This window comes from Macaca nemestrina, unplaced genomic scaffold (genome assembly GCF_043159975.1).
Source record: "Macaca nemestrina isolate mMacNem1 unplaced genomic scaffold, mMacNem.hap1 Scaffold_114, whole genome shotgun sequence".
In the NCBI taxonomy this organism is placed as follows: Eukaryota; Metazoa; Chordata; class Mammalia; order Primates; family Cercopithecidae; genus Macaca; species Macaca nemestrina.
The window spans coordinates 42773-186951 of record NW_027257597.1 but is presented as its reverse complement, the minus strand read 5'-3'; the positions used below and the strand labels follow the sequence as shown (position 1 = coordinate 186951).

The following is a 144179-nucleotide window of genomic DNA, read 5'->3' as shown; positions in this document are numbered from 1 at the left end:
ATTTTCCACAAGTAGCTTCCTCCCTCCTGCCTCCCAACAGGCCACAGTCAATTCAGGATACTTTAACCATGAAAATGATTCTCCATAACATGAATTTAGAGGCCAGGCACGGTGGCTCACGTCTGTATTCCCAGCACTTCAGGTGGCCGAGGCGGGCAGATCACCTGAAGTCAGGAGTTCAAGACCAGCCTGACAAACATGGTGAAACTCTGTCTCTACTAAAAATACAAAACTGCCTGGGCGCGGTGGCTCACGCCTGTAATCCCAGCACTTTGGGAGGCCGAGGCGGGTGGATCACGAGGTCAGGAGATCGAGACCATCCTGGCTAACACGGTGAAACCCCGTCTCTACTAAAAATACAAAAAATTAACTGGGCATGGTAGTGGGCACCTGTAGTCCCAGCTACTCGGGAGGCTGAGGTAGAAGAATGGCGTGAACCCAGTGGCGGACCTTCAGTGAGTGGAGATCGCACCACTGCACTCCAGCCTGAGCAACAGAGCAAGACTCCATCTCAAAAAAAAAAAAAAAAAAAAAAAAAGACATACTAAATAGGCTGGGCATGGTGGCTCATGTCTGTAATCTCAGCACTTTGGGAGGCCGAGGCGGGCAGATCACGAGGTCAGAAGATCGAGACCATCCTGGCCAACATGGTGAAACCCAGTCTACTAAAAATGCAAAAATTAGCTGGGTGTATTGCCATGCACCTGTAATCCCAGCTACTTGAGAGGCTGAGGCAGGAGAATGCTTGAACCCAGGAGGCAGAGATTGCAGTGAGCCGGGATCATGCCAGTGCACTCTAGCCTGGTGACAGAGTGAGACTCCATCTCCAAAAAATAAAAATAAAAAAAAGTACTAAATAAAATGCGAGGGCATTTTTAGAGTATAAAGGAGAGGGCAGAACAGAAAGTACAGAACTTCTTAAAGTTGATTATAAACATTATGGAGGAAAAAAACCCTGAAGGGCCGAAAATGGGACTTTTAGAAGATGGCAGGAGCTGAAATGCAGCTTGTGGATCTCCCTAAGTATTCCATAAAAATCAGAGAAACAGCCGGGTGTGGTGGCTCACATTTGTAATCCCAGAACTTTGGGAGGCCGAGGCAGGAGGATCACTTGAGGTCAAAAGTTTGATACCAGCCTGGCCAATATGATGAAACCCTGTCTTAGTGATTGTGTTTCCCACAGTGCCCTCCTCAAGCTCCTCCTTCATAATCTCACTTCAGTGGCTGGATATACTTGACTTCTCAGATTTCCCGAACAGCTCCAACTTGTCTACCCATTCTCATTGATTTGGACTATCTGGTTAGTGGACTCCTCTAATCCTCCGATTCCCTGTTCCAGACACACAACTCACTTAGTCCCCTCAAAATTGTATACAATCTAATTTCTACAATAAATTCCTTATCATTACACAGTCTGAGTGCTAGTCTGAATGACAAATCTTTCTAAATACAGTAATACATACTGAGGCCAAGGCAGGCAATCGAGACCAGCCTGGCCAACATGGTGAAACTCCGTCTCCACTAAAATACAAAAATTAGCCGACCATGGTGGTGCACGCCTGTTGTTCCAGCTACTTGGAAGGCTGAGTCATGAGAATTGCTTCAACCCAGGGGGCAAAGTTTGCAGTGAGCTAAGCTCCACTGCACTCCAGCCAGGGCAACAGAGCAAGACTGTCTCAAAAAAAAAATATATATATATATATACACACACACACACACACTCCCACATATATATATATGTGTACACATGTATATATGTATGTATATATGTGTACACATGTATATATGTATTTTATATATGCCAAAAGAGCAAATAACATGGATGACACAATGACACTTAAATAAAAGACATGTCTAAAATTAAATGTAACATAAAACAAAAAAAGTCTAAATTTATTAAACAATGGAATAATCTCCAGAATATATCTTAAGTTAAACAAGATGGAGAAAATATACACAATATGTTCCATTCATCTAAGACAAGGGAGGAGATAGAAATATATGTTTCTTATACTAAGAAGCAAAACAAAACAGTAGAAGAATGAAATGTTAAAAAAAATTAGTGGTTGCCTTTAGGAAATAAAAAGAAAGTAGAAGTGACAAGAAGAGAATCCATATTCTATATGGAATACATATTGTTTTATAGATTTCATTTTAGAACTATGCAACTTACATAAACATAAAATTAAAATTTTAAGAAGTCTGGAAGTCAAAAGTAAATGAACGGTAATCTGTATCAAATTCTTTAATGGAAGAATCATAAAGAGAGGAAGTATTCTCAGTGATTTCAAGTTAATATTAACTGTATATTGCTAGTAGAATATACTCTAGTGACAAAACAAAGATAAATCTTGATCCTGCATGTATTGTAGAATCAAGGCAACAGGTACTTCTGTGGTATTGTAATTCTATCACTCCTAGTGTCTCTAAAAACCCAAGACTTTCAGCATGGGAGATGAAAGTAATGGTAAAGAACATGTAGTCTTGAATTTGAAATAGAAGTAACTATATAAAGTCAATATATTTTATTTTGTACTAAGAAAACATAATTTTACTTATCTCCATTGAAAATTCCTAGAAACAATGACCAATCCCATACTAATGACTAATGATCAATCCCATAGCAATGACTAGTGACTAATCCCACAGTAACCCTCACCCAATTGTAATCTGGAACTACCATTTCCCAGTAAAAGGAATCTGGACTCCTTTAGGAAATGGCTGCTTATATGTATGGAGTGAAAGGAAAAATAAAAAAGACATAATGACCCTGAAACATCTTGTCATACCAGACAGCAACACTGACTAATAAGGGTCAAGTAAAAAATGGTTAGGAATGAATTTTAAAGAGGCCCCCACTGGCCAAAAGTGTAATAATTTGAACTTGGTTAAAGATGACAATTTACTGAAAGATGTTAAACATATTTAAATCCATACTACTGTTTCCATGTTGGATAGAATAATTTACTGCAAAAAAAATAGCTCCCTCCCACCACAAATGTAATTTCTAACAAAAGATGAAATACAAAAAATCATCTGTTTGGGCCGGGTGCGGTGTGGATCACGCCTATAATCCCAGCACTTTGGGAGGCCGAGCTGGGTGGATCACAAGGTCAGGAGATTGAGACCATCCTAGCTAACATGGTGAAAACCCGTTTCTACTAAAAATACAAAAAATTAGCCGGGCATGGTGGCAGGTGCCTGTAGTCCCAGCTACTTGGGAGGCTGAGGCATGAGAATAATGTTAACCTGGGAGGCAGAACTTGCAGTGAGCCGAGATCATGCCACTGCACTCCAGCCTGGGCAATGGAGTGAGACTCCATCTTCAAAAAATAAAAAAGTAAAAATAAAATAAAATAAAAAAAGAGGAAGTAACAGAAAATTCTATCTACTTGCTATAGGGAAGTAATAAAATAAGCACACTGCAGCACTCTTTGAAACAAGGGCATAAACAAAAACTAAATATTGCTGTAGAAGATAGACTTGATTCTGAATTATCTATTCCCCAAACATAAAATGGAGAAAATAATTGATAAACAAATGCAAATTCTACAAGTACAACAGACAATAGTAAATACAATACTGCTTAGATTTTTTTTTTTCTTTAGTGAGGTTGTATTAAAAATTAGGGATGAAAAATGTTTTGGTCTGGAAAATAAACTCTTCTATAATGATCTGATATTTTCACTTGAAATATGATTTATATTTAAGAGAAATTATACACACAAACACAAAACACAGAAACACTTATCTTTTTTATTATTATTATACTTTATGTTCTAGAGTACACGTGCACAATGTGCAGGTTTGTTACATATGTATACACGTGCCATGTTGGTGTGCTGCACCCATTAACTAGTCATTTACATTAGGTATATCTCCTAATGCTATCCCTCCCTCCTCCCCCCATCCCACAACAGGCCCTGGTGTGGGATGTTCCCCTTCCTGTGTCCATGTGTTCTCATTATTCAATTCCCACCTGTGATAGGAGAAACACTTATCTTTAACATGAAGCAAAATTCTTTGTTTTTATCCCTGTAAATCTGTATCTTCGTTAGGTGATACAAATTCTATACTTCTGTGGTATGCATGGTTTCTTATGGGGTGGAGGTTTATAATAATTATAGTTATCAAATACAGCTTGTGTCAAGTGCTATTTACACATCCTTTTATTTAACCCTCACGACAACTCTGGGGCAGGAATTATTATTGCCCCCATTTTAAAGTCGAGGAACTGAGGAACAAGGATGTTAAGAACTTGCCCAAAGTTCTACAAAGAGCAGTGATAGAACGGGAGTCTAATCAGTTTTTCACTATTACACTATATTACCTAGATGAAATTTACCAAAGTTAATTCAGAAAACAAATAGAACACACAAGATGATACAGGAAAATTACAAAAGAAGCTGACCATGGAGGAGTTCCCTTTTCCCTTCTGGAGAGAGTCTCTAGGAGTATGTAGTAACTCTTCATGATCTATGGACATTTGACTGGTATTTCCACTAGACGGAATATCACATCCTACTCCATGAAAAAGGAGAAAGTGACAGGAACTTCTATCTGCCTGCTAGAAAAAAAGAAATAAATAAGCTTTACTGAAGCACTGACCACCAAGAGGAATAAAAACTTGTTTGACTTGTCTTCCTGTTTGAGACTCTCCTAGAAAACCTCTCCTCTCAGTCTCTATGCCCCACCTTGAAGGAGATTCACTAGAAACCCATTAGAACAATTAATGTTTACTTAATGTCTTTAAAATTTCTTTCAGTTTCCCATCCATTCTCTAAATCATCAGAAACAGTAGATTCTACAAATATAAATTAAGCCTAACATAAATATAAGTAAAACATGAACGTAAATCTATTGTGTGAAAACTATGATTCAATCTCGATGACAAAGATTTTTTTTTTCTATAAGATTTTATCCTGTGCCATGTTGGGATAACTAGAAATTAACTCTTGAGATTAAGTTATTCTGGACCAGTAATTAACCCTGGTATGTACACCCAGTATGTCACAAGAGTGACTGTGCTGACCAGGGCACTAGGAATTCATTAGTGGATTCCTCATACTCATATTCTGGAGATTACACCATAGGCAAGGGCATGAAAGTCTGAAGTCTAGTCTCTTTCTGTATCTTTGGAATAATGCCAAATTTTGCTACATTAACACATCAAATAGGCCAGATGTGAATAAAACCACTTCACCATTAGTCTCTTTCTAAACAGAGACAATTTATTAACCACAAGCAGTATAATAACAAAAAGGATATGAGTTTCATACATTTAAGGTTTTTCACAGCTATGCCGCTAGTACCAGATAAAAACTCATTGAATCAGGCACTCCCAAAACTAGGCCATAAGAGAATCCCTAAATTGATTAACTATAGAAACTATTTGTTAAAAAAAAATTTAAGGTTCTTCTCTATCCTCCACAACCTATGTTTCAATAGTTCAGAATCTCAAAAATTTCACTCCACCCCAACGAAGAAGTCTCCTGATATTTTCAAGAGGTGAAACCCTTATTGGAGGAATAGAAATAAATCTAGATTGAGGACCCTCAACATTTTCCCTTTTCCTTCTTGATAGATAATTCTCTGGACTAGTCTAGCCATGACATCTAGGCCTTTACAATTTCTCAGAGCTATGATTCTAGAAATGGACAAAAACTCATTAAATCAAGTACTCCTAAATCTATGCCATAACAGAATTCTTCATTATAGAAGCTACATGTTAAATCAAATTCAATGGATGAATTATGTCTTCTGTATGAACTTGAGAGTAAAGATGGAACATGCTCCTCAAGCTACTTTGGATATAGCAGTTCCCACTTTTCCTAGGCCTGCCCCACAGAGACCTATTTAACTCAACTAGAACTAGAATTCATCAACAGTGTGGTTTTAAGGCCACAGCCTCTGAATAACTTTTAAAATGTTGATTTGCCAGCCATCGTCCTCTGCACATATGTATCCTTTTGAGAACCTTGGGAGAAAGGAGAAGCTGAAATAGAAACTAATTTAGCTAGAAAACACTTTTTAATCTCTCCCCGTTACCATTCCAAATATTCTTCCATTTTTTAAAGATGTCATTTTGCTTACCTTATTTTTAAGAAGAAATTTATTCCTGCAGATCAAAATTTCCCGCAACCACTTGAGAATTTCTGTGCTACTAAGCGTTTGATGACTAGTTAATTTCTTGCAGATGTAAAAAAGCATTTGTGAGCTGCAGCAACACAAAGTTCATTGTTACTAGCATCATCAATAACCGAATGCAGATATAATCAGACATAATAATGACATTCTACCATAATGAATACAAGTTGAGAGAAGCTTAGTTTCCCTGTAGGGTTTTAGTGAAATAGTTATCAAAGTGTTGACAGCATTATAATCAAAGGAAATAAGTCTATAGGTTATAGAAAAAAAGCAAGTATTTATAAGCCCCCTATGTTTCATTAAACACCCAGTGTATCCATGTGTCTCATCCTTGCAGTTGACATAAGAAACAACAAACCACATGCACAGCAGAGACTGCCTATAAACCTAGTGCTCCACAGTGGGGTCTGCAAGCTGCCATCCACAGGCCAAATCCAGCCTATCACTTGCTATTGTAAATATAAAGTTTTAGTTAAACACAGCCACACCTGTTCATTCACATATTGTCTATGGCCACTTTCATGCTCCAAAGGCAGAACTGAATGGTTATGACAGAAACTGTATGACCCACAGAGCCTAACATATTTACTATCTGGCTTTTTAGAGAAAAGTTACCTGATCCCCACTCTAGAGCTGCATTGTCTAACATGGTAGCCACTAGCCAGCCACACACGGCTATTGAGCACTTTAAATGTGGCTTGTTCAAATCGAGATGTGCCGTAAGGCTAAAAGACACACCAAAGTTCGGAAGACTTTATGGAAAAAAAGAATGAAATACATCATTAATAACTTTTATATTGATTACATGTTAAAATTACAGATAATATACACCCGGTTAAATAAAACATTGATACAATTAATTTTACCTGCATCTCTTTACTCTTTAATGTAGTAACTGGAAAACTTTAAATAACATACGGGATTCTCATTATATTAGTAGTGGAGAGCGCTGCTCTAGAGTAAGGTTTAATTCAGCTGCCAAGTAACTGAGCACACCCATTCCTGTAAGATAATGGCAAACTTGGGGTTTACACATTTACATTTTCCTCAGCGTGGTGACTTCATGCTTATTAAAATGTAATGATTTATATAATTGAGGAAGTAGACCACAAAATTCTGTATATATTTTTGTCTTCTAAGCAGGTGTCCATGATTAATTCATTCATCAAAAGCATTGGTATTATAGAATATTTAAGAAAGATCATAGTTTTAAAAACTGAAAAAACAATATTGTTACAAAATTTTGTAATTTAAGGTGACCTTAGCACCTCAACCCACCAGGCCACATACAGCTCACACGATGGGGCCCAGGCCCAACTTACCAGGTGTATGTAAAGGTCTAGGGGAGGGGACACTGGAGTTCTGTGGGGTCTGTGCCGTTTCTGTGTGCTGGGAAGGCTGTCGTGCGGGGCTGGGCAGGAAGCTATGTGAGACGGGGCAGGGCTGGAGCTACAGCCAAGTGGGAGAAACATGGGAGCCAGGCCTAGGCAGGGCATCCACAAAACTCACTCTGCAACAAACCACAGTGGTGACCACTCCCCATCCTGTTTCCCATGCCAGCCGGGCAGGGACCTCACCCAAAACAAGGGGTGGGGAAACTGGCAAGAGAAGCACCCCGAGCACAGGCTCAGTGTGGGCCAAGAGCACACACAGCTGGCGTCCTGCTTCTGGAAGGTGATGGGATGCCAGCGAGACTGCAGGGTGGACACTTCCTTCAGCTAGAAGCCTTACGAGCATACCAGATGGGTCTGCACCAGCTGAAAACACCGGCTGTTCCATGGCTGCTCACTTTCCAAATACCAAGAAATGGAAAGAAAAGGGAAGTTCGGCCAGGCACAGTGGCTCCTGCTTGGAGTCCCAGCACTGTGGGAAGCCGAGGCAGGTGGATCAGTTGAGGTCTGGAGTTAAAGACTAGCCTGGCCTGTCTCTACTAAAAATACAAAGAAAAATTAGCTGGGCATAGTGGCACATACCTGCAGTCCCAGCTACTCGGGAGGCTAAGGCAGGAGAATTGCTTGAGCCCGGGGAGGTGGATGTTGCAGTGAGCCGCGATCACACCACTACACTCCAGCCTGGGTGACAGAACAAGACTCTGTGTCAAATTTAGAAAGAAAAGTAAAGAAAAGGAAGAGAAAAGGGAAAAGTAAGTTCTAGACTGGGCGTGATGGATCATGCCTGTAATCTCAGCACTTTGGGAGGCCAAGGTGGTAAGCTCTCTTAAGGCCAGGAGCTCGAGACCTACCTGGAAAACATGGTGAAACCCTGTCTCTACTAAAATATAAAAATTAGCCGGTCATGGTGGTGGGTGCCTGTAATCCCAGCTCCTTGGGAGGCTGAGGCAAAAGAATCACTTGGACCCAGTAGGCAGGGGTTGCAGTGAGCCAAGATCATGCCACTGCACTCCAGCCTAGGCAACAGAGTGAGACTCTGTATCAACAACAACAACAACAACAACAAAAAAAAAAGGATGGAAAAGAACAGTTCTCACTTTCCTGCTGGGTTCCACTGGCTGGGCAGTTACTATGTACCACCTCCAGGCTGGCTCTCAACACATGCCACGTCCTTCCTCTGCATAAGAGGACAAGGGAGCCCCCGCCCCGCCAGCAGGCCTGAGGACATGCGGAGACACACAGGGAGGTGTGGCAGACAGGCTCCAATCTCGTCACACAAGGTGGTCAGCCTTTCACAGTTGTAAGTGAACATGAGTTCCATGGTGTGTTTCACACAAGACTCCATCTAAGTAAGAAGGTGACAGCTGGGTGTGGTGGCTCACATCTGTAATCCTAGTACTCTGGGAGGCTGAGGAGGGTGGATCACTGAGGTCAGGAGTTCGAGACCCCTGAGAAACATGGTGAAACCCCATCTCTACTATACTTTTACTGATAAAGCAGGCAATGAACATACCGTGAAGAAATCCTGAGCTCTTAATTAAAATGAACACAGAGTTATATCTAAATCATTTGCTACAATGATCTAAAACCACTTTATTTACATTTTAGTATTAATCAGAGAGCAAAAACTCCTACGTTACCTTTATTTTCAGAACTGGAGCCAGGGTTGCTATGTGGCGCAGGCAACGTTTTCATAACCCCATGATACTATGTTTGCCCCCAAGTAAACAGGAGGGAGATCCAGGGCCCCCTTCCAAAAGCAATAGCCTAGGGGAGAGAAGGTAAATCAAAGACACTGAGATGATTCATTTTAGCAAGAAGTGTACCTGCCACCCCAAAGAGCAGAAACCACAATCTTAAAACTAAGATGTACAACATATATATATTTTTGAGACAGAGTCTTGCTCTTTCGCCCATGCTGGAGTCCAGTGGCACGAACTTGGCTCACTGTAACCTATACCTCCCAGGTTCAAGTGATTCTCTTGCCTCAGCCTCCCGAGTAGCTGGGACTACAGGCATGTGCCACCATGTCCGGCTGGTTTTTTTTTTTTAAGGGGAGACGGGTTTTTGCTGTGTTAGCCAGGATGGTCTTGATCTCCTGACCTCATGATCCACCCACCTCGGCCTCCCAAAGTGCTGGGATTGCAAGCATGAGCCACCGCACCTGGCCTAAGATGTATAATATTTTATATGAATATTATTCACAAAAGATATTCACAATATTTTAAATAAAAAATTACAAAGCTGTTTTTCTTAAAATGCTACAATAAAATTATATTTGTGTGTAAAATGTATCTATTGTATGCGTACATTTGTGTGTGTGTGTGAGGGAGAGAGGGTTATGAATTAGGAAGCATATGTACCAAAACATTAGTAGTAGTTATCTTTGGGTAATGAGATTACGAATGATTTCCACTTTCTTTTCTATACTTTATCAATCATCATCTCAAAATTTACAATCAGAATTCATTATAAGCTATTGCATTTTTATTTATTTATTTTATGAGACAAGGTCTCACTCTGTCACACAGGCTGGAGAGTGCAGTGGCACGATCTCAACTCACTGCAACCTCGGCCTCCTAGTGTGAAGCAATCCTCCCATCTGAGCCTCCTGAGTAGCTGAGACCAATCAAAGTTAAGTTTTCTTCAGTTTAAAATAACTTGTTATAATTATGTTGTTTAGCCTCATGGTAACCAGAAAACAAAATCGATAACAGACACCTTAAAAATTAAAAGCAAGGAATTAAAACACACTGCCAGAAAAAATTACCTCACTACAAATAAAGACAGGAAGGAATGGAAGGAGGAAAGAAAAGAAAGGAAGAAAGAAAGAGAGAGATCAGAGAGAAGAGAAAGAGGAAGGGAGAAAGAACAAAAGAAAAAAGAGAGAGTAGCAAAACAACCAGAAAACAAGTAAAAAATGGCAGTAGTGTGTTTTTACCTGTTAGTAATAGCCTTGAATATAAATGAATTAAATTCTCTAAGACTGAGGGGCTGAATGGATTAAAAAATAAGACCCAATTATACACTACCTACAAGAAACTCAGTTCACCCGTAAAGACATAAATAATATATAGACTGAAAGTGAAGGGATGATACAAGATATCCCATACCAATGGAAACAGAAAAAGCAGGAGTAGCTCTACTTACATAAAACAGACTTTCAGTCAAAAAAGGAAAAAAAATGAAGATAATCATATAGTCAGAAAGAAGTAAACAGCAGCATAACAATTATAAGTGCATATGCAACCAGCACTCAAGCACTAAACACAGAAGCAAGTATCAACAAACCTTACAAGACAGATGGACTGCAATACAGTAATAGAATACCTCAATGCTCCACTATAACCAACACCCCACTATCATCAATGGACAGATCATCCAGACAACAAAACATCATCAGTTAAACTGTACTCTATTCCAAATGGACCTAATATTTACACAGCTCTCCACTCCACAACTGCACAATGCACATTCCACTGAGTAGCACATGGATTATTCTCCAAGACAGACTATGTGTTAGGCCAAAAAACAAGTCACAACACATTTTTAACAACTGAAATCATATCAAGTATCTTTTCTGACCACAGTGAAATAGTACTAGAAATCAGTAACAGGAGGAACTTTAAAAACTGTACAAATATATGGAAATTAAAACACATGCTCATGAACAACCAATAAATAAATAAATAAATAAAATAATTAAAAATTTATTGAAACAAATAAGAATGGAAACAAAACATAAAAATTCCTGTGGGATGCAGCAAAGGCAGTTGTAAGAGGAAAAGTGCATAGCTATAAATGCCTACATCAGAAAAGTAGAAAGATCTCAAATAGTCAACCTGACAGTACACCTGAAGTAATGAGAAAAACAAGAAAAATGAAACGCTAAATTTAGTAGAAAAAATATCATGAAGATTAAAGAGGAAAATTTAAAAATAGAAACAAAAAATACAAACAATCAATGGAACAAAGAACTGGAATTTTTAAGAAAAAAAATCAAAACTGACAAGCTTTAACTAGACTAAGGAAAAGAAAAAGGAAACAAATAAAATCATAGCTGAAAAAGGAGACATTACAACTGATAACACAGAAATACGAAGGATGGTAAGAGATTATTAAAAACACCTATATAAAAACAAATTGAAAAATCTAGGTGAAATGAATAAATTTCTGGACACATAACAAATTCCCAAGATAGAATGATGAAGAAATAAAAAACCTGAACAGAACAATAATGAGTCATGCAATTAAATCAGTAATAAAAAGTCTTCCATCAAAGAAAAACACAATAATCATGGTTTTACTGCTGAATTCTACCAAACATGTTTAAAAGAGCTAATACCAATTTTACTCAAAATATTCCTCAAAAAAATGAAGAGGAATTGAAGGCTTCAAAACTTGTTCTATGAGGACAGCATGACCCTGGTACAAAAACCAAACCAGGACACAACACAAAAAGAAAACCATAGGCAAATATCCCTGATGAACACAGACGCAAAAAGTCCTCAACAAAATACTTGAAAATTGCATTTGACAACACATAAAAAGATGATCCGCCATGATCAAGTGGAATTCATTCCAGGAATATGAGGATGATTCAATAAATCCAAATAAATAAATGTGCAACATCACATTCAGTGAATCAATAACACACACCATATAATCACTTCAGTAAATGCTGAAAAAAAAAATCAACATTCCTTCGTGACAAAAACTGAACAACATGAGTATAGAAGGAACATATGTCAGTGCAATAAAGGCCATATATGACAAACCCACAGCTAACATCATAATCAACGGGGAAAAGTCAAAAGCGCTTCCTCTAAGATTTGGAACAAGTGTGGTTACTTTTACACCACTTTTATTCATCATAGTACTGAGTCTTAGGTAGAGCAATTAGATAGCAGAATGCAATGAAAGACACCCAAATTGGAAAAAAAGGAAATCAAACTGTCTTTGTTTGCAAGGGACATGATCATATGTAGAAAGAGAACCCTAAAGATTCCACAAAAAAACCTTCTAGAAATAATAAGTTTAGTCAAGTTGCAAGATACAATATCAACATATAAAAATGAGTAGCACACTCATGTACCAATAGTGAAATACCTAAGAAAGAAATCATGAAATCTATTTCATTGCCGATAAAATGATATCTGGGATAAACGTAACCAAAAAGACAAAAGATCCACAATGAAAACTATAAAGCATAGATGAAAGATATTAAAGCAGACACAAGTAAATGAAAAGATATTCCATGTCCATGCACTAGAAGAATATTGTTGAAATATCTGTATCACCCAATGTGATGTACACAATCAATACAATCCATGTTAAATTACAAGACATTCTTCATACAGAAAAAAAATTCCTAAAATTCACATGGAAATGCAAAATACTTCAAATAGATCAAAGAATCTGGAATAAAAAGAAAAGCTAGAGTCATAACACAACCTGATTTCAAAATATATTACAAATCTATAGTAAGGTAGGTACTATCAAAACAGCATGGTATGATCTAAAAAGGGGGCGGGGGAGAGATAGAGAAACAAAGGCATGACAGACATAGACAAAGGAAATAGAATAGGGAAATCAGAAATAAATTCACTCATTTACAGTCAACTCATTTTTAACAAAAACACCAAGAACACACATTCGGGAAGGAAAATCTCTTCAATAAACTGTGCTAGGAAAACTCAACACCCACATGTACAAGAATACATCTAGGCTGTTATCTTAGCACATACAAAAGTCTACTCAAAATAAAAATTTAAATGTAGGACCTGAAACTATGAAACTACTAGAGAAGAAAACATAGGATAAATGCTTCATAAAATCGGTTAGGACAAGGAATTTTCTAATAGACATCAAAAGCACAAGCAACAAAAGCAAAGATGTATTTACATTAAACTTGTCAAAAGCACAAGCAACGAAAGCAAAGTTGTAATTACATTAAACTTAAAAGCTTCTGCAAAGCAGAGGAAGCAATCAGTAGAAGCAACCACCCAGAGAAAAGAAGAAGGTATTTGCAAACTATGCATCAGTCAAGGGGGTTAAGACACAAAATATATAAAGAACTCAAACTACTCAAAAGCAAAAATACAAATCATCTGATTTAAAAAAAATTCTACCCCAAACCTTTGTCTCCCACCATTATTTCCCCACCTTCTTTTCCCGACTGCCTTTGGCCTCCTCCCTCTCGCCACTCTTTTTCTTCCTCCATCTACCCGAAAACTTTTTCCTTACCATTTTTTCCTCACCGTCATTTCGCACACCCTTCTCTACTCTCCCGTTCACCACCCTTTTCCCCATCCATCTACCCAAACACTCTCCTGACTGCTTTTTCCCACCGTCTTTTCCCCTTCTCCCTGGCCACCTTCGTTTTCCCTGTCCCACTCTCTTCACCCTCTTTTGCTCCTTCATCTAAGCAAATACATTTCCCCCATCTTTTCCCAAAGCCTTCTCCCCACTTCTGCTGCTTACCACCCTCTTTTCCCCTTTCATCTACCCCAAAACTGTTTTCCTCATCGTATTTCCCCCCGCTCCTCCTTGCCACCCTCTTTGCCTTCTTCAACTACCTAAAAACATTTCCCCACCGTCTTTTCGCAAAGCCTACTCCCCACTCCTGCTCACCTCCTTTTTCCCCTCCATATATCCCCCCAAATTTTCCCCACCATCTTTTCACAAAGTCTTCCCCCTTCCCACTCGTACTCCTTTGCCCTATCCTGCTTGCCACTCTTTTTTGCCCTCTATCTACCCCAAACTATTTTCCCCAACCCTCTTTCCCCGCTCCCTCTAGCCACCCTCTTTTCTGCTCCTCATCACCCTCTTTCCCCCCTCCATCTACCCAAACTCTTTTTACCCACCATCTTTTCTTTCTTCAGCGTCTGTCTTTTCTGCCCACTGTCTTTTCGTGAAATCTTGTTTTCCTCCCGCTGGCTAACCTCTTTTTCCTTCCCCCACTTGTTACCCTCTTTTCCCCCTCTATCTACCCAAAAACTTTTCTCCCCACTGTCTTTTCACAAAACCGTCTCTCCCTACTGCTCGCCCCCGTTTCCACCCACCACCACCATCTTTCTTCCTCCCTTTTGCCATCCTCTTTTCTCTCTCCATCTACCCATAAACTTTTACCCACCGTCTTTCGGCAAAACCTTCCCTCCCTCCCGCTGCCCACGCTGTTTCCCCCCAATCTATCCAAAAACTTTTTTCCCACCATCTTTTCCCCACGGTCTTTTTGCAACATTTTCTCCTGCTCGCTATCCTCTTTTCCCTTTAGCACTAACCACTCTCTTGACCCCCCTCCATCTATCGCAAAGCTATTTTCCTCCTCCTATTGCTCCAGCCGCGCTGCTGTCTCAGTTGCCACCACCACCAACAGCAGCGAATCGAGCTGCTATGCTCCAGCCTCCAGCAAACGACCGGTAATTACCCATTCCCGATCCTCTAAGCCAGGCAGGCACTAAGCAGCTCTACAGGAAAGTATGGGAACCTGGAAAGGCCTCACTTCCCTTCAGCATCAGGCATATACTGAGCTTCTATACATGAGGATTCCTGGACGGCGTGTTCTGATTGGACATGAAAAAACCTCCAGGGTTACTCGGATTGGACTTTATTATCATGTTCTTATTGGGTGAGAGCAAGTCTTAAGACAACCAATCACAGCATGAAAATAAAGTCCAATCAGAGTAGGCCTGGAGGTTTTTCTTCCATCCAATCAGACCATGTAGTCCAGGAACTGCGTGTGGTGTAACATCAGTATATAAAGCATGCTGAGGTGGAGTCAGGTCATTAGAGGCTGTTCAGTGTCGGCGTTCAGACCTTGGTTTAGGGAACTAGGAGGAGCCAACGCTTCTGCGAATTGGAGCCGGCGCTGGGGTTGGTGGTGGCGACGGAGCGGTTGGAAGGCAGTCAGCAGCGGGAGCTTTTCCTGCCGGGCGGGAAGACGAGTAGAAGGGAGAGGCACTGACCGATGCTGGAGGCTACGCCCCCGCGGCTCGCCTGGCTGCGGTTTGTGGTGACTTCGGACATTGCAGCTCGGCCAGAATGGTAGAAATGTCATGGGGTAGGTGAGTTATCCGGGGCTGCACTGTCCACTTCTGGGGGCAGGGGTTGGATGCCCTATTGGGGCTCACTGCCCGAGGCTGCATTGCCTGTGGCAGGGGATTGGTTGGGGGCACTCTGTGGGGTTGCATTGCTGGTGGTGGAGTGGGTTGGCTGGCTATCAGGGGCCACATTGCCCACGGTGTGGCGGAGGTGCTCGGGGGAGGTGAGTTGTGTACACTAAGGTGTACTGCCAGTGGCTGGGGACGGGTTGGGGCGCTGTTTTTTGCTGTACTGCCCACGACAGGGGGCGGGTCGGGTGGTTATCTGGAGATGCAATGTTGGCAGTGGGGGGTGGTTTAGGGACATTGTCAGGTGCTGCTCTGTCCTTACTTGCGGTGAGCTATCAGGAGCTGCACTGCTCATGGCGGGGCGGGGTGGGGTGGTATTGGGGCACTATCTATGCAGCAACACCCATGGCTGGGTCAGATTGTGGGCACTATCAGGTGCTACGCTGCCTATGAGGGGCTGTTTTGGGGGTATATCGGGGTTACATTGCCTGCAGCTGGCACGGGGTGTGTTGGGTGTGTTATCTGGGGGCTTCACTGCCAGCAGCAGGGAGCAGGTTAGGGATGCTATCAGAAGTTACACTGCCAGCGGTGTTGGTGGGCTGTGGAGGTGGCAGTGACAGTGTCAGCAGTGGCCTCGTTCTTCTTTTCGGTGAGCATTCTCCTTTTGCTGGACTCTGAACTCTGGAAGGTGATCTCCTCCTGTTCCTGCAATCTTGAGCAGGGTAGGGCATCCACACCTATTGTGGTTCCCTAGCCCGTGCCCCAGGCTCTGTGTTGCAGAGACCACCTGGGATTACCGGGTAGGGATTAGTAGGTATCACGGGGAACTGTGAGGACAGGGCACTGTAGGTAGAGGTGTCAGGAACGGGAACCAGAACTTGGGTGGGGAAGGCTGGTTGGGTCTGAGTTTCTCCCACTCCTGCTTCGCAAGGAGCGCAGCCTGGTGGGTCCAGCAATTTCTGTCCAGCTGCACCTGGTCAGGGGCCGGTTTCAGCAAAGGCACTCACACCCGTCCCAGGCCCCAGTTCCTGGCCAGCTTTTGCTAGAAGGATAGGCTGGACTTTGGAGGATGGGTGTGAGTGCCTTCACTGAAACTGGTACCTGCCATCCAGTTGCCAGCATGACAAGGTGAGGCACTAACACCACCACTCCCTGCGTCCCATTCTAGGCTTTTCTGGCTTTGCCTGCCCAGCTGCTCCAAGCCAGGCTGGAGGAGGAGGAGAAGTCACCTGTGCTACACTGGAGCCTTTCATATAGCGTGGCTCTGCAGCTCACCTCAAGCGTGATTGGTGGCAGGGACGGAGACTGCAACTCGACTGGAGTGGTAGGAGGATGCCTGCGGGGGCAAAGTATTAGGAACCTTGTAGGGTGGGCTGCTGCATTGAGGGTGACAGTGGTTGTATTGGCATCGGTGCTAGTGGTGGTAGCAGCAGCAAGTCTGGGAGCCGGGAAGGGGGAATAGGAGTGCTGCAGGGCCCAGCCTGACCTGGGGTGGGGAGGAACCTGGGGGTGCTGTACCGCTGGCCTTGGTGGCAGTGGTGGAGGTGCACCTAGGGAAAGGAGGAGTCCTCCTCCTCCTCCTGCAATCTCTGGAGAGTGCCCTCCTCCTGCTGGTGACTGAGCTAGGCGAGTGGCAGCATTATCTCATTCTTAACAAAATTTAGGGGGTGACTATTTGTGTATCTTTTTTGCTTCTTTGTTGTTGTGATGGTCTTGGACATTTTCATGAATTGGAGAGGGAATAAAAGGTTTTGTAATAGGCCTTCTGATTCCCACACCTGTTCTTTTTTTCTTCTAGCCTGTATTTTCTTCTTTTCATCTTGTTCCTCTTCATTTTCTTTTGCTGCTGCTTCTATTTCGTGTTTCTATTCTTGTTTCTTCTTCTCTGTTTTCTTTATGCCCAGCAATGGCCATAACAAACGACAAACCAAAACTGAGTTAAAAAGAAACTAGTTGTCACTGTGTTGTATTTTTAAAATAACTGGTCCCTTACTGTGTTTTAGAGATTAGGAAAAAAATCTGTTGTATAATTAGTTATTTGTATACCTATGCTTTCATGATTGTGTTGACCCACTTACGCCTAGTGTTCCATCATTGGAATGGTAAGCATGAGGAAGTTACTTATATCCTACTGCTCAAGGTAATCAACAAGGTCTGATTTTTCACTCATGCAAAAATTCAAAAAATTGGAACCTCTGGCATAAATGGGCTAATGTATTGTAAGTAGGTATTCAAGGTTTCAAAAAACGAAGCATCACATAAAATATTGGTAGCAAAGAGCCATTTCATCTCTCTCACATAGTTGTCTGGAGCTTTGCAAGAGTCACAGGACTAGTAAGTCCTAATTTATTAGATTATTAAGCGAACTGTTTTCACTTTATTTTATTTCTCTGCTACCATTTTCTTTTCTTTTTTTTCCTTTTCTTTTCCTTCCTTTTCTTTCCTTTTCCCTTTCCTTTCCTTTCCTTTCCTTTCCTTTCTTTCCTTTTCTTCTTCTTCTTCTTTTTTTTTGATGGAGTTTCACTCTTGTTGCCCAGGCTGGAGTGCAATGGGGCAATCTTGGCTCACTGCAAACTCCGCCTCCTGAGTTGAAGAGATTCTTCTGCCTCAGCCTTCCATGTAGCTGGGATTATAGGCATGCGCCACCATGCCTGGCTAATTTTGTATTTTTAGTAGAGAACAGGTTTCCCCATGTTGGTCAGGTGGGTCTTGAACTCCCCACCTCAGGTGATCCACCTGGCTTAGTCTCCCAAAGTGCTGGGATTACAGGTGTGAGGTGCCATGCCCAGCTCTCTGCCACCATTTTCAAGAGTATTGTCAGCTGCATGAGCAAACCTGATTCATCCCCACCTCTTTGCAAGAGAAAAAGGAATGTGGGAGAATCCTGTGTAGTGTTGGTTGTTGTTATTGTTGCTTTTGAGGCAAAGTCTCACTCTTGTCCCCCAGGCTGGAGTAGGATGGCGCAATCTCGGCTCACTGCAACCCCCACCTCCTGGGTTCAAGCGGTATCCTGCCTTGGTCCCCCGAGTAGCTGGGATTAGAGGCACCTGTTGTCATGCCTGACTAATTTTTGTATTTTTAGTAGAGACAGGGTTTCACCATGTTCACCAGGCTGGTCTAGAACACCTGACCTCAGGTGATCCACCCGCCCGGCCATGTATAATATTTTAAGGCAAATATTCACAACCAAAAACAAGACTTTTTTAACTTTTGCCTCTTAAGTAGCTGCAGTGTTGACCCTTCTTTTATTCCTAGTATTACTACCTTTGGTGTGAACTTTATATATTTATTTATTTTTTTACTGATTCCTTCAGAAGTTTATGTATTTTCTTGATTGCTTTAAAGACAATCTATATTGTATCATTTTTCAAGCTCGCAGGAATGTGTAAGGCCTATGATTTGGACACTTTTGAGTTATTTTTAAGGTTATGAGCATGTAAGATACTGTTGATATATGCAAGAATATGTATAAATACCATTAGGTAGCTTATATTGAAGAAACAATATCTAAACTTTTGTCCAAAGTTGATTGAGTGCAGTTTCGTAGGTGTGTTTCTCAGTACGTTGCATTCATATTTTAAAGCGTATAGAAATTTGAACACTGATTAACCTCATATAGTCCTTTGTTTATAGGTTTAATATTTCTAAAGACTAAACACATCACAGCCCCCTTTTAAGATTCAGTAATATTAATAAAATTTGAGATATCCCGGGTTAGAATCCAACAAATTCAGAGGAAAATTGTTAAATTATATAGCTGTAGAGCAGGAATGAGACCCAGGTTCTAGGCTCTAAGTGGGCCATGAGCTACCATACAGGTATATCAGTGACTGGGCATAGAGTCTGCAAAATTACAGGATGGTAAGAGAATGAGCTGTGGACCCTGTAATTGTATGTGAACATGAATTTTTAAACTGCATGGTGCCTCAGTTTATCCATCTTTACAGTGGGGATAGTAGTTTTTTGTTTCTGCTCAGTTGTCTGAATGATTTCCCTAGTCTGTCTTGATGCCCACATGAGAGTATCTAAGGTAATTTCTGACAGCCTGGGACTCTTTAAGGAAAAACAGAAGGTGCCACAAATCCCATTTTAGGAGAAACCTCTGTTTTTAAAAAGAACTTTAAGCAGGCAGGTCCCTCTCAAAATCTAAGGCTCTCCTCTGTTTTGCCTTGCATTATCTGACCTTTTTGGTTTGGGTGGGCATCAGAAATTAGTAGGGGAGAGAGATCTAAAGAAAGTTGTGGATGTGAAGATGTATTTATGCTAAGAAAGTTATGAAGGAAAGAAATGTTACGTGAGAGAGGATCTTGTATGGTAAATTCTTGTTCTAAAGTAGAATGACTAATTATGAAAGAGGGAAATACAGGACAAGTCAGAAAGTGTAGTCATTTCATAGATGGTCTGTGGAAGTTGTGTTAGGGTTCATAAAATGGGAAAGAAAAACTTAACGACTGCTAGATCTTCTCCTGTCGAGAAGTGTTATGTATGTGATGTATATATGAAGGAGCTCTAATGGCTTGGCTTAAAAGAAAATGAAAGCTCTTAAATATTTTGTCACAAAAACAGAAGCACTAATGCCTTTTATTTCTTGTAACTCCAGTAGTATTTGGGAAATAAAGACGGTGTCAAAATCATTGGTAAAATAAAAATATCTTCAAAATTTATCCATTTGGTCTAATTTAAGTCAGAGATTAAATTTTAGAAGTGTTGTAATGTCATAATTCATTCTTTGATATTGGAAAATTGTTTCGTTTACCTGGTTTGGGGCCGATTTCTATGTAAGGCCTCCAGACAGCTTAGCCATGTCTCCTAGTTATGCTGGAAAGAGTCAGACTTTTATCTACAGTTCTGTTTTGTATCCTAGACTCTGCACTTGGTGCGTAATTAAAACTTCCTGCTGCTGCTAATCTCTGGGTTCCATTTAAAATCCTTCTATCACATGAATACTATCCCCTGTACTAATTTTTTTTCCACAATTAAATACTTAGAATCGTTTTTGCCCACTTGACCCAACCATTGGTGATATATTTTTAAAATACTTATCATGTGTCACAATATATTTAAGCAAATGTAAGGAAGGACATTTTTATTTTTGTCAGCATTTATATAGCATTTATGTAGCAATGCTATCTCAAGTATTTTTAGTCATTTAAATGTTACATAATAGATATGCTTTTGATTCCTGTGTAAATAAATATAATTATGTGATATTCAGTAAATATTATCAATTACATGTTTCATTTATAGAATATACTTGTTAAAATTAGAATTATTCTTTTTAAACACTATATTTACTTGTTGGCTTTATGATAACTTAGAAATGATATTCTGGATTAACTGTGATTCATGAAAGGGAGTTTGTGCAACTATAATCTTTCCAAATTTTTACTAGATTTTCAAGACTTACATTAGAACTGTGAGAACAAGGTAATAAACAAGCATATCTATTAATATCACCTTTGGTCAACTCTTGGCTAGACCCAGTGATAGTGTAGGAATTAACATAATTTTTTTACTAAAGGTATTGGATTTGTTTTGAGAGATCACAGTTTAAAATCATTGACATAGAAAATTTAAAACTTGTTAGATTAAAATGTTTTAATGCTTTTGAAATTGTTTTAAAGAAAAATAGTTATTCTGGATTACATTGATTTTTTTTTTAAATATAAGAACTAGACCAAGAGAAAGGGAGAGTAGTGATAAATGTCCAGGTTTTCAAGTTGAAAAGTAGCAATCGTTGTATTACAGCAGATGGATTTGATGTCAAATTACAAATGTTAAAAACATTATGTGTAATCGACCAAACAGAGTACCTATACAAGGCAAAGAAAGGAAAGACATCCAAATAGAAAAGGAAGGGGCGAGTCTGTTTTCTGAAAGTGTAATCTTAACATAGAGAAAATGATAGACTCCACCAAAAAAAAAAAAAAAAAAAACCCATTAAAGCTGAAAACACATTCAATAAAGTTGAGAGTTACAAAATTAACTATACAAAGAGTATTCTTGTTTCTATGCACTAATGAAAAACTATTATATGAAAAATCAATTAATACAATCTACTTATAATAGTATCAAAAGAAATAGATAAGTAAATGAAAGACTAGGGAGTAATTTTAATGAAGGTTATGAAAGACGTGTATACTGAAAATTGTAGCACATTCATGAAAGAAATTGAAAGTGGCATAAATAGAAAAACATCCTATATGAATTGCAAAAATTAATATTGTCAAAATTTCAATGCTACCCAAAGCAATCTACAGATTAAATGCAACTACTATCAAATTCCAGTGCCATTCTTCACAGAAATAGAAAAATTAGTCTTAAAATATGTCTTAAAAACTAGTCTTAAAAACCACAAAAGACACTGAAAAACCGAAGCAATCTTGAGCAAAAAGAACAAACCTGAAGGCATCAGACTACTTGATCTTCGATAAAGCAAACAAAACATAAAGTGGGGAAAGGACACCTCATTCATCATATGATGCCAGGTTAATTGGCAAGTCACATGCAGAAAAATAGAACAGTTCTTCAAAGGGTTAAATGCAGCATTACCACGTGAATTAGTAAATTCACTCCTATGTATGCACCAAGAAGAAATGAAAACAAATGCCTACAGAAAAGTAGCATGTAAGTATTTATAGCAACATAAAGCAGGAAACAACAGAAATATCCATCAATTGAGGAGTAGATTAATAAAATGTGGCTTGTCCATAAAATATAATATTTGGCAATTAAAAATAAAAAGCTATTAATACATGCTCCAAAACGGATGAACATTGAAAACATGATAAGTGAAAGTAGTGAGTCACGTAACTATATATTATTATGGTTGCACTTACATGAAATGTCCAGAATAGGCAAATCCTTCCAGAATAGGCAAATCCTTAGTTAGGAAGTAGATGGTTGGTTGCCTAGGACTGGTGGGAGGGGTTTAAAGAGTGGGTAAAATAAGGAAAGATTGCCAATGAGTGCAAAGTTTCTTTTAAGGAGCATAAAAATGTTGTAAAATTGTATTGTGGTGATTGATTATCCACCCACTTAATATGCTAAAAAAAATGAACTTCATACTTTAAATGAGTGAGTTAAATAATATATAAATTATATCCCAGTGACTCTGTGAAAAAAGTTAAAAAATACGCAGTATGCATACACAAAAAATTATTCTTTATTTTATTTCCGTAGGTTTTGGGGGAACAGGTGGTATTTGATAGTATGAGTAAGTTCTTTAGAGGTGATTGGTGACATTTTGATGCACCCAATACCTGTGCAGTATACACTGTATCCAATTTGTAGTGTTTTATCCTTCACCCCCTCTCTTCTTTTCCTCTCCCAAGTCCCCAGGGTCCATTGTAGTATTCTAATGCCTTTGCATCCTCATAACTTAGTTCCCACTAATGAGCGAGAGTGTACAATGTTTGGTTTTCCATTCTTACATAACTTCACTTAGAATAATAGTCTCTGACCCCATCCAGGTTGCTGTGAATGCCATTATTTTTGTTCCTTTTTATGGCTAAATATATATTTATATATACCGCAATTACTTAATCTACTCATTGATGGACATTTGGACTGATTATATATTTTTGCAATTGTGAATTGTGCTGCTGTAACCGTGCATATCCAAGTATCTTTTTGATATAATGATTTATTTTCCTCTGGGTAGATACCCAGTAATGGAATTGCTGGATTAAATGTTAGTTCTACTCTTAGTTCTTTAAAAAAGCTCTACACTGTTTACCATAGTGGTTTTAGTAGTTTACATTCCCACCAGCAGTGTAAAAGTGTTCCCTTTTCACCACATGCCCACCAGTGTTTATTATTTTTTGATGTTTTGATTATGGACATTCTTGCAGGAATAAGGTGGCATTGCGTTGTTTTTTGTTTTTTTTTTATTTTTGTTTTTGCTTTTGAGACGGAGTCTCCTTCTGTCACCAGGCTGGAGTGCAGTGCATGATCTTGGCTCACTGCAACTTCCGCCCCCCGGGTGCAAGTGATTCTCCTGCCTCAGCCTTCCAAGTAGCTGAAACTACAGGTGCCCACCACTGCACCCAACTATTTTTTGTACTTTTAGTGGAGATGGGTTTTCACCACTTTGACCAAGATGGTCTGGATCTCTTGACCTCATGATCTACCCACCTTGGCCACCCAAAGTGGTGGGATTTCAGGCATAAGCCACCACGCCCAGCCCAGCATTGTGGTTTCAACATTTCCCTGATCATTAGTGATGTTGAGCATTTTTTCATATGTTTGTTGGCCATTTTTTATATCTTCTTTGAGAGTTGTCCTTAGACCATTATTTGAATGCCTTGGTTCCCACCCCCGCCCCCCCCCCCACCCCGCGAATTTGTCTGAGTTGTGGATTCTGGATATTAGTCCCTTGTCAGATGTATAGATTGTGAAGATTTTCTCCCATTCCATGGGTTGTCTGTTTACTCTGCTAATTGTTTCTTCTGCTGTGCAGAAACTTTTTGGTTTAATTCTCACCTTTTTATCTTCATTTTGTTGTTGTCGCACTTGCTTTTGGGTTCTTGGTCATGAAATCTTTGCCTAAGCTAATGCCTAGAAGGGTTTTTCCAATGTTATCTTCTAGAATTTTTATGGTTTTAGGTCTCAGGTTTAAGTTGATTTTTGTATAAGGTAAGAGATAAGGATCCAGTTTCATATTTTGGCAGTACCTTGCCAATTATCCCAGCATATGTTGAATAGGGTGTCCTTTCCCCACTTTGTTTTTGTGTGCTTTGTCAAAGACCAGTTGGCTGTAAGTATTTGGATTTATTTCTGGGTTCTCTATTCTGTTCTATTGGTTTACATGCCTATTTTTATACCAGTACCATGCTGTTCGCTGACTATGGCCTTGTGGTATAGAGTTGAAGTTAGGTAACGTAATGCCTCCAGATTTGTTCTTTCTGCTTAGTCTTGCTTTGACTATGCAGGCTCTTTATTGCATCCATATGAATTTTTGAATTATCCTTTCTAGTTTTGTGAAGAATGATGGTGACATTTTGATGGGAATTGCTTTGAATTTGTAAATTGCTTTTGGCATTATGGTCATTTTTACAATATTGATTTTACCCATCCGTGAGCATGAGCATGAGGTGTGTTTCCATTTGTTTGTGTCATCTGTGATTTCTTTCAGCAGTGTTTTTTAGTTTTCCTTGTACAGCTTTTTTACCTTCTGGTTAGTTATATTCCTGAGTGTTTTATTTCTTTATTTGCAGCTGTTGTAAAAAGGGTTGAATTCTTGATCTGATTCTCAGCTTGCATGTTGTTGGTGTACATGTTGTTGGTGTATAGCAGACCTACTTATTTGGGTACATTAATTTTGTATCCTGAAAATTTGCTGAAATTATCATTTTAGGAGCTTTTTGGAGGAGTGTTTAGGGTTTTCCAGGTATACGATCATATCATCAGCAAACAGCAACAGTTTGACTTCCTCTTTACCAATCTGGATGCCCTTTATTTGTCTTTATTTCTTTTACTTGTTTGATTGCTCTGGTTAAGACTGTCAGTGCTGTGTTTAATAGAAGTGGTGAGAGTGGGCATCCTTGTCTTGTTCCAGTTCTCAGAGGAAATGCTTTCAATTTTTCCCTGTTTAATATTAATGTTGGCTGTGGGTTTGCCATAGATGGCTTTTATTACCATAAGGCATGCCCCTTCTATGCATATTTTGCTGAGGGTTTTTATCATAAAGGGAGGCTGGATTTTGTCAGATGCCTTTTGTGTGTCTACCAAGATAACCATGTGATTTTGCTTTTAATTCTGTTTATGTGATGTGTTACATTTATTGACTTGCCTATGTTAAACCAGAAGAGCTCGTGTGTTCTCAGGAGCTACCAGGTGCCATGGCCCCTTTGGGACAACTTGAGGCTGCATCCTGGGGAAGAAGAACGCCTCCTGTCCCTGGTGCTGACTGCTGAGGACAACTTCGATGTGATTTCTCCACAGCCCAGCTTCTTTGGGGGCATTTTTCCTTCATGGTAAGTACAGAAGATTTCATTTTCTGGAATGTTGTGTGTATTCCTGCTAGGTTCCCACTCCTTTTCTTTTTTCTCTCTTGCCATCTTAGTATTGATTTTACAGTAGTACTCATTCCTTAAGGGCTTTTGAGGTTGGAAAGTGTAGGAGGCTTTAGGGCTGTTTCTGAGAGAGACTCCCCATGTAGATGGAGAGAGAGGAAGGCTCTGGCTGTGGGAGGAAGGGGAAGCCCGGCCCGGGTCAGGCCCCAGTTTGGCTGTCTTGCATCCAAGCCTTAGATGGAAGGAAAGGATCCAACTTAACCTGCAGAGTTTGGTGATTTTTAAATTGTTTGTGTTTTTTTGTTTTGGAGATGGGGTCTGGCCCTGTTGCCCAGGCTGGAGTGCAGTGCAGATCTCAGCTCACTGCAAACCCCATTTTCTGGGCTCAGGGGATTCTCCAGCCACAGCCTCCAGAGTAGCTGGGCATGTGCCACCATGTCCAGCTATTTTTTTAAAAATATTTTTGGTAGAGACGGAGTTTTGCCATGTTGCCCAGGCTCATCTCGAACTCCTGAGCTCAAAGCAATCCTCCTGCCTCAGCTTCCCAAAGTGCTGGGATTATGGGCGTGAGCCAGTGTGCTTGGTCTGCTGAATTTTTAAATCTCTGTCCCTGCTGTCAGGACATAGGGGTCACTTTTCTCCACTCCGAGCAAGTGCCTGCCTAATTCTCTCCCTCCACGCATGGCCACCTGACCTGGGGAAGGGAGCTTGCGTGTGTGGTTTAATGTTCTCTTTGCAGAAATGTCTGTTCAGGGTCTCTGCTCAGTTTTGGGTGGATCATTTGTTTTTTTTCTTGCTACCTAGTATTGTTAATATATGGCATATTCTCCATAACAATCCCTTAGCCAATATGTGATTCATCAAAACCTTGTCCCAACCTTTCTCTTTGGGTTCATTGTTTCCTTTCTTTTGCAAAAACTTTTCACTTTGATTTAGCCATGCTTTTTTTTTTTTTTATTGCCACGCATGATGACTCATGCCTGTAGTTCAAGCACTTTGAGAGGCCGAGATGGGCAGCTCATTTGAGCCAAAGAATTTGAGACCAGCCTAGGCAACATGGCAAAACTTTATCTCTACAAAAAACATTCAAAAAATTAGCCAGGCGTGGTGGTGTGTGCCCTGTAGTTCCAGCTATTCAGAAGGAAGAGGTGGGAGGATCACTTGTGCTGGGGAGGTCAAGACTGCAGTGAGTCATGATCATGCCACTGCACTCCAGCCTGAGTGACAGAGTCCCTGTAGTTATCACTTCTATGATTCCCTCAAAATTTTTAGCAATCTTTTTGAGACAGAGTCTCATTCTCTTACCCAGGCTGGAGCACAGTCGCATATCAGGGGTTGTGAGTCCTCCAACTTAGTTTCTATTTGTCAGGATTCCTTAGACATTCAGGGCCGTTTGTGTTTCCATGTGAACATTAGCATTGTGTATTCACATTACATTTCTGTGCATAGTAAAGTATATAATTAAGAGAGTATGCTGGGACTGTATTTTCTCTGGGACATTTTGATGCGTGTGTAGTTTTAGTAATTTAGTAATCAAATCAGGGTACTTGGCATATCTGTTACCTCATACAGGTATTATTGTTCTTTTGTGAGAACATTGAAATTGCTTCCTTCCAGGTTTTTTGAAAAATACAGTATTAGTATTTTGTTAACCAGAAACACCAAGCTGTGGTATAGAGCACAAACAAGAATGTATTTTCCCAACTAACTGCAACTTTGTTTCCATAACCATTCCTTTCATCCTCACCTTCCCTTCTGCTTGGAAACCCACTACTGTATACTTCCTACTTATTGAAGGCAAAGTTTTTTGGATTTTATATAAATGAGATGAATCTGTCTTTATCTTTCTATGCCTGGCTTATTTTATGTAACATATTTTCCAGGTTCATCCATATGGCTCCAAATGAAAATTACGTTACTTTGTTATGGATGAAGAGTATTGCGTTGTGCAGATATACTGCAGTTTCTTCATCCCTTCATCTGTGGATGGACAGGTAGGTTGATTCCATATCTTCTATATTGTGAATAGTGCTCCATGAAACATGGGAAGTCAGATAACTCCTTAAGGTACTGGTTTCCTTTGCTTTAAATGCATATACACAGTGTAAGGAACATCCCAACATTTTTTCACAGTATATTCACTAATTTACATTGGCATGAATAGTGTATAAGAGTTTCCCTTTCTGTAAGCCTACACTTGCTTTTACCTTCCAAAGTTTTTATTGCTTTTTTCTGGTAATGTTCATTCTCAGTGGAGTTTAATGGTATCTGATATCAGAGTGTGATTCTGACTTACATGTTTGGAGTGACTAGTTATGTGGAGAACCTTTAGTTTCACCTGTGAATCAGTTTCATGTCCTGTGCAGAAGAGGTTGTGCAGGTCCTTTGCATATTTTTAGCTTGTGTATTTTTTTAAACTTTTCCCCACTTAGTAGCTATAGTGCTTGAATATGTTCAATAACAACCCCTTCCAAAATTATGATTTTCCTTAATTTCACCCCAATCATCCTTTCCGCCAAGGTAAGATGCTTTCTCTTTGGGTTCGTTGTTTTCTCCCCCATGCAGAAGCTCTAAAGTGTTTGTCTCACAGGTTTATATTTGCTTTTGTCAGCAGGAATTTCTGTGTCCCATCAGAGAGAAAAAAAAAGGGATCACAAAGTCATTGTGTTGTCCATACATACTTTCCCCATGAGACCATGTGGAATCTGATTTTCTGTTCTTGCCTTAGTTTGCTTAGCATAGTTGCCTGCAGCTCCATCCTTGTTGCTGCCAAGGGCATGAATTTTTTTTTTTTTTTTTTTTTTGACTGCGTAAGATGTTGTGGCATTTATGTACAACACTTTTTTTTTTTTTTTTTTTTTTTGAGACGGAGTCTTGCTCTGCCGCCCAGGCTGGGGTGCAGTGGCCGGATCTCAGCTCACTGCAAGCTCCACCTCCCAGGTTTACGCCATTCTCCTGCCTCAGCCTCCCGAGTAGCTGGGACTACAGGCGCCCGCCACCTCACCTGGCTACTTTTTTGTATTTTTTAGTAGAGACGGGGTTTCACCGTGTTAGCCAGGATGGTCTCGATCTCCTGACCTCGTGATCCGCCCATCTCGGCCTCCCAAAGTGCTGGGATTACAGGCTTGAGCCACCGCGCCCGGCCTGTACAACACTTTTAAAACATTGAATCAACTTAAGGGGAACATAGGTCGATTTTATTTTATATTTCCATGTGAATAGCACTTCCAGGAACATACCCATGCCTGTGTCATTTTGAAAGAAGGATTTATGATTTATTTTTCTGTGTGTAGATACCCATTTATGCAATTGCTCATTTGGATGGCGGTTCTGAGTTCTTTGAGGAGTTGCCAAACAACTTCTCATAGTGTGAGAACTAGTTTTTATTCCTACCAGGAGTGTAGCAGTGTTTGCTTTCCTCCTCTGCCTTGCCAGCATGTTAATGCTTGGACTTAGGACAAATGGTCATCCTGATCGACATGAGATGGTATCTCAGTGTGTGTGTGAGTTGCATTTCTCTCATGATGAGTGATGTTGAGGTTTTTTTCTTGTTTGTCGCTTGTACATCTTCTTTTGACAACTGTGTGTTCATGTTCTCTACTCATTGTTTGAATGGTTTGTTTTTCTATCTCTTGTTTTTTTTAAGGTCATGTTAAAGTTTGGCTTATTAGATCTTGGTCAGAAGCATTATTTGGGAGAAATATTTGGGAATATTTTCTCCCATCCTGTAGACTGTGTATTTACCATGCTTGTGATTTATTTTGCTGTCTGGCAGTGTTTCAGTTTCTTATGCCCAATTGTCCATTGTGGCTTTTCTTGCTGTTGCTTTTTATCTAAATGCTTTTCAAAGCCCGTATTAAGAAAGGTATGTCTTAGGGTTTCTTGTAGGACTTTTATAGTTTGAGGTCTTCTACTGAAATCTTTCATTCACTTTTGATTAGTTTTTGCATCTGATGAGAGTTAAGCCTCCAGTGTTGTTCCATGTGCATGTGGCTAGCTACCTACCCCAGTGCCCTTCATTGCATAGTGAGCCTTTTGTCCATCTGACCTTTGGTGTTTCAAAGGTCAAATGGTTGTAGGTATGTCAGGTTACTTCAGGGTTCCCTATTCTGTGTAGGCGGAAGTGGATCTGTAGCTCTTCCATGAAATTTGAAATCGGAGAGTGCGTTCCATCCAATGTAGTTTGGATCTCCCAGCCTGGCTTTGGAGTTTATGGGCCTCTTGTGGTCCCATGGTAATTTTAGCATTGTTGCTCTACGTTGCTTTCAAAAACAAAATTAGCCTTAAGATGTACAACTAGATGGTAGAGTGGGACATTTGGGTCCATGTATACATCACATAGTGATGAAATCAGGGTATTTAGCATTGTTTTTTGCCTTGTAGAGTTTTCATGTCTTTGAGGAGAGCGAGAACCTTCCTTTCTGGTTGTCTTGAAAACTACCCTTTGGTAAAGTTTTCCCTAGTTATCCTGCTGAGGAATAGAACGGCAAGTTTCATTCCTCTTATGCAATGTGTCTTTGTGCCCGTTTCCTATGCCCACCTATGCCCAGCCTTCAGTTCCAACCCTGGCAAGCACTATGGTGCTTCGTAGATTTGTGTGAGATAGTTTCCTAGATTCCTCATGATTGAGGTGATGCAAAGTTTGTCTTTCTCTGCCTAGTGTGTTTCATTTACCATAATGTCCTCCAGGTTACATCATGTTGCCACAGATGACCTGATATCAGTACCCATGTCTGGCTGAAGAGTATCTGGTTGTGACTGGATACTGCAGTTTCTGGATCTCATCCTCTGCGGGTGGACAGGTAGGTTGATACCTTATCTTGGCTATTGTGACTGGTGCCATAGTCAGCATGGGAAGGCGGATATGTCTTTCCTGTACTGATTTCATGTTTCCAATAGCAGCACAGCTCAATGAAATGGTAGGTGTGTTTTTAGTTTTCTGAGGAACCTCCAAGTGGCCTCTGTAGCACACATACTAATTTACCTTGTCAACAGTTGTGGATAAGACAACTCTCCTCTCTAGAAATTTACAGCAGCATTTATGGTTTCCCTTCTTTTAAGATATGTGAAGGTCTTTGTAATACTCATTCCACCGAGAGGGACGCGGTATCTGAGTCTTGCTCTGATTTTCATTTTTGCCGTGATTAGTGATGTTAACCAGGTGTTAACAAGCATACTTGTTTTCAGTTTTATGTGTTCTTTGCAGAAAAGCCTCTGGTTTATAAGTTTGGGTTTGGTAATTAATTTCTCTTTTCTGGTGTTTTTTGCTAGTTAGTAACGTTAGTTACTTACACCTTTTCCAAAAAATGCCTCATCACCTGTGTTTTTCTCCAGACACTTCTTATCATCCTTTGTATGTTTCTTTCTTTTCATTCATTGTTTTCGTTCTTTCTTGCCCATAAGCCATGTAGTCAGATGCAGTTTCAGGTGTGTGTAGTGTTCTGGTTTTCCGTTAACGTTGGTGACAGATGAAGTAAAAGAAATTCACTAGCATATCAGTCTGTTGTCAGTGAGTTTGGGTTGTTGGTTGGTTGTATTTTTTTCTGTCCTCTTTATTTTTTTGTTTTCCTCTTGGCAAACCGTGAGCATAGATCCAAGTTGGCCCTGGTATCTGCACACTGTACCTTTTCTTCTTAGAGAGTGACTTTTTCAAGTTCTGGGTATGGGTGTTTCTTTCATGTTGAATGAATTATTGGGAATTTCGCACAATAAAGATCCTATGTTGTCATTTTCCTAGGGATATCCAGTTCCCCAAACGCTGTATTGGACAGACTCTCCCTTCCCAGGGTGACTTTTGTGGTTCTTTTCAAACATGTGCTTACTCTGTGTCGTGAAAGGAAAATATCTTGGTCCCCCAAAATCAGTAAGGAAAACTCAGGCTGGAAATTGCTTAGGGCCAACCCGCCTCCCAATCTATTCAAAGTGACCCCTCTGGTCACTGAAATAGATGCATATCTGATTGCCTCCTTTGGAGAAGCTAACCAGAAACTCAAAATAATGTAATTACTTGTGTATCACTTTTCCATGACCTTGAAGCTCCCTCCCTGCTTCCGATCTTCCTGCCTTTGCTTAAAGTTGTTCAGCTTTTCCAGACTGAACCTGTGTACTTCTTAATGTACATTGATTGGTGTCTCATGTCTCCCTAAAATGTTTAAACCAGGCTGTGCCCTGACCACCTTGGTGGACACATGTTGTCAGGAGTTTCTGGGGCTTTGTCATGAGTGTGTCCCCAACCTTGGCAAAATAAACTGTCTAAATTAACTGAGACCTGTTTCAGATTTTCTGAGTTCTCCTTTTGGTAACCACGGGGGGATTCTGAGTAGAGATGCCCCGACCTTTGACAAATTTCCTATCATTGCTTGGTACCAGCGTGAGCTAACTTTATGGCTCAAACCAATAGAACAATTTGCTGAGGTCTGAGAGCACCCCCTCCAGAGAATCCCTGATCTCCAAAAATTTGGCCAAGATCTAAAGTTTATTTTGCTGTACAACTCCTCGGTTTTTGGAGTTTTACTTGCGTCCAATGAGAAGACAAGTTTTCGTACCTCCGTGATGATGGAAGGCAGGTGACTCCTTTACGGAGTTTGAGCTCACTTCCAACAGGCAAATTCGTTTTTGTTTGTTTTTTCCCTGCTTCTGGGATGGTAGAGAGCAGTCTACAGCCTGAGATCCATCACAAGGTAAGAAACTGGTTTTGGATTCTGTCTTGCGAATTGCGTCTGAAGAATAAAGTTAACATTTAACAACCAGCTGGTGTTAATTTCTGCTTACATTTAGAGTCCTCAGAAATCATATAATTTGTGTGATCATTGTTAGTTTAGCAGAATTTTGTCCTAGCTGAAATATGGTAATAAGATGAAAAGAGTTTCATTTAAAGGAGAACAATTGTGTAAAAGTCAGCTTAATTTAAAGGGTAACATCCAAGATGTGTGTGTGTGTATGTGTGCGTGTTTGTGTATGAAAGGCCTTCATGGTTTTGGTTTTTTGTTTTACTCTCCTAAGACCTTGTCTTTTTATTTTCTTTCTTTCTTTTTTTTTTTTTTTTTTGTCTTCTCAGTTGACTGAATTCTGTTTTCACTTTTTTTTTTTTTTCCCTCTAAAATAGTTATGCAACAGAGGCTAATCTTGGGTTTTTAAGGAAGAGTGTAATTTAATTTTATGTTTAATTTGGCTCAAAGAAAAATATTAGTGTCTCCCTCTAGCACCATCAGACTTCTTCTTTCTGTACTTTATGATACAAATTTTGCTATTTGATTTTCAACTGAATTTTGTTTCCTTTAATGTTCAAATTTAAGGCTATTTAGCTGATAACTGTCTGGGGTTGTGAAACAGGTTATCAAGAATCAGAGTCTAAGATAAGAAAAAAAGGGGGGGGTCTTTAACTCTATAAAATGTACTGTAACAGCTCAATGGGTTCACCTTGCCTGCTGCTTAGACAGAACCAAGTTATCAAGATAGAGGAATTGCAGTGGAGAAAGTAATTCATGCATAGCTGGCTGTGTGGCAGACCAAAGTTCATTACTCAAATCAGTCTCTCCGAGCATTTGGGAATCAGAGGTTTTTTGTTTTGTTTCTGTTGGTTTGTTTTTTGAGATGGAGTCTCACTGTGTCGACCAGGCTGGAGTACAGTGGTGAAATCTCTGCTCATGGCAACCTCCGCCTCCTGGGTTCAAGCGATTCTCCTGCTTCAGCCTCCTGAGTAGCTGGGGTTACAGCTGCCAGCCACCATGCCTGGCTAATTTTTTGTATTTTTAGTAGAGACAGGATTTCATCATGTTGACCAGATGGTCTTGAGCTCCTGACCTTGTGATCTGCCTGCCTCTGCCTCCCAAAGTGCTGGGATTACAGGTGTTAGCCACCAGAGCTAGCCAGGGATCAGAGTTTTTAAAGATACTTGGTGGGTAGGGGCTTGGGAAGTGGGGAGTGCTGATTGGTCAGGTTGGAGATGGAATCATAGGAGGTTGAAGTTAGGTTTTCTTGCTGTCTTCTATTCATGGGTGTGATGGCACAACTCGTTGGCCCAGATTACCAGCCTGGGCAGGGTCTGCAACATGTATCAAGCACTTATTTTAGGCTTTACAATAGTGATGTTACCCGCAGGAGCAATTTGGGGAGGTTCATACGTTTGGAGCCGGAGACTGCATAACCCCTAAACTGTAATTTCTAATCTTGTAGCTAATATGTTAGTCCTGCAAATGCAGACTGCTCCCCAGGCAAGAAGGGGTTCTTTTCAGGAAAGGGCTGCTATCAGTTTGCTTTCAGAGTCAAATCGTGAACTAAATTCCTTCCCAAAGTTAGTTCAGCTTATGTCCGAGAATGGACAAGGACAGCTTAAGGGTTAGAAGCAAGATATAGTCGGTTACGTCTGATTTCTTTCACTGTCATAATTTCTTTAGTTATGGTTGTGCAAAGGCAGTTTCAGTACTTCCATCGGCATGTCTAATAGATTTTTATATGTATTTATGTGTTGTGTACAGAATGTTCCACTGCTAAAAATATATAAAAGAGCTCTAATTAATTGGCTTAAAGAAAAATAAAAGCGCTTATGTTAGATACTAAAAAAGACTAGTCAAATGCTTTTTCAAGTTTATGTAACTTAAGTAAAATCTTTAATAAATTAGTTTTACAATTATTGGTAATATTAGAAATGTCTTAAGAATTGACAGCATAGGTTTTTCCTTTACATCACACAATTTTATACATATTCCTGCCAAATAGTATAAGGTGTCAAAATTTGGCATTGGGGCCTCAAAACTGTAAACCCAGTCCAAAACAGAATTATCTTTAATTTAAGTCATTTTTAATAAGTAAGACATTGATATGGCTTAATGAAGGTAGCTGCATGTTGAGTTTAGTAAGATTACTAGCACTTCTAATCCTGGGGCTTTTGGCAGTCTTGTCCACAGACAATAAGGAAAGGACTGTTACTGGCTTTGTTTCAAAGCTTTTTTTTATGTGTATAACTTCACATATTAAATATACAAGGAAGATCTTGCAGGACATCTGCAAAGTGTCTGATGGTAGTGGCTGCTAGAGAAGATAGAGAAAAACAGTTATTTACATTTTGTGTATAATATTTAATATCTTTATATAAATAATGTTTAAAAAATAAATGTCAACATTTATTAACTTGGGGTAATTGATACTTTTGATTTTTTTCTCTACCCTCTTCTAAATTAAAAAGAAAAATTAGCAAAACTGTGGTGCTTTTTCTGTGACCAAAGAAAGTTGCTAAGTTTATGCATGATAAAATTATACTATTAGATCTAAATTTGAATCCTATATAAATGTTTTAAACACTTTTGGTTAAAATTGTAACAATTTTTTGATAATTACAAGAAATCCTCCCCCAGGCCCACTAAAAGCCAGAGCTATCAATGGCTACTGTCTAACTCCAGAATCTCTGTATTGTGGACACAGATACATATACTCCTATAAGAAAAATTTCCATGATTGATCATGTATAAATATGTCTTTAAGAGAAAGGAGTCCTGAAAGCAGAACCTTGCCTTGTTTTGCTCCTTATTTCCTACCAATTCTGGATGTGTTAACAAGGAAAATGGGAGGGGAACAGATTTGCAATATAAAATAAATGATGCTTAATATAAATATCATCTTGGAATTATATAAAGCACAACACGTTTGATAGCAAAAGGAAGTACTTAGAAGCAAGAAGTGAAAAAGGAGGTATAGGTGAAAAAACTAGTTATAAGTTTTATTTTTTTAACTTACAACATTTTCTAAATAAAGCTCCTCACTGATAAAGAAGAATGATAATTTGTGTTTTTATCAAAGACAGCCATGCCAGGAATTTTTTCAATTAAAACAACATAAATCATTGTTACGTAAGTACTTCTGGTTAATTTTATTTTAGAAATTTAGAGTCACAGCAGAAGAGATAGTCTTAACAGTCTATATTCCATAATACTTATCTTGGTGATTTACACTGTAACTGTTGGTAAAATTAACACTTAACTGAAACGAGAGCTTTTATTTGTGCTTGATTGTTGAACCATGATTTATGTATGGGGGACCCAATTTTAACAAGAATTTGAAGCCAAACATACATATATACGTATATATACACATATGTATGCACATATATACACATGTATACATATATACACACACATGCATTTATATATACACCCACATACATGTATGCACATATACCCACATGCACATACACACACACAAGTTTACACTTTGTGCATATGGGAAAAATAAATGTGAAATAGGGGTTAGAATCAGGGAGGCAGGGCATCCCACAGGTTTAGGTTATAAATCTGATGGTATTTTCATATTTGGATTCTGAATTTTCTTTGAGCTCGCTAGCAACAAAATATAAAAAAATACAAGGAAGATATGATTAGGTTTGTTGTTTGTGTAGCCTGGAAGAAAAACAGTGTGCATGTACTTACATGTATACATGTATGTGCCTGTAGATACATGTGTGCATTTTTTTCTTCAGGGCTACCCAACAAGCCACACAGATACACATATATCTATGCACATGCACACTCTAGCACACACGTATTCACACACATTGTTACATAGAAATGAAACATTTCATAGAACTAGTAAATTCTAAAATTTATTTTAATAAGGAATTCCATGTAGAGGAACCCCAAGTTGTTCTAACCCTTATTTTAAAATCAGATATACATGTGATTTTCTGATTTCTCTTATATACTTATGTATCATCTATACAGTCATGAGTCATTTAATAATGAAGATGCGTCCTGAGGATTGCATTGTAGGTGATTTTGTCATTGTGTGAACATTATAGGGTCTACCTAAACAAACGTAGATGGTATGGCCTACTATGCACTGAGGCTATATGATATAATTTATTGCTCCTGGGTTACAAATCTTTACGGCACGTTATTTTATTGAGTACTCTTTTTGGCAGTTGTGATGCAGTGGAAATTATTTGTATATCTAAACATACCTAAACTTAGAAAAAGTACAGTATTAAATATGGCATTATACTCTCATGGAATCGTCATGGTACATGTAGCACATTGGTGACTAAAACGATGTTGTATGATGCATGATTTTATGTGTGATTTCTGTCATATATGGTTTCTTACATTTTTAATTTTTATTCTTAAAGAAAAAGTGTTTCTAACTCATCTCGTTCCATTTGTTTCTGTTGGTCTTTTTTCAACATTTATTAATAAGCAAAATGCTAATTTTATCTTCCTTTTACAATCGGTATTTTGTGCTCTGTGCCTGCTGCCTAGCCCGGGTGGGCCTGTTGCGGCCCCTGAAATTTGCACTTCGGCTAATCTGAAACTTCTGTTGTGGCAGGAAGGAGTGCGGCCTCAGGGGCATCTCAGGAGGTACTGCTCCTAGCCAGGGTTAAAACGGGAAAAGGGCTGGCCAGCTTTGCCTTTTTGTTGATGTTCTGTTTAATACTGAGGTCCTGGGGTGACATTTATGCCCCTGGTGGCCTCTGAGTTCTGTGTGGGGCCAGGCACCGCCTCTCTCAGCTCCTGGGTTTTCTCCCAGTCTGCCCTGAGATATTGGAGAAGCAGAAGTCCTGCTTAGCACAGCCTCAGAAGGCATCCCTGGGCTTCAGCTCAGCCAGATGCCCTGCTCTCCTGCTGATTCTGCAGCCCCGGCTCACCTGACCACCAGCAGCCTGTGGCCTGCTCTTTCTGAAGATGTGAGTGGGCTCCTGGGACAGACCCTCAGGGCCCAGCCTGGGAGTGTGTGAGGCTGGGTGGCCAGCGGCCTGCAGAGGGCTCCAGTTCCTGTTCCCAGGAGGGAGAGGCCCACCTTCTGTCTTCTGAAAGGTCAGAGTCTGGGGCCCTGGTTTTGTGAGGACCATCCTTATCCCACCTCCTACACATCTGGGTCCTCACAGAGCCTCTGTCTGTGTCCTTGGACGCAGCCCCATGCTGGGGCAGAGGCAGCAGGTGAGGCCTGAGGGCCTGTCTGCAGGACACAATTGGATGAGTGGGCCTGTTTGGGGGGGTCCTGTGGGAGCTCAGCTCCTATGAGCCAGCACCGTCCCCATGGGCAGCGGCCTTTGAAATCAGCAAGATCTGGCTGCTTGCCTCTGAGGTGGCCCATGATGGGCTTCCTGCAGAGGGCTGAGTGGACACAGGTCGCAAGCATGTGAACATCTGGGAATTGCATACTCTGCATTAGTGAGGGGGTGAGGTTGGTTTTGTGTTAATGAGAAGCGCATGCCTGTTTTTGTCTCTGAAATAATGAACTCATCCACTACTATAGCCTTGGGATGCCGTAACTGTTTTGCTGTTACCTAGTCTCCTTCAGATTCTCAGTGTCTTAGGCTCCTGGCTTTAGTGCAACGAAATGTTTTTCATTTTTCTGTAACTATTATTCTCCTCTACTTTTTTCATTTTGCCAATTTTCCAAATAATTTCTTAGGGGGCATTTTAGAGAGTCTTAATTCTGGTACAATAAAGGATATGCCCAGTGTCAGCAAACAGCCTCTGCTGTGAGGACAGATGGCCCCGATGGAGCTCACTGTGCTGGAGCTTGCACAGTTGGGGCCCTGGATCCCAGCAGTGGCCCCGGGAGTTAGGTGCTGTCTCCTCAGCGTATAACCACAGCTAGTGGCAGAGCCAAGCTGAAAGCCCCGAGACTTAGTTTCACCTGCCAAGTGGCCACTGTCAGGGTTGGTGGCACAGGCAGCAGGGGTTGGAACAGCAAAGCAGATGTAGGATCAGTGCCAGCAGGGGATCTGGCCTGGATCCCTGTGGAGGGTCCACTTTCTTGAGCCTTGACGGGGGAGGAGGGGCAGCCAGGTTGTCACCCCGCAGTGGACAGAGCCTGGATGCAGCCCCTGCCTCTGGCCCAGGCACCTAGGTGGTGAGGGGGTGGTGAGGCCTTTGGTTCTCTGAACTTCTTTTGGGCAGCAGACCTGCTCAAAAGAACTGTGACCACCTCTCTTTTCTTTCAGTCTCTTGAGGTCTCCTGCACAAAACAGCAAATGACTGACTGAGGCGGCTGTCCTGGCCATCGCGAGGCCTGTCACTTGTGCCACCCAGTTCATCCTCCCAGGGGTAGCTCAGAGGTGGGTGGTGCTGGAAGGAGGAAGCCCGGAAGGTGCCTCTCCTTGTGTAAGTGGATTGACTGCGTCAGGGCAGAGCCTCCTGCAATGGACACTGGCCCAGAACCTGGAGCCACACAGGTGGGCACTGCGTGGATGGCAGGGCCAGGTGTGAGACTGGATCCCCACCTGACCTTAGTGCCTCTGAGTCCTGGTGCTGGCCGTGCATGTTCTCGTGATCTCTGAGTCTTGGCCTCCTCACCTGTAAAGTAGGCTTGTGCTGTCTGCCCCCAGGATCCAGGACCCTGTGCCAATATCCAGAGCCGAGAAGCCCGATTCTTGGCAGGGAGGTGTATTTTAAGGACATGTTGATTTCCATCCTTGTTGACAGACTGCAGCCCTAACTCCCATGTAGACTTTGGACAAGGCAGTTCCTTCTGCACCCTTACAGCCGAGGTCTGGAGATCATTCAGCTCCTTCTGCAGTGTGCCAACCCCTGGACTATTAAAAGGATGTTCACTGGGACGTGCCCAACCATCTGGGGCATTTGGGAGCCTTTCCCTGCACCAAGGTGGTCTAGGCTGTGGGTGCAGTTCCTAGCCATGGCTTGTCCTTCCTGCACTGTGTCACTGGCTCACCATGGTTGTTGTCACTTTGTCCCTGCTATGTCACAGGGAGAGGTGAGGTTTGGGATGCCAGAGGGATGGAGTTTGAGGAGACTAGGACTCCCTTACCCTCACAGGCACAGCTGGGGCCTTATGCAGGCTTTGGTTGGGCTTGGGGTCCAGACAGGACCCAGCCAGCCTGTCCATATGCCGAGCCTGAGGTGACCTTGAGATGTCTTTCTTAGCTTGGTTGGCAGAATAACAGCCCCTGAAGGCACCCATGGGAAGGGAAGCTGTGGATGGAGTTGGGGCGGTTCACCCAGCTGTGGATGGGGAGGTTGTCCTGGGTGACCTGGTGGCTGCAACATCATCACAGTGGTCCTTAGGAGGCGAGGAGGGCAGGAGGAGGGTTGAGTCAGGGCGATGTCTGTGAGAGTTTGGCCATCAGTGGCTTTGAACATGGAAGGGGCCAGGAGCCAGGGAGTGCAGGCAGCCTCTAGGAACTGGAGGAGGCAGAAACATTCTTCCTAGAGCTTCCAAAGGGAGCTGCCCTTGCCTACACCTTGATTTTAGCCCATTGAGACCCATCTGGACTTCTGACCTCCAGCCTGGAGAGCGAATCCTTCAGGGGGTGCCTATCCAAAGGCCCTGTGGGGATCCTGATGTCTCCAGCCCCTCATCCCAAGTCTTATCCTGAGAACAGACATGTTTCAGGGACTGCTGACCCTGCTAACTGAGCACTGAGTCTGTCTGTCTGTTCTACTCTGAGTTTAGTGGTCTGATCTCTGACCTTCTGCCTGAGAGTCAGCACCAGCCCATAAAGCCTTGGCAGGCAGGGGTGTTTGACGGGCCGTGTGCATGCAAAGGCCCTGCTGGGATGGTGGCAGAACTAGGTCAGGGTGGTGTAGGCCATCCTGTGGCTTCATCTGCTCCAGATGCTGCAGTGAGAGCACAGCCTGGAGCAGCCTGAGGGCCAGGTGAGGGTGTGGACATATGGGGCATGGGTGTGTCTATGGATGTGGGCCTGGACATGGAGCGTGGATGTGGCTGTGTGTGTGGATTTGGGGTCTTAACATGGATGTGGGGTCTGACGTATGGGTGTGAATTCTGGGTCTAATATCTGGGCTGCAAGAGCTCAACCAGCTCCCCTCCAGGGCAGTGTATTATAACATGTGTCTTTGAAATGAATCATGATGGTGCTGAAGGGACTGTCCTCAGCTCCCAGCTCATCTGGTCCCACAAAAGTCTTTGCATGTGACTGAAACTTGGTGTCACTGATGAGAACCTGAGGTATATGTGGCACTGTGGTCAGTGCATGTGACATTTTCCAGCCCTGTCCTGCCCTCCTCTGTGCTGAGCTCTTCTTCACGTGCTGTAGTGCTGTGCCCTGGTACCGTTTCTGGCTTTGGACTTTTACTTCTATTGGGAAGACACCCTTACTATAAACTTGCTGAAGGAAGACTGTTAACACTTTGCAATATTTGATGTAAATATTTTTAATAGCATGCATTTTAAAGTTTGTTTTGGTGTTTTGGAGCACGATTTTCATCCATCAATGTTGCTGAGTTTCCTTTCCAATTTTTGTTTCTTTATAAAGAAAGTCACTTTGCATCCTGAGAGCAAACAAGTATTCCCTCATGTTGTGCTTTTGATGGCTTTTCTGGTTTTTTTTGTTTTGTTTTGTTTGTGTTTTTTGTTTTGAGACGGAGTCTCACTCTGCTGCCCAGGCTGGAGTGCAGTGGTGCAATCTCAGCTCACTGCAACCTCCACCTCCCGAGTTCAGGCGATTCTCCTGCCTCAGCCTCCCGAGTAGTTGGGATTACATGCATGTGTCACCATGACCAGCTAATTTTTTGTACTTTTAGCAGAGAAGGGGGTTTCACCGTGTTAGCCAGGATGGTCTTGATCTCCTGACCTCATGATCCTCCCACCTCAGCCTCCCAAAGTGCTGGGGTTATAGGCATGAACCATTGTGCCTGGCCAATGGCCTGCCTTTTATACTTGACTCTTTGGACTTCATTGCCTTTATTTTAGCTTGTATTCTAAAATAAAGTGAACTTTATATTTTCAAAAACAATTTGCCAAGATCTTTTTCTGGGCTCCATGCTCTGTTCTCAGAACTCAGGACTGTGGTGGCTGTGGAAGAGAACACCCATCTAGGGCCCAAGACCCTGCTGACCTGGCAGGGTTAGTCTGATACTTTGGGCACTAGCAGTAACAGCTCACCCTGTCTAACAAGTGCTCTCTCTGGGCCAACCACCCATCTCTTTGCCTGGCTTTATTTGCACATGTAAAAGCCCCAAGGGCAAGGGCAGTACTATCCCCAATGAATGAATAAGGAGACTAATCTGTGTCTGGGCAGGCCCTTAACTTCTCGTACCTCAGTTTCCCTATTCTGGTAAATAAGGCTAAAAATAAGAATTCCCATTATTGCAGCGTTGTTGGAAAATAATGCTATTAGACTAGTTCTTGGCATGCTCCCTGTCTCAGAGTCAGTGCTCAGCCAGAGTTAGTAATGATGGAGTTTGTAATGGTGGTGATGGGGTGATAATGATGGTGTGGCGATGTTGGTGATGATGGTGCTGGTGGTGATGATAGTGGTTGAGATGATAATGCTGGCATGGTGATGTTGGTGATGGTATTGGTGGTGATGGTGATGATAATGACAATGGTGGTGTTGATGACAGTGGCTGAGATAATGATAATGATGATGTGGTGAAGTTGGTGGTGGTGATAGTGTTTGAGATGATGATGGTGTGGTGATGTTGGTGTTGGTGGTGATGGTGGTGGTGGTGATAGTGGTTGAGATGATGATAATGAAGTTGTGGTGATGGTGGTGGTGGTGGTGGTTAAGATGATAATGACTGTGTGGTGATGCTGGTGTCGGTAGTGATGGTGATGATGGTGGTGATGTTGGTGTTGGTGGTGATTGTGATGGTGGTGATGATAGTGATTGAGATGATGATGATGGTGTGGTGATATTGGTGTTGGTGGTGATGGTGGTGATGATGATAGTGGTGGTAGTGATGATGGTTGAGATGATGATGATGATGGTGTGGTGATGTTGGTGATGGTGGTGGTGGTGATGGTGATGATGATGGTCCTGGTGGTGATGATAGTGGTTGATATAATGATAATGATGGTGTGGTGATGTTGGTGCCAGTGGTGATGGTGGTGATGATGGTGCTGGTGGTGATAGTGGTTGAGATGATGATAATGATGGTGTGGTGATGTTGGTGTCCATGGTGATGGTGGTGACGATGATGGTGGTGGTGGTGGTGATAGTGGTTAGGATGATGATAATGATGGTGTGGTGGTATTTGTGTCAGTGGTGACAATGATGGTGGTGGTGGTGATGATAGTGGTTGAGATGATGGTGTGGTGATGTTGGTGTCGGTGGTGATGGTGGTGGTGGTGATGTTGGTGTGGGTGATTGTGATGGTGATGGTGGTGATGATAGTGATTGGGGTGATGATGGTGTGGTGATGTTGGTGTCAGTGGTGATGGTGATGGTGGTGGTGGTGATGATAGTGGTTGAGATGATGTTGGTGTCAATGGTGATGGTGATGGTGGTGATGATAGTGGTAGAGATGATGATAATCATGGTGTGGTGATGTTGGTGGTGATGATAGTAGTTCAGATGATAATGGTGGTGTAGCAACATTGGTGACGGTGCAACCTCTCCCTCCTCAGTTCAAACTGCCCTGTCTCACCTTACCTGGTGATGGTGATGATAATGATGATGGTGGTGCAGGTGATGATAATGGTGATGGTGTTATGTTGGTGATGGTGATGGTGGTGATGATGGTGGTTGAGGTGGTGGTGATGATGGCGTGGCAATGTTGGTGATGGTGATGGTGGTGATGGCCATGGTGGTGATGTCACTCTCACAGGCCCAGGTTATTTTTTTCTCTTTTATTGAGTTAAATTTACATAGCATAATATTAATCTTTGAAAGTTAACAATTCAGTGGTACTTAGTAAATTCACAATGCTATACAACCATTGCCTCTGTCTAGCCTCAAACTATTTTAATTTCTGAAGGAAACTCCATGCCCACCAAACAGTAACTCCTCATTCCTCTTTCCTCCCACTCTCTGGCACCACTAGTCAGCTTTTTGTCTCCATGGATATACCTATTATAAACATACTATAATTTCACGTGAGTGGAATGTGGAAGCATGTGTCATTTTTCTTTCATTTCATATAATGCCTTTGGGATTCATCCATGTTGTAGGATGTGTCAGGATTTCATTCCTTTTTAAGGCTGAATTATATTCTGTTATATATACAGACTACATTTTGTTTATTCCTTCATCTGTCAGTGGACATTTGGGCTATTTCCACTTTTTGGTTATTGTAAATAATACTGTGAGAAACATTTGTGTACAAGGATTTGAGTACCTATTCTTTCCTTTTTTCTTTTCTTTTTTTTTTTTTTTTTTGAGGCAGAGTCTCGCTCCATTGGCCAGGCTTTAGTGCAGTGGTGCAACCTCAGCTCACTGCAACCTCTGCTTCCTGGGTTCAAGTGATTCTTGTGCCACAGCCTCCTGAGTAGCTAGGATCACAGTTGTGTGCCACCACGCCCAGCTTATTTTTGGTAGAGACAGGGTTTCATCATGTTGGCCAGGCTGGTCTCAAACTCCTGATTTCAAGTGATCTGCCCACCTTGGCCTCCTAAAGTGCTTGGATTATAGCCATGAGCCACAATACCCAGCCTGAGTACCTATTCTTAATTCTTTTGGGTATGTATCTGTCAGTGGAATTGCTGGGTCACTTTGTAATTCTATGTTTAATTTTCTGAGGAAACATCAAATTTTTCTTCACAGTGCCTGCAACATTTTACATTTCTATCATTGATGTAAGAGAGTTATGATTTCTCCACATCCTCTCCAGCACTTAAAAAAAGAAAATTGGCCGGGTGCGGTGATTCACGCCTGGGAGACCGAGGTGGGTTGGTCAACTGAGGTAAGGAGTTTGAGACCAACCTGACCAACTAGGTGAAACCTGGTCTCGATTCAAAATACAAAAATTAGCCATGCATGGTGGCAGGCGCCTGTAATCCCAGCTGCTTGGGAGGCTGAGACAGGAGAACTGCTTGAACCCGGGAGGCAGAAGTTGCGGTGAGCTGAGATTGTATCTATCACTGCACTCCAGTCTGGGTGACAGAGCAAGCCTGTCGCAAAAAAAAAAAAAAAAAAAAAAAAAAGAAAGAAAAAAGAAAAAAATATTGTAGCCATCCTAGTTGGTGTGAAGTGATATCTTACTGTGGTTTTGATTTTAATTTCCTTAATGACTGAGAATGTTGAGCATCTTTTCATGTACTTCTTGGCCATTTGCATATTTCTTTGAAGAAATGTCTGTGTAAGTCCTTTACCTGTTTATTAGTTGGATTGTTTGTCTTTTTATTGAACTGTAATAGTTCTTTATATGTTATGGATGCTATAGCCTTGTCATATTTATGATTTGCAAACATTTTCTCCTCTTCTGTCACTTGCCTTCTTACTGTGTTGATAGTGTCCTTTAATGCAAAAAAGTTTTTAATTTTGATGGAATCCAAATTAGCAATTTTTTCTTTGTTGGTCATGCTTTTGGTGTCATACATATCTAGGAATCTATTGTCAAATCCAAGATCATGAAGATTTATTCCTATATTTTCTTCTAAGAGTTTTACAATTTTAGCTCATATTTAGGCTGTCAATCCATTTCTAGTTAATTTTTGTATGTGGTGTGAGGTAGGCATCCAACTTTATTCCTTTGCGTATGGATGTCCACTTGCTTTAGCACCATTTGTTGAAGAGAGAATTCTTTCTCCATTGCGTTGTCTAGGAACTCTTGTCAAAAATCAATTGACTGTTGATCTGTGGGTTTATTTTTGAGATCTTAGTTCTATTCCATTGATCTATATTTCTATCCTTATGCTGGTGCCACACTGTTTTATCATAGCTTTGTAGTAAGTTCTAAATCATGAAGTGTAAGTTTTGTTAGCTTTTCCATTTCTGTAAACAAAGTTGTTAGGATTTGGTAGGGATTGCATTGAATCTGTAGATTGTTTTTGGTAGTATTGCTGTCTTAACACTATTAAGTCTTCCAATTCATCAACAAGGGATGTATTTCCATTTGTTTATAGCCTTTAAGACCTCTTTCAGTAGTGTGCAAGTCTTGTATCTCCTAGGTTAAATTTATTCCTACATATAATTATTCTTTTATTTTTGACGTTATTTTAATGGTAACAGCTTTCTTGATTTTATTTTCAGATTACTCATTTCTAGTATATAGAAATCCAACTGGTTTTTGTATGTTGTTTTTGTACCTATAACTTCTGATTTTTTTTTTATTTTTTATTTTTTAGACAGAGTCTCGCTCTGTCAGCTCAGGCTGGAGTGCAGTGGCATGATCTTGGTTCACTGCAAGCTCTGCCTCCCAGGTTCATGCCATCCTCCTGCCTCAGCCTCCCGAGTAGCTGGGACTACAGGTGCCCACCACCATGCACAGCTAAATTTTTGTATTTTAGGGTTTCACCATGTTAGCCAGGATGGTCTCGATCCCCTGACCCCATGATCTGACCGCCTTGGGCTTGCAAAGTACTGGGATTACAGGTGTGAGCCACTGCACCTGGCCCTTCTGAATTTATTTATTAGTTGTAGAAAGTTTTTCTATGTATGAATTTCTTAAAGTTTTCTTTATATAGGATTATGTCATATGCAAATAAAGATAATTTTATATCTTCTTTTCCAATTCAGACTCCTTTTATGTCAGGATTTATTTTTATTTTATTTTATTTTTTTGCCAAATTGCTCTGGCTAGAGCTTCCAGTACTATGTTAAATACAAGTGGCAACAATAGGCATCCTATTTTGTTCCTCATGGGAAAAACTTTCAGCCTTTCACCATTGTATACGATGTTTGCTGTGAATTTTTCATCCATGGCTTTCATCATGTTGAAGAAATTCCCCTCTATTCCTAGTATATGGAGTATTTTTATCATGAAAGGATTTTGTTAAGTGCTTTTTCTGTATCAATTGAGATGGTCACTTAGGATTTTTTATAATTGTGGTAATATAGTGTAATGTGTCTTGGGAAGGACGGTGAATTGGGGAAGAATTGGGAGAGATGGGAACATAGGAATGAGGCAGAGGGCTGTGCCAGCTGAGGAGAAAGCCAGGTGAACCCTGCTGCTGCTTGTATTTTACTCACTTGATGAGATCTGTCCTCCTGGGTGAAGGAAAGAGAAGCATAACTTCTGCTGTCCCAGCCTCCAGGACAGAGCCCCTGGGACAGTGATAGAAATTCAACTGGTTTTTGTGTGTTGTTTTTGCACCTATAACTTCTGAATTTTTTTTTTTTTTTTTTTCCCGAGACAGAGTCTCGCTCTGTCAGCCCAGGCCAGAGTGCAGTGGTGTGATCTCAGCTCATTACAAGCTTCGTCTCCCAGGTTCATGCCATTCTCCTGCCTCAGCCTCCTGAGTAGCTGGGACTACAGGCACTTGCCACCACGGGCACCTTTTCTTTTCTTCTTGCAGTCAGATGTGATGCTTCAGGGATTGCAGCACTGATTTATTTTCATGTGCTGAACCGTCCTTGCATTCCTGTGATTAATTCCACTTGGTCATGGTGCATTGTCCTATTAAATGTGCTCCTGGACTTCATTTGCTGGCATTTTGTTGAGGATTTTTACATCAATATTCATTAGAGATACTGGTCTGTAGTTTTCTTTTCTTACAGTGTCTCTGTCTAGGTTTGGATTCGGGGTAAAGGTGACCTCATAGAATGAGTTAGGAAACGTTCCCCCTCTTCTGCTTTGTGGAAAAGTTTGAGAAGGATTGGTGTTACTCTTCTTTAAATGTTTGGTAGAATTCACTAGTGGTGGTTCTGGGATTTTCTTTTGGGGGGACGTTTTTTGATTACAGATTTAATCTCTTGTTATAGGTCTGTTCAAATGTTCTATTTCTTTTTGAGTCAGTTTTGGCACTTTGGGTGCTTCTGAACATTTCTCCATTTCATCCAGGTTACTTAATTTATTGACTTATGATTTTTAATGGTATTCCATTATAATCCTTTTTTATTTCCTTAAGGTCAGCAATGTCAATATGTTAATTTTTTTTTTTTTTTTTTGCTTGCTCTGAGTACAAACAGTCTGCTTCATGCACATCTGTAGCTTCCGTTCCAGGTAGCTTGCTGCCCTGACTCCCTCCTATAGCAACATTCTGGGGCTGCCTGGGGGGAATGTCCATTTTTCAATTTACTGGTCAGTTTTATTTACATACATTGCTCACTGGAGGAAGATGTTGAAGTATTTTCCAATTTGTTTGCTGCATTCTTCTTGTGGGAGTTGTCTGCTCCTGTGCCCTGCCCATTATCTACTGTGTTCTTATTTAGTCTTGGGGCCTCTTTACACGTTACAGATGGCCAATCTCATGTCACTTTTTTTTTCTTTGAGACAGAATCTCACTCTGTTGCCCAGGCTGGAGTGTAGTGGTGCAGTCTCGGCTCACTGCATTCTCTGCCTCCTAGGTTCAAACGATTGTCCCACCTCAGTCTGCCTAGTAGCTGGGATTACAGGTGTGCACCACTATTCTCCAGTCAATTTTTTTTTTGTATTTTTATTAGAGACAGGGTTTCACCATGTTGGCCAGGCTTCTCTGGAACTCCTGACCTCAAGTGATCCACCTGTCTTGGCCTATCAAAGTGCTGGGATTACAGACATGAGCCACCGTGCCTGGCCTCATGTCACTTTTAACTAAAAAAAGAAAAGTAGAAGGTATCAAAATAAAGCATTTCCATTTTGCTGCGTTTGCTTCTGGAGAAGTTTACTGATGTCTTAGGTTGTGTCTTTTGATACTCTTTGTCTTCATTCCTTAGCTTGCTTAAGGCCTGTAGCCCTGCCATCTGCATAGGAGGTGGCTCTCTCTTGTTCTAAGTCCTCAAGTGGGTTTTCAAGGCATCTGGAGGAACACCAGGAAGGGAATGAGGAAAGAGTGGTCATGGTGTCTGGAGTCCTGGGCATGTTCCAAGGACAGGCTGCTAGGTCTGTGTCTGGGCCTCTTCTTGGCCCTCATGAGGACAAGCGGGATGGGTGGTTATGGTGTGGCCTGCAGGAGGGGGCTCCAAGCTGCCTCTGGCGTTTTCTGTCCTCTCTGGCTAACCCTGGTGAAGTGATGGGGACAGCCTGGCTGTGAGACCCCCTCTTCCTTCCCTGTCCTTTGGTGAGAGGACATTGGTGATCTTCACCAATGCAGGCATGCCGGATGCCCATTCATTGGGTCCTCATGGTGGGGGATATCAGGATGCTGCATCTCGGTCCAAGCTGCAGATGCCTTTCCAGGATGACATCTCTCCAGCTCTTTCCCTCCACCTTGCTTTCCTGTTGGAACACTGTCCCTACACAGGTGTGCTCCATCTGGCCCAGGTTCCCAGATGATGAGCAGGGGTTCTCCCTAGAGCTTGGCAGATGGAAAGTGCTTGAGCGGGTGCTGAGTGCCTAGGGAATGGTCTGTTTCATTCGTTTCAGCTGTGTTGGGGTGGAGGAGGGGGAGGTGCCTGATGTGGACATACACCACTGCCCAAACTACGAGAAAACCCATGTGAAGTCCACCTGTAAGTACTGCAGCCCAAGCAGCCATCTCTTGCTGATGAGAGCAACATGCTCCCTGCCTGCACTGCATGGAGGGCAAGGTCTCCTGGGTCTGGGCCCTGGGTTGCTGGGGGCCAAACTCCCTGAGTAGTGTCTAGGCCTAGGGACCCTGCCAGCCTAGCTGACTGTCCCCTGTAGCCTCACTAGACCCACTGTAGCCCCTCCTGATCCGTTCCTGCTGGCAGAGGCAGCATTGCCAAGACCCAAAGGGCTTTCTGAGGCCTGGGGAGAGGCCAGGCCAGCCTGAGTTAGGAGGATACGGACTTGGGGACCTGGATAAATGGTGATGCAGGGGTTTTCCAGGGGCCCCCAGCCTAGCCCTGCCCAGCCAGCCACTGCCACACGGGGGGCCCAGCCTGTGTTTTCTGGGCACGTGCATTGTTGGTGGACTTGGTCCTCTTTTCCTTTTTCAGCCCTGCCTCATCCCACCCACCACCTCCTCTGCAGAGAAGCCTGGAGGTCCTGTGCCTTTCCCACCCAACCTGCTGTTTGCATATCCTAAGAGCTGAGGCTCTGTTTTCGTCTCAGCCCTCTCAGGTGTGGTGGGTCCTGGGGTGCAGGCTTGCCTCACACTATGCAGGTTCATCCAGGTGAGCTGGAGGTTATGTGAGCCTTGAGCTTCAAGCCTCATCCCTGGTTGCAGAGGGGGAACTGTGTGGCGGTCTTCAAGGGCTTAGGAAGGGTGTGGCCTGTAGACAGGACAGATGACATGGATGTGGGGGTGTGTGTTAATGTGGCCTCCGGGTTCCACTTCATTGGAGGGTCCTGGGTGCTCACAGAAGCTGCACTCGCTGAACATGGGCTCTGGATGGCTCAGCTGATCACATCCCTACTGACCTGAGTCCTGGACAAGGTAGGGCAGGGAATGCATCTGACTCCAGGTCACAGCCAGTCTGAGTCACTCCCCTTCAAAGGGAGCCCCTTGCCAGTGAGTTGCAAGCTGAAGCACCAGACCCCTGGATCCCTGTGGGACGGATTCTGTGGAACCAGTGGGGGCAAAGGGAGGATGCAGGCAATGGGTGGAAAGGGCCCCAGCACTCCTGTTCTGTGGACTAAGGCCAGGTCGAGGGAGCCTTGGAGGCCTGTCCTGGCAGCTGGTGATGCTGCAGACTGGGTCAGGTTGGGGTATCACTACTCTGTGGACCTGGCTGCTCTTTCTTGGCCTCTCCTAAGGCCTGAGTGCTTTGTACTTGCCCATTGCTGGACAACGGTGGGGGCTGCATGTGTCGAGAACAGATCTGGACCCGATCCCCAGCACAGCCTCAACACCCAGAAAACCACCACCAAATATGCAAGAGGGTGATGAGGAGAAGCTAGCAGTTCTTCCTGAACTTTCAGGCTGATGGCTTGCCTGCAGGGAGGTTCTGGGATTCCTAAATTGCCTTCTTACCCCTGGTCCCCACTAGTTGGCTGCATTTATGCTCAGAATGCATCTGCCTGTGGCAAGCTCATTAACCCGTCATCTGATTACTGCTCAAAAACAGATAAAGGGTAGGAAGGATCAGCCTGACAGGACGGGACAGTCTCATGCTGTTGCCAAGTTATTGAGCCTACCCAGAAAGCTAAGGGCCGAGCTGTCTTTATGACAGGAATGACATCAACAGGGCTGAGTTTTGAGTGGAGGCCTGGGGGGTGGGTGTCAGGGCAGAACAGGGTTGCAGCCAGGATTCCCCAGGCGGTGCTTTTCTTGGGGGGCAGGACCCGCTCAGGGCCCCCAAGTGGGGTCTTGGGAGGATGCTGGGGTGGCGCTGCTCTTGTGTGCTTCATGCAGCAGGTACACGTGTGCATCACTTGAGAAGAGATTTTCAGACTAGTAGGGAAGAAAGTGTCAAAAACCCTTGGGCCAGTGGCCTTTTCTCATAGCATATGTTTCAAAGGGTCCTTGCTTGGGGTCTCTTGCATGAGTTGGAGCTGGGGTAGAGCAGTGATGTGGTGCTGGGGCTGGGCAGGTTTTGCACATTGGTGAGCTCTCAGTTTTGATTTCTCTGATGTCCCCAGGCATCCATCCCCAGAAACAGCCCACCTGCCATGGGAGTCCTGTGTGCCTGCCTCACCCAGGCCCTGCCCATGCCTGCAGGGAGTTTAGGCAGAGGCCTGGTGTCCCAGCCTGCCCTCGATTGCAGCTAAAACCACAGTGCAGGCTCCCCTTCCCATCTCCTATGGCCAGCTGCCCGGGGAGAGACATTCTAGACCAGCGGACAGTGCTGAGGTTGCAGGCGATGGGACTCCCAGCCCCTGCCTGGCTGTACACATGTGCATGTGCATGTATGTGTGTGCTTACATATTTGTGCATGTGTTTGTGTGCCTGCTTGTGCTTGTATGTCATGCTCTGTTCAGGATCCTGTAACACAATACTACAGACTGGAGGGCTTAAGTAATAGAAAATTTATTTCCCACAGTTGTGGAGGCTGGAAGTCCAAGATCAAGGTGCTGGCTAATTCAGTGTGTGGTGAGGGCCTGCTTCTGGTTCATAGACAATGCCGTCGTGACGTGTCCTCACATGGTGGAAGGAAGGAGGCAGCTCTTTGGGGTATCTTTTATAAGGACAGTAATCACACTCATGAGGACTTCACCTTCAAGACCTCATTATGTCCCAAACGCCCCATCTCCTAAAACTGTGACCTTTGGGGTCAGATAAATTTTGATGGGACAGATATTCAGTCCCTAGCTGTGTGCGTGCGTATGTGTGTGCATGAGCGTGTGTCTGCATGCACGTGTCTATGGGCTGAATGTGCTATATAAATTCTGTGAGGCAGATTTTCAGTGATTATTGAGGGATGTGTGCTCTGTCAGGGACAGAGGTACACGGTTCGAGCAGCTTCCACCAGTGTGCATGTTCAGATTTGAAGTGAATGTGCACTGTGCCCAGAGCCTGTGATGCCCCAGTTGGTCTTTGCACTGACTCTGTCCATGCCTTGCACACAAAGGCACCTTAGGGACAAGAGGGCCGCTCCATGTCCCTGGAGAAGCTCTAAGCCAGAGCTGGGAACCTCTGGAGGACTCGAGCCTGCCTCCACTTGTCCTGCCCCTGCCACCCTGGCCTGCAGGTGGGGATGGGGACTGCTCAGGGTTCCCAGAGTTAGCGGTGCCTGAGGCCTGGTCCTCACACTTCACCCCCTCTTTTTGAAAGCCACCGTGGTAAGGATTGCAGGGTCCCTCCCTGTGCTTTTCTAACCTGTCTCTTGAGCTGATTTTGGCTGTGGCCTGTGGGCAGGGGCCACAGGCCCACAGGTTTACCCGACTGACACAGATATTTGGTACAGGGTGGCCCAGGGTACCTGGCCAGGAACTCGGGAAGGTGTCCCCATCTGATGAGAAAGCCGCATAGTAGTTATAAGCAGCCCTGAATATCAACTCCTGACTTAGACACAATTACTTATCTTATTGAACTGACTTTTCTCTTCCTGTCCTGCCCTGTGGGGTTGAGGTGACTGTTCAGCGGCCGTCTCCGTGGGTATGTTGTCACAGGGACGCCGTCATGATGCTCCCCATGTGGTTCTGGGACAGGGTTCCCTGTGCCCATGCAGCAGGAGGGGCAGTCAGCCTCCTTGCTCCTCTCTGTACCTTCGTTAGCGACCTTGGCATGGCGCCACTTCTCTGGCTTCAGTTGCTTCATCCGTGTGAGGACCCTGTCCCGTGAGAGAGGAGGTACACAGGTATAGCCGGGGGGCCCCTGGCCTCAGTGAGTGTTCACGGACAGGAGTGCGATTGATGAAATAATGACCACGCAGACAGGTGAAATAATGACCATGCAGACAGGTGACAGGGAGGACGCCCCCATGCTGCCGGCCGTGCTGGGCCCCTGCGGGCTTCCCACCATGGCCCCCTGTCTCTGTGGGCTGCCTCCTTTTCCTTGGTCTCCTCAGCCAGCCCTGAGGCCTCTCCCAGCTGCAGTGTCACTGCTGCCACGTGACCGCAGGGCTGCCTTGTGCTCCTGTCTGAATCGATGCCGTCCTGGGCCTTCATTGCAGCCCCTCCTTGGAGCCCTGTCCACACTTGGTGCTCCTCGCAGGTGATGATCTAAGGGCAGGCAGGGAGCTCTCCTTGGTGCAGAAAGCTCAGCTCTGGAAGTTTCCTCCCTGGGTCCCACTTGGCTCCCCCATGGAGTGCACGCAACTGCATCCATTTCCACGAGGCCCTCTGAGGCAGAGAAGGCACTTTGTGAACTCTGAAACCCTTTACTCCCTCGATATCCACACCTCCCTGGGTAGCAGCAGGCCCAGCAGAGGGTGATGGTATTCACAGTCGCCGAGGTTTAAGGTTGTTGGGGGGTTAGGAGGGTCTGGGTTGTCATTGGGAGTATCTTTTCTCCAACTCCTTTAATCTCTGGGCTGAACATCTCAACACACACACCTCTAGGGCCTGCCTTGGCCCCCTGCCCATCTCAGCTCTTAAGAAGCAGGGACTTCCAAACATCTGTCACTTGGGCGACACCTGCTCAGTGTCCCCAGCCTTGCACATGTGTACATGCGTGTGCCTGCATTGTTGCATGGGAACATATTCACTATCGATATGTGCACATGTACAAAGTCCAACGTGTGCGTACCTGGTGCCCCGGGAGGTGGTGTGACCTGGGCAGTGCGAGGAAATAGGTGGGTTATGAAGGTCGTTATAGATAGTTATGAAGGACGGGCCCTTGTCACCTCTCGACATTTCCATCTGACACGTGTGGGAGCCCATGTCCCCACTCCCCCAAACAGTGGGGTTCCAGAGTCAGCACTGCATCTGCCCTGGCTGCCCTATAGTCCCAGATGTGGCACGACGGCCAGGCCGCCTCCTGTGGCTGTGGGAGATAGGTGGCCAGACCTAGACTCGCCTCTCCGGCGCCGTAGGCCCTGTCCACACCTGTTCTGGTGCAGAAGGCCTCGGACCCAACGTGGCCTCTGACCTGTGTTTCTCTGCAGTGCTGGAGACGTGGTGGTCTGTGTGCCAGGCAGTCAGCTCACACTGGGCCACATGGAGAAGCATGGCTTCACGGAACCTATCCTCATCCCTAAGAAAGGTGGGCTGGGCCTGGCTGACTGGGCCCCTACATTCTATGTAAGTGACATTGAGAAATATGTGGATAAGTACCATCTGCTTCACAGTGCTCTGGAGCTTGAGCTGGGAGTGCTGGGGCACTCGTCACTGTGCATGCTGTTTCCCTGGCCCTGGCTGTGTCCCTTCTGTGCCGTGAGCAGGGGAGGCTCCAGGCTCACTGTACTCTGTTCCTGGTGCTCTTAGACCCTGTGTCCCATTGAGATGACATATGACCTGGCAGGTCCCTTGCCCTCCCCGATATTCTGGCTGCAAAGTGGGGCTGGTCTGGGAGGCCCTTTGATTCCGGCAGCTATGAATTGCATTTTTGTGGGTGCTACATCACACCACCATGCCCAGGAGGCCCTGGTGTTGCGGGCCCACGTCCCCATCCTGGCTGCCTGGCCAGGCACCTGGCCTTCCTCATCTGTAGCATGACCTGTCCCCACGGCACTAGAACCTCTTCCTCGTCTGGATTCCATCTGGGTTCTAGCCAGTGCTGTCGCCAGCAACAGTGCCCATTTCATGTCCCCTTGCAGTTCCACATCTGCTGGGTTCAGGTGGGTACTTGTGGGTGCAGGAAGCACTGGTGGTGGTGCCATTTGAAAGCCAGTGCAGGGAAAGGCCAGCACACCTAGCAGTGACTGTGATAGGCCAGTGGACACATGGCCAAGCATGGAGGCCCATGTGGTTGCCGGGCCTCAAGGTGCTCATGGGGGATGCCTGGATGGCTGGCACCAGGAGGAAAAACCCTGAACAGGCAAATGCTAAGGACAGGAGATGGGCAGACAAGCACACTGGCTTATTGGTGCTGGGGCTCCGAGATGACTAGCCCCACCACGCTGAGACTCACTCTCTTCCTCTGTGCACCACTCGTGAGGTGGGTAGGTGTGTGCTGGAGATGAAATGAGGTCACCTGTACAAGCCTCTGGGCACATACGAGCACCCACCAGGAGGCCAGCAAGTTCAATTTCAGCAGGGGCCTGGGGCCACGACTGTTCTCTCGAGCCACATGGCCACGCTGGGGCCACCGAGACTGGGCTCCTGGACTTGTGGTGAGGAGGAAGAGCGAGCACTGTGGGAGCTATGAGGCATCTCAGGAAGAGGGGCTAGAAAAGGCTTCTCCCAGTACCTGGGGCGGGGGTGTTGGGGGTCCATGCAGAGGGGCTGATTCTGTGGGATTCTTATTGAGGAGGAGGGAAGACTGGGCATGGTTTGAGCTGTGACAATAGCTCTGTGGCTGACCCTGGCCTGAGCCAGGATCCAGCCCCTGGTCTTGCCTGTGCTCAGCTTTGCCGCAGGTTTGCCTGAGTAGAGAGGGGGCTGTGGCCATCCGGTGGGCTTGCTGCACAATGCTGGTCAGGCAGCCTTGTGTACCGCAGCTGTAATGTTCACACTCACTGGGCCAGTGTTCTTTCTCACCTTCCCAGCCCCCGCATGGTGCATGCAGGATAACAGCTAATACAAGTGAGGGTGTGCCCAGTGTCAGGCATTTTTCTAAGTTCTTCCCATGTAGGAGCTCATTTCCTCCCTCCCACAGCTCTGAGAGGTGGCTCCTGCTCTGCCACCAAGGCCTGTGGTCATCTAATTACGCAGACGGGGCCTGGTTTGTCCCCTTGCCCTGTTCCTTCCACAGCTGTCCCTGAAGAAGCAGGGCAATGGTTCGTAGTTTGTATTGCTTCTATGTCTGTCTTTTTCCTCTTAATTTTTTTTTTGTGATGAAACTTTTTAAACACACACAAAATTAAAGAAACAATAAGCCCTCATGCAGCTAGCACTGGAAACAAAAACCAGCAGCCTTCAGCCGATTTTCTGCCTCCATACGTTTGTTTTCTTGTAGTATTTTAAAAGAAATTCTGGCCAGGCATGGTAGCTCATGCCTTTAATTCCAGCACTTTAGGAGGCTGAGGTGGCTGAATTTCTTGAGGCCAGGAGTTCGAGACTAGTCTGGCCAACAAGGCAAAACCCTGCCCCTTCTCAAAATAAAGAAATTAGCCGGTTGTAGTGGTGGCATCCATAGTCCCGACTCCTCGGGAGGCTGAGGCAGGAGAATTGCTTGAACCCGGGAGGTGGAGGTTGCAGTGAGCCAAGATTGCACCACTGCACTCTAGCCTGGGTGACAGAACAAGAGTCCATCTCAAAAAAAAAAATCTTTTTACATACACCATTTCACCCATAAAAATTCCAGTACATCGCTCACAGTTCCACCATTACACTCGATAATATTAACAGTAATTCCTCGGTGGCATATAAGACTCAGTTTAATTCTTCCCAGTTGCCTCAAAAATGCCTCTTTACATTTGGCAGTGGAATCCAAATGAGGCCCCCACATTGCATTTGCTTTTTATGTCCCTGGAGTCTCTTTTCTTCTGACAGTGACATTTCCTTCCATCTCATTGGTTTGTTGGAGAGGAGGCCATGGTTGGTCTTGCAGAATGTCTGACATCCAGGATTTTGTTGCCAGCGTCCCCAGTGGTGTCATTGAGCAGATCCTTTTGTCCCAGGTGTTTCCTATGAACTCGTGGTTAGAGGCTTGCTTGACTTGCCTTCAGGTTTTTGGCAGGACTCCCTCTGGGTGCGTGTGCTTCCATCCGTGGGGAGGCCTATCGTGCCTGGCCGCACTCTTGCAGTGATGCCAACAAGGCCAGTGGCCACGGCACACATCTCATCTGTCCACACTAACCCCATGGCCTTGCACTTTGTGGACAGAGCAGCCATGGAGAACTACTGTAAAGGGCTGCTGGCAATTCTGTGCTTTCTTCTGCCTCTTTCAGTCATGAGTCTTTTATAAAGAAATTTGCCTTCTCAGCTCGTCTGGCTATCCTGAACTTTTCTTTGTCAGCTACAGAGAAGGCTTTTCCCTTTATCAGTTTGCCAATTACCAGAGTCATGAATTGGTGCTGTACAAATGCGGGGGATTTGATAGCTTAATTTTTAAAAAGTAGGTATGTCTCATGAATTACTTGGAACATACACTGAAATGTATTTGTTGTTCATCTGAAATTCAGGTGGGCCAGGTGTCCTGTGTTTTCATTCGCTAATCTGGCCACCCTCACTGAGGCCTGTCACCTGGCTGCCTTGCAGTTATCACCAGGTCAGAGGGAGAGTGGTCAGGGTGCTTTGCTGAGCCAGAGGAAAAGCACGTGGATGAAGCTGGACGTTGGCACCCAGAGCCTTAGCATCCAGCCGCTGGCAACTCTGCTGTGTGTGACGGCAGCCAAGGGTATGTGTCCACTCTGCACATCCTGGCCTCAGGGAGGCTGTGCCAACTTCCCAGGGTGCTCGAGCTCCTCCCAGCACCTCCCCACGGCTGGAGCAGAGTGTGGATGTGACAGATGTCACCAAGCAGAAGGACTGCAAGATGAAGCTGAAGGAATTTGTGGAGTGTTACTACAGCACCAGCTGCAAGCGGGTCCTCAACACCACTAACCTAGAGTTCTCTGATACCCAGTGAGTGCCGCCACCCTGGGGCTGGGGTTGGGGCAGGGGTGCTGTGCCATCCTTGGCAGTCGCCTGAGAAGCACAGTTCGAAGGTCTCAGTCTGGAATACTGCACATGGCACACATGGATTTTTCCTGTTTCTCTCGCTCTTTTAAATTTTTTCCCTTTTTCCTTCCTTTTTTTTAAGGTTGGCCCACAGCTGTTTCTCTTTCAAAGTGTGAAGGTTTGAACAATTGTGAACAATTCAACATTCAACACAAGGTTTCAACACAAGGTTTGAATTCAACACAAGGTTTGAACATTGTGAACAATTCAAAAATAAGGAGCAAAAAGGCAAAGCCTCTTCTGACCTTGGCCAATCCCATCCTAGTCCTCAGAGAGAACATTGGTAATGGTGTGTAGTTTTTTCCAGAATGCACACACTTCATCACACACTCAGACACATCAATGACACACCCACTTATGGACACACAACATTCACACTCATGGACACACTCAACAGTCATGACACCAACTCATGGACATGCTCATGACACACTGATTCATGGACACTCGAACACGTTGACACATTCATGACACACGGACCCTCACATTCGCTTATGGACACACTTACTCATAGATGTCACACTCGCAGTCATGACACACTCATACCTACTCACAGACACCAACGCGTGGTGAACTCACACTCATGGACACACCAACACACTCCTGACCCATTGACAACACACCAACACTCACCCATGGACGTACTCATGCCACATTCATAGATACGACACACTATCAGACACATGGACACACTCATGACACTCAGCATTCAGCAACACAGGGTGCAAACACTCACGGACACACCAACACGCTCATGACACGTTCACAACACACCGACTCGCTCGCATGACATGGACTTGTGATACACTCACTCATGGACATTCACGGACACACCGTGGACACCTTCCTGATACACAGGCACTGACACAAACACAAAGGGACTCATGACACGCTTATGACACATTCTTGAAAGACTGAGACACTGACTCACTGCCACACTCACACTCCTAACATCCACATCCCTGGCACAGTTACCAACACCTGCACACACCCATGGAAAGGCCTGCACTCACACATGAGATTCTGTAGGGGGGGCTGTTGTGACTCACCTCCCTGCCTTCCAGGCAAAGTGGACTCCCCACAGATGTGTTTTGGTTGGCCCGATCCCCCTGAGTTTCTGGTGCTGGTTGTCATCAGCCCTGCGGTCACTGGGTGGGGCATCCTCTGTCATGGCTGATCTACACCAGCCTGGCTTCCCAGTGGCAGAGCTGCTGGCCCCGTACTTTGTGGCTCTGACCTTGTTCTCCCCCAGGGCTGCCAGCCTAGGGGTGGTCGGTGCCGGCCCTGGATCCACCCCTCACCCCCTCTCCATCAAATCTGCTGCCATCCAGCTGGCCCCTGGAAAAGATCCAGAACACTCACTCAGTGTAAGGCATGGGTGGCTAAGGATGGCTTCAGTCTGCATCATTTCCATCATCCCTACTTCCTGAAAGCACATAACACATGCAAAGGGGCAGGTAGGAATAAACAAAAGAATTATCTAAAACCACACTGAGAAAGATAATACAACACTGTGCCAAGAGCCACAAAAAGGTAATATGGCTGTGCATGGTGGCTCATGCCTATAATCCCAGCACTTTGGGAGGCTAAGGCAGGAGGATCACTTGAGGCCAGGAGTTTGCAACCAGCCTGGGCACCTGTCTTTAATTTTTTTTTTTTAAAAAAGGTAATGAGCATTCAGTATGGTTTGAGCTTCCTAACAGCAAAGGCAAAAAGGGAAATGGAGTGCGTTATGGTAACAGGGAAAGCAGTATGTATTGCTTGGTACCAAAAAACATAACTGAGTCATGTCTCCATCAACTTAATTTTCTTAAGTCATCTGAGAACTGAGGGGGTTCTCAGATGTCGGGATGATGGAGCTAGGGGGAGAGAGGGTACTTTGGCCTGTGGTTTTCCATTGGGCCTTTCAGGGCCATCCCTTTGCCTCCTGTGTCCACTGGCCCAGTCCGTGGACCATTAGAAGGTTGTTTGCAACTTTTATTGGTCACTGACCTATCAGAGCCTTCACATGAGCTTGGGTCAGGGCCATGGAGTGGGCTCTGCTTCATCATTAAGTCTGTCTCCTAGAATGTTGGCCAAGTAGGTAAGGTCAGGCCTGACCCCATGGGTTGTCTGGGGTAGCTCTTGGGGCCTGCTGCCTCACGGGGGCCCGCAATGACCAATGTACCCCTAGACCAGACAGATGCCTGCTGTGTGGCAGGTCTAAAGTGATGTGCCCACTGCTGGTCATTCAGACACATGTCACATCTGGACTCTTGCTCATGGTGACCTTGCGTGTCCATGGGGGCTTTAGGACCACCCCCCACCAACTCAGAGAAAGGTGTGGCCTGTACCTAAGCAAGCCAAGCAAGGAAAAGAAGGACATTTGAGGGTGTAGTGGGAGGCAGGGACAGCCTGGCCCCCATCGTGTGTGGTGTTTGAAAGACCCAGCTGGAGGTGGGTTGCAAGGGCCCTTGTGGCAGGGAACCCTCTCCTGTGGGCATCAAGGTGCCCAGATTGCTGAGTGTTCAGAAGTTGGCAGTGGGCAGGCATGGGGGCAATGAGGACTCCTGGAGGATGGAAAAGGGTGCTAGTTTGGAACCTGCTGGAGATGTAAAGGTGATGACTTTTTTTTTTTTTTTTGAGGTGGAGGCTCACTCTGTCACCCAGGCTGGAGGGCGATAGGGTGATCTCAGCTCACAGCAACCTCTGCCTCCTGGATTCAAGTGATTCTCCTGCCTCAGCCTCCCGAGTACCTGGGATTACAGGCACGCCACCATGCCCAGCTAGTTTTTGTATCTTTAGTAGGGACAGGGTTTCAGCATGTTGGCCAGGCTGGTTTCGAACTCCTGACGTTGTGATCTGTCCACTGCAGCCTCCCAAAGTGCTGATACTACAGGTGTGAGTCACCGTGCCTGGCCTAGTTTGATGTTTTTGATAAAATGTAGTGCATTTTATCCAGGACAGTTTACACTTCATTGAATCGAAGGCTTTGCATTTCCCTCTCTTCCCTGGATATGAGTCGGCTGGATTTGACTGTGATCTGACAAGGCTAGGGGTCGCAGGTGCCCTGTTGTCAGCTCTGAGGAGCAGTGGCTGTTATCCAGGTGACACCAGAGGTGCCTGGACTGAGTGTGAGAAATGATATCTACGCTGCAGCTCTGCTTGCCACAGTCACATGCACATGGCCAATCCGGACTCACTTTCCAGTTTGCAGGAAAGGAGGCTCCTTCTCAGGGGTGGATGGTTTTGGGGCCTTCTCATTGTCTTCTGGGAGTGGAGGCCAGCATCAGACCCAGTCTCCCGCCAGGGCCACAGCCAGTGCCTGGGCTCATTCCGCCCTCTGTAATCCTGTTTGCTCCTCTGTGAAATGACAGCTGTGACGCGTGGCCTGCAGGTGGTGAGAGTGTGGGACGCACCTCACAGAGCATGTTTCCCACTCCAGGGGACATCAGAAAGGGAGTCTCAGGTTCCCTCTCTACCTTCCTCTCCCACCCCCAGGATGCCCAGCTTCGTGGAGCCACCTAACATCATGAAGAAACTGCCCTGGGTAGAAAACTACTGGCTAGACGATATATTGCTGGCCAAGCCCAAAGTGACCCAGTACTACCTGATCTGCATGAAGGAAAGCTACACCAACTTCCACATCGACTCGGGGCACCTCTGCCTGATACCGCGTGTTCAAAGTAAGCCACGCCCCTTGGAACACCTCAGCTGTGCTGTGGCCATGACCCATCTGCAAGATTGTCTGCAGTCCCACGAGCCCTGACTGTGGCCAAGATGCCACTCCCCAGAGGGCCCTCGGACCATCCATCCCTGGGACAGGAGGCCATGGAGACATCCCTGGATGGAGGGGCGGGGGTGCATGTGGGATCAGATAAGCGCACAAATGTCTCATTTTTCTAATGGGATTCAGGCTCAATAACCATTGGATGAGGCCGCTGGGTGACTGTGCACTTAGAGGAGAAAGGGGGGTGTTGTGAGGACATCCTGAAAGAGGGGTGAGCCATAGCTAGGGCCCCGCACAGGACCTAGCGGGCAGGATGAGGGCATCTGAGCAGACGGGGATGGCTAGGAGCCTCACCATCGAGGCCGAGAGAGGGAAGCTAGAAAAGCCAGAAGAAAAATGAAAAATAGCAAAAGAAACAAAGGAAACCTTAAGCTGCGGGCTCCCCTAGCTGCTCACTGAGCTTCTCCAGACCCGCTGGGGCTGTAGCTGGGGGCGGGTGGGTATGCTTATCCCACCTCTGGGAGGCCTTGAGGAAGTCACTGGGGCACCCTCAGAACCTGCCTTGGCTCCACTGCCGTAGGACAGGGGTCTCTCTGCTCCCGGTGCAGAACCCCTCCTGGGGCCAGGCATAAGACCACCTGGAACACAGTGGCATCATTTGACCCAGCCTGGGATCCAAGTGGTTCTCAAGAGTGGAGCTACCTGGAATTCTTTTGACAGCCAGTTGCAGCTTTATTTGCAACCTAGGCATCCACGCCATTTGTAGTGCCTCAAAACAATGTAATGTGGGATTATGGGCTTTAGCCCTTGATTATGCTGGGGGCCCAGATACCCAGAATCTTCCTAACACGCACACTTCTGAATTGCGAAGCCCCTGTGTCCTCAGTGGTGCAGACGGGAGTCGTGGACCTGAACAGGGTACTTTTCACATTAGGACCTATCACTTGCACCCCCACCCTTTGTACTGTCATGGGCGGTTCTGCCAACAGGCTCTCTTGGCAGGGGGAGAGAACCTTCTGTCTCATCAGGCCAGCCTCAGCCAACATCTGTGTGAGTGCTGGCGGTCTGCCTCTAACCACAGCGAGATGTTCTTTGCCCACCAGGTCGACAAATGCAGGGCCAGACCCTCTTCATTCCCTCAGGTGAGTGCTGGCAGCTTTGGGGACTGTGTCCTAGGGCTTGCAGGCCCTCATCAAGGTTACTGGCCTCTCAGGCCGTGTCCCCACCATGGGGTCTCTTGGCATCCCTGGCATGCCTGCTCCCTTGTCCAGAACTTAATGCCATCCCAGCCCAGTCCCTGCAGAGGGGCCAGCAGTGGGGCTTGTGCTGTCTGCTCAGCATGGGCATTCATCACCACTGAGGACACCTTGGAGCTGCACAGCCAGTCAGGCCCCTTCACAGCCTGGCTGGGCTCACTGTGACTGAGCCCACGGCTGGAGACCCAGCTCAGAGAGCCTTGTGTGGGAACAGCAGCCACGACATCAGAACCAGTGAGGGAAGAGGGTGCTAGCTGCTCATTAAGTCAATATTAGGGGACATTTTGAGTCTGTGCTGAAGGAGAAAGCCCGTCGTGAGCCACTTTGTGCCCCTAGATGATGTTAGAACAAATCCCAGATATTCTGCCGTTTCAATAAATATTCCACTATTTCTGAAGGACTTCCTTTCCTTCTAAAATAACATAGCTACAATACTGTTCCCACATCTTGAAAAAATGAACAATTAACAGCAATTCCCTAGTATCATCAAATAGCCAATTGGTGTTCAGATTTTCACATTGTTTTATAGGGTTTTTTTTTTCTCATTTTAAGTAAGTATCAAACTGAGGCCCTCACACTTTAATGATTTATAAGCTTCAGAATCTTCTGTCATCTATGAGTCCCTCCTCCTTCCATCAGTTTCCTCACAGTCACAGCTATTTAGGAAAGAGCTGTGGATTTCCCAGGGTCTGGCCCAAGCTGTCTCCAAGGATAACCTGGGATCCAGTCCCAACTCTGGTGGTGATGTAGCTGCCCCGGTCTTGTCTCCTGGCCCTGAGTGTGGTTGGGAGGCCGGGGGAGCTGGACATAGGCTGGAGCTTCCTCTCTCTGTCTGAGTACTGCCCTCATGTGGCCTGAGCGAGTCCCCTCAGCTCTGGGCCTCGGTTTCCCTGTCTGTGTGGTGCAGGGCTGGACTGACTAGTCTGTGCTGCCTGAGATGCAGTCTCTCCCCAACTCCCTTCCATGGAGCCTAGGGTGGGGCTAGGACCAGAGAGCTGCTCCCAGGGAGGCCCCAGGCTGCTGGTGAAGCTGCAGCGGTGGACAGGGCACCAAGGCACAGGCGGGCAGGAGCTGGAGCCTAAGCTGGGCCTGGAAAGGCCTGTGCTGGTCTCTGCTGCTCCCTGATCTGGAGCCATGAGAAGCCCCTTCATGGGAGCCAGGTGAGGTGCCAGCCACTCCTCTCTCTCTCCCAGACAGGATCTATGTCACACTCACCCCTGTGGACTGCCTGGCCCTCACAGGACATTTTCTCCACAGCCTGAACGTGGAGATGCAGAGGAGGTAGTGCCTTGTGTGCTGTCTGCCCTCAGGCTCCGTAGGATAGGGTCCTCCCTCTAGCTGGGTCGGTGCCGGACACCTCGGGCTGAGTACTGGCTCACCCCCCCTGTGGGTGACCTGGACATGACCGTCAGCCTTGATGGGCCTCTTCGTGATGTGGAGGGAAGGAGGAGGTGGGCTCTGGGGTCGTGCAGGCCGGCTCCTCGAGTCATCTGGCTGCTGGACGGTCATAGTTGCCCTTGGTGGGGTTGGGGTTGCTTAAAAGGCTGCTCCTTTCTCTTCTCAGGCACTGACAGAGCTCTCATGGGCCCCAAGGCCTGCAGCCACCCAGGGGCAATTGTCGCCTCGTCCACCTCAGCTATGCAGGGCCCAATGGGGAAGCCTGAGCTGGCGTGCCTGGGACCTGGATCCACCCCCAGCATCACCTGCTTGATGGTCAGTGCACTGAAAGCGGCTATTTGGTGGCTTCCAGAGCATATGAAGTGTAACGGATGTTGAAACTGGGCAGTCTGACTCAGTTTCCCAACTTCAAAACTGCCTGCTGGTATATGGAAAAGCACCTGCTGGAGGCGTTCAAAGGTACTGGTCACTGCAGGGTGGGCGTCCAAGCCTGGGGCTCTTGACTGTGGGGGCGGCCAGACCTAGCTCAGGGCTGATTGTCTGGGTGTGAGTGCCGCCTTCGTGTGGCCTGAGTCGGTCTCCTTGGCACTCAACCTTCTGGGCCTCAGTTTCTCCATCTATATAATGCAGGACCAGATTGAGCAGGCTGGGCCTCTCCTGATTGGACTGTCCCTTGTTTTAGAAAACACTGGGTTGTTGGTTGAGAGTGGTGAGTGTGCATGGCCTTGGTGCAGGTATTGATCACAGCTGCTCCACCCTCCATTCTTGCCTCGATTGGGAAGGCGGGGCCCTGGCTCTGTCGCCAGCTGAGGAGAGGGTGTGAGTGGGCTCTGGGTCCACTTAGGATCCCTCAGGGCTGTGGCAGCTGGACTGTGAGGCAGGCTTGTGGCTCGCTCCCAGTCCTCTGTGGAGGCACTGTGGCATCTCTTGGCCGCCCCTTCTATTGCAGGTCCTGCCTGGCCACACCCTCAGAGATGAGAGCAGATGACTCTTGGCAGCCACTACCCTGTTCAGGTCTCCAGACTCTGCCCAGCAGCATGAGGGAACCTGCAGGAAGATTTGCATTTATGTGTGATTTCCTTTCTCAGTGTGCCCTTCACCGGAAGTTGCTCTTAGTTACTCTTTTTTGGTTCTGATAGCAGCCAAGAGCTCTTTTATCCAGAATCCTTTGCATTCTGGCCCTAGTTTGAGAAGGAAAAATGGTCATTAGTCATGGCTTGCCAGGTTTCAGTAAGATTTTCTTATTGCTCCCTAAATGTGGAGCAGTACAAATAAGGTTCAATCTTTGTTATTTAGGGAATATACTACTTTGGAGACTGACTAAACTCCTGTAGCAACAAGACACCAAAATATAATGTCTTAAGAAGCACTTTATTTCTCTCTTGAGTAACAGTGTGCAGTTGAGGGATCCAGGGCCGGTGGGAGTCTCTGTTCCATGTCTTCTCCTAGACACCCATCTTTAGTGGCTCTTACTCCCATGCATGCTCAACATAAGGTCTCTATTCCTGGTTCCATGGGAACTGCAACGGTGTTATTTTCCAGGCAACTTCAAAGGGGCGAGGAAGTGTAGGCAAATTTGATCTTTAAAATGGTGACTAAATAGTAGTGTGGCTATAGAATTTATTGTCCAAACCCGAGCAACTTTGAGGGGAGAAGGGGAGTGCTAAACATACTTACATACTTTTTGAAATATTTATTATCAGCAATTTATTTTTATTGTATCGGCAGATCTAAAAAATTGTTCTGAAGAAAATTATAAAATAGTTTTAAAAATAGCTTATTTTCGTATGCCTACTGCCATAGAAAAGGAGACTGTTGGCTGCGTTGTGTGCATCCAGAGAGAGTTAAGAATGGAGAGACTGGTTATATTACCGGACATCATTTAGATACAAGCTTCTGTCACAGTGAGAACCCTTCTTGCTGTGCCCACACAGATGTCTCATGTACTGTGAGAGGAAATCAGGGGAGAATCTGGAAGCACAGAAACCTTCAGGGCCTACCTTAATGCAACCATTAATAAGGTAGTTAAACATGAAAAATTCTGGGAAAAATCCTAAACTAGGATGACAGAAGGACTGATAGGAAACCTAGTTTTTAGTTGGATAATCGTATATCCTGATAAATATCAAAGAACAATTCTAAAAGAACAAGAAGGTGAGAGCTAAACTTGTGTCATCAGAATTCATTGTAAATATTAAAGACATATGTGAACTTTGAAACTTTAACAGTCTTGACATAAATGTAGAGGAATATAATTATGATGTAATAAATAGTGTTTTCTTTATAATGTTTTTAATATTCAGGACATTTATTTCTGTGTATTATGTGAAATAAGTGTAACTTTCTTTAAAGGTAAAAATTTCAAGCCCCAAGCCCTGTTACTTAAGTCAGGATGATGAGAATGATTCAACACAAACATTGAGTAACTATCCAAATTGAATATGAAGAATTGTGTGGCAGTTATAAGCATACCTAAATCATGAAACTGGATTTAAGAAATGTTGGTGTGTAGCAAAGGGTAATTCAAATAGTAGAGAAATCTGGGAAACTTCAAATTTTGGGAGGAGGTAAGGACGATAAGGAGGACAAGAATTATCTAGGGAGGCTGGAGAAAAACTAAGAGAATATGGTGTCTGAAGAAAAAAATATTTCAAGGAACAGTGATCATGATGTCAAAGGAGTAGATTGAAGACACTGTTGCTAAGTATAATATAGCAGGATACCTTACACTTAGAACTGTATTCTTTGTTTATATATAAATATATGGCCAATGTATAAGTAGTTACTTGTATTCATCACCTTCATAACTGTCCCAGTGTAGAAGCAGAAGAAAATACGCCTGAATGAAATAGGTTCAAGAGCGAATGGGAGTAGAGTAATTGAACACAAAGATTAGACATAAACTGCTAAAAAAGAGGGGAAATCGGGTTCCAGATGGAGGCCAACTGGGATAAAGTTGTTTTTTTTTTTTCACATTAAATGACATAATTTTATTTTCTTGTTTTTTTATGTGAAGAACTTGGTAGAGGAATTACACAATTTCAGATGCAGAAGAAGAGTATTGTTGGAATGATAGGCATGAGTAGATAACAGGTGTGATGGTTAATACTGAGTGTCACCTTGATTAGGTTGAAGGATGCAAAGTATCATTCCTGGATGTGTCTGTGAGGGTGTCACGAAGGGAGGTTAACAGTTGAGTCAGTGAATTGGGAGATGCAGACCCACCGTCAGTCTGCGCGGGCACCCTCTAATCAGCTGCCAGCACAGCTAGGATAAAAGGCAGAGGAACATGGAAGGGCTAGACTGGCTAAGTCTTCTGGCCTCCATCCTTCTCCCATGCTGGATGCTTCCTGCCCTCCAACATCAAACTCCAAGTTCTTCAGCGTTTGGACTCTTGAACCTTCCTCAGTGGTTTGCCAGGGGCTCTTGGGTCTTGGGCCACAGACTGAAGGCTGCACTGTTGGCTTCCCTACTTTTGAGGTTTTGGTACTTGGACTGGCTCTTACAGATGACCTATCTTGGAACTTCACTTTGTGATTGTGTGAGTCAATACTCTTTAAAACTCATATATATATACACACAATATATATGTATATAATATAATATATATAATATATATTTATATATTTATTTATACTATTAGTCCTGTCCTTCTAGAGAATCCTGACTAATAAAACAAGTGGGCAAGCCTTAGTCACAGTAAGAGGAGTGAACATTATTTAGAAGCAAAGACAGTTCGCCCATATGGAAATGAGATGTAACAGAATGTAGGTATGGATATATGAAGGTGAGCAGCTGTAGCGACTGGAGATTTTGAAGTTCTTGTCAAATTATTACTTTTTTACAAGTGAAATAGAAAATAAAGTCATCAACAAAGTAAAAATGAAAGCGGAAAAAATAAACATGAACTGTGACTCTGGGAAAGGATGAGAGTGAATGGAGCAGGGAATATTATTTTTTTCTGGGAAATATAAAGACATGAGCTTTGAGATCATGAATTTCAGTTGAAACAAATCAACCTGATTTATGACTTGATGGGTCATTACTTTTTAATGCTGAATACTATTTCATTATTTGGATATATTACAGTTTATCCATTTACCTAATTAAGGATACCTTGGTTACTCCCAAGTTTGGCAATTTTTAATTAAGTTGCTATAAACATTCTTGTGAAGGTTTTTGGGTGGATGTGCTGTCACCTTCTTTGGGTAAATACCAAGGAGCATGATTGCTAGATTTTATGATAAGAGTTTTGCTTTGTTTTGTGAAAAGTTAGACGAACTGTCTTCCAAAGTGGTGTAACATTTGCATTCCTACCAGCATCACCAGCATTTGGTACTGTCTGCCTTTCATATTCTTCAGGCTCCATCTTCATAATTTTTTTTGCACTTACTTTTAAAATAAAAGTCATTTCATTCCCTGCTTCATTTCTTAAACATCCTTTAATGAGTACCTTAAAGTCAGAAATCCCCAGAAATTGAAAGTGTCAACTGTATATTGAGAGCTAAAGACTGCAAAGGAGTGATACCAAATTGGTGATTATTTAAAACCTCAGTTGAAAAATTCTAATAGCTAAAGAAGAGTTATGATATTTTCATACATATTTCTTTCTCTTTTACATGTGTAAACTTAAGATAATCTGGAGTATTGTGTTCTTGGGAAAATCAGAGCTCTTCAAAAAAATTATTGTTCATAATTAGAAATTTAGACCTAACATTTTCATGGTAATTCAACTAGAGTAAACTTAGCTAAACAGAGCCATTTATTGGCCTGTTGTACATATTGTTTTAGACATATATATTAGATAATAAAATACTGAAGGAGAATAAAAGAATATGAAACTACTTTGAGAAAGTATCTAAGAAAATAAGCTATTTGTGGCCTTTCTACTACCTATACTCAATTTAGAAGAATAATAGGGTAATATACATCATTGATCGGTAAACTCAACTTGCTAAGAAGCATAAAAATATAGGTAGGAGATTTCAGTGAAGAATATTAACATTCATTAACAAGTTCATAAGATCAAATGCTTAAAACCAGAATACTTCAGTATCCCAAAATTTTAAAGGATTTTTTTTGTGTGCATTTTGTTTTGCTTTGTTTCTTGCCAGTAGCCTTCTCCTTATTAATATGAGAGTAAAAGGCCAGTGAAAATTCATATGAATAATTTTATAAACAGACATTTTATAGAGTTAAATATTGATGTTCCTAATTTATTATTGTAAATTGTTCACCAAAAATGAAAAATTTAAAAAGGGTAAATTTGAAAAGAAGGAAATATTAAGGGAAGTAGAATAAGTAAAGTTTACCTAAGTCATAACTTAGATTAAAAATATTTGCAATCAGTAGGATTTCCTGGGACATTTCCCAACAGGGACAAAATGGCTATACAGTGTGGATAGTAAGAATGGTTACTGCCTGCTTGTGTACCTTTTGGAAAGTACAATACTGGGAATGTAGTACTTCAGTTTAGAGCCTGTGAATGTCTATCTCTTTCTAAAAGTGCATAGAGAAGTGTGGGAACTGAATTTCCAAGATAATGAAGCACAAAGCAAAAAGTATATATGTAGAAGTCACACTACTGGATTTTAGTTATTTCATCATTTAACTGTACAAGACTCCAGCAGCTAACTGAACTTGTCCAGCTTCATCCTCTCATCTGAAAGTTTGAATATTAATAACTCTCTCACCAAGTGGTAAGGATCAGGGTATTAGCATGCATAATGGGACTTGGGCAGGGTTTGAAACATAGAAAATGCTCAATAAATGAGACATACTATCTTATTAAACTCTGATTGACCATTGGCCATAGATAAGTGGATGTTCTCTCAAGGGTTAGAGAAAATCGGCATCGTTGTGGGCTTTTAAAAATTATTAGCTCACTTAAATTAATAAGTAGTTATTTTAAACTTTATTATTATAATAAACTCTATACACACACACACACATATATATCAATAGGACACACAGAAATATATAAGGAGAGATGCGTGATGGGAATCAGCTCACATTTATTACTGTGGAGGCCCACAAGTCCAGTGTACTGTCTGTGAGCTGGGGAACCCATCCTCTGCTTTTTGTTCTATTGGGGCAGTCTCTAATGAATTGGATGATGTCCACCAACAGTGGTGAGAGTGGACCTTTTTTTCTCCTGATTGTTTACTACAGGTTCAAATGCTAATACAGAAACATCCTCACAGACACTCCCAGAAAGGGTGTTTCCCCAGCTATCTGGGCATTCTTTAACCCAGTCAAGTTGACACATGAAATTAACCCTTAGGTCAGCACAGAGGCTCACACCTATAATTCCAACACTTTGGAAGGCTGAAGTAGAAAACTTGCTTGTGGCCAGGAGCAAAGATTAGCCAGGGTAACATGATGAGATGCTGTCTCTACCAAAAAAAAACCAAAAAACACAAAACATGTGCACACACACAGCGGGGTATGGTGGTGCACACCTGTAGTCCCAGCTACTCAGGAGGCTGAAGTTGGGAGGGTATCTTGAGTTCAGGAGTTTGAGGTGACAGTGAGCTATGATGACACCACTGCACTGCAGCCTGGGCAACACAGGGAGACTCTGAATTTTAAAAAATTACCCGTGACATAATTCAACATAATATGTTGAGTAATATACGTTCAACATTGTAAAATTTAAACTAATATAATGTTGGTTGTGCATATATCACCTCTAGGGAACTTGTCATATAATTCCTTAATTTTAAATTATTTCTGATTATTCTCTAGCTGTAAGACCCTCATTATAAGATTATGAAAGATTTGGATAGAAATTTGGTTTCATCTCCAATAACTTATTAGCACAAATTTGTCTTATAAAGAAAATCCAATCAGTAAAGACATAAAACAAGTTAAAATATTAGCTTTATTGTAAACTGACAATGAAAATTTAATCAGTAGTATTTTGAATAATGTGCATTTTCTTGTCTTTCAATAACAATCACTGGAATTAAAAAGAATCATGCATGGATATGTCAGTTGTTTAACTGACAAGAGAAGGGACTTTGTTAAAACCCTTTTTATATTTAATAATGTTTGCTACTATTATATAAAAAATTATGTTTACAGTTACTTATTAGTTGCTTTAATTGTATTCTGGCAGAAATCCTGCAATTCTTTTATCATGAATTGGAAATCATACCACTTACAGAAGGTGATAATATTTAGACATTGAAAGATACATGGAATAAAAAAGCAAAAAAACTATACATCTTCATTAGGCTTGTTGGAATATAATTATTTTACTTTTTAATACTATCATGTTAAATATTAAAATTTTCAGTTTGTGTTACAATGTTTAGAGCTGTATCAATCTACTTGTCTGGTTTGAAATGTGCAATTTTGTGAAACAACAGAATAACTCATTGAATAAATCCCAGTTTTATGCTAGATAAGAGAGAGGAAAAATATGTATCTGAATCCTTCATTCTTCTGTCATTCAGTATAGACTTTTGGCTGCTTCAGCTATAAAGACATCCAAAGAATGGCTTTCATTACAGCAGATTTGGCCTTTTCACATTTAACTCACATATTTTGGAATAATGCACTTGCAAGGTTAAAGCTGTCTGTGACTTAAAAAAAATCCAGTGTGTCTTTGGTGGCTAAAAGCATTTGGATATAATAAAAGGTTTTTTTATATATCAAGGACAAGTAATTGTCAAAATCTAACAGTAAATGTAAGTATTTTAATTTCTGAATACATTTTGAAAGTTCTTTGGAAAATGTCTGCAATATGTAATTTAGAAAAGTCTTAAAAAACATTTTAATGGACACATTTTAATTTTATAAAGGGCTACCTAGTATAATTTATCTTTTTTATTTTTGAAATTAACTCATAGAGCTCTCTATAAAGCCATGAGTAAACATTGAGGAATAATTTTGATGACCTACTGTAAAATACACTGATATTAATCAAATAGGTTTAAAAGTTAGTTAATTTCTAGCATCAATTTCTCTGTGAACGTAAGAGCTTATATGTGTGTTTATGTGTATGTGTGTGTATGTTTCTGGAGACTTAGAATTACATAGACCAAAACTGCATCTTAATCATCTACATGATTTTTAAAACTGGTTCAGAAGTTTGGATGTTTGCATATGCAGGAGGTAAATTTGGTATGATCATGCAAATCAAAAGGATTTTATTTTTCATGTGTTCAGGAGAGAGTATCTTTAGTACTTCAGTTTTGAGTGGAAAAATTGGTTTGTTTATTTAGAGAATGTTCAATTATGTTGTTGCAAGTCACTCTTCAGGTTGCAGGCAACCCGTCATTAATAGAAAGATTCTATACCTTTCAACAAGGGACTTTTTATTTCTTCTGTAACTTTCCCCAATGCCCTTCTCCCCAGGAATGATTCATTCAAAATTTGGCAATGAAAACCAGTACCAATGGGAGATTACCTAAAGATACTATTTTTCATAGAAGGTATTTTTACTGCTGTTGAAATATAAAAAGATCAGTCAGTTCTATTCATTTGTGAATTTTCACCAAATGTTTTCGCTATATTCGAAATATTTTCACTCAAACCTATGTAGTTGACAGGGCTGGATCAAAATTGGTATTATTTTATTTTTTGGTAGAAACATTAGCCCCCCATTGTTGAAAGCTCCGCCCTACTGGCTGAAGTGAGCTTTATGAAACTAAAAGGGCCAGTGCCCCACTGCTCTTCTTTTTCTCTCTCCCCCCCCCCACTTTTTTTTTTTTCAACTTTTAGAAGCCAGGTAGTAAAGGCTAGCATTTAGAAAGTTATCATGCATGCCCAGGAGAAGTCACAGGTTGAGAGGTGACTTCAGAAAACATTTTAAGGTTACACCTCTGACTATCTTTTTAAGATACAAGAATAAAAAATAATAAAAACAGAATCAGTAAACCCTGAGGAATCAGGGAAATCAATTTCCAGAGTTTCATATTGTTACATTCAAACGTTCAATGTTCAAGAAAAATCTCAAGGGATACAAAGACCACAGAAATATATGGCCTGTTCAAAAGCACAAATAAAATGAACAGAAACTGTTCTTGAAAATGTTCTGATAGCAGATTCACTAGACAAAGATTTTAAAACAACGGTCTTAAAGATGCTTAGAGAACTAAAGGAAGACATGGAAAAAATCAAGAAAATATGTATAAACAAAATGAAAAAATAAAATGATAGAATCCTAAAAATACAAAAATATTTTGAAGCTAAAAAGTACAGTAACTGGAATAAAAAAATTAGAAGGTTTTAAAAGCAGCCTTGAGTAGGCACAATAAAGAATCAGCAAACTAGAAGAGAGGACAATGAAAATTATTGAGTCTGAGGAATAGAAAGAAAAAAGATGGAGGATAAGTGAACAAAATTTGATTGACTTGTGGGAAACCATAAAGCGGAGCAATATGTGCACTGTGAGGGTCCCAGATGAAGAGTGATAGAAGTGGACTGAAAGAATATTTAAATAAATAATGAACCCAAATTTTCAAATTTATTGAAAATTATGAATATAAAGATCCAAGGAGCTCAGTAGCTCCAAATATGATAAAGTAAAATGTTCTCACATCAAGACATCTTCTAACAAACTTTTGAAAGACAGAGTATTCTAAGCCAGAAGACAAGTGACTCTTCATATACAAAGAACTCCTGACCTCAGGTGATCCACCGGCCTCAGCCTCCCAAAGTGCTGGGACTACAGGCGTGAGCAGAAAGTGATATTTTTTAACACATGGAATGATCCAGACTTGTTTCGTCATAATTTTTCTAACCATGTACTGGGATATCATTACAAGAAAACTCAGTGTTGACATTTTAGCGTGCAGTGACAAATCTTTCTCCATATTGCAAGGACCGTCTTCTGTTATACTCATCTCAAAGGGCAGAATGTAATGTCCTGTTTAACTGGGAGAAGGAATATATCAGTATTTAAATATTCTTATAGACATGTTACCTTATTTTTATCTTTTTTTTTTTTTTTTTTTGAGACAGTTTCTGTCTGTTGCCCAGGCTAGAGTGCAGTGGTGTGATCTTGGCTCACTGCCACATCCCTCATTCAAGTGATTCTCCTGCCTCAGCCTCTTGAGTAGTTGGGATTACAGGTGTGTGCTACCACGCCCGGCTCGTTTTTATATTTTTAGTAGAGATGGGTTTCGCCATGTTGGCCAGGCTGGTCTCAAACTCCTCACCTGAAGTGATCCGCTTAGCCTCCCAAAGTGCTGGGATTACAGGCGTGAGGCACCTGGCCTGACATACGTGCAAATCTTATTCTATAAAAATGTGTTTTTGTATGTATAATAGTTTGAAAACTAACATTGTATCTATAAATAACTCTTTATAAAAATGTATAGTTTTCATTGTAAAAACAAAAGGAGTGATATTATTGATGCTAAATAATCCCATCACTCTAAACCACAAAAGTTGCCCCCATCATCATCTTCAGTATTTCAAGAACTGCAAGATCCAGTTGGTGTTAATTGATGGGGAAGTGGTAATCAAAGAGTCTTTATGAAATATAAATCGTATTTTCCATTTCATGGGTCTTGCTAATTCTGAATGATACCTAGGGGAAATGCTCAGTTAAAATAAATGAGTAACTGAGTCACTGGGCATTCAAGAGATCATTTGCAGTGAATTAAAATCTATAATAAAACTCACACTTGTTTCCATGCTAATTATGTTCTCATGCTAAATATATTACAATGTTTTATGAAGTACTCTATGTAATATCATAGAAATTGATAAAATTATATTTTACTAAGATAAAATAGCTTAAAATTATAACTTTTCAAAATTTATTTTTATGTATAAGAATAAAAAAGCCCTTTCTTCTCCATCTGCTATTGCATTCTGCTTAAAGTTCTTTAATTTTATTATCACATTATACACATGTGATATCTTAATTAAAATATTAATTTTAATCATCAACCCTAGAATAAAACTTAGACAAAAAAGTACATATAATATGAAAAAAAATGAATTAAGATTTCAACAAATATTTCTACCTAAAAGTAAAATAATACCAATTTCGATTCAGTATTGTCAACTACATATAGCGAAAACATTTGGTGAAAATTCACAAATGATTAGAACCGACTGATCTTATTATATTTCAACAGAAGTAAAAATAGCTTCTGTGAAAAATGATATATTTAAGTAAACTCCCATTGGTACTGGTTTTCATTGCCAAATTTTTAGTAAATCATTCTGGGGCAGAAGGGAATTGGAGAAAGTTACGGAGGAAATAAGAAATCCCTTGTTGAAAGGAATAGAATCTTTCTATTTATGAAGGGCTGCCTGCAACCTGGAAGAGTGACTTGCAACAACACAACTGAACATTATCTAAATAAACAAACCAATTTTTGCACTAAAAACTGAAGTACTAAAGATACTCTGCTGAATACATGAAAAAGATAAAATCCTTTTGATTTGCATGATCATATCAAATCTAGCTCGTGTATATGCAAACATTGAAACTTCTGAATCATTTTTTAAAATCTTAAAAATTCATGTAGATGATTAAGAGGCAGTTTTGGTTTATGTACTTCTAAATCTATAGAAACACACAAATACACATGAACACACACATAAGCTTGTGTTTTCACACAGTAATCCTAGAAAATTCTTAAACCTATTTGATTAATATCAGAAGTACATTTTGCAGGAATAGTCATGATAATTGTTTTTCAATGTTTAGTCACAGTTTTACATTATAGAGAACTCTGAATTAATTTCAAGAATATGAAAGATGGCTGGGTGCAGTGGCTCACGCCTGTAATCTCAGCATTTTGAGAAGCCAAGGCGGGCGGATCCCCTGAGGTTGGGAGTTTGAGACCAGCCTGACCAACATGTAGAAATACTGTCTCTACTAATAATACAAAATTATCTGGGCATGGTGGCCCATGCCTGTAATCCCAGCTACTTGGGAGGCTGAGACAGGAGAATCACTTGAACCCGGGAGGCAGAGGTTGCAGTGAGCTGAGATCACGCCATTGCACTTCAGCCTGGAAAACGAGTGAAATTCCATCTCAAAAAAATAAAAATAAAAAAGATAAATTAGCACCGGGCACAGTGGGTGGCTCAGGCCTGTAATCCCAGCACTTTGGGAGGCCGAGGTGGGCAGATCACCTGAGGTCAGGACTTCAAGACAAGTCTGACCAACATGGAGAAACCCCGTCTTTTCTAAAAATACAAAATTAGCCAGGTGTGGTGGCACATGCCTGTAATGCCAGGTACTCCGGTGGCTGAGTCCGGAGAATCGCTTGAACCCAGGAGGCAGAGGTGGTGGTGAGCCGAGATCATGCCATTGCACTCCAGCCTGGGCAACAAGAGTGAAACTCTGTCTCAAAAAAAAAACAACAAACAAACAAAGTTAAATTATACTAAGTAGCCCTTTTTTAAAAAAAAATATGTCCATTAAAATGTTTTATAAAGACTTTTCTAAATTACATATTGCAGAAATTATCTTCCAAAGAACTTTTAACTATATTCAGAAACTAAAATATTTACTTTTACTGTTAGATTTTGATTCACACTGAAAATCAATGACTCATCCTTGACAAAACCTTTTGCTTTATCTAAATGATTTTAGCCACCAAAGACATACTGGATTTTTTTTTTTTTTTAAGTCACAGATAGTTTTAATCTTGGAAGTGCATCATTCCAAAATGTGTGAGTTATATTTGAAAAGGTCAACTCTGCTGTAATGAAAGCCATTCTTTGAATGGTGTTATAGTTGAAGCAGCCAAAAGTCACACTGAAAGCCAGAAGAATTAAGTATACAGATAACATATTTTCCTCTCCAGTCTAGCATCATACTGGGAATTTATTCAATGAGTTATTTTTTTGTTGTTTTACAAAATGGAACATTTCAGACCATACAAGTAGATTCTGATATAGCTCTAAATATTATAACACAGACTGGAAAGTTTAATATTTAATATGTTAATATTACAAAGCAAAATAGTATCTCAATGAGTCTTAATAAAATGCATAGTTTTATTTGCTTATTTATTTCATGTATATTTCAATGTATAGATATTATCACTTTCTGTAAGTGGTATTTTTTCCAATTCATGATAAATGAATTATGGAATTATTGCCAGAATACAATTAAAGCAACTAATAAGTTATTTTAGACATAAGTTTTTGTAATTTTTAAATAAAAGTAGTAGCAAACATTGTTAAATATAAAAAGGATTTCAACAAATGTCCCTTCTCTTGTCACTTAAACAACTGACATATCTATGCATGATCCTTTTTAACTCCAGGGATTGTTATTAAAACAAAAGAAAATGCTCATGATCCAAAATGTCCTAAGATTAAATTTTTATTGTTCACAATAAAGCTAATATTTTAACTTGTTTTATGTCTTTAGTGGTTAGATTTTATTTATAAGACAAATTTGTGCTATAAATTGTTGGAAATAAAACCAATTCTATCCAAATCTTTCAGAATTTTATAAAGAGGGTCTTACAGTAACAGGATAATCAGAAATAATTCCAAATGAAGAAATTAGATGACAAGTTGCATATAGGTGATACATGTACAACAAGCATTATATTAGTTCAAATGATACAATGTTGAATATACATATTGTCATGGTTAATTTTTTTTTTTCTAATTCAGGCAGAGTCTCTCTGTGTCACCCAGGCTGGAGTGCAGTGGTGTCATCGTAGCTCACTGTCACCTCAAACTCCTGAACCTATCTACAGTACTTACTATCCACATTATATACCCATTTTGTTCCTGTTGGGAAATGTCTGAGGAACTCCTACTGGTTGCAAATATTTTTCTTCTAATTTATGACTTAAACTCTACTTACTCTACTTCCCTTAATATTTCCATCCTTTCAAATTTACCTTTTTTCTTTATTTTTGTGAATAATTTACAGTAATAAATTACAAACATTAACTCTATAAAATGTCTATGTATAAAATTACTTGTATGAATTTTCATTGGCCTCTTGCTTTTGTTTTAATAAGGAGAAGGCTGCTGGCAAGAAACAAAACAAAATGCACACACAAAAAAACCTTTTAAAACACACTTCAAGATACCGAAGTCTTTGGTTTTAAGCATTTGATTGTATGAGCTCATTAATGAATGTTAATAGTTTTTACTGAAATTTGCTACCTATATTTTTATGCTTCTTATCACTGAGTTGTTATACATACCAGTGATTTTCATGACCCTATTAGTATTCTAAATTGAGTGTGGATAATAGAAATCCCATAATAACCTTATTTTTGTTAGATAACTTCTCAAAGTAGTTATTTTATTCTCCTTTCTTAGTTTATAATATAATATGTCTTAATATGTACAACAGGCTAATAAATGGTTCTGTTTAGCTAAGTCTAGTCTATATAATGAAAATGTTAGGCCTAAATTTCTAAACATTATAAACAATTTTTTGAAGAGCTCTGATTTTCCTAAGTATACAATACTTCAGACTATCTGAAGTTTACACATGTAAAGGAGAAGGAACTACATATGAAAATGTCATAACACTTCTTTAACTATTAGAATTTTTCAGCTGAGGTTTTATATTGTCACCAATTTAGTGTCACTCCTTTGTAACCTTCAGCTCTCAGTATATAGTTAACACTTTTATTTTCTGGGAGATGTTTAGACTTTAAAGAACTCATTCAAGATTGTTTAAGAAACAAAGCAGGGGATGAATTGAAGACTTTCATTTTGAAAGTAAGTGCAGAAAAATTATGAAGATGAAGCCTGATGAATGTGAAAGGCAGACAGTACCAAATGCTGATGATGCTGATAGGAATGCAAATGTTACACTGCTTAGGAAGACAAGTTCATCAACTTTTTAGGAAAGTAAGCAATCTCTTTTCATATAATCTAGCAATCATGCTCCTTAGTATTTACGCGAAGGAATTGAAAACATGTCCACACAAAAACCTGTACAAGAATGTTTATAGCAGCTTAGTTAATAATTGCCAAACTTGGAAGCAACCAAAATGTCCTTCATTAGGTAAATGGATAAACTGTAATACATCCAAATAATGAGATATTATTCAGCATTAAAAAGAAATAACCTCTCAAGCCATAAAAAGACATTAAAGGAATTTTAAATGCATATTTCTGAGTGAAACCAATCAGAAAATGCTACATACTGTATGACTTCAGCTACATGACTTTCTGGGAAAGACAAAACTCTGGAGACAGTTAAAAAAAGTCAGTAGTTGCCAGGAGTTACAGGGGACAGAGGGATGAGCAGCTGGAGCACAGAGGAATTCTAGGGCAATGAAACTCTTCTGTATAATGCTATAATTATGATTATTATATTGAGATTTTAAATAAAATTCAAATTTAAAATGCAGTAACTAAGAGGGAATCAGGTTGATTTGTTTCAACTGAAATTCATGATCTCAAAGCTCATGTCTTTATATTTCCCAGAAAAAAATAGTAATTCCTGCTCCATTCACTCTCATCCTTTCCCAGAGTAACAGTTCATATTTATTTTCTCTCCTTCCCATTTTCACTCTTTGCTGATGACTTTTCTATTCCACTTGTAAAAAAAAGTGATAATTTGACAAGAACTTCAAAATCTCCAGTTGCTACATCTGCTCACCTTCATATATCTATACCTACATTCTGTTATCTTTCGTTTTCATATAGGTGAACTGTCTTTGCTTTTAAATAATGTCCACTCCCTTACTGTGACTAGGTCCTGTGTCCTGTTGTATTAGTCAGGATTTTCTAGAGGGACAGGACTAACAGAATAAATGTATATATAAAATGAGTTATTAAAGAGTATTGACTCACACAATCACAAGGTTGAGTTCCCTGATGGGCTGTCTGCAAGCGGAGGGGCAAGAAAGCCAATCTGAGTCCCCAAATCCCAAAAGTAGGGAAGCCAGCAGTGCAGCCTTCAGTCTGTGGCCAAAGGCCTGAGAGCTCCTGGCAAACCCCTGGTGTATGTCCAAGAGTCCAAAAGCTAAAAGAATTTTAAAGTTTGATGTTTGAAGGCAGGAGGCAACCAGCACAGGAGAAAGGTGGAGGCCAGAAGACTTAGCCAGTCTAGCCCTGCTGTGTTCCTCTGCCTGCTTTTATCCTCGCTGCACTGGCAGCTGATTAGAGGGCACCCACCCAGAGTGAGGGTGGGTCTGCATCTCCCAGTTCACTGATTCAACTATTAATCTCCTTTGGTGATACCCTCACAGACACACCCAGGAACAATACTTTGTACCCTTCAATCTAGGTGGCACTCAGTGTTATCCATCACACCTGTAAGTGAAATATGAACAGTCTGAATTCAATATATGATCCTCTTTGCATAAATTATCTGTCATTTGTAATACACATTATTCAGAACGTCGGAAAAATCTTTCCTGATGTATTTCTTATTTAAAAGTAATGAGCATTTTTATAGTTTTTATATAATTTATATCATTTACACGTCACAAAATTCCCATAATTATGTTGGCTTTAATCATCAAAAATGTATTGGTGTACTTAAATACAATCACATTGCATCCCTTCTCTCCAGCAGATGTTGTAAAAGAAACTATCACAGCTGGGGGAAACTGATACGCAAAAGTGTAAAGCTTGGCAGAGAAAAGATTAATTTTCTGTACTTAATGCCCTTGATTCTTGAAAACTTTAAACTTTTTTCACAGTAAGGCCAGTGATTTCATTGTCTGGTGGGCAGTGGACAGATGATAATGTTCTGCTCTACTTTAATTTATGATGAACCAAAGAGAACCGGTTGTTTCTCTAATGAGTTTGCAAGAGATGCTTCGATGCTGAAACATTAGCTGCATCCTTTGGACTACTGTGATGGGGAAGTGAGAGGTAGTTTTAACAGCTTGCTAAAATTATCACCATTAGAGTTAATGAAGCACTAAAATATCCATACCAGATGTTTCAAATGGTTAGATTTGGGGGAAAGCATGTAATAAATTTACATTTTGGCACTAAGTACAAATTTTAATTTACTCTGATTACTTTATAGCCCATCTGGAAGGCCATTTGAAGGAGTTATGGAAAAGCTATGAAATAAGTTGTAATCAAGAGATGACACTTTATTGGCAAAGAAGCAGAAGAGTTTTACACCCAATGCCCATATTGCTCAGGAGGTTCAAGTTACACTTGCCCAGAACCTATTATTGAATCACAGACTTAGAATCAATATGGGAAGCAGATTAACTAAATTACAACAATTGGCACCAAGGCTTAATCTCTTCACAGACCAGGTAAATCTTCTAATCTATGACCATATACTTTATCCTTATGTATTTACTGAGCAAAAGAATAAACAGATTTCTTGTTACAAATTATTATAAAAGAGACTGGACAAGTGAAAAGGGATGATTGAGCTCCTAAGCTTTCCCATGGATGAAATCAAACAAACCTAAAGCATAGGGAAGTATGAATGCTGTTGAAATAGCATGTTCAAAAATCTTAATACAAAGTCTGGCATGTAATGATAGGTAGCCATTTTTATTAATCACGATGCCGGGAAGGATACTGAAAGAAAAGCATTGGAAACTCCATGATGTTACAAATTTTCCTCAAGCCCAAACCATTATAAGCTAGTGGGCCTCTGTCCAGCTCTCAGCTCCAGAATACATTATTTAGACTAGTCAGTGTTTGCTACCAGGTGTTAATTTTTAAAATTAGTTGTCAAGATTTTAAAATTGCAATTTTCTGCATTAAAATTTGGATTCCTAATACTCCTTTAAAAATCAGAACGTCTGGCACACTTCAGCTGAATCTGAGAATGTCTATAGTGTTTAGTCTTTAGACAGAATATACCAGCATAATGGCCATCTTCCCATCTTCCCTCAGCCCTTTTTATTTCTTTCCTTTTTTTTTTTTTTTTTTTTTTTTGAGACATAGGCTCTCTTCGTCATCCAGGCTGGAGTGCAGTGGCACAATCTCGGCTCGCTGCAACCTCTGCCTCCCGGGTTCAAGTGATTCTCCTGTCTCAGTCTCGCAAGTAGCTGGGATTACAGGTGCCTGCCACCAAGCCTGGCTAATTTTTTTATTTTTTATTTTTAGTAGAGACAGGGTTTTGCCGTGTTGTCCAGGGTTGTCTCAAACTCCTGACCTCAGGTGATCCACCCACCTTGGCCTCCCAAAGTGCTGTGATTACAGGCATGAGCCAGTGCACGTGGCCAGCTCTTCCCATTTCTAAGCCAAACATCAAAAGCCAGGCTAATCCTTTAATATTTGTGATTTGGAGATGGAATTCAAATACACATCCACATTTTATATATTTAAATATTTAAGTTATAAACCAAGCCAACAAACTGTTATATAAAATATATTTTATCCTTCTACCTTGACAAATACATCTTCATAATTGCCCAGAAGGCTAAGTTCAAATTTGTGATTCTCAAAGTTCTGGGGTGGCACATGGTGCCAGAGGAGGAGACCATCTTCACACTGTGGTTTTCACTCCTGCTTGTTCATCCCTGCTCTCTCCCAGAAACCCCAGTCTACTTGTACTACAAGTTCTGTCCATTGCCATGAAGGACCCCGTGCCTGCTCCTCAGGTCTGGGGGTCATCATGTGGGAAGAGGGTGCAGTCTCCAACATTAGGAGGATAAATCTAGGAAAGAGGCCCACACAAGTCATTGAAGCAATTCAAACCCATTTGGGGGAGAACTTTGGGGTTCAGGGCTTGTGAAATGGGGTTTTTGGAGCAGGCTCCCAATGGCATGTCCCCTGGACTCTGCAGCTTCTTCACGGTGGGGAGAGGCGGAGCTGGAGGAGGGCCAGAAAGTGTTGTTCTGTGCTCAGGATGAAAGCCAAAAGGCAGTACTGTGGATGACCATTCATGAAATGTGTTCCATTGTTTTCTTATGGTTGCCTCAAGATGAAAATGTTATTCTTGAAATTCAAGTTTCTATAAAAAATGATGACATGAAAAATAATGTGATGGGTTTTAAGAAAGCAGAAAGGGCTTAGTTCTTGGAGATTATTTTACCCATTTATGTCACATGCCTAGGATGTGCAGGTGTTGGAGTTTAAGGCCTTTGGTTAGCCATCTTCCTCCTGTTCATATTGCAGTGCTGTGTTTATGTTACATAGTAGCCGTTCATGAAAATTGTTTGTCTTAATGCCAGAGTATGAGTTTTGTGGAAAACTCATTAAATTATTTCAATTGAAAGAAGAAGGAAATTAGCAAAGTTTCATCTAAAGAGCCTTTTAAGAAAATGCCCTTAAAATAGTGATTCTCTTTCTGCTTTCAGGATCCTATCACTCTTAAAAATTATTGAGAATCTAAAAGAGCATTTACTTATATGGCTTATGTCTACATTTACTATAATCAAAATTTAAAATGAGAAATAGAAAAAGTATGTATTAGTGTATTCAAATTAAAACTTAATTCTATTTTTATGAAAATAACTTTCAAAACAAAAAAAATTATGTGGCATTGATTGTTTTACACTTTTGCAAATGTCTTTGATATCTGACTTCACAGAAAGCTGAATTCTCATGTGTATTTTTGCATCAGTCTTTTACAATAGGTGGTTTTAGTAAAGGTTATGAAGAACCTTCAGCCTTACACAGATAATATTAGGTGGAAAAAGGAGAAGCATTATAGTAGACGTTTTTAGGTAGTTTTAGTCAGTCTCTGGCACTACACCAAAACTTGAGAAATGATTGGTTTTGAAAGGCTAGTTGCAGTGTGGAATCATAACAATGCACTTTTTATGTTCCGTTACTTCAGAGTACATTGAGATCTCAGGCACTTTGGATTATTCTTTAATCCATGCATTATTTTGTGACATCATATGTTGGTCATTGGAAAATATTGGTCCATTGGGTTATGCTGGTATATTAATACACAGTATCAAAAATCATACTCATTTCTGAGGGCTCTGCTCTGTTCCTTTGGTCTATATCTCTGTTTTGGTACCAGTACCATGCTGTTTTCATTACTGTAGCCTTATAGGATAGTTTGAAGTCAGGTAGCATGATGCCTCCAGCTTTGTTTTTTTGGCTTAGGATTGACTTGGCAATGTGGGCTCTTTTTTGGTTACATATGAACTTTAGTTTTTTCCACTTCTGTGAAGAAAGTCATTGGTAGCTTGATGGGGATGGCATTGAATCTATAAATTACCTTGGGTAGTATGGTCATTTTCAAGATATTGATTCTTCCTATCCATGAGCATGGAATGTTCTTGCATTTATTTGTGTCCTCTTTTTTTTTTTTGTTGAGCAGTGGTTTGTAGTTCTCCTTGAAGAGGTCCTTCACATTCCTTGTAAGTTGGATTCCTAGGCATTTTATTCTCTTTGAAGCAATTGTGAACGAGAGTTCACTCATTATTTGGCTCTCTGTTTCTCTGTTATTGGTGTATAAGAATGCTTGTGATTTTTGTACGTTGATTTTGTATCCTGAGACTTTGCTGAAGTTGCTTATCAGCTTAAGGAAATTTTGGGCTGAGACGATGGGGTTTTCTAGATATACAGTCATGTCGTCTGCACACATCTACAACCATCTGATCTTTGACAACCCTGAGAAAAACAAGAAATGGGGAAAGGATTCCCTATTTAATAAATGGTACTGGGAAAATTTGCTAGCCATATATTGTAGAAAGCTGAAACTGGATCCCTTACTTACACCTTACACAAAAATTAATTCAAGATGGATTAAAGACTTAAGTTAGACCTAAAACCATAAAAACCCTAGAAGAACACCTAGGCAATACGATTCAGGACATAGGCATGGGCAAGGACTTCGTGTCTAAAACACCAAAAGCAACGGCAACAAAAGTCAAAATTGACAAATGGGATCTAATTAAACTAAAGAGCTTCTGCACAGTAAAAGAAACTACCATCAGAGTGAACAGGCAACCTACAGAATGGGAAAAAAATTTTGCAATTTACTCATCTGACAAAGGGCTAATATCCAGAATCTACGAAAAACTCAAAACAAATTTACAAGAAAAAAACATCCCCATCAAAAAGTGGGCAAAGGATGTGAACAGACACTTCTCAAAAGAAAACATTTATATAGCCAACAGACACATGAAAAAATGCTCATCATCACTGGCCATCACAGAAATGCAAATCAAAACCACAATGAGATACCATCTGACACGAGTTAGAATGGCGATCATTAAAACGTCAGGAAACAGGTGCTGGAGAGGATGTGGAGAAATAGGAACACTTTTACCCTGTTGGTGGGACTGTAAACTAGTTCAACCATTGTGGAAGACAGTGTGGTGATTCCTCAAGGATCTAGAACTAGAAATACCATTTGACCCAGCCATCCCATTACTGGGTATATACCCAAAGGATTATAAGTCATGCTGCTATAAAGACACATGCATGTGTATGTTTATTGCAGCACTAATCACAATAGCAAAGACTTGGAACCAACCCAGATGTCCATCAATGACAGACTGGATTAGGAAAATGTGGCACATACACACCATGGAATACTGTGCAGCCACAAAAAAGGATGAGTTCATGTCCTTTGTAGGGACATGGATGCAGCTGGAAACCATCGTTCTCAGCAAACTATCGCAAGAACAGGAAACCAAACACCGCATGTTCTCACTCATAGCGGGAAATTGAGCAATGAGAACACTTGGACACAGGAAGGGGAACATCACACATCAGGGCCTGTTGTGGGGAGGGATAGCATTAGGAGATATACCTAGTGTAAATGACGAGTTAATGGGTGCAGCACACCAATATGACACTATTCATATGTAACACACCTGCACATTGTGCACATGTACCCTAGAACTTAAAGTGTAATAAAAAAAGAGAAAAGGAGAAGGGGTAGGAATTGGTCTTTTGAACTAATTATAAGAGGGGAGAGAGCTACTATATGCTGGCAACATTATCTTCATGGTAGTCCATGCACAACCCTGAGAGAGCAGAGGCCCAAGTGAGAGTCAGCTGCCTCATGCTGAAGAAAGGAATATCTCCCCAGGTCTTTCAGGAATCCCACTGACATCTTTGGAAGATAAGAGCCAGGTTGCTCCCTTGGCATGGATGTGGGCATTGTCACCAGGACTACTAGCAGGGGCAATACTGAGGCTCCCTCAGGAGGTGGGCAAGGAGGTACTGGATCTCCCATATATAATCATGATAGAGAGCCTGGCTCACAAGCATCTGTGGACCCCTCTTCAGAACCACCAGGAAACTTGGAGTAGCCTGTGTGCCTGTTGCAGGAGAAAGGTAAGTGTGGTAGTCTCCTGTGAGTAGATGAAACAAGATAAAAAAAATCTCAATTATTGATGAAATGTGACCAATTATATGTAGTGATGTACAGAGGACATTTATTACTTCTATCTATTCTATGACAGTGTCCAGTTCCTCTTTTAGTCTCAGTGGTTCATTGTAAATATGAAATAATATATTGCAGGGACTTGTTTAACCTGTAGAATTCTGAGAAATTTTAAGTAGATCTTGGTACTTTTAAAAAAGTGTATGGATACTTTCAGCCTGGTTAAAGCCCTAATACCTTCAAAGCAATGCTTGCATAAGCAACAATAACAAAATAATTTCCCCATTGCCACATTTCATTATGTTCCCATTCCTCTAATTTTGCACCTACTCCCAATTTTGCTGTGGAGGATCCATTTCATCTACTTTTGATCTCTTGGCATCTATGGCAAAGAGTACTAGCCTTTCAACCCTGAAAGGTTTTCATAAGATTCATCTGAATCTTTGTATCTAAAAAGCATTGAATTGCTTAAGTTCTCACCAATGCTTATCAATGGATATGAGCCGTGACAATACTGGAGCTCCTTCAGTTGGCTTCGTGAGCAGAACTATCAACAATGGGGAACATGAACTGGAGCAGAAGAGGACAGACTGAGATATACCATATGGTGACTGTAGCTGAAAGCCAAATACATGAGTGTACACACATACACACCGGAGGGCTATCAGGAATTCTTGAGGATAAACACATCTCATGAGGGCAGGCGATAGTGTAATCTGGAATCAATGAGGAGCATATTGAAACTATATAAATCCTGCAGGAAAAGATAAAGATAAAATGTTCTACATCAAAAGGAATGCAGCTTAGAAGAAATATAGGATGAGAAAGGACTATAGCAATATGTAATCCCTGACAAAACAGGAAAAAGTAACAAAACCAGATGTTTCAAGACACCCCCACTGTTTATGCATGGAGTTCAAAGACTCCCCAGTTCCATTAAAAGACTCGTCTTTCCTTGAAAAACTATTACTATTGAAATCCTGACCTAATGAAGATATCTACTAGAATATCTCAGAATAAATAACTGAATATTGAATAATGAAACCTGAGTGCATAAGATTAAATGATATTGTAACAACTCAAGATAAGTATGAAAGTTCAATCTAAGGTTCATTCTGCCATAGGAAAAACAAAGCAACTGTTTGGATAATTCAGAAACATGTTTTTTTTTTAACTCAGTAGCAAAGATCTTTAGTAGAGATGAGACCTCTAGACCTCATCTCTACTAGACATTTTAGACATGTATAGTCAGGGTGATAGCCTGAATATACATCTGCATATAAATTTGGGGGTTTTATCATGTATGTAAGTCTGAGTTTTTTATTTTGTTTCATTTTTTTATTTTCAGTTTTGTATTTTTTTATTTTTTTCATTTTTTAAATTTTTATTTTGTTTCATTTATGTAGGTGTCTGTTTTTATGCCAGTGCCATGCTGATTTGCCTACTATAGGTTTATAGTATATTTTGAAGTCTGAACACAGGTATTCCCTTGTGTTTAGAAAGTCAGGTAGTGTGATGCCTTCAGCGTTGTCCTTTTTGCTTAGGGTTGCTTTGACTATTGAAGATATTTTGAGTTCCAGCTAGGCACAGTGGCTCACACCTGTAATCCCAGCACCTGGGGAGGCTCAGGTGGGAGAATCTCTTGAGCTCAGAAGTTTGAGACCAGCTTGGGTAACATAGTGAGACCTCATCTCTACTGAAATTCAAATATAAGTTAGCCAGGTGTGGTGGTGGATGCCTCTAATCCCAGAATACTCGGGGGGCTGAGGTTGGAAGATGGCTTGAGCCTGAGAGGTTGAGGCCTTAGTGAGCCCTGACTATGCCACTCCATTGATATTTTGAGTTCCACATACATTTTACGAGTTTTTCTACGTATGTGAAGAATGCCTTTGGTATTTTGATGGGGATTGCACTAAATCTTTAAATTGCTTTGGGAAGTATCATTTTAATAATACTAGTTCTTCCAATCCGTGTGCTTAGAATATCTTTCTATTTTCATATATCATCTTCAATTAGCATTTTATACTTTTCCTTGTATAGGTCTTTCTCTCTTTTTTTTTTTTGTTAAATTGACTTGTAGGTATTTTATATTCTTTATAGTTATTGCAAATGATTTATTTTTCAGGTTGTTCACTGTTGGTGTATATAAATGCTACTGATTTTTGTATGTTGATTTTGTATCCTGCAACTTTACTTAATTCGTTTATCAGTTACAAGAGTTTTTTGGTGGAGCCTTTAGGTTTTTGTAAGTATAAGATTATATCATCTGCAAACAAGGCTAATTTGACTTTTTCCTTTCCAATTTAGATGTCCTTTATTTCCTTCTCTTGCCTAATTGCTATGGCTAAGACTTCCCATATTATGTTGAATAAAAGTGGTAAAAGTAGGCATCCATGCTTTGTTCCGGACCTTAGAGCAAAGACTTTCCATTTTTCTCCATTCAACACAATGTTAGCTGTGGGTTTGTCCTATGAAATCTTTACTATTTTGAGTTGTTTTTCCTTCTATATCTAATTTGTCAAGAGTTTCTATCATAAAGTGATGTTGAATTTTCTCAGACACTTTTCAGCATCTATTGAAATGATCATATGGTTTTTGTTCTTGCTTCTGTGGATGTTACATATTATTCCTGCATATAGTGTACCATACTTACATTCCTGAAATGAATCCCACTTGATCACGGTGAATGATCTTTTTAATGCATTGTTGAATTTGGTTTGCTAATATTTTGTTCAGGATTTTTACATTTATTTTCACCAGTGATACTGGCCTATAGTTTTCTACTTTTGCTATGCCGTTTTCTGGTCTTGGATCAGGGAAGCTAGCTTCATGGAAAAATTTATGAAGTATTCCCCCCTCTTCAATTTTATTTGAATAATTTGAGTAGAACTAGTACTAGTTCTACATTAAATGTTTGGTAGAATTGATTAATGAAGCCATCAGGGTCTGGGATTTTTTTTTCATGGGAGACAATTTTAAGTACAGCTTCAGTTTTCTTGTTATTTGTTTGTTGACATTTTCTATTTCTTCATGGTTCAATCTTGGTAGGTTGTATATGTCCAGGAATTTATCAATTTAGTCTGAGTTTTTGAAATTGTTGGCATGTAGTTGCTCATAATATACTGTAATGAGTATTTGTATTTCTGCAATCTCAGTTTTTATGTCTCCTTTTTGGGTTCTGATATTATTTATTGGGGTCTCTCTTTTTTCTTAGTCTAGCTAAAGGTTTGTCAGTTTTGTTTATTTTTTTAAAAAACAACGATTTGATCATTTAATCTTCTGTATTGTGAGACCACTTTCACTTATGAATACCCTGGTATATTTGATTTTGTCTTTCTACTAATTTGAGGTTTGGTTTGTTCTTGTATTTCTGGTTCCTTTAAGTACATCATGAAATTTTATTTATGATTTCTTTATTTGAATTCTTTCTACTTTTTCAATGTAAACATTTATTGCTGTAAACTTCCCTCTTAATACTGCTTTTTCTGTATCTCATAGATTTTGGTTTGTGATATCTCCATTTTCTTTGTTTTAAGGAATTTTTACATTTTCTTAATTTTTTAATTCATTCATTGGTTATTCAGGAGCATGTTGTTTAATTTCCATGTATTTGTGTAGTTTTTAACGTTTCTCTTGTTACTTATTTCCAGTAGTAGTCTCTTGGGTTTAGAAAAAAACAAACAACCCCATCAAAAAGTGGGCATAAGGATATGAACAGACACTTCTCAAAAGAAGACATTCATACAGCCAACAGACACATGAAAAAATGCTCATCATCACTCGTCATCAGAGAAATGCAAATCAAAACCACAATGAGATACCATCTCACATCAGTTAGAATGGCAATTATTTAAAAATCAGGAAACAACAGGTGCTGGAGAGGATGTGAAGAAATAGGAACACTGTTGGTGGGACTGTAAACTAGTTCAACCATTATGGAAAACAGTGTGGTGATTCCTCAAGGGTCTAGAACTAGAAATACCATTTGACCCAGCCATCCCATTACTGGGTATATACCCAAAGGATTATAAGTCATGCTGCTATAAAGACACATGCACACGTATGTTTATTGCAGCACTATTCACAATAGCAAAGACTTGGAATCAACCCAAATGTCCATCAGTGACAGACTGGATTAAGAAAATGTGGCATACACACCATGGAATACTATGCAGTCATAAAAAGGATGAGTCTGTGTCCTTTGTAGGGACATGGATGCAGCTGGAAACCATCGTTCTCAGCATACTATCGCAAGAACAGAAAACCAAATACCACATGTTCTCACTCATAGGTAGGAATTGAACAATGAAATCACTTGGACACAGGAAGGGGATCATCACACACCGGGTCCTATTGTGGGGAGGTTGTAGAGGGGAGGGATAGCATTAGGAGATATACCTAATGTAAATGACGAGTTAATGGATGCAGCATACCAACTTGGCACATGTATACATATGTAACAAACCTGCACGTTGTGCACATGTATCCTAGAACTTAAAGTATAATTTAAAAAAGAAGATAATGCCTGTTAATTCCAGATAATAAATAAAATTGATCTTCTTGAGTGTTAAAAAAAAAAACCTGTAACCTACCACACATTATGGCTCAAGTTGCACTACCTTAAACATGCTCAGAACATTTACAGTAGTCTATAGTTAGACAAAATCATGTAACACAAAGTCTACTTTAAAATGAAGTATTGAATATCTCGTGAGTTATTGACTACTGTACTGAAAATGAAAAACAGAATGGTCGTATGAGTACTCAAAGTATGATTTCTACTGAACTCATATCACTTTTGCACCATTGTAAAGTCAAAAAATTGTAAGTTGAACCATCATATATCAGGGACTATCTGTACATTACCCATGTCAATGGCAAATAAGACAAAACTAATTTATATTTGCTGTTGAAATGTATTTTTATTCACAAATCTCTCCATCTTGACAGTAGTCACCATTGAATCTCAAGTGCAGCATAAACTGAGAATGCATCTATAATTGTAGGTTGAATTTTGCATGAGCTACAGGAGGCAGCCAGGTGGGGATACCCACTGTTCTGGGGGCAGGAGACACTGGTTTTGATTTTTGCAGTGTTATTAAGATGAAATAGCTGAGGGATTTTTTTTTTTTCTTTTTGGAGCCCGGGTTGTGGGGGAGAGAAAGTGTAGGGTGGGAAAGAGATAAGAAGATGGGGGAAAGTGGATGGGGAGCTGATGATAACTTACATTTGTGAAATGAAATTGGAGTTTGATAAATAAAAAATACTGGATTTTATTCAACCAAAAAAAATGGTACCATGTAATAACATTCTAAGGTTTTTTTCATAGACATCTCTAATAGGAAATCTATATTCCTGTGATGTTCTAAGAGAGAATCGTTTTAACTCCTGATTATACCTGCCAATTGACAGAGTATGCTAGAACATTGCCCTAACTTCTGCAGTTGAGTGCACAGCTGGCTAAGGTGCTGGTGTTCAAGTGCAGAACTAATGATCAGCTAGAGGTTGTGAGATCTAGTGTTACCCTGTCTCTCAAATGCTGCAGACTTCTGTATGCTAAGCTTCTTATGTTATCTCTATTTTAAACGGATGGCTGAGTAAACATTTGGGTTTATGGTGTTTCAGGTGGCGCTTTTCTTCTCGTGATTTTCCTAATGTTTACTTCCTACTTTGTTTGATAAGTACTAATTAGTAAAACGTTTATATTCCACATTTTTATGGATTTCATGTTATACTTAAAAAAAGTCTGTCAGGATCATTGGCCATTATAACAGGATTCTTGAGGCCACAAATAATCTTCAACAGTAGAATGGCTGAATAGTTGAAAGGAGGAATCATTTTTTTGTTTTCATTTGAGATAACATTTTTAAAATTTGGTATTTGAATAATATGAAAATCACTAGTCAGAACTTTCCCATTTGGATGTTTTGATTTTGATCGGTAGTTTTCAGCCTTGACAATACATTGATGTCTCCTGGGGAATCATGCTTGATCCCAGTCCCCAGAGATTCTAGTTTAATTAGTCTTGTGTGTGGCCAGGTTATCTGGGTGTTTAAAAGCTTCTCAGGTAATCTAATCTGTGGTCAAGACTAAGAAAATTACTATAGGTAATTTTAGTTCTTAAATTTTGTTCTTAAATTTTGAACAGCTAGGTTAAACTGACCAGTTGGTTCAAACAACCTGTAAGCACATTTTAAATAGTAGAGCAAGTTGTTTTTCTCTGTTGACGAGCTGTGAGATAAAATTTAACTGATGGTCAATTCCAAAAAAAGCTATTTTGTAAAGTGACTAGTTCCTGAGAATTTATTATTCTCAGAACGTAATAACTAGTTTATCATGCAGAATATATTTTAGTTGATGAACTGCTCTTGAAAACAAGACAGAAGTAAATTCAACTGATTCTTGAACAATGTGAGGATTGGGGTGCCTGCTCCCCCCACAGTCGAAAATTCAAGTATAATTTCTGACTCCCCCAAAACCTGACTACTAATGACCCGCCTTTGACCAATAGCCTTACCAATAACATAGTCAAATAACACATATTTTTTATGTTATATGAATTATATATTGTATTTTTACAGTAAAGTAAGCTAGAGAAAAGAAAATGTAATTAAGAAAATCATAAGGAACATAAAATATATTTACTATTCACTAAGTAGTTGTGGATTATCATGAAGGCCTTCATCCTCACCATCTTTATACCAACTAGGCTGAGGAGGAGGAGGAAGAGAGACGGGTTGGCCTTATTGTCTCAGGGATGGCAGAGGCAGAAGAAAATCTGCATGTAAGTTAATGCAGTTCAAACCACTGTTGTTCAAGAGTCAGCTATAGATTTTAATGTTTTCAAGTGTGCTAAGAATATTTTATCAGCTTTTTGAGAAGAAGTTTCAATGGATTTTTTTTATTTTCATGAGATCAAAGTGTTATTTCATTTTTTCTCCTAATAAAGATATTTATATTCATCTTCTGTCTCAGAGACTATTTTCCTGAGAATTTTTACCCAAGTTTTAATCTTGATTCAAATTCAGCCATTGTCTAGTTAACTTCAAATTCTGTTTCCAAGGCTACACAGGTTTTTAAATCTTTGCTCTTGGTCAGTGGAAGTTGGTGAAGAAAATAGGATGACTTTAATTCTTTCTGCCACCTCTAGTGATAGAAATTGAATCCCTAGAAATTAGATTTCTATCCAACTAACTTTTCCTTGTTGCTGTGAAAAGTATCATCTTCAGTTGGTCATTCATCCTAGAATCCATTTTTTTTTTTTACAGATATTTGTATTCAAATTGATTGGTTTGGCTAGTATGGCTTAGATCTACTCTTAATGAGCAAAAGCAAATTTGAAAGCTTTGTATGAGGTTTAGAGGGATAGGAAGCATTCACCACCAGAAAATATTAAAACAAGGGGGCAATTTCTTAAATTGCAGCAAAGGACATGAAGGTTTGGCCAATAGGAAAGTGCTTTTATAGCAACCAACAGGCCAACAAAGTGTAAGGTAATTAGTCTATTGGTCTATAAAAGCTTAGATGAATTTTAACTGTGGCCACATCCCCAAATCCAGATTCTATGGTTCCCTTTTCCCTTAAATATTTAAAAGATTAAAAATTAACATGTAGTAACACATACATTTTGCCTTTTTATTTTTCTCCATTCCCTTCAGTCTAAAAATGTGTTAACCATAATCTATTCCTTCGAAAACAAATATTTATTAAGGCCCCTTACTGCATGACTCTAGGCTCTGGGAATTAATTAGGTACATCAGTGAATTCTGTTAATAAACTATTTTCTAGAGAATTTTTAAAGATATATTTATGGGCTACAAGTGCAGTTTTGCTACAGCAATATATTGCTTCGTGGTACATTTTTATATATAAAATATCAATGAAATTTCTCTTTACTTTTCAGTAGCCAAATTATATAAATATTTATGCATGTTACTTCTCACAACTATTTTTTTTCATCCCCAGTGTCTGCCTTTAATAATGTCCCTGTTGAAGTAGCACTCTTATTTGGACCTATTACACATGTTTCCATCTGCAGTCTACAGCCAGATTCGTCTTTCTGAAGCTTAGCTCCAGGGATCAGCTCTCTCCTACTCACACATGAGCTCTGGCTTCCCACCAACAGGAAAACTAAAGTCATGCTTTGGCTGCCTCACCAGTTGACTAAAATCTTCCACAACTGGAGCCCAACAACTCTTTCAAATTTACCTTCTCCTAATTCCCTGCACCCTGTACAGGCTGGTGTGTTGTATAGGTCCAAATACATTTAAGTCATCATGTTCTGACTAAGGAAAATAGAAAAACCAAAAGAAAAAAAAATGACTTTTTAAATAAACTTTTTGATTTAGATAAAAGAGTAAATTGTCTAGGCTAATATTTAATCAATGTGCTAAATTAGACAGTTCCATTTATTATCTTATATATAAATACAGTATTATATAATATGCTCATTTTCTCTAATTTCATATTCATAACAATTTTATTCAATATCTTCATCTATCTTTCAGATAAGTCACTCTTGTCACTGCTTTAGTTATTATTTCCACAGTTCACTTCAGTATCAGGTTTAGTATATTTATTTCTACCAAGTTGTTTGAGGTATGGCACATCTTTGGATCTCTTTGTGCTGCTGTTTCAGAAGTTTTATCCTAACGTCTAAGTACCTGTCTGCATATATTAGGGAAGATGGCCGTTTTATTTGCCCTGCGTGTGTATTTATGATTTCCATTTCTTTAAAAAAAAGCTTTTGTGTAACAAATGTAGCCCCTCATTATATAAAAGATTTTATAGTCACTGAATATAAGACTATAGCCTCTTTCTGAAAGATACATTTTTAGGAGGAGTAATTTTACATTAGGGCACTATATTAGTCCATTGTCATACTACTATGAAGAAATAGCCAAGACTGGGTAATTTATAAAGGAAAAAGATTTAATTGACTCGGTTCTGCATGGCTGGGGAGGCCTCAGGAAAGTTATAATCATAGCCAAAGGCAAAGGAGAAGCAGGCACCTTCTTCACAGGGTGGCAGGATGGATTGAGCGCTGAGGGTAGGGGGAAGAGCCCCTTATAAAACCATCAAATCCTGTGAGAACTCACTTGCTATCATGAGAACAGCATGGGGGAAGCAATGATTCAGTTACCTCCACGTAGTTTTTCCCTTGACGTGGGGATTATGGGGTTTATGGAGATTACAATTCAAGAAGAGATTTGGGTAGAGAAAGCCTAACCGTGTCAGGCCCTTAGGGTACTGCCCTTCTGATTTCCCAAGGAAGTTTCTGCTTCTGTGGCTTACTTCTTGTATCCCATTGTTAGCTATTGGTGCTCTACCTGTTCATTCATCCCTATAAAACTCAAATACCAACAATTTTCCTATGCTAATATTGTAGTTATTCATATAAACATCCTCTTCCTCTATCAAACCCCAGGGAGTTTGGGTAGGGAGAGGTAATGACTATACTTTATGGATTGTTTTAAAGCATGAATTTGAGAAAGATTTATTGAGCAAATAAATGGATGAATAAATGAGTATATTGGTAAAAACTAATTTATTGCTCATGATTTTTAGAAAAAGAGTCTAGGGAAAAAATATTGATGTGTCAAATATTACATACATTGCCGTATTCAATCATAGTAATCCAAGGAGGTGTTGCTACTGCCATCCTTGTTTTAAAGAGTAATTTGTCCTTAGTGAAATTACATAACTTTTCTGAGGTCACCAGCATGATAAAATCAATCCCAGATTTGCCTATCCCTAGAGTGCATGCTCTTTCTACTGGTCTTTGAGCCTTCATGGTTTCTTTCCCTTGAGTAATCCCCAAAACTCTTAAGGCTCAACATAATGTCTATAGCTTCAAAATTTCCTAGAGACTCCTTGTTTCACAGGTAAAGTAAGCTGTAGACCTGGTACAGATCTATTGATACAAAAACATGTACGATTTACTGTTACATATGAGCCGCCTAAAGAAACCCAGATGGATATTTCACAGCATCTAATTCTATTAAATGGATTGCAGAAGAGTTAGGGTATGACAGTTTTAGAGATGTTGCATTTTTATAAAAATAGAAGCCTTAGGACAAGAGAACTGCTATAATATGCCAAGTCTTTGGTGTATACTTCAGATGAAAGCAATTTATAATAAAATTTGAAAATACTTCTGAGAAAATGTCAAAAAATAGTCTTCTAAAGACTACTTCGTTCAGATACTAGCCTTTGAACATCTACCGTTAGTGTCTGGAGTTTCAGAAATATTATTGATGCCCCTTCTCCCCTGGCAGTAAATATCCATGAGATAATTTAATGGGGATGACCAGTGGATGAGTTTGCTGTTATCCTAGATGTAGCAACTGGAAGTTACACCAGATAATGATGTCCATTCTGCCTTGCCCAGCACAGTTCTGTAATGCACTCTCATTCTTCCCAAGTTTGAGAGTGGTGCTTGCACCTCTAAAGGCTTACTTCTCACAAGTGGCTGCCAAAACGAAAGATTTTTGCTGCTTTCATCAAACTAGTTACCTATCCTGGCCTGAGAATGAGTCCTTGCTGAGAAATGCCAGAGGCTTGTCAGTCCACAATGAGCTCACTTTTCTGGCTTACTGCATTTTTGTCTTTTGCTAAAATGCAAATGACCCTAAAAGAGGTCACTTTAAAATGTGTCTGCCAGTGATCTCTCTCAGCCAAGATTGCAAAATTTTATGCTTTGTGCCAACTCTAAAAGTGGCTATGGTTGTCAAGAGTGCTCCATTAGGAAGAATGATGGGGCCACACCTCAGCTCAACAGGAGAGATTAGAGTGATGGATTCGAGATGCCCACCTGGGCACAGGATGACTGGTGGTCTTGGTGGCCTATGTACCAGGCATTTATGGGTCCTGATTGAGTGAGTGAGGGAGGTGATCATACCTTTTCTAAAACCAGGGTGGAGGAGGAGAAAATGAGAAACTTGCTTCTAAAGGAAAAATATGGATACGTAGGGAGAAAGGAAAGCAAACCAGAGGCTCTAAAGACTAGCCTCCTACTTGCTGGCCTCCTCCATGTTGGCCTTGCTGAGTGCAGTCTTGCCCCTCAGCTCCTCCTCCTGGGGTTCTTTTTTACCGGCCAGAAAGCCTTGCAAAGCCACTGCTATGCAGCAAAGTACCACCATTTTCAGTAGTTCAGAGATTAACATTAGAGAGGAGGCTGATCTATTCTAAGCCATAAAACTTCTCAGATCTCATGCATTCAGAGTTGTGATTTTAGTATTTGGCAACTGGGAGGTTGCACAACATGAAAAGATGCGTGATAAATGAGGTTCTAATCTCAGTGATCCCCAGCACACACCATGGCCCACAAAGGTCCAAGGCCTACCTATTAGTAGCCCCATCTTCACTCCAACGGTGGCCACAGTGAACATGATTCCAAACATGGTAAGTGATATAAACATATTTGTGGAAATTTTGAATAGAATATTCCAACCCTGGATCACAGAGGCTAAGGTGACTTGTCTCCCAGGTGGCGGTACTGTCTCTTCATGGAGATATGAACACCTCTAGCCTTTCTCCTGGCTTCTCATTCTCAACTGCCCAATTCTCAGGATTCTCCAATTTCTCTTTGCCCAGTGGCCTTTAGCAAATGCCAATTAAGGGCAGACTGCCAAAATCTCTGTTTGGGAAACACCTACATTTCTTACCCTTCTCTTCTTTGCTCCCTTCCCCCACAAAAAAACAAAACAAACAAAAAACAAAACAAGAGAGGTGGGAGGGAGAAGACTCCTGCTGCAATTTCAGATGAACTTCCTTTTACTCTTTTTGCCATTAAGACAACCCATCCCATCACCACCGCCACAACCAGGGTAGATTTACAGGCTGTCACTTTCAGATTACCTCAACCTCTGGTGTGTGTGTGATTTCTTAGCACCTTTAAATGCCATGGAGTGATAGGCCCAGGCCTCCGTGTCAAGTGGGGTTCATGCCAGGGCCTGAGCCCATCAGTATAATTAGAGTCACTTTAACATACTTATACGTTAGTATAGATAAAGTTAAATTGGATGTTATTCAGATAATTATGCAGCACCCTTTTGAGAATTGGAGAGGACCTGGAAAGCAGGAAATTGAAAGCTGAAGCTCCTCTGGAGAAAATTCTGAATCATGTTTTTACATCTCTGCAGCTTCTCTGTTTGGAAGTTGTTTGCCTGCAGTCATCCCTGCCCAGCACTCAGCACATTTTCAATGAGCATGTGCTGAGCGGTACATGCCGAGTGCCAGGGTGGGGGGCACCGAGAGAATCTGCAGTTCTTTTTAGGGGTTCTGCCAAAGCCATTTTTAATTTATTTAACTTCTATGATTTGCTTCAAACATCAATCAAAAAATTAATTTTACTCCTTAAATGAAAACTTGAGCATTTTAAACTAAGAGTTTCTCCCTACAACCATTTTAATTTTATTAATTTTTGTTTTGCAGTAATATTTGCATAACATAAAATTTACCATTTTAGCCATTAAGTGAAAGAAGCCAGACACAGAAGGCCACATACAGTATGATTCCATTTATATGAGACATAAAAATCTTTTGGGGCAGAAAGTTGACTGGTGAGGGGTTGCCAGGGGCTGAGAGTGGGGAGAAATGGGGGAGAGATTGCTTTGAGGGGTGCAGAGTTGCCTTTTGGCATGATAAAAATGTTCTGGAGCTAGATAATGGTGATGGTACATGTGCTGTGACTGTGCCACATGCCACTGAATTCTACAGATTAAAATTTGTTTTCAAATTAGATTCACTCAGAATATAAATTTTAATTCATATGTGTAGACAAAGTCATTTCTACCAAGGGCCAAATGAATACCATATATATATACACATATATATATATGGAGATATTGGAGAGAGTAGTAAAAAGGTTAAAAGCACAGTTCAATTTGTTAGATTTGCCTAGAACGCAGGCTCTGCCACTCAGTGACCTGAGGGAAGGTAAACAACCTCAGTAGTCCTTCTCTGTAAAGTAGCAATAATCCTAATGCCTCCCTTGCAGGGTGGTTCTGGGATGTTTTGAGAGATTTTGTCTAAAATGTGCAGAACAGCTTGGCACTTAGTATGCATCCAATAAGCAACAGATGCTAATATAAAATGAAAGCATGGAAGGTTGGACACAGGGAGAGACATGAAGTCAGGCTGTGTAGCATGGCAAAGCAAATGCCCTGAGGAAGGAGGGTGAGTGTGGTGGAGGTGAGAGAAGTGAGTACCAGAATTAAAGGTTACAAGCATTTATAAATACAAGTTGAGATCTGCCCATACTAAGAAACAAGAAGTGTGCTGAACAGTATTTTGCCCTACATCTGAGGCATCACTCTGTGCTTTGGGAATGTTGATCAACTTAAGCTTTTCTCTCCATGAGAAGGAAAAGCAGCCTTCTCTGACCTGGTAAAGTTAATGGACTTCAGGTAAAGCAGAGGCCAGGTGAGAATGAAGTTGAGACAATATTACTTTTGCAGAATTTGTGTTCTGCCCAATATCTCACAATATATCTCACAGCCAGGTGAGAATGACTTTGCAAGGAGTAGAATTGGTGAAATTTTCCTGACACACTCTGGCATCTTGGCCCCTAAATGTCAAGTTCCAGGTCAGAACAGAAGCATGTTTACTCAAAAACAAGACCAGGGTGAGGCCTGGCTGCTCCAGCCACTTAGATGTTGAGCATCTGTGATGTGAAGGTCACAGTAGCTTAAAAATTAGTGAGGAAAGACATCCCTGTTGTGTATCAACAAGAATATAAAAGGAAAACAGCCCTTCTACTAAGTTCCTTCATTCCACTAAACCCAATTTTAAGATTGTGTGAAATGATTGCTTTCCCTAACAGAGGGTGAAAGTATTCGATATTCACAAAAGAAAACCGCATCCAGAGAAATGAATCTTTTTGTCATTTTACCGCTTGAATTTCTATAACTCAAAATTGTCTTTGGCGGATGAAACAGAGCTCTGTGAACTTAACTTTATCTGAGGAATTTTTTTCCCTTTGCAGTAAGAAGCCAAAACCACATCAAAAGCACAGCTCCCCAACAGAAGCCTCTAACCTTAGCCTACGATAGACACTTAGACATGTAACCTGAAAAAGAAATCCAAATGTAGACATCAACTTAACTGCTTTCTGTTTTGCAGCTCTCAGACTTCCAAGTTTTTTGAGGAATCTCATGATGTGATATATTGGGCAGAATACAAATGTTGCAAAAGTAATATTGCCTCAACGTCATTTGGACATGGAGTCAAGGATTAGGTCTGCCATTTTGTTTTCACATTGTTTGTGAGTGTGAGTGTTTTCTTTTTGGTTTTGCCAAGGGACCTCAAAACCCTTCTCTTCCTGTTTGGAACTAGGGGGAAGAAAATATGATGGAATTCCCACAGACTTGAGCAAATTTGATCTTCAGCAGCATAATGACAGTCCAGAGGAAAGTCCAATCAAGGCATTTACTGTAAATGACGAGTCTGACACTGCATTGTTACACACCATAGTAGTGCAAAGTCTTTATTCTTCCCATACTTCAACACTGAATTTTCTAGAGTTTACATTGGTTTAAAGATTTTCAAATAGGATTGCCTATTTTCATGAACACAGAATGGATTACCATTTCATAAATTCTCAATGAGTTTTTAACCTTTAAATATTGTATGTTGTTTTGTAGCTGGGGGATGATAGCACATCATGGGTTGCAGCTACCCTAATTGCTGAACTGGATGAAAGCTAGGTCATTTCTGAAGGGAATGTGTACTGAATGTTAGAGTGTACAGATGAAATAGGTGGTTAAATTGGAGAATGAGGTAGATGATTTGATTACTAAAACTGTTTTAACCAAAACGTAGCCATGTAGATATAGCATTAACTACACACAGTTGTAATTCAGCTTAATGATGACAAACTCTGCTTTTGTAATTTTAATTTTCTTATCTGAATATTTATAAATTATTTTTTCAAATTTAACTATCTGACCTCATTTAATACACATCAAACACTGATCCTGTTTGTAGAAAGTGTTGCTTTTATAAGGTTTCAATAATATCTAAAACAACACATTAAAAAGCTGAGACCATTTTATGAAGATAATTGTTTGTAATCATAGGTGTTGAAAGCAAAAAGGTGCCACTTGTGGTATTGATTTGTATTTATAACAAACAAACTGCTCAAGAGACTGCAGTGTTGGCTGTTCTAGATTTATTCACCTCTGAAGTCTCTTGCCCTTGCTTTGACAAAAACTGTTAATATCAGTTTTTCAGTGTTTTAGGGGTTGACAGCTGCTATCACTGACAGAAAAAAAGGGAATATTACCCCTCCACACCATCAGGCATACTAGGAAACATTGCCAGTTAACGATGACATAGAGTAGCTTTTAGGGAACATTTAGAACTCAAATAATATTAGAACAAACCACTGTAATTATCAAACACTGATATATAAATGATATGAGAGAAGGAAGAAAATGGAAATGTTAGAAATGTGACACAACGACCAGATTAAAGGATGTTTTCATTTATACTGTGACCTCTATTAACCATTTAACATCTAGGTAAGTCCTCCAACTAGCTGACTGTGTCATTTTAAAATAATGGTACCATAATTTTAAAATAAAAAAGTGAGTGAAAAGAGAATAGTTTATTTGAATAGTGTAATTGAGGAAACAATTCCCAGAGTTCTGCTTTGAAAAGTTCACTTTAGCTAAATCATCAAAGCCACCTTAGTAGTTGAAGAAAGGCTGCTTTGGAGATGAAACCATGACTAGGCCCTTTCTTGCCTATGTGACCCTGCACCAGGAATATAACTTCTCTGTGCCTCAGTTGTTTGACCCACGAAATGGAAGATAATGAAATTATGTCCCTCTAAAGTTAGACACTAATAAAAAATAGAAAATGCTTAATATTCACGACAAATCAAAAGTGCAATAAACATTATCCACAATTAGTATTATATTGCATATTCAGAGTTGGGAGCCTTAGGTCATTCAAGTTTTTCATTCATTACAGATTCAACAATTATCCATATATTTAATTGATGTCAATAATACTAGAGTTTTAGTACTCATGGCTTGAGTAAAATTGCTTTTCCAATAATACATGCCTGAAATAATATTTCAGTTACATCCAGTTCCCAAATATTTTAATCACTACATATTTCTTTCATTCATTTAAGCAAATCATATATGCTAAACATCTACCATTGGTTAGATATGGTGCTCACACTCAGAGGCACACTGTTGAATGAAATGTGATCCCTTCTGACTTTTACTTTACTTGAAAATTATGCCAGACAAACTCAAAGATTTGGGACGATTACTCCTTGGGAGGAAAGCCAGGTAAAAAGATATGAGTAAAAAAAAATGTGTATTCCATAAACTGCTATAGGTTTCAAAATTTGTACATGAAGTCTATGAACACTTCCTTAGGAGAGCATATTGCGTCTACCGGACAAACGGTTTTAACATGTTTAGTGCTTATAGGCAGAGAATAAAAGTAGGAGGTCAGAAGAAGTGAATTTGTGCCTTGTGCTACTACTAACTAGCCATTGACTTTAACAAGTCACCTAAGTCAGTTTCCACACTGCAGTGTAGAAAACAGACTCACAAACACCAACTGGTTTACCCTGTGAATGTATACAGTAGAGGTCCCAGAAAACTAGCTTGCAGAAAGATTCAGTTTCATATGCAAAGGGCTTTTATTTTTGAATTACAGTTATTTAAAATTGAGAGCTTTTACATAAAAATTTGGAGTTCTAGGTTCTCTTGAAAACTTATACACTCTGGTAACAAATACTTCAATCTTTCATGGCAATTTGCTGGAACTAAATGTTAAGTGCACTCTTTAGAAATGACATTCACTCATTGATTAAACAAATATGCCTTGAGTGTCCACTTAATTCATTTAACAAATAATTATTTAATATCTACTGTGTGCCAGGTACTACTCTCGGTGCTAAGTGTATGCTAGAAATGTAAAAAGTCTTTTTAAGTCCTTTCTCAAATCTACCTTCTCATTGAAACATTCCCCAGTGAGGATTCAACACTCTAATCCCAGAGTTCACAAATTACAGCTCTTGGCCCAGATCATGCCAACTGCCCATTTTCGCAAATAAAGTTTTACTGGTGCACAGCCATACCCATGCATTAATGTATTGTCTATAGCTGTCCTCACAATACAGCGTTGAGTAGTTGCAATAGAAATTGTATGGCCTGCAAAGCCTAAAACATTATCTGATTCTCTACAGAAAAGAACTGCTTACCCTTTTCCTGCTGGTTTTCTCAATCCAGTTTCTTCTCCCCAGTTTCTTCTTTTTTTCCATTGCCTGATTGCCTCTAACGTTCTATTTACTCTACATATTTATAGTTTGTCTGTTTTCTCTTTGGATTTCAATGTTAACACCATGAGGGCAAAGATCTTAATTTTGCTCACATATCTATCCCAAATATCTGGAATACTCAATGAATATCTGCAGAGTGATTGAATGAGGTTAGAGGAATTAGTATACAACATGCAACCAAGGAAGCCATGGTGAGGAGCTAATGTTTAATTCTGAATGTTACGGGCAGCTACAAGAGTATTTTAAACATGATATGATCCATGGCACCACAGTTTCATGACTTCCTACACTGCTTACCCTGGATTATATGGCGGGTCCATTTACCTGTATGCTTGGTCTGTGCTACATGTTAGTCCAGCAAATACTGCATGAATAAGAAATGATCATAGTAATGGAATCTCAAAAGACTAGCATTCAATCACTTCACCTCAGAAGATTCCCCTGTGGGCAGAGGCCCCAGGGAGAAATGGTTTTAATGCCAAGCTCTGCATAGTTCTTTAATAACAACATTAAACATCTAGCTCAATTATTTTGGGATAGAGAGATCTTACGGGAATTTTACAAGCTTATGTATTACATTTGTTATAATGCTTGTGAGTTTTCTTCTGTGAAATTTATGCAATGATGTTAGTGTAACCAAAGCGTGATAAAACTCACCTTATCAACTAATAATGCTGAGTACATAGTGTGCTACAAGTGGGTTTCAGGTGTGCTGGAATAGTGATTTCTCTTCACCATGGGGGTGACCAAAGCCAGTCAGTATCTTAGTCAGTCATGGCCTCATCCATTTACCCTCAGATATTATAGAATTACTGTCATTTTCTATGCATTCCATAAGATTAAGTTCCTGCAATGGGCAACGATCATAATTTATTAATGATATTTATTTTCCAAAAGACAAGAAAAATAATTAAATTTGTAGTTATTCATAAAAGCAGAAGGCCTATTAGAACAACTTGAAAAAGGTTTCCTGAGAATATTCCTATTTTAAATAATTTACAAACTAGGGAAAGCATATATAAACAACAAGAAACAATGCTATGGATGGGTGCAGAAAAGAGGGCTTCACTAATTGCATCTAGGGGATTAAAGCAGGGCTTAGGAGGAATAGGAATTTGAGATGCACATTGGAGAGTAAAGACTTTTTGACAAGGATAGAGGGCCAGGGCCTGATAATTGGCTGACAATATTGCCCCAAAGATTCAAGTGAATGTCCACATTCTTTGTGATAAGAACCAGGGTGAGGACATGTTAACATTCTTAGATTGATCTAGGGATGAGATACCAAACAGTTGTTTCATTGTTTTCATCAAACAGCGTGAAATGGTTTTTCACTAACACCTCATGTTCCATATTATTGTCAGTCTTCCTACCAAAGAGTTTTTATCCCATGTCCACCATGGAGCAGCCTCACCAGTCTCACTCCAGGAGGAGCTGTGGAAAGCAGTATATGCTGCTCAACTACCTAATTAAGAAAACCCTGCCTCAATTCACTTATAGGCAGAGACTGGGGAACTGGGGACTATTTAGTCACAGAGTATAGGAATTACACACACACACACACACACACACACAAATCAAAAAACAAAAAACTTCCTAGAATGTCACTTGGCCTTTTATGATTATTGTTAAAGCAAAATCAACAGTCAAATGATTGAACAATGTCAAACAACAAAATTGTGTGATTCAGAGATTCCCAAACTTCCTTGATCCACAAACCGTTTGTGTCTCAGTAATTGGCCAAAAACAATGTTTAACTATTCTGCTTATGAATAGTTAGGTCCAAACAATTTATGTCTTAAGAATTTAGTAGCCTTTAGGAAAAATATAGGCATAAATGAAAAAATATTTTTATTTTATTTTTAAATTACCGCAATTACCAAGTCATTAGGAGTCTGAGTCGATTTATGTTCCTTGAACTTTTCAAATTTTGGAATCTGTTTGGATGCTATCACCTTCATTTCCAATTTCATATTGATTTCTGTGCACTTTTTATCGGAGCAATAAATGAAAACCTAGGTTAACAAAGATGTGACATCATTGACAGAAATGTAGTGTGATGAAATATGAACTACTTCAAGCTAGTAGTTCATATCATGTCTGATGGAAGCTACATTTTGCTGTGTTTTTCTCATAAATTTAAAATCTGATCGATGTAATGTCAAAGAGATCTTTGATACAGAGCCAATGAGAGTTGTGTCTCTAAATGGCCAGCGTTTTAGATGTCAATGTCAATTTTTTCCCATGAGCTTATTTTTCATTTCAGAGATGAAAAACTGCATGAGTCTCATTTTGTTGTTTTGCTTCCCAAAACTGCAGCTTCAACTTATTTCTCAAATCTCCAAATCTCTCTCTGTCAAGAATTACTGATTTGCTGCATGTTTAAAAGCACGAAGGGCACAATCAAAGGGCTTTTCCATGAGTATGGCTACTCACCCGTCATAAATCTATTCTGTATAGATATAATTTTATGGGAAATTTCCTTACAATAGAGTATTATGCCCTCTTCTCACCAAGTTTTCTATTATCAGAGTCTTTACCCAAACACTGTTCATTGACACCTTTTTGACATAAACATATTGATAATTAACAAAAAAGTAACAAGGAAACATGCAGTTGGAACAATAGATAGAACATGGCAAGAAGTTGTAGAGAAATTGAAGAAATTAAAGGATGTAGAGACATCTTCAGCTGGTGATTATTATATCAGAGTTGGAAGGATCCAAGGCCATTGTCACAAAAAGCAATTTATAAAAGTTTTATTTGTGACTAATATTTCTGTGATTATATATATGTGTATGTGTGTATATATATATATAAACACAGGTGTGTGTGTGTATTTCTTCAGGGGAACTAAATTCAAGATTAACAAGAAAAGATCTAAGACCACTATGAGTTAATAAGTTCCATCTCACTACATTAGGCAAAAAATAATTATTCTTATTTTAAAGATATGGTTAGGTACTTTGGAAGATGATTTCCTCAGTAAATTGTAACAAATCAATTAGAATAGGCCTGAAACTACTTGGGTGATTAATCTTTTAACCAATAGACAGGCTGTGGCTCCCATCTTGTAGCCTAACCAAGATGAAAAATGACTGTGTGCCACATTGCAAACTAAGATCTTACAGATCTGGTCATAATGGCAAATGTGGACATATGGTCATGTTCCATGCAGGGCCATTGAAGAATTCTTTGTTATTGTTCCCATCTTTCATTTTAACAGAATAAGAGGGTAGTTCCTTTTAATGGCTCTGTACTGTATCTTACTTTGGACAGGATAACTAGACAGGTCGGACAATAAGGCGAATCACCTTTGGTAGATACTCAGTATGAAGTACTTACTCAGGCTGCTCAAAGTGCTGTCAATTAGAGAGAGAAGGGGGAAAGTTCTGAGCACATTAGAAAGCAGGTGAAGTTTCAAGTCCTCCTTTTTGTGTAATTGACACGAAGGAAAAGAAAAGCATTCACAGTCCTCATGAAGGCTGCAGGGCTTTCCCAGAACCATGAACCTCCATTTATGTTCCTTATTGCACAACAGGGGTTTCCATTCTCAGTTTCCTCTATGTGAATGATTCCAACAGGAGCTCTGTGATGCTACAGCCTTGATGGTCTACATAGTTAGTTTGATAATGTGGAGTAACTGCTTGAACTTTTTTTAATTTTGTAAGATGAATTTATCACACTTTATATTTTAAATAATGAATAGGAATGTTTTACACTGAAACTGGAGCAGCAAATAAACAGTAGCTTAAAACAAAGGTCAAATTCTATAAATTTATTTTTTACTCAAAAAACTATATTTTGTTGATTCAATTATTTAAACTGAAAATGACTTTAAGTATAAAATTTTAATTTATTGACTTTTCATATGCATTGTTATTTCAAATACAATGACAACACAACACCATCTTGCCTCATCCTAAGATTTGGAAAAGATTAAAAAAATAATAAGTACTAAATGTCATACAAATTCCTTTACTTATCAGATTTACCTTACAAACCAATCTTTTATCAATTATAGAAACACTAAATATATACATGGCATAATATTCACTACCATTGCTTAATCTGACATTAGATTATATATGCCAGTACCAATTTACTTAGTCCATCTCCTACAATGAATAAATTTATAATCAAATCTTAAAATTTTAATAATTATACCTATATAAAAATTGAAAAATAGGTCAACAGTAGTCACTTTTGAGGATACAACTTATTTCCGTAAGTTTCTAAGAACAGACCTTTCAGTTGAAGAAAAATGGCAAATATATGACTCTCTCTAAACAAAGTTAAACAAGCCTTTCATTGCAAATAGTTTGTAGAAATCCCAGCAGGGATATGCAGAATGCAGATACATGGTGCTGGATCAATTTGAATTCAACTCAAATACAGAATTGATTTTTCTCCCTGGCAGTTTTCTGAAATGTACATTATAGCTTTGTTTAGTTAAACCAGTCATGACACTTGTGCCTCTGAAATGCTAATATACCTGCAACACACCCTCTGAACGTGTTGACTTTACTTCTTTGGTGGAACAAATTTCTGTCCCTTTTATGCAGAAAACTAAGATGAGCAGATATTTGTGTAACGTATATGTTAATTAAAACACGCTGTTCCCTGGGGGCTGGGAGCAAAGAAAGTATTATGGCTATTTTAAGGAAGACATTCACTTGTGAAATACAGGAGCAATAGGGCAGGATAGTGGATTGCTAGATGCTGTAAAGTGACTTATAATAACGTACTTAAGAGAAAACCATGCTCTAAAAATAAATTTGGATGCCTTAATTTAATAGTAATATGGTTTCCATCTAATGTTGTGTCATGCTGATGGTCACCAAGACAGTAAAAATTACTTCACCTGGTTGTAGGCTGTCACAGCTCTACTCACTCAATGGTTGATAGGTTTACATTACCATAAATAATTAGCTTTTCCAGGTTAGCTGAAAACCGTCTTCAGACCCTATCACCATTCTACTCACTAGCAAACCATGGGCTTACAGATTAAGAGATAAAAAGCTAGCATGTCTCAATTGGTGCTATACTTTCATGCCAGAAGAATACACAGGCAAGCAGTGACTGTCTGATAGACAGTTGGTCAAAAACCCTCTGGACTCAGGCAGTGATCCCAGAACATACTCACTAGCTTCCTACTTATCTTTTGTTTGGTTAAAGATTCAGTTTCTCAATGTTGAGGTTATTTGTTTTGTTTTTAATTTATTGTCCATCTTGGTCCAAGAGTTGATATATGTCACCCAGATATCAATCAAACACTCTAGGCTGGAGTTGACAACAAACTAACTACTCTTTTTCACAGTGGTATGACCATACTGGTTCCCTCACAACCAGCATTCAGTTAGCCCACTCAAGTCTTTCTTTGATGAGTGAAGTTTCTAACAAGTGTATGTGTCTTAGAAAGAAAACACAGGTGATGCGGTGAAGTTTCAAAGTGACTCACAGTTTTATTTGCAGAGTACAAATGTCCAAGTCTTATCTTCAATGTGAGATGTAGTAGCTGACCACAAACACATGGAATATCTTGAGTAATTTCATCAGTTTTACATAGGTAAATGTGTATTGTCATAATTGCAGAAAATATACTTCTACCTGTATTTATTGATTTATTAACTTTAAAAAATAATAATTGATTTCAATATGAATCATGAGCATTGAGATTGCAAATAGTTTTTTCTTTCTAATTTTTTATATTTACATAATTTTAAATATCCTATCATTTATAATTTAAATTCAAAAATATATACAAACATCCATATATTCAATAATCTTTTGACTGCTTATTTTTTACAATAATAATATTAACATTTGTCTCTTTTCCCGTCACCCTTATGCCACAGGCATTTTTAATGACCAAATAAATATAGCACTCTACTAATCCAAGTAGCATATTGGAATATAAATTTCCTTCACTAGGCATCCAGTCTGAAAGACGCTGTCTTTTACGTAGTGCTTAAAAGTGTGCTCTTTTTCATTTTATTTCCTATCTGGGAACCATTTTTCTCATCCAATTTTCCCCCTTTTTGAGTGTCTAGTTGATTTTGCCCCTATATATTATTACTTGTTTTCATTATATTAATGTTTAACTTCATAAATATAGATTATATGCTATAAAGCCTTTTTTCTTGTTCTCCAGCTACCAAACTTCCAGTCTTTCATTGTCTTTCTCAGTCCAAACTGGTTATAGTTTAGATTTATTATATTACAGAGAGCTCATTCTGGGACTTGCCTTCATTGTTTAATTGGGTTGTTCCATTGCTTTTTAGATTCCATGGCTTTCTTTCTCATGGATTACCCCATTATTTTGCTGAAGAACATCCTAATGGTTTGAATCTTTCCATGTCCGAAGAAACCATATTCCACCTTTGTATGGTTTGATTCTAGGCTAAAAAAGGGGAGGGTGGGATTACATAAGAATAAAAAGTTATAAAACACTATAAAAATTATTAACTAGAATATATTAATAAAGCCTCAAATATGCAATAAAAAAATGAAGTACCATAAGAATTCACTGACATACTGGATTTTTAACATATCTCTTTAGTAAATGGTCACTTAGATAAAAGATAAAATTGTAAGTACAATTTTTAATCAGCATTGTAGCCACCAACTGAGGAATATACATTAACTTCATACATAGATAAAACAGTTGACAACAATTTTAAGTAAATTACAAAGATAACTGCAATGTCACATAAAGTTGGAAATTTTCAGAAAAAAAATTAAAGGCTAATTTGGTTGTTTGAAAATACTGAAAAGCAGATAATTTTCTGGAAATGTCGATCGAGATAAAAGTTACAAATAATATCTGGAATGTAAAAAAGGGACATATTGCATGGTAGAGAGAATGAAATGTAATAGGAATAACATGATGAGTTTTATGAAAATAAGATTAGCTTACATAAAATTTCTTCAGAGAAAAACTCAAAAGATGAACTGAATGGACTTCTTAATATTAAAGAAATTCAATGATAATAAAATACAGTTATATACAAGATATAATTGGTCCAAATGGCTTTGCTTATACATTCCAGCAAACACTCAAAAAGTAATTCTAAGGATTCACCAACTTTTACATAGAATTTGTAAAAGAGCCAGTACTTTCCAATGCATTGAATTGGGTTAGCATATCCTTGACATCACAACAAGTAAAGATTGTACAACTTATAAAAACATAAAAATTATTGGCCAGTTACACTCATGCAATTCTAATTGCATCTTTTTAGATGTAGTGTTTTTTAGAGAGCAAAGCATCACAGCCCTTGGCACCTAGTATACAGATAATGACTTGACAATTTTTTTCATTATTGCTACCAGCAAAATTAGTTAGAAGCAATTTGTCTTTCTATATTAGGAAAAACAGTATACCATTATGCCCTTGTCACTCATCAGCCCTCCCGTTCTCTGTCCATAATATATTCTAAAGGGAGCTTAATTTTCCTGATGGCCTACAAAGTATTTTGCTAGTTCATTTTATTGATGATATTTTCTTCATTGTGCCTAGTGAGTAGGAAGAAATACATGTGTACCCAAGAGAGGGTGATAATACCCATGAAACTCAGAGGCCTGCTACATTGGTGAAATTTCTGGACCCTCTGATCCGTGGTATGTTGGGATCTCTTTTATAAAGTAAAATTCAACCACTATATTTACCCCTGCCAATCAATTAAAAAAAATTAAAGGTGGTGATGCTCTAGATTTGGGGGTAATTATAACTTATTCAGCCTTACTGTGCCAAGGTGTTTACTAAGTTAATTGAACACCTCATGGTTTTGAGCAGGACTTGGGAGCAAAAAGTCTCTGCAGCAAGTTTAGGCTGCAGTGCAAGCTGCCCTGTCCCTTTAAACTTAGGACCCACAATCGTAACTGTTTTGGAAAGATCTGTAGTAGAGAGATGCTGAATAAAGCTTTTAGCAAGCCCCAATATAAGAACTGCAGTGCAGGCCCTGAGAGCTTTGGAGTTAAGCCATGTTCTCTTTCCCTCTTTCCCTGACAACTATATGCCGTCTGAAAAGCAGTCCCCGGTTTGCTACTGGGCTCTATGAATACATAACCATGTGACACCAAGTATCTACACAATAGAAACTACCTGTTATGTACTTGGTATTATGTAATTTACCAAATCATAAAATTGGAACATTTTCAGCAGCTGTTGCATTGTAAGATGGGAATAGCATGGAATCCAGCACTGGCAGGTGCCGAGTGCATGGGTAAACGGCACAAAGTGCTTTGGATTTCAGGGCCCACTCCCATGACTGCCTCTTACTCCACCACTTACAGCCTTGTGGAAAGTATTCTAAAACCAGTTAATGAAAAATGAAACAAGACCAACCTGGCTGGTAAATAAATCTGCACAATGTTCTGCCATGAGTTAAAATAAAGGAAAGATAAAGACAGCAGTGAATGGCTATCCTCCCAGTGGGTTGGTTGCTTACTTTACATGATTTAGAGACGACCAATGATAAAGACTGACACCAGCTTATAGCCAATGCTATATGCTGGCTGCTTATTCAGGGATGGAGAAAGAACAACACTGACAAACTGGTAACAACAAAGGCTGAGACTGAAGTAAGGTGATGAATACCTTGGTGCAGCATATAAAGATGATCATGTGCCACATGAACGTCCACCAGAGGGTATCCACAACCTAGGACCTTAAGAATTAAACAGACAAGATCCTTTCTCTGATGTCAATCAATCTCTTTCCCCCACCACTCTTCTCTTTGCTCAATGGAGCCATGTACAACAAGGCCCTAATGACATGTGTGGAGGTTATACAGAGCTCAACAAATGATCCCCATCATTGAGTACAAAACCTGCTAATAACAGACACACAAATAGAGCCCTAAATGGCACCATTTCCTAAGGAAACCAGCTAGCTACCTGATGGCTGATTGCAGACATACACAATCATACATGGAGTGAAATTGCTGGTTCATATGGTCAAAGTATTTTAACTTTATTGGAGATTACTTGGCAGTTTTGCAAGGAGGTAGTACAATTTTAGATTCTCACCCTAAGAGTTCCAGTTGCTCTACATTCTCATCATTCCTTGCTTTTCAGGTTTTTCATATATGAGCCTGTTTGGTATATGTAGTTGTTTTTATTTTAAAATCTGATTGTACATGCAATTTGCATTAGCCATGACAATTGAGAACCTTTTAATATGCTTATTGCTATATGGATATTTGATTTTCTAAGTGTCTGTCCAAATCTTTTGGTCATTTTTTAAAAGTGTGTTGCTTATTATTTTGTTATTGTTGATTTGTGGGGCTTATATGTTCTGGATACACATTCTTTGTCAGCTCTATGCTTTATGAATATTTTTTCTGAATCTGTGGATCATCTTTTTATTTCCTTAAGTTTATCTTTCTGTGAGCAAAATATCTTAATTTCAAACCTAATTTTTCAACTTTTTAAAATGGATAGGCCTTATTTGCCCTAAACAAACACTTGCTACACCAGGAAATTTGTGCATGTTTCCTTCTAAAAGCTTTAAAGTTTTTAGTTTTTGACATTTATGTTTACGTTGAATTAATTTTAGTATAAGAAATAATGTAGATGGTCAATGTTAACTGATTTTTTAAACCGTTTTTTACATTTTGATATATTTTTCCCCAGAAATATTTGTATTTTAAATTGAAGAACACTGCTTGGGCAACATAGTGAGACACTATCTCTACAAAAACTAGTTCTAGCTACTCAGGAGCCTAAGGAGGGAGAATCACTTAAGCCCAGGAGTTTAAGGTTATATTAAGCTATGATCATGTCCCTATACTCCAGCTTGGGCAATAGAGCAAAACCAGAGGGAGAGAGAGAGAGCAAGAGAGAGAGAAAGAGAGAGAGCGCTCCGTTATCCTATTGAACTGCATTGGTGCATTTGTCAAAATCAAGTCATTGTATACGCTCTTTAGGCCTATTGATATATTTGTCTGTGTACTAACACTCATTGGCTTAATTAATGTAGTTTTATTCTGCCTGGAAATATGGTAAGTCCTCCTTTTTTTTTTTAAGAATTGCCTTGACTCTTCTGCATTTTTTAATAAAATACGGAATAAACATTTTCAGTTCTAGAATTTAAAAACATGCTAGAATTTGAAATGATATGACTATGATGGCTATGAGTATATACATATCAGGACAAATGGCCTCTTAACATTTTGACTTCTAATTTACGACATTATTTCTCTATTTAGTTTTTTATTTCAATAATTTTCAATGTACAGGTCTTACACGTGGTTCTTTACGATTATTATTCAGTATTTTATGGTTTTGTGCTTTTTTAACCACTATTGTAAGTGGTATTATTTCCCCATTTTATTTTCCAATTTTGTTGTACTATACCAATATGATACCATTTGAAAATTCTCCTACAGGGCTCTGATTATCAATTTAAAAATTATTATTTCTTTTTCCTCTCTGTGCTTCAGTTTAGAGAATTTCAAATGACTTTATTTGAAGTCAATAACTTTTTTTTTCTGTGTCCATTCTACTTTAAGATAATCAGATTAATTGTTCACGTCCAACATTACAATTCTCAGTCCTAGAATTTTCTTTTTGTTTTCCTTTTCTCTGCTGAAATTCTTCATTTGTATACCAATTCATCCATTTTTTCTTCTAAATTACTTTAATTTTTTTCATCTACTGATTTCTGTATTTGTATCATCTATAGTTCTACTTCTTTTGACTTTTTAACTTTTTTTAAAATACTTTCATCTAATTGTATTGCCTTGAAAGTGTTTTGACAGCAGTAGCCCTCTCTCACCACTCCTATTCAACATAATATTGGAAGTTCTGGTCAGGGCAGTCAGGCAAGAGAAAGAAATAAAGGTATTCAAATAGAAAGAGAGCAAGTCAAATTGTCTCTTTGCAGATGACATGCTTGTGTGTTTAGAAAACCCCATCATCTCGGCCCCAAATCTCCTTGAGCCAATAAGGAACTTCAGCAAAGTCTCAGGATAAAAAAATCAATGTGCAAAAATCACAAGCATTCCTATACACCAGTAATAGACAGAGAGTCAAATCATGAGTGAACTCCCATTCACAATTACTACAAACAGAATAAAATACCGAGGAATACAACTTACAAGGAATGCAAAGGACCTCTTCAAGGAGAACTACAAACCACTGCTCAAGGGAATAAGAGAAGACACAAACAAATGGAAGAACATTCCATGCTCCTGGATAGGAAGAATCAATATCGTGAAAATGGCCAATTTATAGATTCAATGCTATCCTCAAGCTACCATTAACTTTCTTCACAGAATTAGGCTTTTTAATTTTTTTTATCAGGAATCACATTGTCTTAAAACTTTTCATGTCTTCTAGTTTTCTATTGTGTGCCACAATTTAAATACAAAATAGCAGCAGACACCCAAGCTGGTAAGTTCTTACAGAAAGAACGTGCTTTGTTCCTTTGTTATGGAGCTAGAGGGTTATGTCCTCAATTTAATCAGTAGTTTAGATGACTTGGGTTCTGTCCCTAGAAGCTTCCAAAATGAGATCAGGCCCCACCCTCCATCAGGGCTTAAGCAACGTCTCTTTATTTTCAACCTGCCTGCCATCAGTTTTTCAGAACCACTGCTTAGTCACCCAGATTCCTTATGTGGAGAATTTCATTAGCAGCCCTGTCAGCCAATTTGCACTGGTAAAAATCTCAACTTGCCTCTCCCTTTGGCATTAATGCTGCTTTGCTTATAATGGTCTTACTTTTCCACCCAATTATTCCTATAGACTCAACAAATGCATTCAGAAATGAAGGATGTTGCAGTCTCTGCTCATCTCAAGGTCTCACATATTTCTAAAATTATGTATTTAGGCCAGGCATGGTGACTCAGGCCTGTAATCCCAGCACTTTGGGAGGCCGAGGAGGGTGGAATGCCTGAGCTTCGGAGGGAGAGTCATAATGAACAGTGGGTTTGAGAGATTCCTAGGGCGTTTTCTTCCTACTGTCATGATGGGGTTAGGTAAGCAGCCTCGGCCTCAATCCCGCTCCTGCTGCTGCCTCTGCCCTCAGATTCTGCCTCTGGGTCTTCAGGCAGAGGTGCTGCTGCCCCAGAGAAGGTGCTTGACCTTCCAAGGGTTCCTGCTGCTCAGAGGCACACAATTTAGCATATAATTAGAACATCAAACAGGGAATACAGTGCAAGTTCCTAGGAAACATTTCCTGTGGGCACAGTCCGCTGCATATGCCTCAGTTGCACCTGATGGCCCATCCACAGGCTTTAATATCACAGATCCATTTTAGACTGTTTCTCTCAAAGGAATGGAATGAAAAGAAAGTTGAATGCAAATTAAGTACACTGCCACAGCCTCACTATCAGGGTTTCCTGGATCTACAGCACCCTTTCAAACATCACACTGACTACAAAGCAGTCATTAGAATGATTCTTTCACCAAATATTCAAAGAAAAGAAGTGCAAAGAGGGTGCAAAGAAAGCCTTTCTATTGCTAGGCATAAAGCTATCACAAAGCAACAGGACTGTGAGGGTCCCTAGAGCAAATTTTGATTTTGTTTGATTTTGTTCTGAGTGTCCCAGAGTGCCCTATGGCTGGTATTTCCCTGGGCCATGGCTGTGATTACATCTCCGATACACAAATTAGCTACGGCAGCCTTGCTTCCGGGGGTGACCCGGAAATGGAGAGGATGCTTGAAGTCCTTGCTGCCCACGATGACGCAGAAGCCCCATGGTCCCGGGCCCTGAGGGACTGTCTACTGGGTGCTCATGGCATGGGGACAGGCTTGCAGGATGAGAGCACTGATCATACCAAGAGAACCTGTTCTGAGAATTGATTTTTCCACAAGGCTAGTTGCTGAAAAGGCCTGCTGCAACCCAAGGACCAGTTTAAGCTCGTATTTCCTCAAACACACTGCCCTGACTCGAAGACCAACCTTACCTCCGGCTGTCACTCACCAGTCAGAGCTCACCAGCTCTCAGAAGCTTCGCCAGAGCCAATATACTTTTTTTCCAAGCTGTACCTAACATTTCTCTAATAAAACTGTCACCTTTCTTTAAAAAAAAAAAAAAACTTTTATTTTAGGTTTGAAGGTGCATGTGCAGGTTTGTTATCAGTTTACATAGGTGAACTCTGTCATGGGCGTTGGTTGTACAGGTTTTTTCATCACCCAGGTATTAAACCCAGTACCCATTAGTTATCTTTTCTGCCCTTCTCCCTCCTCCAACCCTCCACCCTCAAGTAAGCCCCAGTGTCTGTTCCCCTCTATGTGTCCATGTGTTGTCATCATTTAGCTCCAACTTATAAGTGAGAATATGTGGTATCTCGTTTTCTGTTTCTGCCTTGGTTTGCTAAGGATAATGGCCTCCTGCTCCATCCATGTTCCTGAAAAAGACATAATCTCATTTTTTATGGCTGCATAGTATTCCATGGTGTTTATATGCCACATGTTCTTTATCTAATCTGTCATTGATGGTCATTTAAGTTGATTCCATGTCTTTGCTATTGTGAATAGTGCTGCAATGAATATTTGTGTGCATGTGTTTTTACAGTACAATGTATATTCCTCTGGGTATGTAAATCCCAAGTGGGATTGCCGAGTCAAATGGTAGTTCTGTTTTTAGCTCTTTGAGGAATTGCCACACTGCTTTCCACAATGGTTGAACTAATTTACACTCCCACCAACAGTGTACAAGTGTTCCCTTTTCTCCAGCATCTGTTATTTTGTGACTTTTTAATAATTGGCATTCTGACATTCTGACTGGTGTGAGAAGGTATCGCACTATGGTTTTGATTTGTGTTTCTCTAATGATCAGTGATACTGAGTTTTTTTTTATATGCTTATTGGCCACATGTTTGTCTTCTTTTGAAAAGTGTCTCTTCATGTCTTTGCCCACTTTTTAATGGGGTTGTTTTTCTCTTGTACATTTCTTTAAATTCCTTAGAGATGCTGAATATTAGGCCTTTGTCAGATGCATAGTTTGCAAATATTTTCTCCCATTCTGTAGGTTTTCTGTTTACTTTGTTGACAGTTTCTTTTGCTCTGCAGAAGCTCTTAAGTTTAATTAGATTCCATCTGTCAATTTTTGCTTTTGTTGCAATTGCTTTTGGTGTCTTCGTCATGAAGTCTTTGTCCGTTTCTATGTCCAAGATGGTATTTCCTAGGTTGTCTTCCAGGGTTTTTACAGTTTTGGGTTTTACATTTAAATCTTTAATCCAGCAGTCCACAACCTTTTTGGTACCAGGGACTGATTCTGTGGAAGACAATGTTCCCACAGAAAGCAGTCGGCAGTGGGATGGTTTCGGGATGAAACTGTTCCACTTCAGGTCATCGGGTATTAGTTAGATTCTCAAAGGAAGTTCACAACCTAGATCCCTCACACGTGCAGTTCACAACAGTGTTCGCACCCTTATGAGAATCTAATGCCGCTGCTGATCTGACAGGAAGTGGAACTCAGGTGGTAATGCTTGCTCACCAGCCACTCACCTCCTGCTGTGCGGCCTGGTTCCTAACAAGACACAGACTGGTACCAGTCCATTGCCCAGGGATTGGGGACCTCTGCTTTAATCCATCTTGAGTTGATTTTTGTATATGGAGAGAGGAAGGGGTCCAGTATCCCAGCACCATTTATTGAATAGAGAATCCTTTCCCAATGCTTGTTTTTGTCAGGTTTGTCAAAGATCAGATGCTCGTAGGTATACGGCCTCATTTCTGGGTTCTCTATTCTGTTCCATTGGTCTATGTGTCTCTTTTTGTTCCAGTACCATGCTGTTTTGATTACTGTAGCCCTGTAATACAGTTTGAAGTCAGGTAGCGTGATGCCTCCAGCTTTGTTCTTTCTGCTTAGAATTGCCCATGGGCTATGTGGGCTCTTTTTGGTTCTACATGAATTTTAAAATAAAAACTCTCAACTTTATCTTTGTTCTTGGAACATACTGAAGACCATCTGATCTGTGAGTATGCCCCACATTGCCATTCTTGCCTCCTAAATAATCAGTGTTACGTTTAGAGATTTATTTCTATATTTTATTCGACTTCAGCAATATAAACTGTGAGTCAGAGCTGCAGTGGTGGAGGCTGCAACCTTGGCGGCGGGAAGGTCGGCTCACAGGGTTTCTCAGCATGCTCCTCCTGTGTCCCCACCATCGAAAGGTGCCCCCTGTCATGTGCGTGCCCTTGGCTTGTAGACTAGCCTTATCTTTCCAGAACTATTTTTGGTCATGCCTCATGCATGAGCTTGTGCCTGAGCACAATCATGTGAAAATTAATGTAGTCAAGTCTTGTCCAAACTAAAAACATTGAACCATTTTAAAGGAAAGCAGCTTCCCAATGTTGCCGTATATTGTTTTAAAATAATTGTAAAAAGTAGTTGCTCATGTAATAGCACCGGGCCTGCCATTGACTTTGCACGTGTGTGTCACACACATCTGAGAGGCTGTTACTATGGACGCCATCCTCAGTGCTGCTGCTGCACAGCACCCTGCCTCACAGGAGCTCTGCAACAGCAAAAGCACCAAGCAGATTGAAGAGGACAGAGCAGGACCATGTGGCATCCTCCTCCCTGTGGTCAGTTACATCTTCCTTTGGTATCATGGCAGAGGTTGGGGGTGCCCCTGAAGACACCAGCTGTGCTTCCTGTGCCCACTTCCCATGCCCACTGTACCCGCCATGACAAATTGAGCGTGTTTCTGTAGCCATCCTCTACCCTGAGTAGATGCTCTGCATTCTTATTGTGCAGTGCTTTCAGGACTGTGCCTCTGTGGTCATCCCTGTCGTCCAGCTCTGTCATGGCCATGGAAACCAGAACATGGCATGTCCCAACACCTCATTCTGAAGTTAGAAATCAACAAAACCTCCCAAATGGGAGAGGAGGGTCTAAAACCCTTGGAAAATTTCCTCTGCGAGATTTGCATGAGAACTGGAATGTCCTGAAGTGTAATATATAAAGGTATTGAATGACACATGTAAGACAGTTGTAGCCAACAGAGCAAATCATTCATATCAACAGTCTCTCTTGTGCTCTCTCAAAGATCCTCTGAATTATAGCACTGAGAGACCCTGAATGGCTTGGGAGTGGATGAGCCCCACGCACAGGCAGGAGAGTGGCGCATTCTCTGGGTCACAAAGTATCCTGTAGCTAGAAGATTAGAAACAATTCTACATGAAACATTTGAAAGTATATCTTGATCAGTTTATTTGTTTCTGAAGACACAGCCTTCCTTTGGAAAACAGTAGCACAGAGAAAGGTCTCCACAACCAAAAAGCACCATGAATTGTTAGTTGCATTTTCCCTGTTCACGTGAGTCAATTTCCTCCTGGATTGCATTGAATCTGCACTGTTTTGGAAACTGGCAGATGCATTGCTAATGAAGCCACATGTGCAAGGTCATCATCAGTTTACGTACTTCCATCCTAGCTGATGCTGTTGATTTTTCCCTTCCATGAAGCTTCCTGACACAGCCTGCAGCCGAAAAACTTCCCAAAGCAAGTCAAGTCTGACTTTGCACCCCCAACATGAGAGTCATGTGACTTCTGGGCACGCCACTGAATACTGATGTACCTGAAGGAACCCTGGGTACCAAACATGCTCAAGTGAATGAATGGTGTCCAGGACAAAGCCCAGCAGGTGTCCAGGCAATGGCCTCACACCAGAGATCTTGTCAGCACGCCGCTCTGAGCACTGTGTGCCTTAGTGTCTTTCTGTCCTGGTTACAATGAAATCTTTCTCCATAATGTCAGTTTTTATACTTTTTGACCTAAGTAGGACATCATGTGATGAATTTTCATGTGATATGAATTCAGCCTAGGTATTTCTTAGGATTGGTTTAGAGGGAAGACTGAAGCAGGTAAATGGCAACCCCTTGAATACACATCCATAATAAATTTAAAAATATTCAGCATGATTTAATGGTGTCTTTTAAAATGGGAAACAAAATCTTTCCCATTCATTAGAATCATTACATCAACTAAAGTCATTATAACTAAAGTCATCATTACATCAACTAAAATACAAAATATGGAATCTAATCTTCAGCAGATGTTGGCATTTCTTTAAGTACACATCTTCACTTCCTTGGTGTACTAACAGAGACTCAAGAATGACAAAGGGAAAAAAAGGCAAAATTAGGGAAAAGGGAGACATTTTGTAGCTGATGTTGGATACACTGGATGGACTATCCACTTGATATACCTTCTCATTGATAGAATAGGAAACTTCAGGTTTCACAAAGGCAAATCGTGTTTTCGTGAGACAAAGCAACAGAAAAATATCGATAATAAAAATATTTTAATGTTTTATGAAGAACTGTATTGTAGCCTGAATCTTTAATTAAATAAATGTTTTCTTTTGCGTGTAAAATAGAATTCAGCCTTTCCTAACTCATGACAGCAATGGGATGAAGACACTGCTGGGCCTATCCTGCCACCTACTGGGAGGGCTTGTTCCCTCAAAAGCCTTGGTTTGGAAGGATGTTTGGAAAATAGCTTTACACACCCCCTCTTTATTGTGTTTTTATTCACAAAGCCTTAACATACTGCCATATTTCATGTAGTTGGTTTTTCATATCTCTGATAAGTTTTTAAATGTCACTATTCCTACTAAAGTCTCTGTCTCTGTCCTGTGTTCTGTGTTCTAGGGTGTATGAAGAAACGGCCTCAGCAGAAACAGAGGCTGAAGCATGCGTGCTGGGGGCTGAGAGGCCAGAGGAGAATGTGATGAGACATAGAGTTGGTAGTGCAGGAAGTCGGAAGATCAAGTACCATGATGTTGGTGCTGGTTGCTTGTGTTAAAGTCTATGGTAATTTTTGCCCACCTGTGGGGTTCCCCTGGTGCCCCAGCCATGATGGGGTAACTGAACTGCTGCTGGGTCCAAGCTGCCCGTGGCCCGGGATCTGGCACTTGGAAGAGTTCTGAGAAGTGCCCCTGGATCAAAAGAGGAGAAACAGACTTCATCCATACCTATTCCCACTGTATTTAAAGAAGTGAATATTTCCACATTTTTAAAAACTTCTTTTAATTAAAACGTTTAAAAGAAAATACGGTTGAGGTAACAACCAGGTTACAGTTCTTCCAGTAGCACCCAGCCAGCGAAAGCCCTCAGATTTTAGAAGAGAGGACTGCAGTCATGTCTGGAATTCAAAGAAGAAACAGTGAGAAAAGCTTGATAGAACTGACAGATGCTAAAATGTCTAATATTAACATAGAAGGGCAACTGTTAATGATAATATAGAATTACAATATTAATGGCAGAGTAATTAAAGAAGCCATTAATGTTGAATTATGTATGTGTACATTAAACCTATAAATTAAAATATGAACATTATACCATCTGTGCTGGCTTCATTAATGCTAAGTTATAACATTAAACTATCAATGACATTTTATTAATATAAAATTATAAATTGCTATTGTTGAATAGAACTTTAAAGTTGAATAAAAAGAAAATATTATTACTAATATGTTAGACTTTGATAAAATACGAAATTCAAACATTTTAATAAAATGCTGTTTCCCAGTAGTATTTACATGAAGTTATTTGAGGTATTGTTTGTTCAATAAAGAATGTGACAGTGTCTCCTGTTGGCATTGTTTGATTAACTGGTGGAAAAATCATTTGCAAGGAAATGGGTTATTTCAAGTTATATTTTAATATCCTTTTATTTCCACATAATAAAATCTTTCTTCTGGGCATGATGACTCATGCCTGTAATCCCAGCACTTTGGGAGCCTGAGGCGAGACAGGATCACTTGAGCCCACAAGTTCAAGACTAGCTTGGGCAACATAATGAGACTCTGTCTCTACCAAAAAAATAAAAAATTTACCGGGGCCTGGTGATGTGCGTCTGTGGTTCCAGTTACTCAGGAGGCTGAAGTAGGAGGACTGCTTAAGCCCAGGAGGCAGCAGCTGTAGTGAACCATGATCCTGCCACTGTACTCCAGCCTGGGCAACAGAACAAGGTCTTGTGTCAAAAACAAAATGAAACGAGTAAAATCATTATTATTCACTTGATATTCCTAAAACAAATTTTCCAACAGTATGTTTGTGTACAGTTCTTGAGTCTTACAGTATACAGTCAAAGCTCAAAACCTCCTGCTAAATGGACAACTGTTAAGGCGCGCATTCGGTTCTGTTTCCAACCTGCAGGCTCGGGTGTTCCTCAGCCTGGCAGACAGGGAGGCGGGGGTGCGGTCAGAGAAGTGGTGGATGGCTCGGGTTGTGGGACACAGAGAGTGCTGAGCCACGAAGAATTGGGGCAGCGAGGCCGAGCGACAGCAGAGCCTAGGGAGGTGTCCAGGCCTCGGGGAAGCAGGGACTTCAGAGCAGGGACCCTGGGGGACGCTGAGCACAGGGCCAGGGCAGAGTCCAGGGGTCTCGGGTAGGCCTGGACTAAAGAGGGGCCTGGGAAGAGAGATGTGGGGAGGTCAAATGGCCCTAGTGAGTCTGGGTGAGGAGCGGGGGATCGAGTCCCCCCCAGAACTGAGTCCAACGTTTTGGGGGAGAGGGACAAGGAAACAGTGAGGGGGTGGGGGCCATGGGCCACTGTTCGAGGGACAAACCCAGCTCAGAGGAAATAAGGCACGGGGGTGAGGTGACAAGGGACATGGGGGTGACAGGGCCATAAGATGAGGGGTGTCGAGGTCGGGCCAGGAAAAGATCAACTAAAAAGCAGGGGGACGTGGGGGCTCGGGGAAGCAAGATATGGAGGCATGAGGGAGAAAAAGGGAGGAGAGGGAGCTCAGCAAATCCGTCATTGCCAGGCGCCTCTAGGAGCTTGGTTTTGTGGTACCTTAGTCATGTTTTCAGAGAAGAGGTTCATAGTATAGAGGATCACGTGGCCACGTGGCCAATGCAGGGAGGAAGTGTGGTAAAGAGCTGGGGTGCCCGTCTGGGGCCCCGCTTCCTTGTAATTTTCTTACAACATTTAGCATCTTGGCAGCAGGCTGTGGTGCTTGAGTGGTGCTCACACACTGAGTTCTTAGACCTGATAATGCTTATTTTAAAGTTGCAAGGTCTATTAAAATGACCTGAGGAATAAAAATTAAATCATAAGTTCCCCCAACTGACTGATAGAGCCTTCTCTTGGCCAAGGGGACCCCAGAGAAACCTTGAAAACTGAGCTCCTGGCCATGATGAGATGAGAGGTCAGACATATTTCAGCATGTCCCTTCCATATAATCTTTAACCAAACTCTTAAGGAGTAAGCAGAAACCAACTCTGGCAAATCAGAAACACAGGACTCATTCCTTTATCATCTTTAGCCAATCATCTGAGGCCGTGGCTGGACTCACCCTACTTCTTTGCAGTTTTGGAGTGATAGTCACCAGCTTCACAGTGCATCTTTCCTAAAACAAACCACCGCCTCTGGACCGGTTTTGGCTGGCTCACAGAGGATGCACAGTGAGTGGTTTGTGGCCCCTGATGCACCTTTTGATGTCAGAGGCTAAAAACTCCACCCCCAGATCATGCTAATACATGAACACGTGACCCATGAAGAGGTATGAAACTCAACGGCACATTCACGTTCCTTTCATAAATATTCATTACTACTCCTATAACTTATTGAATATATACGTTCTGCCACTCCACTCATCATAAATTCCTACTCCCTTTACCCCTCCCTTGAAGCACTTGCTTTTGGCAGAGCCAGAGGCTACACTTCCAAGCCTGTGAGCTGCACTCCTTCACAAGAATTAAAGCTCTCCTTTCCAGTGCATGAACTGCATGATTTATCAGTTGACTGCTTTGCTGGTGTTCACACTGCTATCAAGAGCAGTAAGTGGTCAATTCTTAGAAAAATATAAGTCTAATAAAGATTTAAAAAATCTTTAAGCTCTTGAATATATTCTCAAATAAGACAACTTTTCTACTAACTAATTTGCAAAGATAAAACATCACCAAAAATGACAGAGGTGCAATGGAAAGCCAAACCAAAGTGTTTTTCCCATTCCCACATAGCAATCCACACAGAGTACAGTCCCTCCTTCATATCCATGGGTTCTGCATCCATGGATTCAGCCAAACTTGATGCAAAAACATTTGAAAAAAAAGAATGGTTGTGTCTGTACTAAACATACAGACTTTTTTTCTTGCCATTATTCTCTAAATAATACAATATAACAACTATTTACATAGTATTTACATTGTATTAGATATAAGTAATCTAGAGGTGATTTAAATCAACCTTGTCCAACCTGTGGCCTACCCTCCAAAACAAATTTGTAAACTTTCTTAAAACATGAGATTTTTTTTTTTTGCGATTTTTTAAAGCTCATCAGCTATCTTTAGTGTTATTGTATTTTATGGGTGACCCAAGACAATTCTTCTTCCATTGTGGCCGAGAAAAACCAAAAGATTGGACACCCCTGATTTAAAGCATGTGGAGGATGTGTGTAGGTTATATGCAAATACTACAATTTCTGTTGCCTAGGCTGGAGTGCAGTGGCACAATGATGGCTCACTGCAGCCTTGAAATCCTGGGCTCCAGTGATCCTCCTGCAAAACTGCAGTTTGCCACTGGTGGGTGGCTCAGGATTCAAGGCCAGCCCCCAGCCCCAGTCCTACAAACCTTCACTGTGGACTTGGCCTGATGGCACTCATCACACCCACACCCCCCTGGGAGTGCTGAGGCCCAGCCCTGGCTACCACACTCGCTGTCTCCTTGCTCCCCCTAGCCAGAGGGAGGCCCCGCACCTCGTGGCCGCTTTGGGTGTTGGGGGCCCCAAGTGCCTGGGGGACGTGTGTTCAGGCAGTAATGGTGCACCCGAGGCCTCAGCCTGCTGAGTCACATCTGCGCCCCCATTTCTCAAGAAGGCTGGCAGCTACAATTCAGGTGAAGTCAGCAGGCCCATCTGCACCTGATCAGCAACGCTGGCCCAACAGGCTCCAAATGCCTGGGTTTGCGGTGCTAAACCTGAAGGTCTTACCCTGCAGATACAGAAGGCGGCGCGGTGGGTCACAGCTGGCAGAACTCCAGGCTGCTCTAACAGGTCAGCGCTCTGCCCTGGCACCACACCAGACGGCTGCCAACCACCTGGGTTTCTGCTCTGCCACACTGAAGAACATTTCTCCAGGGGACACAAAAGCTTAGCATTCTCTACTGAGGTTTTCTCTTTTAGTTTAACATTGAGGTGTGCGATTCATCCAGAGTGCATATTTCTGTGCACCGTGAGCTGGTGCCCGCAGTTTGCTGGCCTGGGGCCGGGTAGGCAGGCATGGACCAGGTGTCTAGCCCTTGTGGAGGAAGCTTTGGCAGCTCACTGACCAGGCAGTGGGTGCCCAAACTGGGTCCCTCTCCCTGCTCGCCCCTCCCCCGTTTCCCCTCCCAGGGTCCTCACTGGTCTGCCGCACCCTCTTAGAGCTACTTACCTTTCCTCCTGCTGCTTGCCCATTGCCTTCACAGAGCACGTTGCATGCGCAAACCTGGGGCTCTGACTCCAGCCACCCTGGGACCCAGCAGGGGTAGGTGGCCATTCTCCATAGTCTGTACCCTACTCTTTCATCCCCCGAGGTTAATAATGATAATAGTTATTGTTGCTGTTGTTCATCACTATTGTAATGATTACCATTATTATTTGTCATTGTTATAAAAACACTAAATGAAGTTTTTCCATCCACAAAGGGTTTCGCCATGTTGGCCAGGATGGTCTCAATCTCTTGACCTCGTGATCTGCCCGCCTCTACCTCCCAAAGTGCTGGGATTACAGATGGCCACCACCACTCCTGGCTAATTTTTGTGTTTTTAGTAGAGATGGGGTTTCACCATATTAGTCAGGCTTGTCTTGAACTCCTGACCTGGTGATCTGCCTGGCTCGGCCCCCCAAAGTGCTGGGATTACAGGCGTGAGCCACCACACCCAGTTGAAAGGTCCTGTTAAGAGGATGAAAACAAAGTATAGATCAGAAGAAAATATTTGCAAACCACATATTCTACAACAATGTGTAAAAAATATTACAAAAATTATCTGGGCATGGCGGCATGCACCTGTAGTCCCAGCTGCTTGGGAGGCTGAGGCAGGAGAATCACTTGAACCTGGGAGGCGGAGGTTGCGCTGAGCCGAGATTGTGCCACTGCACTCCAGCCTGGGCAACAGAGTGAGACTCCACCTCAGAAAAAAAAAACAACAACAAAAAAAACAGAGGACCTTTCACAGAGCCTGGGTTTTTAATTTTGATGACTTCCAATGTATCCCTCTCTCTTTATGAACCATACTTTTGATGTCAAGTACAAAATCTCCTTTTTTAGTCTAGATCCCATTATTCTCTAAGAATTATTTTTCCCTGAAGTTTTATAGTTTTCCATTTTACATTGAAATGTGTGATCCATTTGGAGTTAATGTTTGTATGAGGTGTGAGGGTAAAACCCCCACAATTTATCCATTTAGAAAGGTGAGGAGACTTTATTTCTCATAAGGATTACAGCCTACAAGGTGGCCATCCCAGCCAAGGGACCAGAAAACCAGAAAGAGGCACTTTGAAGGAGGAGGGGTTGGGGTTGGAGCTTTATGCTGAGCAGGTTGGCTAAACATACATATTCAACAGGTTATAGGAGGAGCTATGAATATTCATGAAGGTGGTGCTGATACTTGCATATTGAACAGACATGCATGTAGCATATGACCCATGTTCACTTTGGGGTGGAGACTTAACATTTAAATGTATTACAATTAGGTCCTATATGTCAACAGGTCTTTTCAGGGCATGAAGGCACACAAGTGTGCAGCCTCTGTAAACCAGCCAGAGACACTCCATGGTTGGTGGTGTTATCAGGAAGTTATGGCTGGTAGAGCAGGGGTTCAGTAAGTCAGTAGGTGGTGGAGCTGGACATTGTTTTAATCTTGTCCATCTCGACGCAAGTGGTTGTTTAGCTGCTAGAGTAAAAGAAAAGCCTTGTGGCCCTTAGAACACAGTTTATTCTCTAGGCGTAGGGTTAGTGACTTCACCCTTGCCTGGCATGGCCTTAAGTCCTGTTTATAATTTGGTGTTTTATTGCCACAGAGTCTGTTCTGTCAGTCTTCTGATCTCTATGTTAACATTAATGCTGGTCTAAACCCCAAAAGGCAGGGGGTATAATGAGGTGTGCCTGACCTCCCACCCCATTATGACTAGAACTAAATTTTAAAGATTTTCCTGAGGTCCCCTTGGCCAAGACGGGGTCCATTCATTTGGTGGGGGCTTAGGATTTTAAAGTTGACAGTGTCTAGGTCAAGGGTTTTGGTTTGCCTGCTTGTTTGCTGTGCCTGTGATGTGCAATTGCCCGACTCCCATTTGATGGAAAGGCCACTTTTCCTCCCATGAGTTGCTTTCGCATGCTTGTCAAAAACCAGCTGGGTGCATTTGTTTTCTATCTTTTTTCTGTTCTGTAGATCATCTCCCTCTGTCCATACCACACGGTCTTTACTAGCTATTTAATGTGTTGAAATAGGGGTAACTCAATTCTTGTTTTAAATTCTTCATTTAATATTTCATCATCAACATTTATCTCATCTAAAACAAAACAAAACAAATTCACACAGTGTACGGTGTGGATGTACTGGAGTTTATTTAACCCAGCCCCTCTTAATGAATGGCTATCAACCCCTACACCAGTTTTTTTGTTATTATAGTAAATAATGCTGAAATCTTTTCAAACGATTTTTAAAGTTTATTTTTAATTGACAAATCATAATTGTATATATTTATGGGATACAATGTGATGTTTCGATATATGTATACATTGGTGGGACAATTACTTTAAGCTAATTAAGATATCCATCACCAACTCATCTATTTTTTGTGGTAAGAATATTTAAAATCTTCTATTTTAGGAATTTTGACATATATAATGCATTAACTACAGTCACCGTGTCATGTGGATCACTAAAACGTATTCCTCTTGTCTAACTGAATCCTTGTACCCGTTGACCAACGTCTCCCCGCTCCTGCCCTTCCCCCGGCCTCAGGTAGCCTCCATTCTACTCTCCGTTTCTATGAGTTCAGCTATTTTCAGATTCCACGTACGGGAGAGACCAAGTGGTATTTGTGTCTGTGCCTGGCTTACTTTGCTTAGTACAATGGCCTTCACGTTCATCCATGTTGTCGCCAATGGCAGGATTTCCTTTTATTCAAAGGCGGGATAGTACCGCATGGTGTACATGCACCGCATTTTCTTTATTTGTTCACCCACTGGTAGATGCTTAGGTTGCTTCTGTATCTTGGCTACTGTGAATGAAATCAATATTCTTATCACCCGCGTATTTGCAGAATTGATCTCCACAGTCATTTGTTATCTTTGGACTTTGCTTGTGTATTTTGTTCAAACGTTATGTTGTCAAGCTGATCAATCATTTCCTTGATGGCTTCTGGGTTTATTTTGTGGTTTAGAAAGGCTTCCCCACTTCCAAAAGACAGAATAAAAGCGATTCACCCACGTTCTCCCTTTCACAGTTTCAACTTCAGGGTCTCTCCCGCCTCAAAACTTTCGAATACGCTGGGAGCCCGGGACCCCGCTGCGCTGGGAAGATGAGGCAGGGCGCCGGTCCCGGGGGGGTCTCCGGAAACGTTCCCGGTTAGCGGAGAAGATCGCCCATCCCGGAGCCGCGTGGGCGGTCTGTCCTAGCCGGTAGCAGTCTCTCGGAGCCTAACGGTGGTTAGGAAAAATTTTCAAGTCCCCTTCGGCTGCGGGGTCGCACCATTCTAGGCCGTGCCAACTGAGAGCTCCTCTGTCTGCCCCCGGCTGAGAAACGCGATACCAGGTAGCCCGGGACTTGGAGAGGCCTCTACCGCCAGCTATGCCGATCGGATCCGCGGCTGCTCGCACCGGCTGTCGGGCGCCACCTGGCTGCACTGTTTAGGTTTTCTCTCCTGCGCTCTGGAGAAGCCGGCAAGAAAGGGGATTTGGCCACAGAGTGCTGTGCAGAGTTCAGGCGACTGGCAGCATTGGCAGGATGAGCCCAGCTTTGCCCGGTGTACTCTTCGTCCTTTCGTCGGAGATTAAACCTGCAGGTCAGCGTTGGAGGCGCGCTCTTAAACTCGGAGTGCTGTGGCCTGAGCTGATCAACTAGTGCACGCAGGAATCGATGGGCCTTCCGAGAGTATGAATGGGGGATGGGGTACCCCGCCCGGACGCCGACTGGTTTGGGGCCTTGTCCTCAGGCCTTCCATTACACCCGTTATCTCTGAGCCCCGCCCCGGAGGTGAGGACCGGCCCGCCTGTTCCAGGAGGACTGCAAAGGGTAACATGGGACCGTCCGTGGCCACGCGTGGGTCGTGATCATCCGATTTGAGCTTTACACCTTTTTCGGAGTCTTGTCTCCGAGGTGGAGACTGGCTTGGGCAGTACGAGAAAAACGGGGAAGGCGCAGTGGATTTAGCTGCGGCCTGCATAATGAGATATTGTGTTTGGACTTTGAGGCCCTACCCTCCCCACCGGGGAAGAGCCTGCAGCCTCTGGCTCCGAGATAGAGGGGTGACCAGATGTCCGACGGATGATCTTTGTTAGAGTTGCTGGGTCGATCAGCCTTTTCTGCAGTTTTGATGTGTCCTCAGAAAGTTGATCAGATCGACCAGCAGCCCAACCCAGCAGATGGGCAACTAGAATTTGGGAGAGGGGAAGGGAGCAAGGGAAGGGGAGATGGGCGTGGGGGGAGGCCTGTGGGGAGGTGAGGAGGGAAGGGTAGGGGCAGGGGGATGGGGGAACCTGAGGTTTATATAGCAATAGTAATTGTTATAAGCAAGTATTATAAACAAATAATAATTTACTTACATTTAAAAACTATATGAATATAAATAATATAAATTTATAGAATCATAAGTATAAATTATACTTTATAAATACTAAATCTACATAAATAGTGATTAGATATAAACAGTTATAGTTCTGAAGAGGACGCAGGAGGGGTTTTCGGTCCGCAGAAATTTCTAAATGCCCCTGGGGAGGCTGAGGCAGGCCCACTTCGGTGAATTTTGAAGTCCACTCTGGGTGGGGATCTGGCCCGGGAGGCGCTGGGGAGTCTGTCCCCAGCCCGGCAGCTGTCCCTGGCCCCAGGCGCTTCCCCCCCAATTTTCCAAGGCTTCTTTTGGCTGCCAGGGATCTCACGGTTCCACTCATGCCTGCCAGGGAGCCCCGAGGTGGGAATGCGAACCGAGGTGGACCCGGACGAGGCCTGGCGTCCTGCCGGCCGGCGGGCTGGCGATCCAGATCCCTCCGGCTGGCTTTCAGGCTGGTTGTCTGGCGACACCTGGCGGCCGCCTTTATATATAGAAGCCTCAAGCACCTGTTCCTTTCTGTAACGCAGGACGCTATATCTAAGCTTCAATTATCTGGCCCTTCTCGTGGTCTATACTTTGTGGGATTCCTGTGCATACAGACGTAATTAAAATTGTTTTTCTCCTATTAGCCTGTCATGTCAATTTAATTCCTAGCCCAGCCAAAGAACCTAGAAGGGGAAGGGGAAGCCATTTTTCCCTCCACTACCTGCTTTTCAAGATCCCACTTTCTTGGAACCACTTCAGAGTTAGCCCTCTGTAAATACTTGTCAGTATTCATCTTTTCAATGTTTTCACCTGACATTCCCTCTTTATTTCACTCCTATGTCTCCCAGCAGGTTGCTCAAGAAACTCTCCCTTGCTATGGACACTGCTGACTTCTGTAAAATACGTTTACAGGAGGCCATTGGTTTGGACTGAGTTTCTGCACTAGGCCCAACAGGCTGAGATGGAGCAGGGACCCCTATTAGAGGCCTGCTGGGCCTCCTCCAAGTGTGGAAACAAAAGAAAATCTTGATTTCCTTCAAGGGAAATTGCAGGCACCTAGCTGGCCTTGAGAAGTAGATGAGCCACCTGATAAGCAAGAGGGAATCATAGCTTCAAGTAATAACCACTCAAGTAAGTCAGAGCCACAAGGTGTTTGGTCCCCTATTGAAACTAAAGATCACATCTTAGCATATGTCCCTAAATTGTTTTTCGGCAGACCCACCTCAGATGGAAAATACTGACCATCATCACAGAGACCTCAGATGACAGGGGAGCTGAGGGCTGCGCTCTGACGGCTGCTCTTTGTTCTAAATTTCTTTCTCATGGGCCTGGAGAGAGTCATGCCCATAAGCCAGACCTTAACATTGCTTTCTGCTGACCCCAAGTTTTTAGAGAAAGCCTGGCTTCCTTAACCAATTGCAATCAAAGAATCCTGAAGCCACCTATGACCTGCAAGCCCCTTGCTTCAAGAGCTTCCACCTTTTTGGGCCAAACCAAGGTATACCCTCTGTATTGATTTATGGTTTCCCTGTAACTTCTGCTTTCCTGAAATGTTCCCCTGCCTTTAAAATCCCTTGCTTGTAAACCATCCAGGAGATTGGGTCTGAAGCGTAAGCTGCCCCATTTTCCTTGCTTGGTGTCCTGCAAGTTAACACCTTCCTTTCTCCTGCTGCAAACCTCAGTGTGTGTGTTTGGTTTTACCGCACGGGGCAAGCCGACCCAGGTTGAGTTCAGTAACAAGATTAGACTGGAATGGAGTTCCTCGTGCGAAAGTTCCATCTTTCCAAACCAAAACTAAGTTGTTGATCTGACCTTCTGAGAAGTCAGGACACAGAGAGATAAAAGGCAAATCCCCAACAGGCCAGGTTTAGCCAGCATGATAAGCAGTCCCTCCCGTCTGCTTTAATGTTTACAAGGAAAGTAACTTTGCAACCAATCCGTGTTTTGTTCTCTGTTTCTGCTTCAGCCTTTTCTATCCATAAAGCCCATCTCCCCCACTCTGCTGGGAGGAACGCTCAGTCTGTTTTATGGAATGAAGTGTTGCCTGATTCTAGAATAGGAAATAAAGTCAATTAGGATATTTAAACTAAATCTGTTGTGCTTTTGTCTTTTGACAGTTCTATGATGGAAAATCTAATGGCCACTTTCCATTTACCACGTCCAAGGAGCAGTCCAGGTAAGTGGCTCCCTTTTGTTTCCATCTTGCTCCTGGCTTCTGATGCTGATGTTTCTCCTTCTGGAACGTCCTGCCTTTCTGGATGCTCCTCCCCAATTTTTGCCAGTGCGCTCACAACCCCTGCTTGGGATTTAAAATCTGAAGTGCGTCATAACTCACCCCCGGACTCTGTTATTCTTTTATTGGTATGCTGGAAAAAAAGAACCCCAAGCCCTCCAGGTGACCAAATTGATTTTTAATGCATTAATTATTAACTCTATTCTTACAACCTCCAGATTTTATCTCCACTCAGAATTATATGTACAGCTGCCTAGCTGATTTCCAGACTGAAATGCCTCTTTGACATTACATATTAAAACTGATCCCGCTCTATAGTCTAGGTCGTCTTCCTTGACTTGGCTGTGACCCAGACTTACTGTCTAAATAAATGGTGTGACGGCTCACCTAGGGACCCCATTCCAGACTCTAGAAGAGTTTCTTCAGCCTGTATCCCCCCAAGTCATAAACAGTCCATTACTGAGTCCTATTCATTCTTCCTATGTATCTCTCCAAAGCCTTCCCTCCATTTCCACAATGACCCCAACTGTTTCACCATTTGCTCCTCGAAGAACATCTGGATTTGTTTCTGGCTTTTGGCTATGAGGAATAAGCCTGCTGAGAATATTCAGCTCCAGGATTTTGTATGAATGTAAGTGCTTTAGGGGTGGGGCGGGACCCTGCAGGCCATCCCTCGGTTGGATGATTCTCTAGAGGGACCCAGAGAACTCCACCAAGCTGACCTAAGCCCCCGAAAGTCAAACAGATACTGCGTGGCCCAATGCCTGCACCATAGCTCACTTGTTGGAATAAACTGCCCAAGAAAAAAGGGGGTACATGTTACATTATCAGAGGCATCCTTGGTGGATCCTGGAGACGTGGACAGTACCTGTAGTCATGAAGCTGACAACTGGAAGAAGCCCGTCTGGTTCAACCCCTGTCTGGCATATTCCTTCCTTCTCCATCCTCACTTTCTACCCCTCACAGGGACAGATAATTTACAGCTTACCGAGCCAGGCCACTGCACTTTTGGACAACTCTACTAAATGGATTTTCCTCATGCCATTGCATAACTGCTGCCTGCCACCAGAGCCTTAGAAATGTATGGTTTTCCATCAAGCACTCATGGAACACGTCACTGTGGGCACTTCTAGGGGGGGTTCATGATGGATCCTCCAAGATCAACTAAATATAAAACAAGCTCCCAGGTAACAGAACCATTTCAGCTGTTAAATAAAATCATCTGTGTTAACCTAGTTTAATTATGGGGGACATCTCTCCCAAAGTGTGTATGTGTGAGACCCTGTCTCACTCTGTCATCTAGGCTGGAGTGCAGTGGTGCCATCACAGCTCACTGCAGCCTCAACCTCCCAGGCTCAAGCAATCCTCCCACCTCAGCTTCCTGAGTAGCTGGGACTATAGATGAATGCCACTATGCCCAGCTAATTTTTAAAAAACTTTTTGCAGAGGCAGGGTTTCGCCATGTTGCTCAGGCTGGTCTCCAACTCCAGGGCTCAAGCAATTTGCCTGCCTTGGCCTCCCAAGGTATTGAAATTACAGCATGAGCCACTGTGCCTCCAACATAATAATTTTTTGTTTAAAGAATAGTTGGTATTTGTGGGCCAGGTATCGTGGCTCATATCTGTAATCCCAGCACTTTGGGAGGCAAAGACAGGTGGATCACTTCAGGTCAGGAGTTCAAGACCAGCATGGCCAACATGGTGAAACCCTGTCTCTACTGAAAGTACAAAAATTAGCCAGGTGTGGCGTGCACGTGTAGTCCCAGCTAATCGGGAGGCTGAGGCAAGCAGATTGCTTGAACCCAGGAGTCAGAAGTTGCAGTGAGTGGAGATCGAGCCACTGCACTCCAGCCTGGGTGACAGAGCAAGACTCTGTCAAAAAAAATAGTTGCTATTTTAGCCTTTCTTTCTGAAATCATGGCTAGTGGCCTCATTCATCTGTTGAGGTTTTATATGAAAACAAAACCTTATATCATTGTGTGGAGAAACGTGCTGACCTTCTTTGTTGTGGGGTGAAAATGGCTTCAGCACACCCAGCAGCTGTTTTGCGTTCTCAAGAAGGGAGGCCCAAAGTAGTCCAATCGTAATAGGGTCTCTCAGAAACCCAGCCCAGCTACTCCCCTCCTTCGGGGGAGTTTGTGACCTTGCTACTCACAGCGTGGTCTATGGACCAGCAGCACTGGGGTTACCTGAAGCTTGTGTGAAATGCGGCATCCCAGGCCTGCTGCACCACGTGCATCAAAAGCAAACGTGTTCTTCCTATTGCTGAGAGACAGGAGGGATGGCAGCACAGGAGCAAAGCCAGCACTGTGATTGCCGTTAGGGACAGTGCCAGAGCACCCAGTCCCAAGCCCCACCATCGCCACCCCTTTTCCTTAATTACAGAATTCACTTGAAATTAAAAATCCCTGCTTCCTAAATACCCACCCTCTCCTCTGGCTTTCTTTTTAGCTGAGTTGGCTGCTCTCGCCTCTTCTTTCACCCGCTCCTGGCAGCACAGCAATCCCTGCAAGTTACTCGGACCCTCAGGACTCATCATTCAAGTGCAGTGGAGGACCATGAAGATGGCAGGGAAAACCAAAGGAAGCTCAGGGGGCCCATCGTGGTCTCTCCTTGGTGCCAGTGTTAGAAGGAAGAATTGGCGCTCACTCGTTCCTGCTGTGTGTGGGAGTCTCTTCCGCACCCGGCCCTATCTTGTCAATCATCACCACTTGGTTGAGCATTTCCAGACTTTGTTCCCAGGCTTTGTTTCCTGGCCCTTGACAATAAACAGAACAGTCTCCCTGAGCCTTTCACACCACATAGACCCCTCAGGATGAATTGCTCGAGCAGCTCCTGCTGATGCTGGGCCTTGGAAAGAGGGGGCCAGTGGGGAGGGCCCACCCCTGAGCTGAGAGCTCCCTTTATGAAGGCAAGTCCAAACCCTAGCGATTTGGGGGTCAGCAGGGGAGAGAGCAGGGCTGAAGGCGTAGAGGGGGCACCCTGCACTTCATGCCTGGGGCAATGCAACAACAAAGGTGTCAGGCATGTGGACACACGCCTAGAGGAAGAGTGCTGTGCACCCTCAAAGCCTGGTCTGAGGATCAGCAAACCAGCCTCTCTGGGAAGCTTGTTGGAAAGGCCAACTCTCAAGCCCCTCCCCACCCCTGGTGCACCAGAACCCTCAGTCTGACCTAGCCCTGGGTGACTCCCCTGCTCCTGACATCTGGGAGGAGCTGCCTGCAGTACTGGCTGTCAATCTGCCTGATTGTCAGCACCACCTGGAGAGCCGGAGGAGTTCTGAAAAGACAGATCTCTGGGCGCTTCCATCTCTGGGATTGTGACTCAGTAAGTAAGGGGTGAGGCACAATCATTTATATCTGTGTTTTTAAAGCTCCCCCAGTGTTCTGGATGCTTAGCCAGGCTTGGGACCCTCTCTCTGCTCTTTGGGTATCTTACAGGTAAGAAAGATGTCATTGTAAGCTTTTGTCCTGGAAACACATTCATTCCAAACATATGGAAAGAACTTACTAGGCCGTGTGTGGTGGCTTATGCCTGTAATCCCAGAGCTTTGGGAGTTCGAGGTGGGCGGATCTCTTGAGCCCAGGAGTTTGAGACCAGCCTTGACCTCCTTGACTTCTGGGGAGTTGATGAGGGACCTGGACACTGTCACAGTGGTTTTTTGTTTCCCTTTGTGTACAGTTCTGAGTTCATTAATTATGTATCAGGGTTTGGAATAAGCTCATATAAATATTTCAGGTCCTAAAATAGCTGTGACAGTGTCACTGATCTGCCCCTGAGCTGAACATCCACTCCCCCCACTGCCATTTTAATCCTCCAGTCACATGAGGGAGGATAGGAGTCTGTGTGAACGTCTTTCTCACTCGTGTTCAAAGATCATATCTGCCTGTCTCATCTGTCAAGAGTGTAGATTTTGTTGTAATGGTGGATTCAAAATAGACAAAACATGTGGTCATTGTACTTGGCAAACAGCTTTTCACGTCAGGATGCTTCCGCCCCCGGCTCAGGGCTGGTCCAACTGTGTGACAAATGCAGCTCAGTGCAGGTGCCCAGTCTGCCGCCCTCAGCCCCACGGCTGCAGTGTTAGAATAGCCGTGCCATGGGCACACAGTGCTGGTGACATGGAGAATGTGGAATAACAAATACTTAATCCACATGTGCTTATAGAAAAAACTTTATACAATGAAAACAGCCAATTGTTAGATTTACATCTTTTTCTGTCACTATATATAAAAGGAATCAAGAATTTTCATGCAGCTTCCAGGTATTCTTGAGACTGGTATATCGTTTCTTTTTGAAAAGTGCATTATTGCATAACAACACCTAGATAAATATATTTTTATATTTTTATGTATTTATAAGTATATTTTAGCTGAAAAATATCAATAGTATACATAGCTTATAGCACAGTTTGGGAATTATTGATATATATGGTAATAATGCATTGTTGGGGATGATTTAAAATTATATTAGGATATTAGGAGCCCAATATAGCAATCCAAATTGAGATCCTCTTGTCTAATATCCTGTAAAATGGCAAAATATCAAATCTAGAAAACAGATAAGAAATGAATTTTAAGATAAAGATACAACAGATTTTCTATTTTTACAAAATCATTATTTATTTTCAAAAATATGTTTTAGAATTCAAGTTGTTAATTTAAAAAGTACTTATTTCATAATACAGTGAACAAAACTGGCTGTTAGAGAAAACACCTCATCTTGCTGTCCCCAAATCTTGCAGCTTTTCAAAGTTTCAGAATTTTGTAAAATATTTTGAATAGCCCAGACTTTCTGATAATGGGTATAGCCTTTCAAAGTAGTAGAATTGACAAGCTTTTAATTTAGCCAATCTTATTTTATAAAGTGTTGACTTTTCACTGTAGACTAATAGCAAACAGTTTGTAAAGAAATGTAAATTAAAAATGTAAATAAATAAAATAGGTTTATTAGTTTTCAAAAAATTTATTTAAAAGGAAGGGGCAATGTTGAATGGAGTAAGGAAGTATTTGAAAATGTATTTTGTGAAAGAAATCAATGCACGTGCGCACGCGCACACACACACACACACACACACACACAGCCCTCAAAAGCAGAACTCCAACAATGCAGCTGTTGTTCCTTTGCAGCAATATTTACCTCACCTTGAGTGAGGACCATGCTGCTTAAAAGTGTAACTTTCAAATGTAAACTTAAACACCTTGTAAACACCTTGCCTATGTGTAAACTTAAACACCTTGCCTATGTCTGGTGATTAAAAACTAAGTTCTACTCAGCTCATGTAATGCCCCTGACCTCCAGCAGACAGAGATTCTATGTTATTCCTTGTGGGCAAATGTGTCCGTGGATCACTGGATCAGGGACTGTTGAATCAGATGTGTGTCCCTCTCTACATGTCATGGTTTGTAGAGATCAAAATTTTGCCTGAGAACTCCCTGGGCGATGTCATCTCCAGCTATGAGCTCCAGGGCAATGCTGTCTGGGATGAGGGTCTGGGGTGACCTGAGCTCCTGGAGAAAGCTGGGTGTACTTAAGCACTCTATGAAGACTGTATGTGGTGGCAACGCTGTTGGAGTACCCCATGGGTAGCCTAGAAAAGAAGTACCATGTCCCATTGCAGGTGAAGGTGAATTAGGGCAGAGAGGCTATTGAAGTAGGCACAGAACAGAACATGATAGCCGCATCTAAAACAGTAAAATCTTTACCAGTTGTTGATTGGATGGGGTCAGTAAGTTCTTTAATACTGGCTATTGGGTATAGGGGCCTTAATGAAAGGATTACAATCTTAAGGTTGCAGTAAACCACCGTGAAGCACCATTTATTTTTTTCCAGGCTTAAGCACAGGCAAGATTGAGCTGTCAATTGGAGAAGCAGTGGAGAGAACCACCCTTTTATTAATAAGGTTTTACATATTAAGTTTTAAACTTGAAGGTCCTATACATCTGAATTGGGTCTCTCCCAAAATTACATATTGAAGCCCTTACCCCCGGTACCTCAGAATGTGCCCGTATTTACAGATACAGCCTTTAAAGGGTGTGATTAAGTTAAAATGAGACCATTAAGGTGGGCCCTAATCCAACATGACAGGTGTCTTTATAAAAGAAGCAATTTGGAGACATAAAGAGACTTCAGTGCTGGGTGTGCCCATAGGAAAGGTCATCTCGGGTCAAGAGAGAGGCCTCAGAGAAACCAAATCCCCCACACCTCAGTCTTGGAATTCCAGCCTCCAGAACAGTGAGGAAATACATTCTGATTGTTAAAATCACCCAGGCTCTGGCAGCCCTAGCAGACCAACACATCTGGCTATAACTTGCAGAGTCATATGAACTATTTTAACTGGGGATCTACAAGGTCCAATTTGTCTCACAGTCATAGTCATAGTCATATTATTTTAACTGGGGACCTCCAAGGTCCAAGCCAATTTATAAGTGCCAAAGACTTAATTGAATCATATTTATTATTCACTGTGTTAGAGCATATTTTAGGGCAATGAGTATTATGCCTATGCGAAATTTAGGCAAAGCTACAGTTAAAATAAAGCATGCCTATTTTTCCTCTATAGTTATTTTGCCAGGATTACAGGCATTGCAGTGTTCATCACAGGTATAACTGTAACTTGAGTCCCAGCATTGGCTAAGTTCATGAAGCTTTGTCAATTGGTGCATTTTAGCATTTGTTAATCTGGAGCCCATGCTGTACGGGCACAAAAGACAATCAGGGCCCTTTTTATCTCTTTGTTATATAAATCCTTATAGTAAATTTTGTGTTTCCAATTGGGTCAAGTTATGGACCTTTGTTTCATTACATATTTATGTTACTGGGAAGGGGTCCTGATCCAGACCCCAACAGAGAATTCTTGGATCTCGTGCAAGAAAGAATTTGAGGCGAATCCATGAAGTGAAAGCAAGTTTATTAGAGAAAGCAAAGGAATGAAAGAATGGCCACGCCATAGGCAGAGCAGTGGCATGGGGTGCTCAACTGCTTGTACTTATCGTTACTTTTTGATTATATACTAAACAAGGGGTGGATTATCCATGAGTCTTCCAGGAAAGGTGTGGGCAATTCCTGGAATTGAGGGTTTGTCCCCCTTTTAGACCATATAGGGTAACTTCCTGACATTACCATGGCATTCCTAAACTGTCATGATGCTGGTGGGAGTGTCTTTTAGCATGCTAATGCATCATAATTAGCATACAATGAGTAGTGAGGACAACCAGACATCACTTTCATCACCATCTTTGTTGTGGCTGGCTTCTTTGCCGCAACCTGTTTTATCAGCAAGGTCTTTGTGACCTGTATCTTGTGCCGACTTCCTATCTCATCCTGTGACGTAGAATGCCTACCTTCCTGGGAATGCAGCCCAGTAGGTCTCAGCCTCATTCAAGATTCTCCAGGCTTAAGGGTGGGGCCTAAATTACCCAGGACCTATTCAAGATGGAGTTGCTCTGGTTCAAACACCTCTGGTATTTATATTAAAATATATAGACTTTTATTTTGGTGTCTAGGCCTGCCCTCTCCCTCATTTCTGGGCTTCTGGCTGCCTAAAGCTGAGGTTTTGAGTTACTGTCTCTGGCTGACAACTCAAAGTGTGGACCTCCTAAGGGATTACAGGAGGCAGGGTGTGGGGTGGGAGTAACAGGCGGCCCAGCCTTTTCCCAGGATCTCCAATCCCCTCCCAGGGAGCCCTGGCAAATTGAGCTCATGTTGTCCATGGCTTATGAGTGAGACCAGATCCAGGACTCGCTGATGGGCCACCTAACTGGACCTGGGCTGTATGCAAACATCCCAACCTGGAGGGCTCCAGCACCACAGTGAAGCCCTTGCCTTTGGCTGATCCCACCACCATCTGCAATCCTTCCCTTTTCTGCATGACACAGCCTAGGGTCTCTGCTAATCCAAAGCACAGGTTTCAGCCATTGCCACCTTTAATTCCTCCTGGAAGAGAAGCAGCCCAGAAAATCAGCAACCTGGGGAGGACCAGGGGCAGGGCAGAGGCCACAAGGACAGCCAAGGTGCCTGCCAGTTCCTACCTAACATGAAGATGAAAACCACCAATTCCAGAACAGCCCCCAGTGTGGCCCTGTGGCTCCCCTATGGCATCAGCAGCAGTGTGGGCACCATAAGAAGCCAGTGGCCACCAGGGCACGTCCCCCAAGGACGTCCCTTGAGTTTTTAGTATTTGTTAAAGTTAACCTCATTTGTGGTGCTTTGCTTCAGAAGGATTATTTCTGGTGCATGATGAGGTGCGAATTTCTGATGAAAGCTTCCCCACTTTCTAGGCGTTCATGGGGTTTTTAGTGAGGATGCATTTTCTAGTGTCCAATGTTGTGTGACTTCTTGCTGAAAGCTTTCCCACAGCCACTCCACTGATAAGGCTTCTTACCTGTGTGTATTCTCAAATGCATAGCAAGGGTTGAGAACTGAGAGAAAGCTTTCCCACATTCATTACAACCATAGGGCTTCTCACCTGTATGGCTTCTCACACGCACTGTGAGAGATGAGCTCTGAGAGCTCTGAGCTCTGAGAGAAGCCTTTTCCACAGGCATTGTATTTGTGAGGTTTATCACCTGGATGAATTCTCACATGTAGAATAAGTGATGTTCGCTGAGAGAAGGCTTTTCCACATTCGTTACATTCATAGCGTTTCTCTCCACTGTGAAGGTTCTGATGTTGTATGAGGTACTTCTTCTAAACAAAGGTTGTTCCACATTCACCACATTCCACATTTAAAAGTCTTCTCTCCAATTTGCATTTTGTCATGCTCAGTAAGGTTGGATTTACCACTAAAGGTTTTTCCACACTCCTTACATACATAGGGCTTCTCTCCTGTGTGAGTTCTCTGGTGTCTGATGAGGTTTGTCTTCTGAATGAAAGCTTTCCTGCAATCTTTACTTTGAAAAGATTTTTCTCCAGTGTGAATTTTCTGGTGCATAAGGAGGTTTTCCTTCTGGCTAAAGGATTTTCCACATTCAATACATTCGAAAAGCTTCTCACCGGCATGGGAGTTCTGATGTTTAATGACATACTCCTTTTGGCTAAAGGCTTTTCCACACTTGTTACATTCAAAAGGTTTCTCTCTCATGTGAAAATGCTCATGCTCAGTGAGGTTTGATTTGCGGCTGAAAAATAGCATAGCTTACAGGCAAAGGGGTTTTCCCCACTGTAAATTCTCTGCCAGCTGAGGTGTGACATCTGAATGGAAGCTTTCCCATATTCACAAGGTTTCTCTCCAGTACAAATTTCTTGATGAATGAGGATGGACTTTTGACTTAAGATATTTCCACATCTCTTACATTTATGAGGCTTCTCTGTGTGTGACCTCCTAAATGCAGAGTAAGGGATACGGTTTGAGAGGAAATGTTATCACACACAGTACATTCAATGCTTTCTCTCCAGAAAAATTTTTTGTTATTCAATAAAGTATTGCTATCTTCACTGGTTTCTCTCCAGCATGAATTTGCTGCTTCTCAGTGAGGTTTGTCCTCTAGCTAAGGGCTTGTCAATATTCCTTAGATGCACAGGGTTTCTCTTCAGCATGACTTCTATGTTCAATGCAATGTGGACATCTGAGTAAAAGTTCCCCCACATTCAGTAAATTCATAGGGCTTCTCTCCAGTATGAACACTCTGGTATCAGATGAGGTACAAATGTTTAAACCAAAGGTATTTGCCTTAAAGGGGGTTAATACCATAAGGAGTAAGCTGTGGTAGAGAAGCTCCTAACTAACTCCCTTGATGATTCTTTCCTACACAAGCTCCCTCATTATTTCAGTCCAAGTTGTGATTCAAACTCAAAACTTCAAAAAGGTGTGGCCTTAAAAGAAATAAGGTCTGAGAATAGAGGAAGTATTTTTTCGTATATTCAAAGCTCTTTTCCTCAGTCTTTACTGGAAATGGATCAACATGCCCCCCAAGTCCTTGTGCCTGTCTATCTCTTCATCATCTTCTCGGGCTTCTTCTAAAATGGAATATAAAGAACCATAGCACAAAGGAGTTAATTCATAAACTGCCCAGAACCATGGCTGGCACATGGTAAGCCCTTCATCTTGCCTTTGTACTGCCATCACTTTTATTTGTGAAATTTCCCATTACAAGCAATAAAACATCAGACTGTGCTTTTCTGAGATTAACTCTGGTAGCCCATTTCCCAATATGAAAAGCATTTATATTATTAATGCTTCCAACTAAATCATGAGAAGGGAACCCTACTTCAGGTGATCTAGGTAGAAAAATAACATAAATGGGTCCACAAAGCTGAGAGTACTCTTGAAAAATAACCTTTCTATTTCAGAATTTAGCAAGTTGCATAACAAATAATGAAGAATTGTTAAATAGAAGAAAAAGATGACTACATAAATATTAGAAAGTCCACCTGGGATGCCAAAGAAGAAAAATACTGCTCATATTTCTATTTATTTATTTATTTACTTATTTATTTATGAGACAGAATTTCGCTCGTTACCCATGCTGAAGTACAGTGGTGCGATCTCGGCTCACTGCAACCTCCGCCTCCTGGGTTCAAGCCATTCTCCTGCCTCAGCCTCCCATGTAACTGGGATTGCAGGCATGCATCACCACACCTGGTTAAATAATGCTCATATTTAAAAGAAAGAGAATAGACCAACCAACAAGTGCTTCCTCCCAAAACCCCATGAAAATGATAAGAAAGGGGAAAGTGGTACAAACACACAAGAAAAAAAAAATACAGAAGAGACACTGGTACACAACAACAGATATTAACAGATTTTTCAATAATGGAAAGGATATGGAAGATTTCAGTGCACAGCAGAGTTATCTGAGGAAACTCAAATAATGAAAATGTACTGCGGAAGAGAACGCCAGTGATTTGTACCACAAAATATCAGAAAGACTCAGAAAATGAAGGGAATTAGGTTTTTCAAAAGGAATAAAAGATGGTGGCTGAAAAAAAGTGTAAGGAGCAGTTGAATACGCAATGTCCTCTCATGAGAAAAAAGGACTGGTCACACCTTTATACGAAATGGAAGTTTATCCTTGCAGAAATTTAATCAGAGCTCAGGAGCATTCAGGAAATGAGATGACAGGAATGAGCTTCTATACGGAAATCAGAGATTAAACCTACATATATGGTAAGACCTGCAGCACCATTCTGCAGATGAAGACAAAAGATGCTGGCAATGAGGTGTATACACCTACGGGCAGGATATAAGAGGATCCTTCTCTGGAGAAACTGAAAAGCCCACAATGAACCTCATTAGCAGCCTGGCCAACATGGTGAAAACCCATCTCTACTAAAAATACAAAAAATTAGCCTGGGGTGGTGGTGTGCATGTGTAGTCCCAGCTGCTTGGGAGGCTGAGACATGAGAATTGCTTGAATCTGGGAGGCAGAGGTTGCAGTGAGCTGAGATTACACCATTGCACTCCAACTCCAGCCTGGGTGACACAGCAAGACTTACAAAAACAAAACAAAACAAACAAATAAAACCTCATTAATATGCCCCTCCAAGATGAAAAATGCCACTTTTATTCATATTTCATTGGCTAAAACAAAGGACTTGGCCATGGCTGAGTTCACTGGAGTCAGACAGTATAATCCTTCTGCAAGACGGAGACCAATTATTTTTGTTGTTGTTCTTTGAATATTTCCTCCAGTGAGTTTTCTTTTCTTTGTTTTATTTTTTGTTTTGTTTTTGGAACTTCTTTTACTCAGCTTTTTGTTTCCTTGGTGTATCCTCTGAATTTGTCATTGAAACTTCTACCATGAAATGACACTTTTCATTTGTGATCCTATTTTATTGGTCAAGCGAGCACCTAGCCATGACTGAGTTTGCTGGGGTGAGGCAGGCTATGCCTTCTGGAACAAGGTGCCTTCTTGTTCCAGAGATAAATGGTTCACTAAGCATTTCAC

General features: G+C 41.4%; 1 protein-coding gene, 3 long non-coding RNA genes and 1 pseudogene across 9 annotated transcripts; 3 read left to right on the top strand and 2 right to left on the bottom strand.

The window, feature by feature from the left end:
- Window positions 1–3793: 3793 nt before the first annotated feature.
- On the bottom strand, window positions 3794–15031 carry LOC139361241 (uncharacterized). Of its 3 annotated transcripts, none has more exons than XR_011618799.1 (7): window positions 14968–15031; window positions 9179–9305; window positions 8121–8219; window positions 7014–7149; window positions 6094–6217; window positions 4412–4567; window positions 3794–3979 (listed from the first exon to the last, which is right to left on the bottom strand). It is a non-coding gene; the product is annotated as an uncharacterized lncRNA (long non-coding RNA). The 3 variants fall into 3 exon arrangements; XR_011618800.1 differs by lacking the exon at window positions 14968–15031 and adding an exon at window positions 14405–14540; XR_011618801.1 differs by lacking the exon at window positions 7014–7149.
- A 1791-nt stretch (window positions 15032–16822) lies between these two features.
- On the top strand, window positions 16823–27653 carry LOC139361240 (uncharacterized). Its single transcript, XR_011618798.1, has 3 exons — window positions 16823–16973; window positions 25477–25626; window positions 27549–27653. It is a non-coding gene; the product is annotated as an uncharacterized lncRNA (long non-coding RNA).
- Window positions 27654–56588: 28935 nt separating this feature from the next.
- Window positions 56589–121877, top strand: LOC139361239 (lysine-specific demethylase PHF2-like). 4 transcript variants are annotated; one of them, XM_071089818.1, is made up of 5 exons: window positions 56589–57395; window positions 60972–61156; window positions 62203–62342; window positions 64021–64313; window positions 100384–101316. In XM_071089818.1, the coding sequence occupies exons 1-4, from the start codon at window positions 57307–57309 to the stop codon at window positions 64165–64167; spliced, it is 561 nt and encodes a 186-aa protein (XP_070945919.1). In that variant the 5' UTR covers window positions 56589–57306; the 3' UTR covers window positions 64168–64313; window positions 100384–101316. The 4 variants fall into 4 exon arrangements, with proteins under 4 accessions (XP_070945919.1, XP_070945918.1, XP_070945916.1 ...); XM_071089817.1 differs by lacking the exons at window positions 56589–57395; window positions 100384–101316 and adding an exon at window positions 120965–121877 and having other exon boundaries at window positions 60341–61156; XM_071089815.1 differs by lacking the exon at window positions 56589–57395 and having other exon boundaries at window positions 60341–61156.
- A 7425-nt stretch (window positions 121878–129302) lies between these two features.
- LOC139361242 (uncharacterized) lies at window positions 129303–133402 on the top strand. The gene is made up of 6 exons (XR_011618802.1): window positions 129303–129500; window positions 130908–131190; window positions 131276–131557; window positions 132177–132235; window positions 132790–132923; window positions 133259–133402. It is a non-coding gene; the product is annotated as an uncharacterized lncRNA (long non-coding RNA).
- A 7065-nt stretch (window positions 133403–140467) lies between these two features.
- On the bottom strand, window positions 140468–141483 carry LOC139361238 (zinc finger protein OZF-like; annotated as a pseudogene).
- Between the last annotated feature and the right edge of the window lie 2696 nt (window positions 141484–144179).

Bases quoted from the DNA above. Each gene is read 5' to 3' on its own strand.
- LOC139361239 (XM_071089817.1), top strand. From the start codon at position 60,841: ATGACAGCTGTGACGCGTGGCCTGCAGGTGGTGAGAGTGTGGGACGCA. The intron at 61,157-62,202 runs GTAAGCCACGCC...CTCTCTTGGCAG, and splicing joins CCTGATACCGCGTGTTCAAA to GGGGAGAGAACCTTCTGTCT. The intron at 62,343-64,020 runs GTGAGTGCTGGC...TTCTCTTCTCAG, and splicing joins GACCCTCTTCATTCCCTCAG to GCACTGACAGAGCTCTCATG.